The sequence below is a fragment of the Xiphias gladius genome, chromosome 1 (assembly GCF_016859285.1).
Source record: "Xiphias gladius isolate SHS-SW01 ecotype Sanya breed wild chromosome 1, ASM1685928v1, whole genome shotgun sequence".
In the NCBI taxonomy this organism is placed as follows: Eukaryota; Metazoa; Chordata; class Actinopteri; order Istiophoriformes; family Xiphiidae; genus Xiphias; species Xiphias gladius.
The window spans coordinates 10194170-10338348 of NC_053400.1; the positions used below are offsets into that span (position 1 = coordinate 10194170).

The 144179-nt window shown below is 41.3% G+C and overlaps 3 protein-coding genes across 20 annotated transcripts; all 3 read right to left on the reverse strand.

The window, feature by feature from the left end:
- Positions 1-1960: 1960 nt before the first annotated feature.
- On the reverse strand, positions 1961-13901 carry LOC120793887 (retinoblastoma-like protein 2). Of its 5 annotated transcripts, none has more exons than XM_040134321.1 (15): positions 13735-13828; positions 9860-9956; positions 7964-8084; positions 7394-7500; positions 6946-7049; positions 6609-6746; positions 6239-6403; positions 6072-6141; positions 5802-5950; positions 5494-5670; positions 4674-4745; positions 4310-4370; positions 3299-3459; positions 2964-3128; positions 1961-2869 (listed from the first exon to the last, which is right to left on the reverse strand). In XM_040134321.1, exons 3-15 carry the CDS (start codon positions 8035-8037, stop codon positions 2630-2632), a joined length of 1683 nt encoding a protein of 560 aa, XP_039990255.1. In that variant the 5' UTR covers positions 8038-8084; positions 9860-9956; positions 13735-13828; the 3' UTR covers positions 1961-2629. The 5 variants fall into 5 exon arrangements, with proteins under 5 accessions (XP_039990255.1, XP_039990264.1, XP_039990248.1 ...); XM_040134330.1 differs by having other exon boundaries at positions 9860-9947; positions 13735-13760; XM_040134314.1 differs by lacking the exon at positions 9860-9956 and having other exon boundaries at positions 5802-5908; positions 13735-13901.
- A 3388-nt stretch (positions 13902-17289) lies between these two features.
- On the reverse strand, positions 17290-86028 carry chd9 (chromodomain helicase DNA binding protein 9). 13 transcript variants are annotated; one of them, XM_040132667.1, is made up of 39 exons: positions 85736-86028; positions 79787-81502; positions 61336-61745; positions 48742-48850; positions 46203-46349; positions 45315-45383; positions 44989-45044; positions 44038-44155; positions 43602-43688; positions 43190-43327; positions 42512-42633; positions 40681-40924; positions 38619-38795; positions 38147-38290; positions 36585-36840; positions 35845-36055; positions 34266-34461; positions 33718-33900; positions 32475-32660; positions 32138-32248; positions 31774-31973; positions 31315-31514; positions 30994-31153; positions 27831-27920; positions 26722-26825; positions 26230-26347; positions 26025-26082; positions 25755-25803; positions 25258-25504; positions 24888-25093; positions 23541-24416; positions 23165-23334; positions 22661-22891; positions 21560-21737; positions 21029-21168; positions 20617-20847; positions 20115-20264; positions 19503-19607; positions 17290-18693 (listed from the first exon to the last, which is right to left on the reverse strand). In XM_040132667.1, the coding sequence occupies exons 2-39, from the start codon at positions 81392-81394 to the stop codon at positions 17692-17694; spliced, it is 9087 nt and encodes a 3028-aa protein (XP_039988601.1). In that variant the 5' UTR covers positions 81395-81502; positions 85736-86028; the 3' UTR covers positions 17290-17691. The 13 variants fall into 13 exon arrangements, with proteins under 13 accessions (XP_039988601.1, XP_039988629.1, XP_039988653.1 ...); XM_040132695.1 differs by lacking the exon at positions 85736-86028 and adding an exon at positions 85079-85189; XM_040132719.1 differs by lacking the exon at positions 85736-86028 and adding an exon at positions 84910-85158 and having other exon boundaries at positions 21560-21734; positions 22712-22891.
- Positions 86029-86914: 886 nt separating this feature from the next.
- LOC120795782 (akt interacting protein) lies at positions 86915-93918 on the reverse strand. Of its 2 annotated transcripts, none has more exons than XM_040137936.1 (10): positions 93733-93918; positions 92862-92983; positions 91141-91352; positions 90807-90871; positions 90433-90533; positions 89932-90020; positions 89401-89499; positions 88698-88805; positions 88516-88576; positions 86915-88335 (listed from the first exon to the last, which is right to left on the reverse strand). In XM_040137936.1, exons 2-10 carry the CDS (start codon positions 92907-92909, stop codon positions 88228-88230), a joined length of 891 nt encoding a protein of 296 aa, XP_039993870.1. In that variant the 5' UTR covers positions 92910-92983; positions 93733-93918; the 3' UTR covers positions 86915-88227. The 2 variants fall into 2 exon arrangements, with proteins under 2 accessions (XP_039993870.1, XP_039993881.1); XM_040137947.1 differs by having other exon boundaries at positions 93826-93916.
- Positions 93919-144179: the final 50261 nt, after the last annotated feature.

The window sequence follows — 144179 nt, forward strand, 5'->3', positions numbered from 1 at the left end:
TCTTAAATAAATGTATCTATCTTTGACACTGATTGCTTTTTAAAAACTGGAGTTTATTGTGACAGTGGGAAGAACATATGAAAATGGCAACCCTGGTTGGTTTTAACAAACAAGGAAATTTGTTTTTTTTGTTTTGTTTTGTCCTACTGCTACATTAAGTCTAAGGACACGAGCCGTGGTTTTAAAAAAGTAGGTTAAAAAACATTAACACCTCTCTGTATAATGCAGTACAGGTCAACACACAACATCCTCCAAAATGATCATACAGTTGATTCAACAACTCTCTCAAACAATTTGAACAAATATTAAGAATTATTAAAAATAACAATGCATAATCACCATTAAAGATGTTCCTTAATTTAATAGTTTTATCATATATTATTATCACCATATAACATTTTTTACCTCCCCTTGCCCCTTTTAAAAATGCAGTAACATTTACTCCAGGTACTTTTAACTCAGTACATTTTTACACAAGTAATTTTACCTCTACTTGAGTAGAATTTCTTCTAAGTAACAGGAGTGTGTGGCCATTCACGTGCTGACGTGCTGCAGTGAGCGTATTGTCTCATTTCTGGTTGCCAGCATTTCTGTATTACTGGTAGCATTTTTTGCTGCTCTATCTCAACCCAGATCATTTTTCTATTTTCTTCATTAATGCTGCTAATTAGCCGTTCTACATTTAAACTTGCACTAGTTCTGCTCAAGTACTCAATACTCTCTCTTTTTTTTTAAGCAACTTTCTCGTTTCACAAATCTGTCCTCATACTTCAAGTACCTAAAATCTGAATAAAGTTTGAAAGCTAGCACACAAACTTCACTATGTTTCAAGTCTCAACTTAGCTTACCTTTGAAAATTTTATTTACGGGATAAGAATCATCATTACATCATTACGGGATAAGAAAACAAACAAACATTAAGTTATGCACTGAACACTTAGTACCATCCATCACTTAATCAGAATGTAGTCGATCAGAATCAAGTATTCACTAACAGCAAATTTAACTGCCGTCCCCTTGGCAGCACCCTCTCTCAGTCAAACCTTTAACTTTGCAGCCCTGCCCTACTTCCAAGTCATACACCACTATACACTTCCACCAGGAAGTTGCTCCAGTATGACCACAATCTTCTACCATTGGCCAATGAGTTGGAGGTTAAGTGCCTTAGTCAAGAACACCTAGACAGTAGAGCCCAACCGATTTTTGGGACTTATATACAGTTAGGTGCATAAGTATTTGGACAGTAACACAATTTTTGTAATTTTGCCGCACTACACCAGCACAATGGATTTGAAATGAGGCCATCAAGATGTGTGTGAATTGAAGACTTTCAGTTCTAAGTCAAGGGGTTTAACAAAAATATCACATTAACCGTTTAGGAATTACAACCATCTTTTTACAATAGCGCTCGATTTTTCAGGGGCTCAAAAGTAATTGGACAAACCAACATGATTATAAATATGAGGATTATTTTTCGTACTTGGATGAAAATCCTTTGCAGCCAAGTCTGGACCCCTTGGACATCACCAAATGCTGAGTTTCCTCTGTTCAAATACTTTGCCAGGCCTTTACTGCAGCAGCCTCTAGTTGCTGCTTGTTTGTGGGTATTTCTGCCCTCGGTTTTGTCTTCAGTAAGTTAGAAGCATGATCAGTTGGGTTGAGGTCAGGTGACTGACTTCTCTTGGGTTGCTTTCACTGTATGTTTTGGGTCATTATCCATCTGTACTGTGAAGCACCGTCCCGTCAGTTTTGCATCATTTGGCTGAATCTCAGCAGATAGTATAGCCCTATACACACAAGAAGTGTGTCTGTGTGTGTGTGTATATATATGTGTATGTGTGTCTGTGTATGTGTGTATATATATATGTATATATATATATATATATATATATATATAGATATAGATATAGGTATAGATCTATACAGATATATAGATATATCTATGTGTATATGTGTCTGTGTATCTATATATGTGTAAATGTGTGTGTATATATTATTGAATTTAAAAGGAAAAATAATGAAAATGGCGGGGTCATCTTTTATTATCTTTCCGGCAATGTATTTCACAATCTAGTTAGCGACTCAAAGTGAGGACAATGCATGACTCACCACCACCACCACCATCTGCTCAGCTGTGATGCGTACTCTGCTACATGTGCTGCAGGCAGTGCTGAGAGTATGGTAAACAATGGAGTCGGAGCGCGCTCTGCTGGACAAACTATGTGATGACGCCATTATCTAACTTACCCAAAGCATCTATTTCTGCAATATGTCCTTTAAAAAAAAGTTTTACTCTCGGTGCATATTGGACAACACATACGTCGATACCAATAAATCTATGATAGGCCAATATTGGCCCATAAAATCGGCGGACCTTTATATCGCTCGGGCTACCCAGACAGTGTCGTTGGTGTCAAAAATAATGCAGAGCAAAAAGGTGTAAATTTAACTCAGATTGCAGACAACACTTTGAGCTGATAAAGAACTTGGCCCGAAGGAATTGAGATGGGAAGACAAAGCTGCTCTGTCCTTTTCCTCTGACACCTGACGTTGTTGTTACAGTTTCAGAAACAGGAGCAGAGCAAGACTTCATGCTTGTCTCCGCGCCAGCGCAGGTTAGGCTCTGGCTTTAGGCTTTAACTGGAGAAGGCTGGTCCTGGTTCCTTCTTGTGACACGATCTTTCACGACATTCCTTAGTCGCCTCTGCCAGGCTGACCGATCGTCCAAACAAAGCCTTTTTGCTGAAGGACCATCTTCTCCCTCCTCCTCCTCCTCTTCCTCCTCCTCCTCCTCCTCCAGTGACACCAAATAGCATCGCCTGTTGGATGGCCTGTCTGTTTTGATCATGTTGTTGATCTCGAGCAGACGCTGTGAAAACAGGAAGGAAATCTTCACTTTAGCTTGCACACAGTTTAAGTGAGATCATTTCAAGACAACAATGACAAACAGTATGTCCACGGACATCCACGGGACTTGAGTTGAAGTAGTAGCACAGCGCGGTTGTACGAGGGGAGGCGGTTTCAGGGTTGTGCTGTGAAATATAGATGAAGGGGTTGCTGGACACCTGGCGTCTGCGAGGAGATGCTTTCCACTGTCGCGGGTATGGAGTCAAAGGAGGAGTATCACCCTGCATAAAAGTTACACAGCATGTGTCAGAAAATCCAGTCTCAACAGCTGAAGTATTACTTTTTACATCTGCATGAATTGACTTCTTGTGTTCTTAGCATGTTACCGTCTCCTTGTGCTCAGTTTGGTCAAACGTCAGCAAAATTCAGACGCCTAAAATGGTTCGCTTACCCCAGAGGACAGGGCAAACTGCTTGGCAAAGTGCTGCATCTTTGTCGTGTAGACCTGGTTGTAAAAGTAGATAAGATTGCCCCTCTGCTCCTGAAAGGATCCTGGATAATGTGTGGATGGTGAGGTGGGAGTCGGTATACTGTTGCTCTGGTCTCCATTATCTGTAATCAACCCAATAATAAATAAAATAAATCACTCCTTATCTTGAAATTATATGGTCTTCTCATATATTACTGATATCATGCAGGCAATATGTTGTGAATTATTGTGATTACTTGAAGTGTCTAATTTTTTTTATGCAGTGAGGAATTGCTATTATGTAGGTAGCTCTCTAGCTACATAATACTATAGCTACATATGGCATGACCCATGACCCTGGATATGCTGTGTAAAGAGGTGGTTCAGATAAAGGAAACGTGGTGGTGGTGGTGGTGGTGGAGCCAAATGGCAGCCATAGGAAAATTTGAATCTTTTATGTATTTACCAAGAAATACTGTATGAACAAAATGCTACTGCATTGGACAATCAAGCTTTTGACGCACATCAGGCTTTACTGATGTTTATGAGGCAATTTTTGCTTAATCATGGGTTTAAATAATCAATTTGTTTTCCTGTGGCTGTGAAAGAGGAAGTGCTTCATTTTGGCAAACAGGGCATGTCACAGCAAAAGCAAAGTCATAGCAAGGCTAATCTGTTACTAAATTAGCATTGTTTATGCTCTATTAAACATATCGGGTAAAAATCCTTTATTACTAAAAGGCTAAACAAACAGACACAATTATATTAATAAATGAATACATGTATGTACTATACAGTAGATACGTTGTGATGTATTTGTAAATCTGTGTAAATCGGACTGCACTGTACCATATTGCATTTTACTACCTCATGCCAACCTTGCTGACAGCCATTGTCTCTGGGTAATCAGAGTATGTGCTAATTACACGGTTACTTCCTCATGCAGACGAGTGACTTCTTTTAAAGTAAATTTTGACTAAAGGGCTTTCTTACTGTTGTTTCCAATGGGAGAATTTTCCGTGTTTCCTCCTGAAATCAGCACATTTTTGCAGACCTGAGGGCAGAAACAGTCTGTTCATAGATATTGAACCAATGTAGCCACAACACACAACACAGCCATTAAACTTCAAATACACTCGACAGATTGAGTCATTAACATATCACACTAAATCTGTTAGTTTGATGACGTCCTAACTTCGGATCTATATATTAACCACTCTTTTTTCTTGATAGGTCAAAGGTTACAAGATGAGACACAGTTTGAACAGTTTCATCCTATATTTTGTTCATTCAAAGCAGATCCAGTTGTATACTAAAGAGATGGCAGGAATAACCAAAAAAAAAAAAAAAAACATACACTTTTGCTGGTACATGGCTGAGACTTGTAGCACTTCATTATGCGCTTGAAGGGTATCTCCACCATGGTAATCTGTAAAAGCAATGCAAATTCCGTAAATTGATAACTGATTGAAAGGAAACGAAAAAGTTTCACATCTGGTACTTAATATTGTTAACAGCTCCGTGAGTCAGTGAGTCTCTGTAAGTTGTCTCTTTTATAAAATATGTTTGATAATACAAAGTCAGTTTTCTTTCAGTCGCATTGTCATTGATCAGCAATGTAAGGGGTGACAGTGTAATAGTGGAATAAATTAACATGAATTGGTAATTGGTGTTTCACCGTTCTCCTGACAGTTGAGATATTAATAAATCAACATTATTGCATCTTCAAATTTAAAAAAAAAGAAAAAAGAAAAACTTGCAGTAGGTAGAGAGAATGTGTGAGAATGTTAAGTTGCTGAATTACAACAAGTGCATTGCATTAAGATGTTTTAATGTATTTCCAACCCATTGTCACATAATTACAATTTTTTGTGCTGTTACAGAGCAACACCAAAACTCTCTGCCTTCCAGAAAAATCTGCATGGATTAGTAAATATTCATGCAGGGAACACACACCGCCTCAGGACAGCACACCACAACAGTCAGACACATTTTCTAGTGTATAATTGTAAAAACTTGTTTGGTTCTTTTTTTCTTAAACCTTCTTGACCTCATAATAGCCCCTAAACATAGATACTTAAGAAAGATTACCCTGCATATATTTACCAGCATGTCCACCAAATCAACACATGATCATTATAAATGTTGAGTCGTCTCTCAGATAGGTCGAAGCCCACCTTGGCTATGATGTAGATGGCACACATGAGCAGCTGGTCCAGGTGACGGTCTACCATGAGGTGGGAGCAGTGGACCAGGGAGTACTCAAAACAGGTCCAGATCTTAAACCGCAGCTCGTCAGAAATGTCCAGTGTAGAACTCAGCTCCCGCAGACGCCTGCTCATCAGGCTGTATACCTGAGGCAAAGAGAAAACATCACCACACTAAACATATCATAATAAGCATATGATAACTGTTATTTGGAGCCGCAGAACAGAATATCATTTTACACACTAGGAGACTGTTACGGTGTGGAAGATCGGCTGACCTTGCGAGAAAACAGGAGGAGGCTGCTCCTCTGAGGCCTGTTTACAGCTGATGGGCAACACTGTCGGTCAGTGCTGGCAGAAAGGTCAGGTCCCAAACTGACATCCACTGGGAAAAACACAGGTGACCAGTCAATCAATAATAAGAGTCCTGTAATTAATTTGCAATTAATTAGTGTAATAAATTGAGAAATGTCTTTTTAAAACGTGTTAAATGCAATAGAATTACAATAATGTACTTAAAAATTAGCTTTAATACATAGAGTTTTTACCTCTCTTTAGGTGTGGGTCAGGTTGCAAGTCTGTCCTCTTTGGATCCTCAAGCTGTCCAGGAAGTGTGACCTACATATAACACAAAGCCCTCATTAAAGCCACTTATGTGTAAAATATTGCAGAACCCCTGGTGCCAGTTAAAGAGTTTTTGTATGTTATTACCAACCTGTTGGCAGGTAGGCAAGTGGCCCTCGTTGGCTCGGATTTCTTCCCACAGTGGTGAGTGGCTGATCCAGGCCAAGCTCTCCACAACTTTCTCTTCCACCTGGGTGAGGTGTGTGACAACAGCGCGAGGCAGTCCCGCTTCGGCGCGCAGCACCAGCTCAATCACCTGTCACAGCACAGGAGAACAACTGTCAAAGTTAAAGGAGGCAGGGCTGTCACTTTTTTCTTTGTCGCCGATTCAACTCCAAGACCAGATGTTAAACTATCCGAACAAAGGTGCATGACTGCCACTCTCTACGTGTACACATAGACAGATCTATACAAACTGTATGCATACAATATATATCGAGTTAACAAGATGGGAAACACACCTTCCAGAAGTGGTATGGTGCCATCTTTAAGATCTGAAGGAGCAGAGGGAAATCACACGGTAGACGGTTCGAGCATATCGTAATCTCCAGACAACAGGCCACCAGACAACACTGGAAGAGATCAATCTCAAAGATGCCCTGCGACAAAAACACATGCACATCACAAGTGTTTTACCGTAAAAGAAAAATGCAAAAAAAAAAGTAAAATGTAAATGTAATATAAATGTAGTGTGAGACATGCGGTATCACTTAATACAGTGCCCCAAGTGGAAACAAAATCTTGATGTCAGACTCAAGAGCAGTTCCAGATGTGGCCACAGGAGGACAGTACACTCACTGAGATGTCACTGACGCCCAGTCTTCTCCTCTCTTGACTGACCAGGTTCTCTAGGATCCTGTAATACCAGAACCCGGCCTCACAGCAGCACTTTACTGCCAACTCTGTGAACAGTATCACATGGATTATATGGGACATGCATCGGCGACAAGGCTTTTGTTCCAGAGTCGGCAGACACACTCAAAGACAAACTGTTGCTTCTGACAGAGCAGGTGAATATTCTGGTCATAAATGTGATCGGTTTTGTATGTAATGACTGGGCAATGCTGCCATTTTCCATTATAAACTAGTAACACTGTGAAGGCCATAATCCTGTGTCCTCCAGAAACACTCAACATAAGGTAACGGTGTTACCTTAAACTGCCTTCATCATGCCTTTATCCCCAACATTTAAGAGATTATCCCATCCTCTCATCCCCTTGTTTAATCATTGAACATTTTGGTATACCTTTGGTCTTCTCATTTCCTACATTGTCCCTGTGGTGAAGCAGAAACACGTGCAGCATGCGTTTCAGTATCGCTTTAAGTGCCTCGGTTGGATCTCTGGAGCAGGCCCTGAGTCGGAGGAATCATAGCAGGAATGGGACCCGGTTGAAAAAAAACACGTACTGGGGGTGTTGGTTGGAAAACATTTGAAAAGTAAATAAAGGGCCACACACTGCCCATTGTAAAAAAAAAAAAAAGCACAGAAACCTCAACTAAAGATAATGTTTACTGATAATACACCAGATGTTAAATACAGTAAGAAGCCCTTGTTATATTAATGTTTGAGTCTCAAAACCAAGAATGCATGTCAGAGTTTTGTGGAGTGATACTGCAGTAATACTAAACAGACAGCGTTGTCAACAAAGACAATGTGACACTGATAAAATACACACTCTCAGGACTGTTTATTGTAACTACTATATCAGTTGTAGCGTGTGTAAACCACTGCTTGCTATGTAATAACATAAGCTACACAGATAACATGCACAAAATGGCCACGGTATGAGTAATACAGCGAGATCGCGGCGCTAACCTAAACACAGCGATCAGGTGGTCACTGGGGCCAAACCTTGGCTTTTCCAGGTTGCCTCGAGGCTTGGTTGCCATGGTGACCTTCACACTCACACAGGATGGGTCAGAGCAGAAACAGCCACCTACGTAAGACGCAGAGACAATGAGGGCACAAAGAACACTACAGTACAATCAACTTAAGCCAGTAAATGAGTGAATAAATTAATAGGAAGAGAGAAATGAGTAGATCAGTGGTAAAATGTGTCACATTTTTAGGACAATTTTAATTTCTTTTCTTTGAGTATAATATTACTTTGTATGAAACTAGGCCTAATGAAAACAGTCACGTGCTGTGCTTATTAAAGAAAGCGTGAAACCCGCGACTGTAAAAACATGAACCTGGTGTCTGTGACACCACTCATAGTTTTTTCTGCAGGGCCTTGACCTCTTGGTAAAATGCTCTAATTTACTTTTTTTTCTCTTTTTTTTCTTTGTGTCCTCAACGGAGCGGGATGAGAAGATTGACGCCCCTCTCAGGTCTGTACAATATGAAGCTTCGGCCGGCAGACGGTTAGATTCCAGCCTCAATGCTAGATAGAGCGATGCTATCGGGAAAAAGCTGGCCTGGCTAGCTGAAAAATCTGCCTGCTAGCACGTCTATAGCTCTCTCATTTACACGTTATATTTAGTTTGTTCATTTGAACACACAGACAAATTTACAAAACCATGTAGTAGCGTTTTGGAGGAGTTACTGGCTGTGGCTGGAGAGGAGCCAAGAAATAGTTATGACACGTACAGTAAGTCCCCACGCAACCACCACTTGTGTTTTTTAGTTTGTGTACAAATTAAACAAGATATGTGTTATTTAATAAAGTGTAGAGGGGCTAGCAGGTCTATTTTCGGGTTTTGGGCAGAGCTACAGAAGCTGTTTCCTAATGCTAACCTACGCTGACCCCCTGCTGGCTCTAGCTTCACAATCAGTGTACAGACATGAGAGGGGCACCGATCCTCTCATCTCTCTCTGGTGAGGAAAGAAAAGATGAGTGTTTCACCAAAATGTCGAGGCCCTGCAGAAAACTATGAGTGGTGTGAAAGACACCAGGCTGGTGTTTTTTACAGTCTGTGGTTTTGGTGCAAGACACAGTTTCTACAGGGACACACTTTCATTAATAAGCACCATATGTGACTCTGGACAAAAAAATGAGGAAGAATATTTCCCAAAATGTCAAACTATTCCTTTTAGCCTGGAGTTTGGGTTAATTTCATTCTATATACTAAAAAATGTAAAAAAAAAAAAAAGCCATGAACAACTCCACAATGCCTCACTGCTGTTCATTTATATATTTTGTGTATATATATTTATATATATATACACACATACAGACACACACACAAACATAAATATACATATATACGGGTGTGTGTGTATGTATATATGAAAAGTTTACTATTTAGTTGGTAAGAAAATAAGAAAGTGGTGACTGTTGACTGAGCTTGCAACAAGAGGAATATTTTAGATGCCAGAGAACATTTGTTCCTTTAAGAAGCAAACAGAATAATTAAACAAAGACCAAGTCTACCGTGACAGTGCACGTTCCAGTAAGGACTCAAAAAACAGCATTAAGAGGGCTTGGCAAACAAGAACATTTTAGGCTGAACTGACTTGAGTTATGCTCTTTGTCAGCTTCCATTTAAGGAGTTCTTGTGCCAGCCTGTATGTGAAAAAAATCGTAGCACGTGATTGTAGCCACCGAGGTTGTGTGTCATCGCCGACACTAACAAATTTACAACGGCATTTTTTACACTGTTGTAGGCCTTTTGATACTGTTACTGAATACTGCTCCCTAAACTGGTAGGGGCCCCCGTTCTACCTCAACCATTTAAATTTGCGTGTGTGTGTGTGTCTTTGCTGTCCTACCTGAATGGAGACTTTGTTCCTCTAATCATTCCCACGTGCCGTTTATCCTTCTGGGTAACTGTCCTCACTGAGTCAGACAGACCTTAGACTACAGTGTCTGCAGGCGACAAGGTAAAAAGTGTGTGCGTGTGTGTGTGTGTGTGTGTGTGTGTGTGTGTGTGTGTGTGTGTGTGTGTGTGTGTGTGTGAGATACTGAGAATGTAATAACAAACTGACACACTGTAGCACAAGGAAGCTGATAGAGGTTGTATGTTACAGAATGTGAAGAAGAATTGAACAGTGATTGTGTGTCTTCATCAAAAGTCTTCTTTTTTTTTTTTTTAAACATCCTGTGTTTTATTTCTGTAGTTTTGGCCACTAACGCTTCCTGTGTAGTGTTTTGTAACTCTATATGGGGTTAATAGACACCACGTATGCAAGATACTTGAATGAATCAAATCAAATGTCATTGCACAGATATCGCATGGCAATGCGGCCTTCACTTGTTCGGACTTGGTTTAAAAAATGTCCGAATGAAGTAATCTGCCTGCCAGTTATTTTCTGTCTTTGGGAGATATTGGAAAAGTTATGGTCAGTCTAGCTGTTTATTGTAAATAGACAGCTACTGTAAACATGCCCTAGTCCACTCACACACAGGCTGGTATTCGAACCAACTACACACATTAGGAATTACCATATTTGTACAGGGCGAAAGTGGCCTCAGGGCTTAAAAAGTTTCTTATACTGATTACACACAGCTGTAATCTCTATGCTGGACTCAAAACTCAGACTATTTTAAAATAAGGGATTATTATTTGATTCTGAGGTTAGGGCTGCATCTAACGATTATTTTCATTATCGAATCTTCTGCTAATTATTTTCTTGATTAATCGATAGATTGTTCGGCTTATAAAATGTCAGAAAATAGTGAAAAATGTCAGTCACAGTACTGATGAAACCCAGTTTTGTCCAACCTACAGTCTGAAACCCAAAGATATTCAGTTAATTAATATATGAAAAGCAGAAGAGCTGAAAGTCTTCACAGAGAAGCTGGTACTAGGTCCTGTTTGGTATTTTTCCTGACTCAAATAGTTGTCAGTTATTTTTTATGTCAATCAATTAATCAATTAGTTGAATAAATGCTGCTGCTCCAATTCTGACATTTGTTTCAATGCTCAAGCAACATGGAGGTTCAATCCTGCATCAGTCATTTATCTTGAAACATTTTCAAGATAAAGTCCTTTTCATCTAGTGCCGATCTAGATAAAAATGCTAATGTTGGTATTTATTGATCATTAATTGCAGCCTATTTATTTAAATCCCTTTGTCTCTCCATCACATTTTATCATTTCAATCATTTTGGGTTCAGATGAGGTGAAGGATTTTTCAACAGTTGGTCTGATGCCAGGTTTTTTTCCACTGTGAGAGTCAAGTAAGTCACTAAAATAAGAAACAAAGTAAAGAGTGGAGAGATGAAAAAACCGGCACCTTTATGAAAGATGCCTCTTCACCAAAGCATCACTAATTTACAACAGATTTTGTCTCACGTTAAACAGCTGCTTTTCATTCTGAAGAAGTAACCAGTGCCTGGTCTGTCTGCAGTCTGTTCCCCGTGGAGGGAGGGGAGATCTTGCTCTGCTCTGAGTGAGCTTCCATGTCTTCACAGAACTACTGGTTAAATGACTGAAATGGCTTAATTCACTTCATAGCCGGACGCAACACTTCGTCCCAAATACTGAAGTCAGGACATTGAAGGATAGATCGAGAGAGATTCGGCATTAAAAAACAAGTTTTCTGACTCATTTCCTCAGCTGCAGGTGTGAGAGCAGACATTTTGCTGTTGCCAGACAACATCCACAGCTAATACAGAGAAACAGGAACTTGGAAGTATCAGTTTACGTGCAGCTCCTCATACACATGGTCATACTGGCCCTGCCTATGCACTACTGCTTAAAATGCCCTGGATTGTTTATCTTGCTTTGACACCCGATCGATAAATGTGCCATTACAAAGGAGTGCCGGTGCCATGTGTACCAGAAAATGGAGAAATTTGTTCTGCTTCATTACCTACCTCATTCTGTCTTTTGTCTCTAATGTCATATGTAAAACAGGCTGCCAGCACGTTATATTGAAGGAAACAGCTTTGCACAGTGGCATGAAAAAGTTTGGGCGTCCCTGGTCAAGCTTTCTATTCCTGTGTATTGCTAAACAAGTAAAAGTAGGACCTGATTTCCAAAAGGTATAAAGGTAAGATGAAACACACAGGCATGAAGCAGATCCAAAATAACAAAAAAGGAAAAGGGCCCGAAACAAAAGTTTGGGCCCCCTGCATGGTCAGTACTTAGTAACACCCCTTTTGGCAGGTATCACAGCTTGTAAACACTTCTTGTAGCAGCTAAGAATCTTTCACTTCTTGTTTGGGGATTTTCACCCATTCTTCCTACAAAAGGCTTCTAGTTCTGTGAGATTCTTGGGACGTCTCGCATTCACTGCTCTTCTGAGGTCTATCCACAGATTTTCAAAGATGTTTAGTTAGGGGGACTGCGAGGGCCATGGCAAAACCTTCAGCTTTGCTACTCTTGAGGTCGTCCATTGTGGATTTTGAGGTGTGTTTAGGATCATTATCCTGTTGTAGAAGCCATTCTCTTTTCATCTTCAGCTTTTTTACAGACAGTGGGATGTTTGCTCCCAGAATTTGCTGGTATTCTTCCCTCTATCAGTGAAATGTTCCCTGTGCCTCTGGCTGCAACACAAGCCCAAAGCATGATCGATCCACCCCCGTGCTTAACAGATGGAGAGGTGTTCTTTTCATGAAATCCTGACGCCTTTTTTCTCTAAACATACCTTTGCTCATTGTGGCCAAAAAATTCTATTTTAAGTTCATCAGTCCACGGGACTTTTTTCCAAAATGCATTAGGCTTGTTTAGATGTTACTTTTCAAACTTCTGACGCTGAATTTTGTGGAGATGACGCAGCAAAGGTTTTCTTCTGATGACACTTGAAGCCCGTATTTGTGCAGGTGTTGCTGCACAGTAGAACGGTGCACCACCACTCCAGAGAGTCTGCTAAATATTTTAATATTCGGAGTGCTAGGCAGCTGCTTAGAGGAGCCCGTGGCTGCTGATTGTTGGGACAAGGTTTGAGGAGTCAGAGTAGTAATAAAGCTTCGATGACTGTGAACAAGCCGTAGCCCTAACAAGCTAATTAAGGCCTGAGACCTTGGTAACAGTTATCTGAGATCTCAAATCTCCTAGGGTGCCCAAACTTTTGTATGGTGCTCCTTTCCTTTTTTTTTTTTTCACTCTGAACTTGTACAAAACAAAAATAATACATTAATCTTGCTTAAAAAGATGAAAAGAAAGTTTAACCTTTAACTTTTATGCCGTGTGGAGTTAAATTCATCTTCTACTCACTTAACTATGGACAGTAAGAGAAATTTTGAAGTTTTTTTGGATGTTTTTGTTTGGCTGGAAACTTAGCAATAGATCACAAATCGATCTAAATATATAGTAAGTAATGTAGAATCTGTGGCCAATGTATTTGGGTAACACCCCCTTCCTGTTTATCAAACTAGGCCTTACTTTCGCTTTCAGACACGTGGTAAACATTTTACTGGCACTTTAGTTAACAATGGATTCCTTTCTTTTTTGATTATGAATAAAACTTTATTGTTCAGTGCATCAGTGCATGGCTACAATATTTCAATAGTCAGTTGTTGAATGTGCAGGGTCAGTGTGTCCTTCAGCTTTTAGTCATAGCTTACACAGAAGTGGATGATGTAAGTGTTACATTTTGACTCAGACTGTCAGCTGACATTTCATGGCATTAAGTCATCTCATCCATGTCGAACTTTTAACTTACTGTAGCACCGAACAAAACTCAAACAGGTCACTTACCGGGTTGCGTTGAGGTTGCAGGAGCCAGGCTGAGGGGCTGCTTCCCTGATGTCCGGCTGGAAACAGGGGAGGGCTGCAGCATGGCTCAGAGCAGTCAACCTGCTGCTCTGCAGGCTGAGGAAGTTCAGCCCATTGGCCTCTGTCTGAAGACAAGTCCCAACTTGTCATCTGTCTCTGGTTGCTATGATAAGCACTGAGCAGCAGCGGTGGTGACTTGCAAAGGTCACTGAGCGCCACCAAGAGGAGGAATGGAGGACTTACAATAGAGAGGAATAACTTTTTAACCCCTTGTTTTTAACTTTGTAACTGTTCATGTACTGACTTCTTACCAAAATACTGCATTTTTCAAGCACAGGCTTACTAACCACAGAGGGCTGGCAAAGAAAACTGAAAAAAAAGGTTCAACAGACTCTTTCTCCAGCACTGTAAGAGTCCTAAAAGAAGCCACTTGTGCAGAGAATGTGTTAACATTAACCACTGACGTGACTCGAGACACATCTAAGATTTAGTGCATCACCAACATTCATCAAAAGGGTTTTCAAAACTTCTGTGTAGGACTTATGTACTCAATGTGCCATTACAATGGCTATAATTAGCACTGGAAGGACCCTGTAGTGCTCCTTTTTGCCACTTGCAGTCTTAATATTTGTGTTATATCAGTAAATAGGGCTCTCTGGTTTATAGCTCTAGTTGTAAGGCAAGAAAGGCTTGTTCACTGACCTGAACAATGGCACTGTGAGTGGAACAATAAGTGTTCAGATGTGAGGTGGACAAGTGCCCAAAGGTTCCTGTTATTGATGAGTTCTTGAATAAGGCCCCCAGACAAAGCAACAGGCAAAGGCACACTTCATGGATAGTCAGAAGAATATGTTTAATAAAAATAATTAAACCTCAATTTCCTCTATAGAACTTCATAGAAAGTAATCCAATAAATTACAAACGACTTTTAAGACGTGTTTTCCTGCACTACATAAAGAATTATTTTGACTACACAGACCACAACTTGCAAATATTACAACTGTCCAATGAAAAAAAAAAAAAAAAAAAAAAAAAGACAGAAACTGACCAGGGTGACATTTAGGATATTATCAAGCTTGACATAAAAATACAAAACCAACGATGCTAGTTTTGTCATCTCAGTGATTACATGTATGAAAACTGAACGAAAACCTCCCTGTACAGCAGTAGTGTGTTTCGTCATTCCTCTTGCATATTGGTCATTGTTTACTTGTATGTGTGTTTAACGCAGGTTTTAACACTGCTTCTCTAGCACTAGCAGTGCTTTGGGAGTCCTTGTACAGTACAACCTAGGAAAAAAAAAAAATGAAAATAGCAAAATTAAAGCGAAAAGTCCAATCTTATGTCTACCATTTTTTTTTCCATTTGTGTCCTAAAGAGGCTCAGCACAGTCATCAATCCATCCACCCATCATTGCGGGGCAACAAAAAGTAGCAAAAGTTGTTAGATCAGTCACCTACAGCAGAAGTAGCAATGGCTGGGTGTTGCATAAGGGCACTACAAGTTTAAAGAGAGCAGAGGTGCAGATATACAAAATGACAGTGGCATGTTTAAGTTCATTGCTCAGACATAGAAAAATACCATACTGTTAGTAATAATATATATAAAAAAAAAACAAAAACAAAAATGCAATTGCATTGCCAGCAAACCCATGACAAGGTCTATATATAAACAGGCATACAAGAAAACCACTATAAAGCAACATCAGAAGTCAGACGTGTCTTCAGTTTTTGTGTTCAGACCATGGGGTTGGTCATGGTGTGACCCACTAGAGAACAATGCTACAGCAATATTTAAGAACTAACCAGACTGAGTTATTTCAGTGGGTTTCTCCAGCACAGGAGGAGCAATCTGTTGTCCCCAGTCCAAACAAAGACCTCACCTCAGAAATTATTTTTGAAACGTGTAGCTAACAGTCCACTGTGTAACAGCAGTCCTAGAGCAAGCACGGCTGTGCTAGAGAGAATTACAAAGGTACTTCGGCTTGAGTGAACTCCAGTGTTACAGCTTAAAATGAACATGTACAGTGATGATGAACAAAATGCACAAGCACAAAGCACAAATCAGAGCAGTTTGCTTAGTCAGACAGAAGTTGAATATGAGAGTGAGGTACAGGATAAGGGCACTTCTACACCTAGCTGAAGCTCCATTCAATCAGCAGAACAGAGTCGAGGACGAAGTGAAATACACACAAAAACACTGCAAACTTCCAGCAACACAAGCTGCTATTATTGAGCCCTTCCTGAAGCTAGCCCATCTGGCACTGTGTAAAATTTAATACTCAAAGACGACGACGGTTACTACAATCTTAGCCAGGATTTGAACTATTTTGTGCTTGTGCCATGTGTCGTCCGTAAGACTTTGGTAGACAGGTGGTCATGCAACACAAAAATTTCCTCCAAATTTGTAATGAGTCGTGTTTAAAGGTCAAAAACACTTGTAATGTGGTTTCTACTAGTCATAGCTTACAAGGCCCCCCTCCTTAATGCACAACATTCAGGAAAGTTTTGGAAGCAGTAGATACCAGGTGAGAGGAGCAGTCCGGTCGAACAAAACAACACAGTGGAAGCTCTCAGTTTAAAGAAAAACAAAAAACAAAAACCCAAAACAAAAGAAAAAAAAAAAAAAAAAAAAAAGGCCTCTGACACTCACACATTCCAGCAGTGAGACAAGGACATTGTGTACATGGACAGCAAGAAAACACAACCATGCACATGTACATTTGCACAGTGAAGCCAATCCATTGAGCACAGTTGAGGTAAGATGCAGTCAAATACGCCAGGGCTGTAGTAATATCCATCAAGAATCCTGAACTTTTCCACTAAACAGAGACCACAAAACTCTGTCAGGACCTCCGAGGGTCAAAGGGCAGTTTTTGGCACACAGTAAAAGGTTGGTTTCTGTCCCCACAGCTCAAGGAGTTCATCAGACTCTGACACTGTACAAAATCAACGGATGTGCAAGTGAACATGCATGCCTACTGTGGGTAGCTAAAGTGCGCCTTGGACATGTTGGAACATGTCTGTAAGGTGAAGATGAAAATGAAGAGTTTGTAAGATTGGATATCCCCGTGAAAAATGAAACCATAAAAATATCACAGAATTAAATAATGATCCATTTTGAAGGATTTAAGCTTATGTTCTTGATTGGGGAGAAAAAAAAAAAAAAAAAAAAACTTCTACTGATTTCCCCCAAATCAAAGCGATATTAAAGAAGGGGCTTCAGGTAATTCTGTTTCCAAAAATGGATGAGAGCAAATGTAGAAATGAACTCTTCAACGGGACACGAAGCCAAGTGACAGGAGGGTGAGGCTGCGTGAGTTGTGCACTGGGGTGGAATCTACAGCTTCAGTGACATTCATTAGCTGCCCAAGTTATTGCTGACATATCCAACGTATGATCTGCAAAGCATAAGTGTCAACGAACCTGTAAAAGTACTGAATATTTACAAGAGAAACCAAAGTGTTTGTCAAGTGTCGTTCCCCCAAACCCCCAACAATCAAAATATATTAATAGTACAGCTCAACGAGCATGTTGATGTAGTTTCACTTTTTTAATAAAATTAAATCCTGACATAATTACAATAATGCCTTTTTTGTTGCAATTGTACATAATCATGTGGTACAAGTTCACAGAGTTCAGAAATCTACTAAAGTCTGACATGCAAAATGTCTCAAAACAAGACTGTACCTTGTGAACAAACACTGAAATTTTATTTCAGTTCCTTTTAAGTCAGTTTTTTCCTGTTTTTTTATTTTATTTTTTCTTTCATTTTTTTTTTTTTGGCTTTTGTAGTCTTTATTACACAACATTTTGTTAGTTCTTGTATTTACATGTAAAGAAATCGCAACATAAGTGCTGGAAAATCCATATATATGTGAATATATGTATACATTTCTAGGTAATACATAAATAAATTTATAATTATATTTTCATAGGATCAGTCCTCATCACTGGAGTCTGAATCGTCTGAGGATGAGGAAGAGCTCCCAGACTCTGATGAAGATGACTCGGCTTTCCTTGAACCTTCAGGACCACTGTTCTCTTTTTGTTCTGCCGACTCCTCCTCCTCTTCTTCGTCCAAAGCCTCGTCCAAAGCCTCGTCCAACGCCTCTTCCTCCTCCTCTCCGTCCTTCTCTGCCGCCGGCCGCTCCGTCTCCTGTGGCAACGACTTGGAGGCTGCAGGCAGAGGAGGATGAGGAGCAGGAGCAAGGGTGGGGTCACTGTTTGAGCTCTGCGGCTGTGCGGCAGACACAGGAAGGTTAAGGCCTGGAGTGAGAAGCATCCCTGGGTAAAGCATACTGGAGAGTAACAAGGGGTTCAGGGACAGTGGGTGACTGGAGGCTGCAGAGGCAGCTGAAGCACTTTGTGGGGCGGTAGCAGAGGAAGAGGAGCTGGAAGTTGAGGAAGGAGTCGTGTTCAAGCCCTCTGTCCTTTCTCCTTTGGTGTCTGAGGTGTGAGAAGGGGCTTCAGAGGCAGACGGCTCTCCTGTTGCGCCGCTGGCGGTTCCCTTTGTCTTTTCCTCGGAGCCTCCTGCGCCCTCCTGAGCAGGCTTCCCAAGCAAGCTGCTCATGCCAAGCAGGTTTGGCAATCCAGCCATGCCAGACAGCATCATGGGAAACATGGCAGCTAAGTTGCTCGCAGCCAGGTTGCTAGCGTCGGACGGCAGCGCCATCAGGCCCGCGGTGAGCTGCAGGGACTGTAAGCTCTGAAGGTTTTGCTGGAAGGCCTGCAGGCTGGTGAGGTCCATTCCAGAGAGAAGGCCGTTGGCCAGCAGGGGGTTCAGACCGAGGGCAGAGGCTGCTGTGTTGGGCGCTGCTGCTGCCGCCGCCGCCGCCGCCTTGGCCAGAGGATTCTTGGGTCGACGTCCACGCCGGCTCACCTCCTCGGGAACAATGGGTCCTGTCAGGATCCTGTCAAACATACTCTCTGGGAGGTAACCCTGGATGAAACGTAGAACATATATGCAGGGTTAGCGGTTTTACACCACATAGCCAAAGATTATTCTTCAGTAAAAATAGCAGAGTGCATGTAATAAAAGTGGGGCAAACATGCACTGATGAGCCAGAACGTTATGACCAGAAAGGGCAGTTTGACCTGGCTACAGCTATGCAGCCCCACACGCAGCAGGGTTGTGTGTTGTGACACATTCCTCTCAAAACCATCATTAAAATATCATAAAATTTCCCATAGCCCAGGGCTTTTTTACGCCTGCCCATTTCTCCCGCATCCAACATGTTGACTACAAACACCGATTGTTCACCTGCCGCCTACTATACCCCACACCTTGACATGTGCCGTTGATACAAGATAATAAACATTATTCGCTTCGTCTGTGAGTGGTCACACTGTTTTGGCTCATTGGTGTACATATTCATCGCTAGTTTATTGGGTACTCCCAGTTGAAACTAATACATTCATGAAGGTTATAATGTTCAGTTCTTGTTGAAACTGTTCAGCCTTCCCTCTTTGATATAAACAGGGTGGACATAATATTAGAAACACACAATACTATTCAACTGCACCACTAACTACAGCCTCCAAAAGGATCAATCAACACCTCTCTAAAACAAGTGATAATCCTCATCAACTAGGATTTACTGCTGCTGTTATATTAAAGTACATTCATTTTAGCTTGGAGAACCAAGTAAACTGCAACTGAGTGTATTATCAGCACTGGTCAAAATGGCCTTCCCTGATGTGACACGCTTTCAAAGTTTTGATCTGATGGATCGTTACTTTGTGACTCACCGACTGTTTGACCACATCCGCCCATTCAGGTGGGACTCCGTACTCGGGGTTCTCCTGAAGGAACCGGCACAGATCCTTCAGAGGAGGAGCAAAGGCCCCGCCGACCTGCAGGAAAGATGGCAGGCACCATGAGCCGAATGGCACATTACACACACACATTTGGGGAGCACAAAGTCAGGTGCATAAATTGGATTCTCACAACTGGACTGAAAGTTAAAATATGATAACATGTCACTTTCTTTATGTTCTTGTTTGTAAAATGTCATTTTAAACATGACTTGATTATATTTTATTTTTATCAGCAAGCACTGTACATTCATGCATGTCTGATTTCTGTTATAGTAAGAAATGTCCATCATTTGGACATTTGGACGGCTACAACATGTCATATCCAGTAATTTTAAACAGTGGTACACATTATTGGAAGCAAATTGATTAGCCATTAAAGGCAGCTTCTGAAAGGATGATTCTGATTTTAAACGACTTTTAAACATTTTGAGGAAAGAACAAGTGGTTATTTTTGTCTCTCCTCAATATATAACATTTTCAATAGCTTTTTTTTTTTTTTAAATTAATGTCTGAAGACACACTCAAACCCACACACAAACACACCTTGCGTGCATTTCTCCTGTTGATGATTTGGACCCTTTCCTCTCCTGTCAGGCTGTTGACATCGATCTTGTTTGGGTTCCTACAGCGGTGCCTCTTCTGCTTGGGCCGACCGTCCTGGAAGTGGAACTGCATTTGCATCTTATTTACCCCCTGGATATGGGATGGAAAAATACTTATGTTAAAAGAAAATGTCAGACTGCAGGGAATTCTCTGCACAGACTTGTTATTGGTTTAATAGTTTTTGCATCTAATGCACCGAATTTCATGTTCTGTATCTGCGTTTGACATCCACACGCATACTCTTAATAAATGTACAGAATATTTATTCCATGGAATATAAATTTCAATTATCTTGTAACATTATCTTTAAATAGCATACTACTGCAAGTTAACGAACCATGGGGCTATACCGTTACCAAAACCTTAAACAAATCTTTAATTAAAGATTTTTTTTTTTTAATCTTTGAGAATCTGAGGACAAGAAAAAAAAAAAAGGACTCACAGGAATAAAGGCTCCTGTGTCTGCGACGAAGCCGGGGTGCTCTTTTAGCCACTGTTCTAGATCTTTCCTCCTGGGAGCGTCGTCCCCAGCAAGCCGGGTGCCATCTTTGAGGTTGATGACGGGGACCCTGCTTTCTGTGTCCGCAGGCACCTGACTGGAGCTCTGGCTGTAGCCTGGTGCAGGGGCCACAGCCATGCCCACCTGGCCAATACCACCCCACCCTGGAGGCACCTGGAGATACATGGACACAGAACTGTGTTTTACATTTGGAATACTATTACTTCCTATAAAATACACAAATGTATCATTATAGACATACTGTATATAGCTTAATATTTGTGCTTCTTAACCTGCATTATGCCACGTGTGCTCTTGCTTTTGCAACAGCAAAGGACAAACGAAAACTGCTAACCTGATCGGGAACAGCAGGGGCTCTACCCCTGTTCATGAAGAGCAGGTCCATCCCCTCTACGTTCTTCCTCCTTCCCCTTCGCTTCTTAACCACCGGTTGGCCGTCCAGTACTCCATTCAACCTCATCTGTCCAGTCAGACCTGGAAGCACAGCAGAAGAACCAACCTGTCAGAACTACTGTGTCATACATAAGTCCTAATATAAATGAAATGGAGATTGGAGATCTGGAATCGGTCTTAAATTTCAGCCACAGACTTAAATGAGCACCCCCCCCCCGAAGGCCTTTCACCTCTTGTTACTGTTCAAAAGGCCAAAAGCTCAGTGATATATGTTAGACTGTCAGACACATTTCCTATTCCTTAAACAAAGCCAGTAGGGCTGCGGAACATGATTGTCTTATGCTGTCTTTTCGAATCCAAAACTACACTTTGCTGCCACCTCGTGGTGGTAAAGGGAAACAGGGTAGCCTCATCTCTAAACAAGGTATATGCACAGGTCTTGAGGTATTAGCTTCATTTTGAATAAACACACCAGTCTGGAAGCTGCACTGAGGCTTGGTGATATCAGCCAGGCCTGTGTCCGAGGCGCTCTGCAGCTCATGAAGCCGGGCTAGGTATTGCTGCTGGGCCTGGGGGCCCTCCTCAGACTCTAGGGGCCTCTTCAGAGGTAGACCCTGTTTCTGGAAGGTCAACTTCAGACCTCCCTCCTGCTATAGACAGACACAAAAGAGTGTGAGACAAGTCTAGGAAAATAGTCACAAGGCAAACATACAAATTTATGAACAAGGAGAAACGTTACGCTTAATTTTTAAAAAAATTCCTTCTTAGACTGTTTCTTACACGTGAAAGCTTTCTCTGCCTGTTTGCCAATCCAGTATTTAAAGGGTCATAAAGTACTTTCAATTTAGATAACAAAGTATCATCTCATTTGTAAGAAATTCTTAAAACAGCCAATATCTTTCAAGTACTTTGTTGTTAGTAGTATTGGGACACATGGACACACAGTGGGTAGTGGCTAGCAGGGCAGTGGGTAAAGTCGTTTCATCGTTTGGAGTGTACTGGGAAGCCATGCCAAAGAGATAACTGCTGTCAGCATATAAATTCCAGATTTTAAAGGAAACAAGCAGCAGGTGTTTGAGGCTCTGTGTTGGTAAAAATAAAAATTTGGTCAAACATCCTTATCGAAAAAGCATCACAGAAGCAAGGAATAAACTGAAGTGAGTCTCAAGCCTGTCAAGTTAATTGCCACATTGCCTAGAAGCATATTAGAGAACACCCACGGCCAAGATCTACATTTCAGTGAGATTATAAGCAAGACCCCTTCAGTCTAGAGAGGCTTCAGACTGAACCTCATTATATTCTCATGACTGACTGATTTGTCCTGATGTAATCACAGCCTCAGAGCCCAATTCAAATTGAGTGTGTGGGAAAAGAGAGGAAGGCTGCTATTAAATTAATCTCTCCTCCTGCCAGGCAGTCAAAACCACTAATCATACCCAAAGGAAAGACGGAAGAAAACCAGAGAAACATGCTGAACACGGCAGCTAACACCGGTCATGGCAGCAGAAGTGGTAGGATCCTATGATTAGGGCGAAGCGGGGGGAGGAGGGGAGGAAGGGAGAAATCAACATACATCGTTGAGTTTTACTGAGAACTCCTTGTTTTCTGCAACATGCTTGGTCACCTTTGACCCCTGTGGCGAGGCAGAGGGGTCCTCGCACAGGCTGTTGGCGCTGTCCAGCAGCTTGGTGGTGTAGAAGGAGGCCACTGCACCTCCAGGCTCGTAGACCCGACGTGTTCCTGGCCACTTGCCCTTTAGCACTGCCTGGCAGATGCTGTCCAGGCGGTTGATAATCACGCGATCCTAAATAAACAACAGCACAGATGACCAGTACGTTCAAACTCTTGTACCGGTTTGATTTCCCCATTGCCCACAACCATGCTGTACGTTTTCATATGGATTTCTTTCTTAGCTTAAAATCATGAAGAGAGATCATCATAGACAAATATTTGTTGATGATAAAATACTTTTTAGTTGAACGCTCAATGGCTTTGTCCCTGTAGCTCTAAGTTCAGAGGCTCTGTAAGCCGTTCTCTCTGGTTATATATCACCAACAGTGACTGGATTGCACATCACCTTTGGCCAGTAGGAAGCAGCAAGCATGTATCCTCCTCCCTGGAGAGGATGCGAGGTGCTGTTGGTGATGCCATTCTCAGCCACATGGGTGTCTTGTGTTTCATCCTGTGTAGTGCTCAGAGATGCCACACTGTCTTCATCAAAGCCCTTCACACTTGTTGCTGCAGGGACTGACAAGGTGACAGGAAACAGAGACGGACATTAAAGACTTCTTCTCAGATAGGTTTTAATATATACTTCCCTACGAAATCCAAAGAGGCAGAGAGCCGTAGAAAAACAGGATAAAGTAAATTTAGTGGGTTTTTTATATTGCTGGTTTTTAATGCAATAAAATGTGACAGTGCTCCGATAGTTTTTTGTCTCCTACAGTACTCACCTTTCTTCTTCCCTTCCTCTCCCTCACTTTCGCTGTCTTCAGAAGATGAGGAGGAGGAGGATGATGATGATGAAGACCCAGAGGAGCAAGACGAAGAAGAGGAGGAGGAGCTGGACCCAGAATGTGAGGAGGAAGAAGAGGAAGATGACGAAGAAGAGGAGGAGCGCGAAGAGGAGCTTGAGGAGGAGCCATCTGAGTTAGACTCTGAGCCACGCCTGGCCTCCCTGCGGCCCCTCTTGCTGGCCTTCTTGGGTTTCCTCTCTGAGGAGTTGGGTGTGAGGGGTTTAGTTCGTGCTGCCACCATCTGCCTCTCATTGTCCCTCGTCTCAGAAACGGGCTTCTCTTCCAGACCTGTTGGAGTAGCTGGCACTCGAGGGGGGCTCCAGCTCTCGCCCCCTTTCTCCCTGCTCTCTTCCCCCTCTGAGGTTGGTTCCACTTTGGGCACAACCCCACAGGGCTCTGTCTCTCTCTGGGCCGCCAGAGGCAGCGGAGAGCCTGTCAACACAGAGCTGGTGGCCTGGTGCTGAGGTTGTAGGTGTGGGGTGGATGTGCGTGATTGCTGCTGAGCAGCTTTTGTTTGGCTGTAGTTGCGGTGGGCAGCCATGAAGCTGAGCTCTGGGTCTCTCAGAATGTGGTAATCTGTGCGGCTGACGCCGTGCTTGGCAGCACCAATTAGCAGGTCACGGTCATGGGTACCAGCTTCCCACCAGACGGGTAAGTCAGAGCTCATCTGGCAAAGCGAGAGGCGCTCATAGAGTAACGAATGTCGAAGGACTTGTTCCCTCACCTGGCGAAGCAGCTCTACTCTGTAGAGGGTACGAGATGCTCGCTCCTCTGTAATGGGCTGAATGTTCAGAGACGGGTCCACTGCAGAGTCTGAAACAAAGACAAAGAAGCAGGTGTGAGAGACGGTGCGTGAGAGGAAATAACGGCTGTTTAACAGGTACAACCCAAAGACCTGTTTTTGCCAGGAGTTTTAACATGACACTGTTTGTCTTTCCACAAATGATTAACCGTATCAACCCCTCTACCTCAGCACTGCTGAGCCAGCTTGTTTACCAGGGCACTACTGACCTCTCTCCTGAGTAAAACCATTTACAACCAGGAATAAATGTTCTACCTGAAGCAATGTTAAAGACAACATCTTGAGTAAAGCGTTTGTGTGACATCAGGGCATCCGTTCTGACGACATCATATCATATCATAACTTGGCTGACAGGACATTCAAAGTTTGGTCTTCTGAGTGTCCAGATCTCTTCGCTTCAGATGTATATAAATAAAAACTGATGGTTTCACTGCGCGCGTGTGTGTGTGTTTTAATGTATGAATAAGCATAAAGATTCAGACCTCCCTCTTTGGGTGGCAGGCGGCACACCCGTCGGCACATGGCGGTGAAAGCACACAGGTATTTCTGCAGGCTCTCGTCAGTCTTCTTGTGCAGCCGAGCCATGGCCCTGAACTTGGTCCAGTCGAAGCGGCCAAGGTTTGGGTCAAAAACAACACCAAAAGTGGAGACCACCCGGTAGAAGTCAGCTTCTTCTCGTCTGGTCCATCTGAGAAATACAAAACATTTACACTGTAATAACCGTTTACATAGACAATAATATATGTTACAGTAATATATTCTGACTTGATATTTTTTCTCAGAATTACTGATTAAAGTCTCAGAGGTCCATTTTACTGCTCAACCCTTCATTGATCTGCTCTTTACTCTGACCTTTGCTGGCGTTCAATCTTTGCAGCCATCTTGGGGTTAAGGGTGTCTTTGAGTGTGGGGGGCAGCGGGCAGAGTGGAGCAGACAGTATCATGGTCTGCTGGGACTGAGACTGAGCCTGGTGGATGTGGAGGATCTGCCGGCTTTTGGTGTAGCGCTGGGAGGCTGTGATCAGACGTCTCAGCCTGGCTGTCAACACGGAGGAGGAGGGCCAGTAGGCAGTTTCACCTTCTGTCACTGGAACTGCATCTGAGTCAGAGTAATATACAGTTCACAATCAAATACTGATAAATGAATAGAACAGAGTATTTACACACTTGCATACCTTTTCTGCCATTTCAACATGTTGAATTTCTGCTGATTAATTACATCAAAACTTAATTATTATGTGTCCTTAAGATTTCAGGACTTTGCTGGATCTCTGGCCTGTGGGAAGCCTGTGTTTATAATCATCATTGTAATGATAATCTGCTTGGAGTTACATGTGTCTAATACTCACCTCCAGCGTTGTCAGTGACAACCAAGTCTCCAGGAGAGGAGGCATCATCCTGCATGAAAAGACGTGTGTGTGTTTGTGGAAGGACGTGGCCAGAACATCATATTTAAACAACAAATATTGTATGAGGGCAAATAGACTGCGATAGATTTGATGGTAAAACACAAACTACCTGAAATTCACAGAGGGAATAATTTCATACTGTAACTAGTCAAAGTAACAAATAGGCCTTATTAGATGAACAACATGCCCCTTCGGTTCTCTTGGCGTTACCTCCATATCGTCCTTCAGCAGGGCTGGAGCAGGCTTGTATTCTGGATCATCCACATCCCTACACACACACAGAAGTAAAGGTTTCATCATTTCTGCAATAGACAACTTAGTTGAGACAATTTTAAAAATATCTAAACTTTAACCAAGCATGTCAGAACAAAAGCCACAATGTTTTTCTGGCCCAGGACTGCTGTTATGTACTCACCCATCCATAAAATCATTGCCTCTCTGTTCGGCAGCAATGGCCTTCTCATCCGGTCGCCCCACACGGTCTAGGAAGCACAGGGTAGGGTCTGCACGAATAGTGTTGTACTTCTCATAACCTGGGAGCGCACAGGAGGATAAGCAAACAGCAAAGTTAGGAGAGGAAAATGCATGGAAAATCTTAGATAGGGACCACGCAATGTACACAAGCTGGTTAATTTCCCACAAACACTTGGTATCAATGGAAAACACACTAAAAAAGTGGCACCAGAATTATCATTTATAATAAGTATAATAAAACTTAAATACTGTGACTGTCACACAGTGGCTTGTTATTGTTTTAAGTCATAGTTTTCCCCATCTATAAAGTGACCTCAAACAGTTTAAAAGAAAGATTAGAGGCTGGTTGAGTTTTATTTCAACTCCAGAGCTCTTCTGATTTGGATTACCAAATTGTATAAAACAAGTCACAGCAAGAGCTGAGGGTTCTTACCATGCTTATATACACCTAGCAGTAGACACTTGTCGGAGATGGCATCCCACCACAAGGCTGGCAGCTCTGAATGGTCAGGCTCTGGCACCCAAATCTTTATCTCACTGAAGAGGAGGAGGAGGACATTTGGACAGATATCATGTGGGGGAACTTTTGTTGATTTCGTTCACTTACAGATATGCAACAATCTGACTTCACTTTGGATTTGGACAGAGATCCTCTATTGCAACACTGTGAGAATTAAGTAAATCTATGCAGATGAACTGTGACAGGAAGCCCTAGATCTCAGAACCCAGAACTCTGCAGAAGTTTATTCTGCTTTTATTTAGGACAGGTATATATTGTAGTCAGGTCTTTATATGTAATATCCTGCTTTTCAAAACACATTTTCTCGCAAAAAAAAAAAAAAAAAAAAATTCTCTGATCTATTACCCCTTCCCCTTGCTTAAACAAATTTGCTGTTTTTGCAAAGACCTACGGACAGCTTTTATTATGAAACAACACCAAGAGAACTGTGAAACTATTTTTTAAAAACTAACTTTTTACGGTGATTTCCATGTTAACGGTGGTTTTGATTAATCAACAGCTTTGTACTGTAAGACAGGAAGAAAAAAAAAAAAAAAAAAATTCATATCTTTTACCAGCAGGTGGAGCTCTACAACCTTCTTATTCATTTGGCCGATCAGCTGTTTCTGCCTTCAACAGGTTGATACCATATGCTAATGACCACACTTGCCACTGGAGGAAAAAATTATAAGGCAGCAATTTCACCTCGATATGGAAACTCTACTGTTGCCATTATACAACTCTGCCTGGGTCTATACTGTTGTACTGTTAAAGCGGCTAAATCCATCTGACCTGTGTATATCATGAATCTAGCCATTCCATTATCTCAGAAGTTCAGGAATTCTACAACCATACTAGGCAGAGTTTTAGTTACCATCTACTGTGTTCTGGGAAATTTGTTATATTTGTTTAATTAAGTGATTGTGTTTCAAGAGTCCCAAGAAGTGAAAGTTCTGCTAACAAAATGCTAACAATGATAAAGCATAGGGGACAAGGTGCAGGTAAAGTAAGGTATCATCTGAATAGGTCAAAGTTGAGCTCACCTGGAGTCCGAGCCGTCTAGCACTTTCTGGGCCTGGTTTCCTATCACCTCTTGTTTCAGGTAGTACAGCATTCTGACCCTGAGCAGCACCCTGCACAGAGAAAACCCAGTGGTCACAACAAAGCCCTGACCACGCACAAACGCTGAGCGAGCAGAACCAACACACACATACACACACGCAACAACCTGTTGAACACAATTCAAATGAGTGAAATGTGTGACAATTCAGATGTAATCCCAAGATTGCACCGTACATTCCTCTCGTTTCACTTCTGTACACTCCAGCAACTGCATACGCTCTTATAAATGTATGTATCATACAGTACCCTGATTTTTTTTTGAGCTAAGAGCAGTGTAAGGCTATAAATCATTAGTTGTGGAGCCCATCCACAGAGCAGGACACACACTACACAACTCGCCCTGATAAACCAGTGTACACACTTTGCCTGATCAGTTAATTTGGTGAATTACTGTATCACTGAAGTCTACGCTATTGCATGGTCTCTCTACAGACGTCATATGGTCATGCTCTGGCAGTAAATGAAGGCTGGGAGGTTGAGCCTGACAAGGTAGAGAGGCTGACTCACAGGAGAGACATTAGCTCTGTGATGCATGATCAAACATCACAGCCAGCAGGCTTTGAGCAGAGACGCAGTGAAGTGGTGGGAACTGTGGTGTGCTGGTGTGCCAGGCTGTAGTGTCTGGTATGCCTTGAGATTTTGCTTAATGTAGAAAGCATTCTGGGTAATGGTTTTTGCGTAGACACAAAATGATTTTAAATTCCATCACGCTGTTGGAAAAAGGCGGCTTTCTGGCAAGAAAGCAAATTGTCTTTGGAGTATTGCTCTTGCTGTGGAGTTATTAGCTGTCCTACTACAACTATACTTTACAGAATGGTTACATCTCAGAGGATTTCTGACACTGTCAATTAAGCAAAGGAATTTAAGAAACATCCCGACTGACACATGCAGCTTAATAAAGCCCCCATATTAAAACAACACTTTTCAAACCAAATTAATGCAAATTAGATAGGAAAATAATTATTTGTCAAATTAACGCATTCCCATTATTAGTTATTAGTTATTATGGAGCCTAATGGTCTATTAACTGTTGCCAAACTACTGATGTCTGAACTCTTAACCCGGAGGCTGAAAAATAGGTAAACTGTGACACTGTCTACCTTTTTTGTATTTGCAGCCACTTTAAAAAAGATATTACAAAGACTACTATATTCATCCATCACTTCATGTGGATCTGTGGACTTTCCTGCCAAGGCTTCTCTACAATGCAGCTCTTCTTTCAAGAGTACTGAAAAAGATTATGGACTGCTGCTCTGAAATATAGTCTACCAGGCATTCCATCTTTCTTCTGGTCTAACTCAGCTGAATATTGTTATAAATGAGCCCCAAATCCTTCCCTGATTCACTGACAGGACCGGGAAAAACTGCAGGGCTCCGAGGTCTGTCTGTCTGCCGGAGTGATGGATGTCTGGTGACCAGTCTGGACTTGTAGCACTGGTAAATCAAAGTCTTGAGCTTCCTCCCTCTCCCTCCTCCACCCTTCGTCCTCCTGTGGGCCTGGACCCGCCCAGGAGCAGCTGCTGCTTCCTCTGCCTGTCAGCACAGCCCTTCATCACTCTCCTTTCAAGCCTTTGTTAGTCAGTGTCTGGGTGTGTGTGATGTGGTTCACTTGGAGAGGCTGCAGAGGATCTCAGTACAGTCACACACAGTCTTTCAGAAGCTAATAAGCCAAATATGCATAACATGATTGCCATGCAAAAAATCCCTTGTGGTCTGTTCACAGAAAACAGTTCATCAAAAACCAACGTGACAGGGAGATACTGAGCCACAGATGTAATTCTGATTCAAAACACATAAACACCATGTAATTTTATGTGCTTTTCTCAAAAGTGTACTCTGCCAAAGCAGATTTAATCATCACTGTCTCACATCTTTACTACAGTATGCAGTAAAGGGACTGCTGATTCATTTATACTGTAAATGCACAGGCAAAGTGCTTGTGTAACAAGAAACCAACCACATGATCCATGATGATCAGACTTTCTGACCTTTTGCTGATCTTTCGGACTTTTCGAGACTTACACTATCAGAATAATTTCCCACTACTTCCTATAGTTTCCATTCCTGTGTAGGATTCCTGTCCAAAATTTACAGTCTTGTTAAAGAAGCCAGTGAACCCCCACCCCCACCCCACCCCGCCTCACCCCACCCCACCCCACCAGCCCCCCCCCCTCTCCCTCAGTCACATTCCAGGTCCTCAGAGTGAAAATGCAGAAGTCAGCAAACCCTGCTGACTGTGTGTCCCCATTTGCCCGGCGTGTCACATATCAGACAATCCCTGGATTCAGCACTACTGGACCAGGAAACAATGGGGAACTTTCTATGGAAGCTGCAGCGCTCTGCGTCCAAAGCCCTATGGACACAAGCCCCCCTTTTAAAAAGAAGCAGCCATCTATTTGGCTTTATTTCTCAGCCGCCCATGTTTTGATAGCAACCATCTTTTTCCCCTCTGTCTGTAAATAAGAGAGATCTATGACGGCCATTAGCTGGGCTGAAGTCTCATTAAGATTTGTATCAGTCAGCTGGTCTCGATGTGATGCACGTCCGGTAATGAATCAGTAAACTGTCAGCTCCAATGGACGTTTTAGTACCTCCTAATTACTGTGGCTTAGAGGTGCCACAGTTAAAATTTGAGCCACGTGCATATTGTATTTTCATACACTTTGGCTTCATTCTATTAAAAATGAACTGATATAATACGTGCTAGAAGAGAATAATGACCACCTGCTAGTTGCTATAACAGCATAAATGTTTAAACAGACACAAGAACAAAGACAGTCTCACCCACGAGATAAAACAACCCATCCACAGACCACCATGTGCACTGTTAAATAAGTTAACTGCTAAAAGATACAAGACATTCCAACTGTCACTTTAATCTGTTAACACTATTTGAGATGGTCAGGAGTATTTATCCTTTGTACTAGAGTTTTATAAACAGCTGTTTCTCATACTTTGGTGATGTAGAAATATCATCTTTAAAAAGTGTTGTACATGGTGTAAATGAAGTAGATGAAAAGTGTCACCTAAATCCCCAAATGCTATGTGTACAATGTAAACAAAGTGGCAAAAGGAAACACGTACTTGTTGCAGTGGTGTTTGAGGTGTTTCTTGTAGCCGTCGTCCTGAAGCATGTGCTCTGGGTTGTGTTTCCTGAGCCACTCAGCTTTGTGGATGTCAAAAGAGCTGGACTGTGTCTTCATCTTCTTACCCTTTCTACCCCGAGGGACGGGGGCAGACAAACCTAGTGGATGAAGAAGAGGTCAAAGTCATAAATGCAGTACAGGAAATATGATAATTTCCTAAATCCCACTTGGTCCAACCTAACCATGTACCATTATCAGTTGTGGGAAAAAATAAAATAAAAAATAAGGCAGTTACACGTAGCTTAGTTCTGAGACTCACCGAGGTGATTCTGTAGCTCCTTGGTGCGTCCATCCTCAGAAGGGGCAATCAGGTCCCACATGAAGCTTTTGATTTTGTCATCTCCACGGTAATGGACCAGGCAGTAGGCCAGCAGTGCCCTGCAGATTGACTCTACATCCCACTCTGTTAGCTGCTTCTTAAAACGCCCATGGTTGAGGATATCCTTCCAACGACCCCACCTGGATAACAAACGCCAAATTTAGGAGAATGAAAGTAACATCTGTTCAGGTATATTATTCGGATACTTTTAGTGTGAAACTCAATACAGAATGCATTGCTCTATAATTACAGTCATGACAGCCTTGTTCATTTGTATGTAACTCCAATTAGCATTTTTCTTTGCTGTATCCTCCACTACTCACTTTACAGTAGGTTTTCTGTGCTAACCGTGTTGGTCGTGTCGATCACCACAGCTTACACTTTTTAAAACAATCTTACCCATATACAAGCAGGTTCTTCTCTACTCTGAAGCACTCTGTGCGTCCGTAGCTGTTGAGGCGGTCGTGGTTTCGCCTGAGCTTAGGTTTAGTGTCGTCACTGTCGCTCTCGCCCTCTGAAAGCTCTGCCAGCTCATCCTTGGTGGCGCTGAACGGCCTCGTCTGTTTTCTGACACGAGGGGTGTCGATCACCAAACTGTTCTGTAGCGAGGGAATGGAAGGCAAAAAACATTTCAGCAAAGGGCTTTCAGGTCCTAGCAGAAGTCAAGGCATTATGTCTTTGTAAGATGCAATACATATTTGTGAGCAACGTCCTAATTATCCTATGTTTTGTGGATTGTATCATTTGTGGTGACGGCACTTACTCTGCCATTGACCATATCCATATCAATGTCAGCCTTTTTGGCCCACTTGTCCCAGAAGTTGGGGTCATCCAGAGCAATGTCCGTGCGGTTTCCGGATGCCACAAAACTGGCCTGAAAGCAGACATCACAGTCATATCAAACCATAAATCAGGTTTGCTATTCCCTGCATGCCTGTATCGCGAGCTGCTCCTGGACAAAAATCTAAAATAGCCAGTGATCTGTAAAGTGTTAAATGTACGTTAGTTATCCCTGGGTATAAACAGAGTTGTTATTATTAGATAAAGATTCAATTTCCATCACTTGTGTTAGACCCATTGTTTTTAATTTTGTCATTCACCTTAGCAAAGGTGGATCCTCGTCCCTCAGATTCAATGGTGATGGTCTTTGTCCTGCGTTGGAGGATCTGGTCGATGTCCTCCTCACAGAATTTGGCCCCTTCATCCTCCTCATCCATGATGGCCCCGTAAGCACCACGTCGCAACAGATCCTCAATCTCCTTTTTAGACAGCTGCTGCTGCACTGCCTGGGAGGTAAGGAGAAACACGGGCAGACAGTTAAGGATAAGAAACCATATCCAACAAATAAAAAATAAATGATATTGGCCATACAGATTATAAAATAGAACAGTATGGAACATAAAATTACATACTGTGTGGCACAAACAAACAAAGACCCACAAGACTGTGCAGTGTTAATAGAAATAGCCTGCTAAATTCACACACACTGGATTATTAAAATCATAACATCAGAAGCCCAGTATCTAACCCCAGCAGCTGTTTAGTATGCAAATATGCTCAGTCAGACCAGATGTGGAAATCTGCTAATAGCTAAACCTCCTTAAAGTTCAGATAATTCTCAGAGGACACCAACCGCAGCGAAACATCCCCCTACACACTTCACACACTGTTGACACGCTCCCTCACAAAGAGATTAGACTCTAATAGGATTGGTTACACTTCAAGTGGAAATTTTAAAAGTGAGCTCCAAGTTGGGGGTTTTGTACAAGTTCTGTTTCTGTGCTTGGCATCCTGTTTTTGTCAGCCATCTGCTACAGTGTCCCTCTGATGTCATTCGAGACTGAGGACATCAGAAACTTTTGACTTTTATTTTGTTGGAAGGACAATTGGAAGAAATAAAACATCAATCTTTTGTCCTTCATAAACTTCATTCTTCACTTCACGGGAAAGTTTGAATTTGTGAGTGTAAGAAACAGGTTGATTTGCTTGTCTGATTTTCACAGTAACTGTGTCATGCCTTGAGTGAGTACTTTGCTTCGAGCAGAGTACAGTTACCTTTAATGTTCTTGCAAAAAATTACAAAAATTATGTAAATGATTATCCAAGTGACGCACCAGGCTTTTGCTGTTTCCTGCTCGGTGTGTAATAGTTTGAGGATGGGATAGTTGAGCGGAAAAAAAATTCATGTCCAGCCAGGTCAACTTGTGAAATTGATTTTATTCATCACATGCACTGTCCGAAACAAACAGCTCTTTCTGAAATTTAGATGAGCATAATTTAAATGATTTTGTGATTAAATTCCCCATTTCTGTTCCAAATCATTTGGACAGTTCTCAAACTTACCCCTCCCCCGGCGCCTCCTCCCAGGCTGTTATCTCGGCCGCTCATGCTCTGCAACACTGCTTTGTCAAGGCCCAGCTTGAGACTGGCGCGATCAAACATTTCCCGCTCGTACGAGTTCCTGGTGATCAGACGGTACACCTTCACTGCCTTGTTCTGACCGATCCGGTGGCAGCGAGCCTGGGCCTGTTTCGGACAGGAATACTTGAGTAAAGTGCACTAAACATACAAATAGGAGCTTTTCTTTCATTATATGCAGTTGCTCCCAAGAAACACCTGCTGTTAAATGACTGAAAACGTTAATGGTAACTGTAATTATTCAGTAGAGTTTGCACATGTATTCCTGATTGGACACAGTGTAAAACACTTTCCGTGGCGATGACTCTCGTTGGCAGGTGTTTACATGAGCAGATGTTAGACAAAGAGGTAACTATCAGTGTGCCAAAATTCTCTAACGTGCAATGGCACAAATCCATAGCCGGATATTGCATTTCATCTTCTGTTAAGTCAGTCTGTGTGTATGCATGTGCGTGTGCGTGTGCGTGCAGTACCTGCAGGTCGTTCTGTGGGTTCCAGTCAGAGTCAAAGATGATGCAGGTGTCTGCTGCTGTGAGGTTGATTCCCAGGCCACCCGCTCTTGTACACAGAAGGAAAACGAAGCGGTCCGAGTCGGGCTTACTGAAGCGGTCGATGGCGGCCTGTCGCAGATTCCCACGAACACGTCCATCTATCCGCTCATACAAGTACCTACGAGACAAGAAAATGGTCCATGAAGCACGCACACATTCAATAATTGAATACAACATAATCTGTAAGATACCTTACCTTGAGCTTTAGGTAAAAGTTTATTCAAACATTAAACATCTACCTTTTTTTGCTATGTTTGTGTTTTCCTGAGGAGTCTGATTTAGTGAATTAAGCTTTTAATAACTATTTTTACCTATCATAAGTCAAAACAGCTATTGTACTTATGGATTGGAACTTTAAATTTTTCCTACAAGGAGCAGTTATGCTCTTTCATCCATGTGTCCACCCCCACCCCACCCATCCCCGAAATCTGACCTCCTTCCCTCCCTAGAGTAATCCACTTCCACTCAGGAGAAACCTCACAGACACTCCCTCTTGTTTAATGTGGTGGAGCCCTGAGGGCTTCTGTAAACTGCTGCTGAACCCTGTCTGAGGTCTGTGCTGTGCAGCGCCTCACATGTTTACAATAGTTCAGCGTTTGCTCCTTGCTGCTGGTGGGAAGCCAGAAGACAGAGAGAGAGGCAGAAAAAGAGGCATGAGAGCAACAGAAGGACATACGAAAACAAAGACCCAAAAAAGTACGAAGTGAAATGGAAGAGACAGAAGACTAACACTCAGAAGACTTGAGAATAAAAATAAAGAAAAAAATGAGAACCGGAAACTCAAAACTCCTAATTTTGACAGTCCTAAATCATTCGATCCAAGTCAAAACTCAAGGCCTAGCTGTAAACCCCTACCCACGATTGTCTACCTGACAGTTCCTGATCACTCCATTACAGGTTGTTATTGGGACTTTTGGGCATTACCCAAGACACTGCTGTCACACAGAACCAGACACACACAGAGGGAAGCAAGGTGTGAGCTCATAATTTGATTCTCAAAGCAATATTGTACTTTGGCAGAACCTTTGGTTGTACACAGCAGCTTTATGGCCATGTAAGTTGCCAGAGGATTTTCTACAACGATGATTTTCCTGGTAAACTGTCCTAAATCCTGTCTGCAATTTGCACAAGATTTGGTGCTTCCGTTGAATCATAAAGAATCTAATAAAAATAAAGTCAATTTTCTTCCTACATGCATTATGACAGAAGACTGCAGAAATTCCACCCATTTAGTGAACAGTGTAACTAAAGATTTCGATTGTTTTTCCACAACTGAATTCATTCTTGTATTTACTATGATGTACACTAATGCTGACAGAATACATTTTTATAGCTGACATTTGCTTTACTGCAATGCATGACCTTTTTTTCTTTTTTTTTTTTTTAAAACGTGTGACATCTTCAAAAGTTTAACATTATTAAAATTACTTTTCCAGACTTGAGTTGGAATTCTTAAGAGTGACCAGAAAACAACAAATCCTTCATCATTCGTCGCCATTACCTTCTCTGAATGAGGTAGTCTTCCAAGATGTCCAGGCAGCGCACCATCTGGGAGAAGATGAGGACCTTGTGCCCTCCAGCCTTCATCTTAGGCAGCAGTTTGTCAATAAGGACCAGCTTCCCGGCAGACTGCACCATGGCCTGCAGGTGAAAGTCGATGGCAGTGGGGCTATATACTTCCCTGAAGTCCTCTAGGATCTTGTCTTCTGCCCCTGACATAGCAAAAACATGGATACATCAGGAATACTACGTTTCTCATGCTTCTCGTTTTTTTTCCACAAGAACAAGATTTTATTTTCTTTAATGTCCAAAGTCCATTCATGAAGATAAGGGCTCTACTATTTTTCAAGCAGGAGAAACGTTTTTTGACTGTACAGATGCACAAAAAAGAACTTAAGAAGCAAATGTGAAAACATTTACTGTATGGTATATAATTTTCAGACAATGCTATCTAAAGGGACCCTGTATTTACTACTGGTGACACTGTGGTTTAATTAAAAAGGGAACAAAAGCAAAACACTAGACAGATTGAGTGCTAATGAAAATATCTAAGAAATCTGTTGAGATTTTCATGGCTTTCTCAGGGTAATCTTATCAGAATGCAGAATCTGTTGTAACAATCTCTTGAGGTACCAAATTACAGTACGCACCTAAATCTGCTAAACTGAGATCACAACTAAACCTTTCAACTACATTTAAATATATTAACCTGCATTTAACATTAAAAAGGTACCATCCTACCTTTGATGAGGTAGGGGTGGTTGCAGCACTTTCTCAGCTCCATCATGGTGTTGACCAGATTGGGCATATTTGCTTGGCCAGCTCCTTTAGCCAGGAAAGAGAAGTTTTTCTCTAGGATGGCGCGGTAGTATTTCTTCTGAATATTTGTGAGCTCAACCTCGATAATGGTTTCCTCTTTAGGAGCCAACTTCTTCTCCACATCCTCCTTCAACCGGCGCAGCATCATGGGCTTCAGGATACCCTGAAGCTTCTGCACCTGTGGACCACAAAGATGAAGAGAATTACAGTTATGACATTCAATAACTGCTGTGTGATATTGTATACTACACAGGCCTGGGGTTACACGTGCCGCCTTTGTACTGGTTCTGACTGAAACTAAAACAGGAATGGCATACATGTCATTACATTTTTTTTCAATTCCCAAGTTGAGAATAATTTATTTTATTCAATAACTGTATTCAATATTTTATTGTAATGCAGCATCAGATCAAGCATTTTTGTTTTCTTTCCAACTTACGTTTCATCACGTGGAAATGTGTAAGGAAGTAAACAGCATACATTATGTAAATAATGACTGCGCTAATGCTAGCGAGCACCAAGGTTAACTGAGCAGTAGTTGCCTATGAATCATCTTCATTTACATTTAAAACATTAAGAAATGAAACACCAAACGGTAAACTAGACTCAACAGTAATATCTTAAATATTTTATATCCAAGGCTACATCATATTCCGTATACTATGGATAGCTGGCTTAATATCTAGAAATACAACATCACAGCTAAGTTGCTACTAGATGCCCAGCAGTGGGCCATCTGTACCCAACCAGTGTTCTTCTTTTAATTAAGCTTGCAGGTCCTCATCTATCCTCAGTTATGTTATGTGCTGATAACATACCTCTTAACCGCACCAGCAACTATTACTATTAAAAGGATGTCACATTCACACTGGCACTGAGAGCTTCCACTTTTAGTATTCAGTGTTGAACTGTAGTTGTTCCAAATACTTTAACTTTCACCATGAGGACCACTCTTCAAACATGTTTTATCGGTCTTTTCCCGACCATCTCATAAGAGCTACTGGCTAAAAATGAAGTGCGAAACCTCAATATGTAGGAGGAAAGCTAAAAGCTTTCTTCTTGTGAGCAGCTGTGTCAATACATACAGTAGTCCAACAATGAGTAGCATAATACCCCATTATTTGTTACTATTATCCACCATATGTTGGGTGTGTGTGTTGTCGAAATGTCACTGTGGCCTAGTTAGAAAAGGCTTCACTTCAAGGGTTCCATCTGTACCAAGAGAATCTTTATATCTGAACAACAATGTGTGTTGTGGAGCTGTAAGCAACGATAATTTCTTTGTGCTTTCTCAAATCATTCACGAACACTAAAAATGGTGTTTCACCTGAACCTCAAACTACGTTGTCTGACCTTATCATGGGAACGCCTGTCTTTTAAGTGTGCTATAGGTTCAGTGTGATGTCTTTTATGTATCATTAATACTGATATATTCACAAAACATAAAAATGTTTGACATATTGTGTATGTATCTGCAAGGTCACCTGCTCTTCAGTCTTGAGGTCTCCAAACTCCTGCATGAAGGTGTTTTCTGAGGGGAAGCGTGCAGGCTCCAGAAAGTGGAGCAGGCTGAAGAGCTCCTCCACTGTGTTCTGGAGAGGAGTGCCCGTCAGCAGGACCTTGTGCTCCTAAAAGAGGACAAGAGGCATGAGAAGAAAATGTTACAGTACTTACAGTGAGTCTGATTTGTCAAAAAAACTCTTCTGCCAAGCTGTTAAAAATTATTGCTTTATTAAAGAAGCGGTCTAACACTTCATTTATTGGCATTCCTACTTGATTAGACTGTATACCACAGAGAAAAACAGGAAAGGCTGGACACAATGTTTTGAGAATTAAATTCAAGCAAAATACGTTGAACTGTATTAAACTACAAGTGAAACTTAACGTCTGCACAGCACTGTTATTTGAAATCTGTTCTAATTCTTGTTTCTCCCTCTAAGTGGATGGTTTATGTACCAGGCTCATGAGCTTGAAGCCCTCCAGCAGCTTGCAGTTCTTGTTCTTGAGGCGGTGGGCTTCATCGATGATAACACAGCGCCACTCTATGGCGTTGAGTTCGGGGCAGCCTCCCAGGATCATCTCAAACGTGGTGATAACAGCCTGGAACCTGTAGGCACCTCGCATCACACGGCCCTCGAGACAAAAAGGGGAGAGATGTGGGACAGGCATTATTAAACTGCTTTATGAAGGATTTCTGAAACATCTATTCACAATTTTCAGAGATGACGTTTGTGTCACTACGCTTGAGAAATGATGTCTGTAGAGGTATCTAAAAATAAATGACATGTGCTTTATTCATTTGTTTTATGAATTTGAATAATGCAGATTAAGTACTGTCTTTAAAAATAAGTATTTTCTGAGAGACTATAACAATGACATGCTAATTAAAAAAAAAATTAATAAATAGTATGTAATCGTTACATAGGAATATACAGAGAAAATGTTGTGAACATGCATAATTCAGGTACTCAGTTCTCCAGCGCACCCTTGGAGTTGCTCTTATTACTTGTTGACATTAGAAACCTACTAATTTGCAGCCGTATGCTGTTGACAGCAAACACATGGCCTACTTTATTTTTAGATTTCACTTGGTTGGGAAGCAATCTACAGTACAACGAGGACATGAGTGTGCACCCGCTAGTGAGTCTTTATGCTGTTTGTTTGTTTGTTTTTCTGTCTGGGGAGGCTTTGCTTCACCACGCCTCTCCATTTGTATCTATTGCCTTGACAACATTCCTCAGGGGATACTCAGTTATCCCGTAACCCCCTCCCACAGCCAGCCAGCCAGCCAGCCAGCCAGCCAGCCAGCCAGCCGTAGAGGAGCCTCTCTCTCTGATATGCCTGAGCAGCACTGACAGAGTGCTCCCCTTGGGGGCTGCTATGACATCACAGGCTGCCTGGGAGACAGCCTGGTGGCAGCTCCGCTCTGTTCTGCTCTCGCTCGTCTTAATTCCTCCTACGGTTCGTTTGAATACTAAGAGCTCCTAAGTGCCTGTTGTGACACATCACGTGGCCTGCCAACCACAGAAAGCCTCTGCTCAAGGCTCACTAACTACCTACTAGGCTACTTATTGTCGGGCATATGCTCTGCTCTGAATCTTGTTATATGCTATATTCGTACTATGATCAGCTTATTCATGAAATTGCTCCGATGCACCGCAGGGTTCATAAACAGTTGAATTTGATTTCAAAATCTGACCATTTTTCTTATGCATTCATGGAGACCTAGCTCTGTAGTTTCATTTATAGAGGGCAAAATGACTGATTGAAAGAATCAATAAAGTCAAATTTCCTAAAAAGAGACTCAGTGTATCTGTGCTTTAGGTAACACATGATAATCACGTTCTTCCTTGTATGCAGGCGCCTGTTCTGAAACACTGCAGATTACACACAGGACTGCATGTTGCCGACACAGTGCTGCTGTTTTCGAAAAAAGCAATGTGATTAGCTTAATCGAAGTGACTCACTGTTCTTCACTCTAAAAAGGTAAGCACAGTGATGTTGCTTTCTGCTTGACTGCGTTTAAAAAGGGAAAGATAAGGTATGTCAGGATGACCTAGAAGGCCTCTCAATCCTCACAGTTCCATTTGTGCTAGATATGAGAGACAAGCTGTACGCTCAGCTATCTATCCACAACAGGTTCTTGCCTTTCTCCTTAAAGCTTTTGAGAAAACATATTGAATAAAATGTGTCTTCGGCCTTGAGATAAAAACCTTGCTAGCATAACAAAGGACAGAAGCTTACTATCGGTGTTTGATTGTAATTTTTCCAAAGATAGGAACGTACTAAGAATGCAATGTAATTTACTGTGTGTGCTGCACTACTCCAGTCATAAGGTCCTGTGCTGATTTTTGCAACACCCAGCAGACCTAAATATACACTCAGATATACTGGGAAATGCCTCCAAATTAGTGAAGAAATCCATTCTCATGCTGGACACTGGCCTCTTGTGTGACTGTATTCGACCTATCACCTCTACATGAAAGTTATAGACAAAAGGATCTCAATGCCCATTTACCTGTGCATCCCTGAAATACATCTCATACTGCTGGAGCATCTGCCTGCTGACCATGCTTCCATGGTAGACGATTACATTGAGGTGGGTCCAAGTACGGAACTCACGCTCCCAGTTGGCAATGGTGGAGAGCGGAGCAATAATGAGGAATGGCCCCTTGATGCCCACACGATAGATCTCCTCTAGGAATGTGATGGACTGGATGGTCTTTCCCAGGCCCATCTCGTCTGCTAGGATGCAGTTCCGTCTGACAAGTGGAGATAAAATTTAGGAGAGAAAAAGTAGAGACAGAATTGGGATAGGATAAAAAAAACAGCAGAAGAATTCTTAGGCGAAAGTGTAGGAAAAGGTGATGAACCACTTACAAATCAAGGACATCTGTGTGAAAATTGAGAGATTATATCCATGGTGTGTATAGTATATAGTATGTATTGGTGTATAGTACAAAGTGGTGTGAGCATTTCTGTTGCATGTAACGCATCTTGTAGCGCTTCAAGTACACAGAAAAATTTGTGATGGGATAAAAAAAGACGGGGTTGTGAAGATGAAGAAACAGAGGAAGAAGAAAGGGAGGAAAAAAAGGAAAATGCAAAAAATCCCATGATACTAAAAGAATAAACAGAAAATAATGGAGGAGAAAACAACATCATCAGCAATAACAGAGCAAAGAGATGAGATACAACATAATGGCAAATGCAACTGCCTCTGCTGCGTGGTGTACTCCGGCAAACCATTTATTCAGCTGTCCAGTGGGTGGGGGTATTATGTCTTGATGCTAATTGCAATGTGCAGATATTCCCACAGGCCTCTTAAGCAGCTCTCTACTTTTGATGAATCTTTCTGCGTAGGCACACACAAACTCCTGCATGCTCACATAACAAAGCCGATTCCCAGGGTTAATGCAGGCATATTGACACTGTGTACACCAGATATACTGTGCAGTGTTTATTTCGTGGTCGTGGGCGAAGAAAAGCAATAGTTGTTGCAGCAGTGTGCACCTTGACAGGAAATGTGACTCTCCTCGCAGGCCCAACCACATAATGTGAGTACAGCCAAATCACAGCGTGCACCCCCCCCAAACACACACACACACACACACACACACACACCAGAGAAAGCAATTCATTATTCATTATCTACAGTCCCTCCGCACAGAGAAGATTACACTTGAAATACAAAATTCCTATGTGAAATCTCTGAATCAATAAATATACTGTAGTATTCTATCAGAATGGGATTACTGAAGCTTTACAAGCAAATATGAAGAGATACTTAACATTTTGCTTGAGGTGTAAGGTATATACTAAATCTACCATTTGTCCTTCCATATGAGACGTATGCTACAACTATTGATGCTAGTTTATCTACACACACTGGCATGTTTAAAAATTATAACAATTTATGACATTTTGATAGAAATATATATACACATCATTATTTGCCATTACTGCATTACATTTTCAAATTGCATGGATTCCAGTAGTCCCTTAGTCAATAACAAGGGCTAATTTATCATTTTTATGATATACTGTAAGTTCATTGTACAAGTTTGCCCTTTTTTGTTCAATCTGTTAAATCATGTAGGGTTGTGTTTACAGAATACTGGTATTAAATAGCTACCCAGAACTCTACATACATTGTGTGATGTGTGTGGTGCTGCTGCAAGTCTAATGACTAAAAAGTCAGTTGCAACTGCAAAATGCCCTGGTAGAGATCACGGTTGTAGATGTTGGTCAGATAACCCACATACTATTTAACCCCAGTGGCACGCATGGGTTTTTCTGTGTGAAAACGTCTGTAGGTGTGTCAAATGATGCATTTACTTATAACCAACCTGTTGTACCAATTGAAGAGAAGCCAGTTGACTCCCTCTAGCTGGTAGTCCCTGAGGCTGTTGCCATTCCTGTATTTCCTTGACTGCTCTCTCTTCTTCCACAGATTGGCTGGAGGCCGCTCCTAAGTGACAAATTTATAGGGAGAGTTTATATGGCAGTTTGGAAAGTAACTATACATTTATATTTTGGATGAACACACTTCTAAGGAATTAAAATGTTTTGCTCTATACATAATGATGGGCAGTAATAGACAATGTGCAATCTCTGGAAAAGTGAGTGATGATGCTTTTAAAATGTACAAGTAAGGAAATACAGAAGGGTGAAGCATGAATATATACTGCTCTTGAAGTGACTGACAGCATGTGTTTGTGTGTTTGTTCACTTCAGTGTATGAGTGTGAGCTCTTTTACATAAGTTTAATGTTTGGCTAACCATGCCTATTAATTTCACCTTACAGTACGTTTGGTGGGTGAAGTGTTTATACTTTCTCATCAGAAATTCCTCTACAAGAGATCTGTAACATTATACAAAAGTAACTTGGAAAAAAAAAAAAAAAAGGGTAGCTCACTTATTAGCACTTCAAAATGCCAGGTACAAATATATATACACAGTATGAGAGCAATAGAGGGAAATGGAAGTACAGTGATAAGTGAGGAATGTGGTTGAGCATGGCTTACCACCCTGCGCGAGTCTGGCTTGGCTGCCTGCAGCTGCTCAAACTCTTCAATCTTGCTCTGATCAACGTCGTCCTTCAACTCCCAGGTGCTGTCCTCATAAGGCAGAGAGCACCACTTCACCAAGTAGTACACCACCTCCTGCAGGAGGCAGAGAAGAATAAAGACTGGAAAAGACTAAAGTGAGGCCAAGCGCTGCTTTTTATAACATTAACAAAGGCTGCGAGGAAGCCCATCAGGATGGCCTTGGGCGCTTCTGAGATACAAAGATATCGCTAGAGTTGATAATATATTGAAAGGAACAAAACTACAACACACTAAAAAAGGAAAAATGCGTTCAGGCACCATAGATAAAAATAAACACACACACACTACTCACTGATATGATTACCAAATGAAAGAGGATTCGCTTTACCTCTCTCGTGTCTTTGTCTTCACAATACGACACCTCCAGAACTCTGTCTACCTCTACATAGTCAGGGTTAAAGGGATCCTCTTCCATCTGAGAGGCAGAAAGAAAGACAAGAGGGAAAGAGATAGAGAGCAGAGGAAAGAATAAATCTAAGTGCCCACTCACCATCTGGAATCTGAGACAAGCATCACTAGTGTATCAACCGTGTGAGTAAAGAAATTCAAAGATATGCACACAGATGTGCCTGCCCACACAAACAAAACACGAAAGTCTATTAAACATTCACATACACAATATTTATATGCATGTAAACTAAACAAGTCCTAGAAGACACCATGTTGTGAATACACATACCTGCTCATACCTAATGCTCAAATATGTGCATACACAAAGACAGTATACAGTGTGTCTACACACACAAACGGTCAGGCAGCCTTACATCTGCAAAGAAGAGTGCCCTCTGTGCTTGTTTCATCTTGAAGCGTTTGATCTTCTGCTGAATCCTCTTGTCCTTCTCCAGCTGTTGCTCTGTGGCCCACTCACAGTGTAGGTAGGAGCTGACGCCCGCGCGCACACACAGAAACACACAAACGTGCACACACACAGACACACAATCAGTCTAAGGTGAGAAACCCTGAACACCTTTTAAACAGCATTTGGGTCAACCGCTGAGGTGTGATCACAATCACAGACTGCAAATGTGGTCACACGGTCTTTTACTGACATGCCATTTTCACAAATATGACTCCTAAGTCATATGTGGTTTATAAAATTTTAATAATGAAATTCATATTTCTATCCTTTTCATCGTTAGGCTGAAAACATATGAATGCAATCTGGCTGATGACAGATTATCTGTCATGTGAAAAGAAATTATTTCTCTGGGAGGCTGAGGTGGTAAACCTATGGTTCATAAATCCTAATTTTCAAAACTTTCAGACTGATAATTTGCTGTGGGAAGGAGCTAGAATTTTTATAATGTCCCTGAGTACATAGTATTGTAATGTGATCACCGCTGTGAAAATTGGTGATAACACGCATGGCTATACTGAAAGCTGTCCCAAGGACGCCTGAGATGCTTGTGTTTCTGTCATCACATAGTCCTCATTCATCCTTTCACAAAGCCTTCAGGACATCTGCTCTGAAGGTGTCTAATTTTGGTTTTAGGAGTTTTAGTTATAATGTAGGAAGTTAAGTGCAACAGCAATATCAGGAACAGTGTCTATTAACAGATCACGCACTTATCACAATGTATGACTGGGCTTGTACAAATATGGTTTCATTGAATCTCTATGAAATGAAATTCGAAATCTACACATAATTTTTCTGTTATGGTTTATTATGTAATTCATGAAAACAGTGCTCAAAAACTAACCACAAATGAACTTACTAGTTTTTGTATTTTACAAAAAACTCTTCCACTTCGACCACCACTCCTGGAGTGACCTATAGAGAGGTTTAAAATAACAGACAAATATATAGTTAAAGATAAACTTTAAAAAGAGTGCACACATGTTTAAGATGTTCATAAAAGATACTAAATATCAATTAAATAATGTTGTGCTGACAACATTATTTATTGTGATAAATAATTCAGATCTCATTATCACCTCACTGGCAACCTTAATCATAACTGTGCAGCAATTTACTGCATCTCTTACAATGAATAAAGTCCAGGAAAAAAAAAAAAAAAAAACAGTAGCAAATTATTATTACCTCCTTCTTAATGATACGAGAAGACATGATTTTGTCAACAACAGCGGCATCCTCCTCACTTGGATTCTCCTACAAATATAGTGAACATGACACATTTAATGTCAAGTGTGTTCATAGTCTCCCAAAGCATACATGTGCATAAGCCTAAGGACACTTAATGCAACCACACACCACAATGTTTGATTAAAAAAAAAAGAAAAACAGAAAGTGTCTAATAATAAAAAAATAGATAAGTAAATAAAAACTGGGCAGTTCGGACACAATTGTGCTCTTCCTGAGGTTTTTACTTTTTTTTCCTCTTAAAGTTTTTAGTTCTTGGTGGAATTTTTTCTTATCCATATCAATGGCTAAACTAAATCTGTGATTCTGGACTACATAAATTAAACTGACAAGTAAAAAGGTACAATTCATTAATAAAACAGAAACCGGGATGAAACGTGTGGACTTTACATTGCTAGAAAAATGTTTTTGGCCAGAGTTGCCTTCATGATACTCCCCTGCTAATTTCCCTGCTGTTGCATTTAAATTATTAAAAATGGGCACTGAATATGTATCTTCCCTCTTTGTACAATACTGCAGGGGTCCTGGTTTTTTACGTCAGAATGTGGTGGTGAAAAGAACAGGTGGTGCTGCACTTCACTGTAGCCCTGTTGTTCTTCCACAAAATGTGATTCTTTTCTTTTAATCATTACAGCAGAAAAAAAAAAAAAAAAAAAAAAAAAACATTTGCAAGGATTATTGTTTGTAAGCAAACAAATACTCTAAAATGTAAGATATATCAGCAGTAAAATTAATTTGGTTGTACTCTGCACTCTGGCGCAGGTTTTTTCATGTTTTTGGAAAAGAATGAATGAATTTAAATTTTGAGTTGTAGGTAGAAGTCCTTACTACAAACAGTTGAACAGCAGGCTCCTTGGATGCTGCAGCGTTGGTTTTCTTGGCTTTGACAATAACCTTGACTTCCTCGTCTGACAACCTGGCCTCCAGCTCCTCAGCGTACTTCTTTCTCTTCACCTGGCGATTAGATCTCCTCTTCTAGAAAAGCAAGACAAGGAGGCAGAAGTACCTTTACAAAAATATTCATCTGATCTGGATTATTTCCTGCATCTGTTTCATAAATGAAAAATAACAACTTTAGTTTAGGATGGAAGGTTTGTTACCTTCCCTAGGTGATTGTGGAAAAAAGAAGCTTACCGGCTACTTGTCAAGAATTCCACTTATTTATTTATTTTATATTTTTCTTACCCGATAATGTCCCAAAATGCTCCAATAAGTAAAGCCAAAGTAGCCAAAGGTTTGATCTAGACTCAGCAGATGTGGACACCGCTGGGACAATGAATAACCAATTATCATCCTAAACATGTACTGTGCTATACAGTTTACTTTCTGCTTCTTATGCAACACTATATACAGTACTCTGCAAAAGTTTTAGGCACTATAGATGTTTAGATTTTCATCCATCTTTGCAATACCATCAGGGAGTAGTCTGATTGGTCCCAAATACATTCTGCAGCATGACAGCGACCCCAAACATAAAGCCAGACTCATACAGAAATATCTTCAGAGACAAGAACACAGAGTTCTGCAACAGATGGTCTGGCCCCCACAGAGCCCCGATGTCAACATCACAGTGTCAGTCTGAGATCTGAGAGAAGACAATGAGACAGCCCAAGTCCGCAAAAGAACTGTGGCAAGTTCTCCGAGATAGACTACTTGGAACAACCTACCTGCCAAGTACCTTGAAAAAAAAAAAAAAAACAAGGTTTTTGTTCTGTTACTGCACTTCGTATGAAGCTAAAAGATACATAAAAATATTCATGGCATTATTTTGAAAGCATCCAAACTTTACTTTTAGTGCCTAAAGCTTTTGCCAAGTGCTGTACTAATGAATATTCTCCCTCAGGGTGCTTGTTAACCAGTACTGTCTTACTTTATAAACAGCAAAAGCCTCAAAGTCACTACTTTACACTTGTGTGACTGAGGTTACCAGAGCTTAGCTAACGGTACACACTGTTCCCTCAGTCATGAGTAATGATGGTTTTATTATCAAGGCTCTCAGTGTGAGGCTACTTTCACCTTTCACAGGATCATGTTATATTTCTTGGTAATGGATGAATTACATGAATGTCAAAAACATGGAAGACTCACACTTACTCATACTGTAAGAAATAAAGAAAATCTTAACGCTCTGTAAATCAGAAAAAAACAAGTGTTTTAAAATCCAGCTTCTTTCTGTTCCTTCCTGTCAAGCCTTTATAATTATCATATGCGTGGGCTGCCGTATCCTGCATCAATACACGAGCCCCTCCTAATGATAATATGTAATTAATTAGGAATAAATGCCACTGAGCCAAAGTTAATTATGTGTGGAGTATAATATCCCCATGGAGATATACCCTCACATCACCAACCCCAAGCTGACCAGAAGCTGGAAAGTCGAGGCTGCCATACGCCACGACAATAGGGCTGAACCCCCGGAGGAGGCCGTGCTACTTTTCTAGCTGTCGGCCACGCTACTCTGACTTCTTCCACAGGATCATCCTAAGTGAGTCATCAACAGACTGTTTTAATTAAGGCCAGAGGCGCCATTTAACGAGGGTAATTATATCATAGGCAGTTGTCCGAATAGGCACCAAAAAGGAGAGAGAGCGGTGGCGGGGCAAAGGATGAGACAAAGTCACGCCATAAGTCTGGATTTGATATAACAATGTGATAATTTAATATTACTAAGTATTATGTTGTCAAAAAAGCTAAAAACAAGAACCCTGGAGAATTTTAATTTGACTGGCTGCTGTGGCAACAACGTTTCCTTTCAAATGAAAAAAATAATTAATGCTGAAAATCCAATTTAACTTGTGACTGGTTTTATATTTAGTGGTGTGCCCCTGCACAGGAAGTTGCTATTGTGATGCTTTGACCTAGATAATGTCTCTCTGCTGTCAGCTGGTTCCATCAACATAGATAAGAATGTGTACTTGAGATAGCTACCCACTGCATGACCTCTGTTTGAACCACAGAGTCAGTCCAGACGCAATCTAAAGCCGCAAAGCTTCCTCGAGGCTCAGCAGCAGTGTGAACAGTCAGGTCGAGGGGGGAGACCGCTTTACTCACTGCCTTGTGTCAGAAGTGTAACAGTAACAGAGCCAGCCTTTCCTTTTTTTTTCTCTTTCAGCAGAGGTTTGACACCACTAGTAATAACACTAACATCACATCTGAATAATGTGGGGAGTTAAAAGCCCAAATGCCCTCCTAAAGTCCTGCATTGTCTCACAGTTTAGGGGTCATATATTAATTTGATAAAGTGACATGAAATGCACTCCAACTGCTCCCAAGCATTACAGCCTCAGTTACAATAACAGCAACTTGTACTGTATGGTTATGTGTCATCTGCGTTTACTTGCGAGTATGTGTTTATACTGGGTCTTACAGAGTCGTCTTCTTTAGAAGTGTGTCGAGGGGGTGGGTCATCATCCGACTCCTCCTCTGAAGACTCCGTCTTTCGCTTTTTCTTCTTTCCAATCTTGATGACAATTTTCCTGAATGAGAGGAAAAAAAAAAAAAAATACACCATGAATACGATGAGATTAAGGCCAGAGTAATAATAACCTTTCCCGAGCACATACAGCAGTGCTCACTACAATGTTTGTGTTTAACAGGAGTATTTTGAGGTGACAAATACCTTTAACATACAACCCCAAAGTACCTGGTGAACACCTGCATGGACAGTCGTTAAGAAACTTGAACTGTACGTGAATTAAATCAGTTCACAAGTATTATCAAAATATAGGTTTATTTAAGTGTTTAAGAATTTCAAAAGTGGTGTCAAGGAATATCTAAAAGTTGTAAAAGAAATCCAACAATGATAAATATTTTCAATCCGTTGGACTTGTATATCAAGCAAAATTAACTTGTTAATTTTTTCAGCAATTCTGCATGTACAGATCAGGTGAGGTCAGGAACGGTGGGTGGATAAGTAACTGCTTGGGTGAAAGGTTTTTTTTTTTTTTTTTTAAATGGACTGTAAAAGAAGGATAAGCGTGTGTTGTCATACATACATTACAATGAGGCTTACACTGGGTGATCATAGCATACAAACTATGTCATCTAACTTGTCTTGCAGAAAAAAAAAAAAGACATCCAAAACCATTTGTTGACTTGTTTGTTGACTTTACTTACAAACTGTAGCCACCTGCAGGTTTGCATCAGTATGCATCATAGGGTGAAACAGGTGTTCATAGATTTACTTATGCTGCAGTGCAGTCCAAAGACAATAGATTCGATTGCAGCAGTAGCCTATATTCTGTAAAAATGCCTATCTGTATAGCTGTCAGCATGTGGTTTTTAACCCCAACATACACACAACAACAGCAGTGGAAGGATTGTAGGAAATCCTTACATGTATTAACATGTTTACAACGGGAGCTGCCCGCGTTTATTTTTTAAAGAATTCAGTGCTTTGCTAAAGCTCTCAGCTAGTCTGCAGATTCAGGCCAACATCATTTAGTCATAATTTAACAAAAAAAAATTTTTCTTTATTTTACCATTGCTAGTTTTTAAGTGTTGAAATCCTCACCATAGCCTAATATATAAGTGTGGTATCAAGACAGACTGCTGGGATTTTATGATATTCGGAGCCCAGCCTCTACTTTTCACCAGTGCTTCATACTCTCTCTTATCTCTTTCACATACAGTCACATATTATTTCTGGGACCTTTCCCCATATATTCTTTCACCACATATGCACACACTTCCTATCATACGTGTCTCTCCACATGTATTATCTCTTGGAAGCCAGAGTTGCAAAATCTCTGGCTTGGTCTGATGTTACTGGGAGAAATATAAATAAAAACACAATCATATGACAACACAACATCATCTTCCCCCTCTCTCTGTCCAACACGCTTCCATATGCATAAAAAAACCTGTCCCCTCCTTCCCACAAAGACAAATATGCTTCATACTACAAACACACACACACACACACACACACACACACACACAATCACATGCTTATTCAGCCAGACTGATGCATGAGCAGGTACAGTATGTCTCTAGAAAGGAGGATGTCCCTGTGGGCTTGTTCATATGAGATTACATTAGAGACTCATACCGAGTGTGAGCAAAGATTCCCATGCTAGCAATACCTTCTCCTGTTAGCCAACTATTCATTCTTTTAGACAGCAAGTCAGTTCTTCAGACACCAAGAGGGCCTAGTAAACAGGAGGTCAGCCTGCTGAACAACATGCAAGTCCTGTACATTTGAGCAAGCCAACCTGCAAGACAGCAAATTAATCTGTTTAACAAATCAACCATATAAAAAGAGACACTGCCTATTTTTTAATTGACTGTTTCCACTTAATAATTTCATCCCAGTTTATGTCCGTCATAAACTGTCGTATTCAGATATTGACAGATTGTGACAAAGAGAGATGTATGACTGGGACGTTCTATTCTTTTCCCCGTCTCTATCTTATAAATTTTCCATTCAGTGTGGAGATAAAAGAGGAATAACCTCAAGAACACAACATTCACTAAGCTATATTTTGTGTAATACAGTACTATGTTGTAAAGAAAATATTCTTAAATCCAACTTATAACCAGGTTAAATGTTGTGGCCAAATAATGTATACATAAAATAACACACACACCACACCACACCACACCACACCACACCACAGCAAAAGCTGGAAAGGCCTCTACATTTTGTTGCTTCTCTACAGGTTTCGGTAGTTTAAAATACAAACGCAAATAAACCAGTTTGCTGAATTCCCTTAAAATGGTCAGACATTCTGTAGACACATTAGGCTTGTCTAACTAACTTGACCTGCAGCAACACCTGGCCAACAGGGGTTGCATTGCATCACTCACAACAATGTAGTTTCCATTAACAAAAAGGCCAAACTGGGGGGAAAAATATAGCAAGCCCTTATACTAAGAGGTAAATTGTATTAAAGACAGTCAGGAAATAAACACTTGCACATATACCTATTGTATTATCTGACTGTGGAAAGCAAGAAACTGCAGGTTCTTCCATCAGCACTGTGCTAAAGAGCTGTCCCTTCTTTTGGTGTCCGTGACCCCTCTGGGTGATATTACATTTCACGTATCCTCTTGACAATGCCACTTTATGGTTGCCATGCAACGTGCCCTGGGGAGTGTATTTGACAGTGTGGGCAGTAATGGTTACATCACTTCCTTTGAAAAACAACACCGGTACATGTCCACCGTCACTATGAATGGATGAGAAATGTGCCAAGTCAGAATGACACGATGAAAGAAAAATATTAACCAGCTGTGACACCCAGAAGAATAAAAAAATTATAAAGCAGCCGAATGGGACAGAAAACAATGTTCTTCCTCAACCAAATAAAAGCTGGCTGGGATACGGACCTTGCTGAACAACAGTGTCACATCACCAGGCAGCAGCTCAGCAGCCAACAGCAAGTAACAGGGCTAAAGCATCTCTGTGATCCCCATATGGCAAAACCTGAACTGTGAAACGAGATACTTGAGGGCTGTGAAATCATCAACTGAGCCAGCACAGAGAGAGAATTTTGATGGTGAGATCGCTCCCTGATACTGCCATCTACTGCATGTAAGCATGGCATAGTCAAAGCTTAATATGTTGATACGTATATATTACACACAAACACACATATGACAAACACACACACGACCAAACCCCTCAAACTGAAATATATCAACTCATATGACAGGGAGGAAATGCAGTCCTTCAAATCAACCCGTTACTGAGAAAAAGAAGTATGAAATCAGTTGGTTTTACTCTTCAGGGTTACAGTCAAGTGCCCTAGATGTGAGGAACTCGGAACAGAGCTTTTGCACAGGCAGTATACATGTAATGTACATGATTACTGATTGAAATCTGGGAAATTTGGAGGCTAAGTCAACACTTGGAACTTTTTGTCACGTTCCAAAAGCCATTCCTGAACAATTTTTGCCATGCAGGGGGCATTATCCTGCTGAAAGTGGCTGCTGCCATCAGGGAATACCGTTACCATGAAAGGGTCTGCCAGGAATTTGGTCCGCACATGGTATGTGTCAAAGTAACAGCCACATAAGGTCCCAGCAGAACATTACCCAGAGCATAACACTGCCTCCATCAAGCTTGCCTTCTTCCCATAGTGCATCCTGGTGCTCTCTCTTTCCCAGGTAAACGTTGCACGCACATCTGGCTGTCAACACGATGTAAAAGAAAACATGATTCATCAGACCAGGCCACCTTCTACCATTGCTCCAATTCTGACGCTCATGTGCCCATTGTTGTGCCTCTTGTGGTGCTGAACAGGGGTCAGCTTGGGAAATCTGACCGGTCTGCGGCTATGCAGCCCGATACGCAATAAGTAGTGATGCACTGTGTGCAACTTTTTCCAGCAATTTGTGCTACAGTAGCTCTTCTCCTCTGTGGGACTGTGGGACTGTGGGTCTACACGGGCAAGCCTTCACTTCCCACACCCATCAGTGAGCCTTGGGCACCCTGACCCTTATTCACCGGTTGTCCTTCCTTGGACCACTTTTGGTAGGTACCGACCACTGCATACTGGGAACATCCCACAAGAGCTGCCTTTGGAGATGCTCTGACACAGTCATCCAACAGACCAAATTTGGTTCTTGTCAAAGTGGCTGAGATCCTTATGTTTGCCCATTTTTCCTGCTTCCAACACATCACCTTCAAGAACTGACTGTTCAGTTTCTGCCTAATACATCCCACCCCTTAGCAGGTGCCATGGTAATGACATGTAATTCACTTCACCTGTCGGTGGTTTTAACCATTGTGGCTGATTGGTGTATATTCCAGAAAAAGGCTGCATATACTGTATGACAATCCAAAAAATGAAATTAAAACAGGCTTGTGTTTTATTTCTAGAAGTCTGCTTCATTTATTTCATCGCAGTTCACTTGTAGAAGTTATTGACTCTTACAATCCTATCCTATGAGTAGCACAACACCTGCACCATGTATTTAGAAAGAACTGTTGGTCAAAATAACACATGAAATGTGACTTAATAAGAGTCAATAAAAACAAAACAAAACATCTAAACTATATTTTGAGTGCTTCAATACAGTCAACTTATGGTCAATCCTGGGATAACTTCAACATATTCAGGGCCTTAAATTTCTGACAAATTCTGACCAAGAGATACAGACACTACGTTTTATGTTACTCAATATTTTACCTCACACAGTCCCCACTAAGAATTGCTGCTGATTTAGACTTCTCATCGGGCCAGTTATTTTACCAATGCCCGCTTTAAAACTGGTTTAGAGTACATCTAAACACATTATAAAATGCCAAAGCATTTGGCAGGAGGCTTTGTAAACAACTGCCATGTAATGTTTGTTGAAGCAAAAGAATACAAGAAGAAAACAGCTGTTATCAGTAAATCCTTTGTCATTAGCGTGCGATGAAGAAATTAAGGGTGAAAAAAAAAAAAAGGAAAAATGACTGCATCTTCTTTATTTCAAAAATGTAAATATAAATATAAATATACAGGTTTGGATAAGCAAGTCGCTTAGTATTATCCAAATACTAAGCGACTAAAATTCAGCTATGTGCTGGGGATTTAATTAGCAAACTATTGCTAATATTCCACAAGATACAGTGGAGGAGTGGCCCAACTTTTGAAGCTTAACAACACCACTGGTCTGTGGTTAGGTGTTGTTTAAATACTTCTTCAGGTTGACTCTTACTTGGATGACAAACTTTATATCTAAAAGAACACCTTGTGAAATTGCTCACCAGGTATTAAATGATCCAAAACTTGACATCTTTGTGATTGATTGAGGCTAAGAAACTACTTGATGATGATTGCTAAATGATTGCTCTTCTTTAATTACAACAGTAAATGACAAGGATATTGGAGTGTTGACAGCACTTAAGCTGTGATTGACTTACATTTAATCATTTTGATACTAGAAATAAAAAATATTTCATTTTAAAAAATGGTTTGTATGTTCAAAACATATTGTATTTCATTTTGTTAATTTTTTTCATGGCATTATTCAAATTATTTCTTCAGTAAATAAAAAAATGTCCTGACACAGACAAAAAATGAACATCTTATTGTATCGATAAAATTTCCATTGTAAAAGATATCACAGTAAATATCATGTTTCAGCTCTTACTCCTCTCGATACCTTTAGCCCAAGAGAGGCCTATCTTCTCTAACTCAGAACTGCATAATCTTCTGCTCCACATTGTTTCATATTTGTACATTTAGATGCATTTTCAGCTTGATGGTGTGGGCTGCTCTTCATATTTGTTACTGACGGAAAGTGAAGTGATTTATTTTCCTGCCCAGTATGATTTAAAGAGGCCATCCTCTAGGCATAATCTTGCATCTCTAATTAGACTAAAGCTGCCCCTTATCTGACATTACAGATTGATCCTAGATTAAGGGCTACCACAAGCTTTTTCCTTAGAGTGATAGGCTTGTTGCTGTTCGAGGCTCACTTGGATTCCATCCTCCTATTGTGCCAAATAACCTCCATCTCTTGTCCCCCCCCAGTGCTGTCCTGCCCCACTTGGCATCCCACCACTAGGAGAGAATGTGTGAGGGTTTGATTTTAATATAATCAAGATATGATAGTGCTTTGCAGGCCAAGATTGCAATGTGGTGCTTCAGCCTCTCAGAGGGGCCTTCATCAACTTTAAGTTGATCTACCTCAGGTATTCTGATCTGAGTGATCCTAAAAACTGGCGTTGAGCTTGCTGTGTTTGTGTGTCTGTGTGTGTTTCTCATCCTGAGGGGCTCATTGAGGCAGTAGTGCTGGTCCTTGTCAGGGAATCCCCGTTCTTATGAATGGAAGGCTATAATCTCAGTGTGACACTGCTCACAACTGGAAGCAGTAGTAACAGCACCATCAAGCCCCCTCTCAAAGACATGTGCAGCAGTGTGCACACGGCCACAAGGGATTTCTGCTCTATTCAGCAAACATTTTAAAAATGTTTGTTCACACACTCACACACACAGAATGTGTACATCTGCATGATTTTAAACACAAAGATATACAACACAACATGTTTATATATCACACACAAGCACATGTGAACATGCACACGTAAGCACCCTGCAAGGGATTAACTATGAAAACACTCAATTAAAAAACAGCTTTAGCTTTTCCTAATGAAAAAGTGAGGGGAAAGAGATTAGACTGCTAGCAGCCAAGCACTGAAATATGAACAGCTATATACTGCAGCATATGCGCTAGACTTAAACCTCCATTTTCTGTCATGTAATTGATCTCACGAGCACCATTTTGTTTGATATTTTCCTGCTACCCTGCTGCTTTGTACTATCAGCATATTTAGAACATGCCTCCTCACAGGAAACATTGGATGCACTGCTCTGAGCAAGCTGGAAGAACCAAATTTATAGTAGGGGAAAAAATGTAAAGGGAGGAGGGGGATGGAGAGACAAAAAAAACGGAATGAGCGGCACAGTGCTTTCATGTGATGATTATATGAGGTTATTTTGCGGCAGGTAGGCTGCCTAGAAAAGCAAATTCCAGGCCGCAGAGAGCTGTGATCAGCCAAGCCTGGCCTTTAAAATAACCCTTGCCTCACCCAAGGACAGACTTTGTTGGTAAATATTTTGATATACAATCTACCAGTGCCTATGTTTCATTTAATAAAGGGGAGTAGTAACACATGTAAGTAACACAGTTTTCCTACTATGATAAGTCAAAATGTCTGCTATTAAATAGGCCTATGGTATAGCACGAATTGCACAGATCTCATAGAGTTTTCAAACTATAATATAATAATCTACTATATAATGATTTTCACATTTTTATGATTTTTTTTTGCGCAAGGGATATTAAATTAACTACTAAATCAACTTTTGAAACGAAACACTGTAAATGAGTAAATCTGAAGGTGTAGGAGAGACACCTGCATTATTTTCAAACAGATGATGTTGAGTAATTCCCAGGGTTATTTCCCCTTCCAGCAGCAATGAGCGGAAGCTTCCATGTTGATCTGTTTTGATTTGTCTGAAGGCTATTGGATCTTAAAGTCTATTTTTAAGCTTTGATAATTTTTTCATTACAGACTATAGTCAATTTAATGATAAAGAACGTTATTTATCCAAATTCAAAGTCTTTTAAATAAGAGTTTTCTATAATTCCACAATAGCTAACTTTAATGAATAGTAATGGAAAGTTCTTATGTAGTTGTATTTTCCTAAAAAGACACCCAGATCATTCGATAATAAAACATTTTAATAGCCGAGAAAAAGATCACTGATAAATACATAACATTTTTCTTGGATATGTGTCATGTTGCTAGTCCACCTGTCACAGCGGCTGGTGTATCTTTATTTTAATCAGTAGCTTCATTTATGTTTCTCATCAGTCAGACAGATTTTGATGACATGACCCCCAACTTGCTTGCCAAGTGGCTGGTAAAGTAAACTAGCAAAGCAATCCAGAAGGCACTTACTAGCAGTTACATAGAATTGATGATTCTAGTAGATACCCAGGTAATAAATACAGTATAGTGGTCACAGAGAAAAAGAGCCTTAAGTACACTGACAATTAGTATAATAGTCTTATCTTAGGCCCCATTCTCTGCTTTAAAATGGTCAGATGCAACGGGAATGTGAACAAACACTGAACACCAAATAAACACACAACTTCAGGCTTTCTGAACACGAACCTGCACACACCCTCAACAGCGCGGGGGCTAAAGTAATGACTTTAGCGGAAGGTTAGTACCTCTGCAGCCGTGATACATTCATATTTTATGGGGAGATCCTGGGTGGTGCATGCATATGAACAGGACTCTCCTCCTGTTTGAAGCTCTCACCGGAGCTTCTTGTCATTATGTAGGCAGGCTGTCTCCATCACCCCACATTAGTAACAGAACAACTATCCCTCACTGTAGCTCTATAAACACAAATTACTGCTACATGTATGCAGAAGAGCTAACACCAGGTCTCACTATATTTGGTGGTTCAAGCTAAATACAGTGAGGTATAAGTCGACCCCGAGTGAGTCAGTGCACTGCCAGCACTCCATCACTGATTTTGTCAACTTTGTCTCCACTCACAGACATCAGTACTGAAGTTAATGACGTAAGGGCTTTGACAGGTAAAGAGAAAGTGGAGGTGCAGCCCAAGACAGAGTCTGAAACATAAAACAATGCTGCACACCCACAGCCTTGATGCAAGCACACTCGCTCAAATCCTTTTATTACAATCACACTTTTCACAATTCAGAACAGCAGCTACTGTCTTTTCGAGTGAACTGTCATGAGACTTGTTACCATATTACACCTGTTACAACCCAGTCAGCGTTGTATTACTGTTAGAGCGTTTGTTCTGCTAGGCCTGCATGCTTCCTCCTGTTTGTCCTGTGTCCACACATATTCAGTCACAGAGTACGATGTCATACTGATAAACAGTGTATGTGCTCGACTGTGTAATCAGCTCTGTTTCACATACTGGAGTTCTGTGCTTCTATGGCTGTGCTATAGTTTTATTTTGAAAGTGACAAAACACTTTTTAATGATGTTAAAAAGGGTACATATGCCTGCTTTGTTTAATTAAAGTTTTTGTTTTATAATCTTAGCTCTATAAATATAACAGTTTTGAAAAAGAGGCTGTATAATAAGGTTGCCTGGTGTTCAGGCCAATATGGCAGTATTTATGTTTCAGTTTTTCTGTTTACATTACAGTGCCATAAACCTGTGACTGATCATGTTCTGACTTCTCATGATTCAAGGCCCGGACCTACCTGACTGCCTTACTGAAAATGGACTTGCTGGATTTGTCACTGTCCTTTAAGGATCACAATAGAGGTAGTTTTTTTTTTTTTTTAAATGTAATTTTTAATAATATTTATAATATAATATTATATCTTTTTATAATTTACTGCATAAAATAAAACGGAAATGGACAAGCTTCTTGTCATATACAGACAGAACTGTACGTCATTGCCACATTTGCACCAACGGCTGGTATATCTGATCTTCTTTTCTCAATTAAAACAAAAAAAAGAAGAACACAGAGTAGGAACTACAACTGTAAATGATTACTACAGCAACATCCTAAAAGACTGTGAAAAGACTCTGCATCACACATACTGTATGTAACCACTGACGACTAGAGTCACAGCATCACAGCAGTCAGGCAGGACAAACTACAGGATGGCATTCCGATTTGTCCTGATTTCTTCTGACAAAATCAAACATATTTGGTATAACTTAGACAATTCTGACTGGTCTGAAGCTCATTCAAGATAATGTGCACAGACTGTCTATGGTAACATGCCTTGTTTTGTGCAGGCCAGTGAAGACTCCTAATGATCTTGAAGTATTAGTCGTCATGGCAAAATTGGGGCTAGTAATTGAGCTCTAAAAGCCTTGCCCTGCCTCTAACTCTACAGACTGAGAGCATTCAGCTGTGTTGATAAAACTTAAACTAAAATAAACAAAAACAAAAGCTTTTTACAAAAACAAAGCTTTCAAACAAGTATAAAAAGGCCTGTATAGGCCTGTATAGAATTTTCTGTAAGATCGTGCCAGTCTATCATCTGACCACACTGAATTAGTCTGACATTTTAAAATGGCTGGAATGCATGATGTAATGAGTGTTATAAAAGGATGACTGAAACAATATTAGGCTACATAAGCGGGCTATGCAGCAAGCATCCAGATCTGATGCTTTTTCCACATGTAGGCCAAGTATGGGTACACTGAATAAAAATGGGTTACACAGCTCATTACCTCGTAACAACATGGATTGTTATCAGACAGACTGCGGACAACTTGTCGACTGCCCTTCATGACTAGCAAGTCTTAGACTGCATATGATTAAATGCTGATGTTTTTTTGCAAGGTGGTTAGGAAAGAGGATATGGGTATGCACTGACAAACCAAGCTAGAGTTAAGCTTCCTGATCTCAAAAGTGTTCTGCCTCAAAGTTAATTTACGTGATCAAATGGAACTTTAATTTCACGATCACAACTGAGCTCGTTCAGTGATACCAACAGAACAACAATCGTTTAGTTGACCAAACAGCTGAGAGGCTTGACTTACTTTGAGCATCACCAGGCAAGTACATCAAAACTGGGACTGTATCACCATGACTAATGCCAACATCTCACCATTTTCCCAAACATCAGCACTGCCACAACTTTCTCATTATCACACGCACACCGAGCAAAATCCATTATCGGCTGCAGCTTTCTCCCTCTGCCTAGCTGATCTAATTATTAATCAACGTAGCTGCCAACCAGATATTATTGTTTACCATTGTCAGTCACTCTCGCACTATGTCTCAAAAATAAAGGCCTTCCTAATGAGGGTTTAAAACCGAAAACATAAGTTGTTTCTATTTATTTATTTATTTTTACGTTGCACAATCTGAGATCCCCATATTTAAACATTCCCCTTTCCCTTCAGCTCCCTGCCTCGGCCCTCACATCTGCACCAGCTGATATTTGAATAGCTTGTGTTGGGTGTGGCTTATAGCTACACACTGCATATAGCAGTTAAACAGGGGGATGGGAGGCGGACTACGGTATCTATACATCAGCACTACTTGCCTGAATATACTAGGCAGTACTATCTAACATGTAAATGCAGCCTTTGTTTGCTCCTCCCATGTCTATGCTGATGACTGAGCCTGGTTTATTGTTACGGCATGCAGTAAATTCTGTTGAACTTTGAGCTTCCATCTTGGCACCCACATGCAGAAAATGTACGCTTGTAAAAATGTACGAGCAAAGCCAACCAGTACACAAGCAGGTTAAATCAGTAAAATACTCTATTGTTTCTATATAGTCACAAATACACAGAAAAGCTGTAACAGTATATATTCAGAAAGACAGTCATGTACAATTTGAAGGGAAGTCCAAGGCAAGTACAGAGATCAGGTGTTAGTAATTAATCCAAACATACTAAAATGTATGCGCTGTTTATTATGAGCATCCTCCCACCAATATTGTCCTGATTACCAAATAATCGAGCTGAGTCTCAGCTTAAACCCAATGGACTCTAATTAGGACTCTTACTGTGATTGATTTTCCTTAACGATATAGTGCTTTTTTTTTTTTTAAATAGTGCTATCAATAGGTCATGTGGACAGGTACTCTAGCGATTGTCAGTCATAAATGAACAGCAGCAAATATGACCTGTTGAAAAATAACGTTTGAAACATCACCACCATACCACCTTATTACAAAAAAAATCTCAACTCTCCTTTTAAATCCCTGAGGCTTGATGAGATAAGGTTTCATTTTATTTGTTGGTGTTTCCCCCCAAAATCAGAGCAAGTGAAACAAACCATTGTGTAACCACTTCACATCTGCACAGCTGGTTGTGCCAGTGCTTTGTGACATTTATCAGTTTGCCCTAGGTTATGCATATCAACTAGAAAAATGGATGCAGCTGAAGTGAAGAAGCTTCAAAGACTCTAATGACGAGACATTAAACCCTTTTTTCAGTAATGAAAGAATTGCGGTGAATAATGATGAAATGATTATTTGATATATGTAAAGTGACTAATTCTAATATTGATGATAAATTAACTCAGTCATTTGCTGGTTACAGCTTCTCAAATGGGAGATTTGTCATGAATATAATTTTTAATTGAATACTTTTGTATTTTTTTTTGTCTGTTTAAGAGATTAAGATATCACACTGATCTTCAAGAACCTGTAATGTGCATTTATCATTATTTTTGTCATAATACATAATAAAAAAAACAGTTATAGAGAACATGAATATGAAAATAATTGTTCATTGGAGCCCTTTCTCTAGGTCAAATATGAAAAAAAAAAAAAAAAAAAAAGTATGGTAGTGCAATGACAGGGCTTTTAACTACCACAGCTGCATATGTCATTTGTTCACTTGGCCTCATTAAATGTAGCATTGGTTTAGGCTTAGGTTGAATTAAAAGAAATGAGATCAAAGTTCTACCTGCTGGATTATTTGTTTAACAAATGATGGTGCTTTTCAGAGGTTTTTAGAACAGTAATAACGACTGTGACTACATACCCTATCTTGGCCTTCTGCTTGGGCTTGGAGGAGGGTACAATGCAGGCCTTCCGACAAGCCTTCTCTTTGGGCCGTGCCTTGCCGTTTCCTTTGTGCTCGCGGTCACGGTGGGTCTTGTACTGAGAGGACGAGCTGGGGAAGCTCTCGGGGCTCATAACTCGGGGGATGTTCTTCTCCCCACGCTGCCGGGCCTTTGCAATAGCCTCTGATATTATCCTATTGGCCTTCTCCTGCTTGTCCTGCGAAGTTGACTCCATCTGATGATGCGTCCTCCGTGGCGTCCTCTTCTCCGATGAGGAGCTGGATGAGGACGAAGACGATGAGGAAGAGGAGGAGGACGATGAGCTGCTCTTCACTGGGGGACTGAGGACCCGTACCTGGCTACCGGGACCATTAGCGTTCTTTCGGGGCTAAGGCAAGATGGAGAAGAAAAAAAAAAAAAAAAAAAAAAAAAAAAAAAAGGAGAACAATAATTTGTATTTAGAATTAATCCTCTTTGGGGCAAATCTCATAAATATTGCAGACATGATGTCATCTGTTGTCGATGACGCAATTCCATATTCAGATCTTGCTATAGAAGGACCTCACAACAGAAAGAATATAATATATAATATAAAGTTGACGTTTGACCTTTAAAAGGAGAGCTGATGATGTATAAAGAAAAGCTTTAGTAGCGTCTTTCACAAAAGAAGAGCAAAACTAAACAAAAAGATTAGACGGAACTTTATACATTTCGCAGCCAATCATGTGCCACATGCACAGGTATAAGTCTTCAATCACCTAATCAATATGCATTTCTCCACATATAGAGGAACCGAATAAGCTATTTTTAGCCAGGTTTTGCATTAAATGCATCCAACTTCTAAGGCTGTTTTTTTTCTGTTAAAAAAAAAAGTTTAGCATTATACATGGTTCAAAACAACTATCTTAATGTTTTGTAACACATAAACATGTAACGATGTTAAAGTAAAAAGCCATAAATAATAAGGTTGTTATTTATGGCTGCTCTGAAGCCATTACAGAGTCATACAGCTCAGATAATAGGTGAGTAAACAAGCAGATCTTTGTTTCATTTATGAAAAATGGCACCAGCACATTGAGATGCCATTTCACTGAACAATAAGCAGAGAAGCAGAGGCTGATTATAATAGTCAAATCTGAAACATGGGCTTAAAAGAAAAAAATACTATAAACTACTGCAACCCCTTTATGAAAATACAATATACTGTGGTATGGCGATGTGACCACTGCAACTCTCACTCGCTCATTCAGAAAAAGACAACTTTCTGGAGGCTGTATGAACCCCTCAGACAGCAGAGCTTGTTGATGTCCCCATCTCAGATGCCGGGAGTGGGGAGTAGACCCGTCTCGCTCTGCATGATGCTCAAATTCAACTCTCAGCCTCCTATCTTACTCTACCAGTAGACCCTCAGCATGAGAAAGGTCAGCGTTTCCCCCAAAAATTTATTTAGATCCAGTGGAGAGAATCTGAAACTCTGAAACCCTGTGACACGAAAACTTTTCGATCTGAGTCCGATACAAGTTAAATTCTTTTAGGTAGAATAGGCTATTCAAAGGCAGGGTAAACACTGGCTCAATGTAGCAGGTTACAGTGAGCCTTGCAGACATAAATAATCCAGCTTGCCTGATACATGATAATATGTGAATAATAGATGGCGTGACTGCGGTTATGCCTACACAAGCGCCTTGTGGTGGGCCTTGAGCCCAGCGGAGAGGGAACCCATAAATGGATGACCTAATCTAAAAATGTGTTGCGTATGCCTACATGGCCCAGGCGCGGCCGGTTGCTTTTTTTCCACACTGCTAGCTAAATAAAGAGAATTAGCTTGAACCTTACCAACAAAGTGGGGGCAGGGAGTTGAATAATCAGCGATTCATTTGGAAGGAAGGGGAGAAAACACACACACACACACACACACACACACACACACACACACACACACACACACACACACACACACACACACACACACACACACACACACACACACAAGCTGCATTATGATTTTCACGTGTGCAATGCTGCTGAGACTATTAGGAAGAAATTTACTGGATCATGCTGGAATGTTCTCATTCAAGTTGATGTTAAAAAAAAAAAAAGAAGGGGGGAGGGGTTGAAAGTAATGCTTAAGAGCGGAAGAACATGAGGGTACATAAAAGAGGTAGCAAGAGGAAGAAGAAAAACCGGCATCTAATCAGAGAGACGGAGAGAGAGAGAGAGGGGCAGAAAAGATAAAATGCACCAAAAGTGAGAGCACTGCAGCTGTGTAATACATCTATAAATAACTGAAATTACAGCCTGCCAGCACTGCAGTGATTTCAATCTCTCTAGCAGCACGTAGTCCCATGAAAACGGTGGGGACCATTACAACCCATGAAAAGGTAGAGTAAGCTCCATTTGGGCCATCCAGCTTTCCCTCGCTCTCACCCCCTCATTTCCACATGTAGTGAGCTCTCTGGTGACTGACAGGCTCAACTCATGGAGGACACACACAAACACACACACGCACACGCACGCACACACACACACACACACGTCAGATACTGTACATAAACTACAGCGCAGCTTCACAGGAGGATGGGAGAGCGATGTATGGAATGAATAGACAGTGGATCGGTGTGGAAAAGATGACACCATAAATCTAGTGTGCCTTGTTAAGGTCTAGCACAGGAAAGCTAATAAGTACGGAGGGGAGGCAAAAAAAGCAGCAATGAGTTCAAGATGGCGGCAGTGCAGCATGAGCCAGTAGCAGAGGAGGTTGTTCAGTTCCTGCCGGCCCCTCCTCCTCCCCCTCGTCCCTCCTCCCTCCCAGCTCTCAGAGCAGCTCACTTACCCTTCCTCTTGGCCTCTTCACTGTAGACATGGTGTTTTTTTTTTTCCTTCCTCTTTCCTCCCCCTCTCCAACCGGCTAACAAAAGCCTTGCCCTTTCGCCGGGTTTTTTCCCTCTGTTGCTCGCTCACGCTTTCTCTTACTAACACACTCACTCTTTCCCTTTCAACAGTCGTTTTCTCTCACTCTTCCTTGAGCCGTGTGTCCCCCCCACCCCTCCCTCTCTCCTTGTTTGCCTCCCCTCCTCCTCCCCGGTCAGCTCTTCTCCTCAGGCAGTGAGAGCGCTGGAGCCGTTCGTCTCCTCCTCCCCCAGCGGGCAGGGCTCAAGAGGAGCGCATGGGAGCTCTCTCTCTCTCTCTCTCTCTCTCTCTCTCACCCTCGTTTGTCTCTTCACAGGGTGATGAGGGAGCAACGCTGTGGGCGGTAGAGGAGGTGCGTGGCAGTCCAGGAAGCTCTCATTCTGCTGTTGCGTGCTGCTTTGCTGTCGTCCGGCTTCACCCAAGTCTCCCTCACTCTATGTGTGTGTGTGTCAGAGTTGCCTTCCCCTGCCTCCTCTCTCCTCCCCTCTCATTGATTCCTCTTTCCGCCTGCCTTCCGTGTGCGCTCTCTATGACTTTCTGAGCCTTCTCCCTCTTATTTCTCGTTCTTTCTTGCTCTTTCCGCTTTGCCGTTTCCCTTTTTGCGCCTCTCCTCGTCTTCTTCACCAGCCAGGATAAGGTATGTTACTCCTTTTATTACACACAAAAAGGCTTTTTTGTTAGCTTGCTCGCTTGTTTGGCTGGTTGTTTTTTCCTCCTTTTTCCCACTTGTCTTTTTCCTCGTTCTCCCTCGCTGCCCTCCCCTCTCCCTGGCTGGGGCGTGTATGGCGATCTCGAGATTCTGGCAGGCAGAGCAGTGGAAAATGAAAGCACAAAGCAGCAAAATGCATCAGCATGAATATTAGAGATGTCGTTAAAACCCAGACTCGTTTTTCTCTCTCTCGCTCGCTTGCTCACTCACTCGCTCTCTCACTCTCTCTCTCTTTGTAAGGAAGTAGGCCAGCAGATGGTGCTAGCAGTTATTACATTAACTTTCACAACTTAACCCCCAAAGTACTGGATTTCTCCCACACCAAAGATTGTCTTCATGTACGTTACTGCCAGTGACGTACTGCTTTATTTATGGAACAGTGTCATCCAGGAGAGCTTTATGACCAAACGCATAAACAAAATCTCACAGGCTAAAAATGTATTCCTGATACAAACAGCAGAGTATACCAGACTTTCTACTCCCTAACCATACCAGACACATGCAGCCTTCACTACACTGAGTCTACGGAGGTGAATTCAAGCACTTGTGAGGTCAAGTCCTGGTCAACCTGCTATGACTTTTGGAAAACAAATTCCAAGAGGGGAAACTGGGATGTGTCCAACACATGCAGCTCTTCCTGTGCGCCAGAAGAGATCTTGGAGGAACGAGCTGGCCTTTCAGGGGACTCCTGTCAGCACGATACAAGGGCCATGTGCACTGGCTGGCACATGGTACCGGGAATTATGCAGAGACACAGCGCTGGCCTGAAGCCAGCTACAGTGCACAGCACTACTGGGTCAGGCCTGAGATACTGACAGATACCCCATCAGCTTTTCAATCTTTATTTACCGTGTAAAAATCAACTGAACAGGCGTCTTTCCCACCCAACACCCTGTCACTTTCCATGCAGCTGCGCACACACAGGTATTTGTGCGCTGCCCAATTCAACCAGGACTACATACCTATCCCTAGGAAGGGGGGGTTGTGCTTTTGCCAACATGTCTCAAAAGACTGGCACTGATGGCCGGACCTAACACATTTAACAAAGGAAATCCAGGAAAAAGCACTAAACAGTTATTTTACCACAGCGGTTGTGTTTATTTATGTATGACTATAATACATAGGTTTGATTAGGGACGGGTGATGATCACATCTTATTCAAAAGATTAACACCTTTTGTAACACAATATGACAATATGTTTCCTTACAAGTAAAGCTAACGACAGCTGTTTACTTGAAGAGATTACTAAATACAAGCCAACACACAGCAAGACATCACCTATGATTTTACACAATATCTTAAAAAGCAAAACAAAACTCTTAAAAAGCAAATTTCTCCAAGGGACGCTGTTACTGCGTAAATATCAAATGTTCTCTGTGTGCTTTTATGAAAAGAGCCTGACCTCCAGAAAGAACTTTGAGGTTTTGGGCCGTACATGTCCCATAAAATGTTATTTTGTATTGCTTATTTTTGTATAGCTTATATTGTAGCCAAAACCAAACTACACTACTTGTTGTGAGGTTATTCAAGTACGGTGTGAAACGTGGCTTAACATTGCACGTTGTACATATAATCTAAATAAACTTCTATGCAACTGACCAACTGGAATGGTGTGGACAGCCTTACTCAAAATGTGCATGTATGAGTGCACGTGTGTGTAAGGGGGAGTAATGAAATCAAAAGAAATGAGCACTGCCTCCACACAAGTATGACAGTGCCACTGGAAATTCTCTCACTTTATCTGTGGTTTGTGTAGTTTAACATTTTACAGCTTTATATCTCCTATTTAATAGAGATGACTGCCATGTGTGCATAACAATGACTATCCTTTCCAAGTGTGTTCAGCAGCAGGCATCGGATTCACCCCGACAGGCCTTGGAGTTTGGACTTTAAAGCAGACCACATGCTTAGTGGGAGCTGAGCAACAGCGTCCTCTCCAAGCTAAACAAATCCACTGTCAGATAATGCCCACCAGGGTACAACGGCCTGGGGGTGAGCCTGACGACACACGCAGAAAGTGCAATGGGTGTTAAAACTCATATTGGCAAAAGGCCCTTTTCAAATGAACAGTCTCAACGCAGTGTTTACTATCCAGTCGAAAACAGCCAAAATGAAAACAAAATGGTGTCCTTCATTACTTAATCTGCTGTAAGTGTAAATAATGTTTCAACCTCTTGCATTTGCAACAACACAGAATGGCCTTTTCACTGTTAGGGTGGAAAAATAAACTATGCTAAAGAAACATTAGGTAACAACTGTCATCTACAATCCAAATAAATCACTACAACAGTTAACAGACTATTTGATGGGTAAAAACAGGCAAGAGGTGACAGAAGTATAGAGGTCTGAATAACATCTTATATAAAACACAAAGACTTCGTTACCATACATGGCAGTTAGTAATAATAAAACATTTTTTTTCACTAGAAAGGTTCATTTGTGTGTGTTGAAAAGAGAGCAAAGAAAGAAAAAAGCAAAAGAGAGTAACAGTCAATAACATACACATGCTTCAACGGTCACATGGCATGGAGCCACAGCTCCTTGGCAACTAAACGGTTAATATGCAAACAAGCCTGGCAGCTCTGTATGAAGGGGAGTGGCTTCCTTTAAGGACAGATGAGGGAGGGGAGAGGAAGAGGAGGGGAGGGGAGTAGAGGAAGGGGAGGGGAGTAGCAGGGCTCGTGAAAAGAAGCAAGTGAAAAAAAATGTGTGTGTGTGTGCGCGCGCAGAGAGGTTGGGTGGCTGCAGAGGCACAGGTGTCTGTCTCTGAACACTCCATTACTTCCTCATCAAAGAGCCTGTATTAGTGCACCACTGCTCTCATTTCTTGCCTGTACCACCTTGAGAGTCTCCACTAGCTCACCATTAGGGAAATGAGAGCTGAGAGCTAGCAATGCACTGACTGAAAATGACAAGATTGCTAACACCCACTGGTGCTTCAGAGTCTACAGCAAGCTGTTTCTCTCATACGGAGACGAAATCCATAGCTAAGTGGAATCTAATGTCACCCAGTGTTAATGGCAACAATATCCATGGTGCACTGACCGACAACAATAAAGGTTGTTTTTTTTTTTTTAATCTTGTATTATCATATGCTGCTGTAGACGATGCACAGGTCTGGTTATTGGTTATCTAAGCTCTAAATCTCTTAAAACACTTAAAGGGAGTAAAACCATACTTGGTGTAGCTAATGCTGCTTGCATAGGTGGTTAACCTTAAGGAACCTTTTCTAATATTACCTTGTCAATGTCAAAAATAACTTATATAGGTAACCAGAAGGTGGAGTAGTGTCTTCAGTTTGCTTATTATATTGATCAGAGGCCAATAATCTCAAACGATTTCATTTAACAATGATACAAAAGGAATACATGAGAATTCATATCCTCATAATTGATTATCAAAATTTTAACAAATTTTCTGTCATTTAACTAATCAATGAATTGATCAAGATCTCCTACAGTTACTCAGTTTCTGCTGAAGCATCAGTAGTAGCAAAATAAAAACAGTCCTTGTGGTACAATAAAACAGCATCATTGGATTCTATCATTTAAAATTAGTGGATATCCATCAGAGAACAAACGGTTCTTTCCTCACAAGTTCAAAATTGATTTTCCTTGATTTGACATCCAACACTTGAGACTCGGCTGCAACCAAATGTAGCACTCACAAATTAAAAGCTGATTAGCGAACTCATTTTTCTCATCTATAAGACCGTGCATGAATGCTGCATTCTGGGAGCAATTTTGAGCAATCTTAAAGACAAAATGTGGTTCCATACAGACTCCTGAAAGGTGGAAATACTAAACACAAAAATACAATATATGTATATATTGTCTGGATGTTGTCAGATATATTTGGGTGAGTCCCCAAAAAAATCTGCATATGGGAAACACTAAAACATTTGTGATCAAGAGGTAAGTGATCAAGTTTGAGTTAGTCAACATGAGAAGCTGTACTCTTCGACAACTCTACCACACAACAACATAGCTGACATGAAAAAACAATACTTGATAAACAAAGTCTCATCGTTTCCACCTCCAGCCTTGGCTGAACCTTTGCCTCACTTTTCACACTTCTTTGTTTTTCAAGGATCACTGAAAATAGGCTTGGCCTGTAGTGTTTCTAACAGAAATAAAATCATCACAGATGCCTCATCAACTATCACCAAATCTCATACCTATGGCTTAATTAATGAAACATAGATCACACTGTTAAGTTTAGGTGCGCAAAAAAGAAAGAAAAAGAAAAAAAATGATTAGGCTCTACTAATTAGGCATACGGCTACATGCCAGTTTTTAGCCACACTGGAGTGTGAGGCAGCAGCAGGGTTGATAAATGAAAGGAGACATGATGCACAGCATTGCTTCCTCAACCAATTAAATACAGCACCATGCATTAATGATCCGCTATTCGGGGCCAAAAGTAACAGTAACTGTGCTGAGCATGGTGCCCTCTAGAGGAGCTGCTCCAAGCCCAACAGAGCATTACTACTACAGTGTGGCCTGCTCCACTGTGACCAAACAGCCTGCTATCTGGCCCAGCCTACTGAGCCAGATAGCAGAACTGTGCAGGGAGAAACAGGATAGCACAAGCTCAAAGTACGAAAATTGTGCCCTTCAGTTGCAATGGCCTTGTAAGAAAACAACTAATTTATGTTTTTATCCTTTCTTTTCATGTATTTATCATGGTCAGTTTCCTGAGGATGAGTATTGTCTTTTTTTAAGCAATGTCTGGATATAAAATACAACAGCAAAACCTTTGCAACTGGGTGCTGCCCGCCATCCTCTATTGTTGACCACTTACAGGCAAGGAGGGATTTACTTGACTGCTTTCACGCTCAAAAGTGCCTAGCCAGCAGTTTGCTCAAAATGTAAAAATACGTAGTAAGTTTATTTAAGTTTGATAACTGTATTGGCCCCAGACGATACAACACTCTGCATGTCTGCCCATGCATCTGAGATATTTATAGTTAACACACACATAAAGCTCAAAAAGGACCATGATCACAAGACAGATAAATAGAAAACAAAAACACATGCAAACACTCTGTTTCTTCCTCTTCTTCCTCTCACTCACAAATTTACTCTCTAACACACACACACACACGCACAATAATCTTTACACCGGGTTAATTCTGAGCCAGTACAGCAATTAGTGCACTGGATACAATTAACTCACTGGTCCAGCTACAGCAGGGACGTGCCTCGCTACTGTAGCCCTGCTGCTCTCCCAAACAACTCCCCTCCAACGGGCTTTAACAAAGACACCCTATTAGCTCGCTATTATGCAGTCAGCTAATTGACTCACTTATTTAATCAGGTTCAGCACAGACAGCCATTCCTACTGCTGATAAGAAGATTTTTGAGTGCAGACAGATCTGTGTGAAGTGTTACAGGAACAGCATGTTGGACCTAGTCCTAATCTGGTTTGGACAGAACCGAACACTAGGGGGTGACTGTGAGGACAGAGAGCAGGAACGCAAAGTAAAGAGAAAAGGGGCGTGTCGTCAATTTCAGATGAGGTGGCTACCATATCTGAATCAGTTTACTAAAATACCAGAACATTTTTCTAAATTGCACTGATGAGACAGCAGAAAAATACAAAAGGGAAGTTAACAGAGTATGAACAACTCACATTAATGTGACAAGCATTGATATAAATATTGACCAGCATTTGGGGCTGTATCATGGTTAGGCTCAGCCAATTATAGTACAAAGCCTGTAGAGGTAACATGTTATTCAACAGGTTTCTGAGATTTCTAGATGATGAAAACTTGTTTTCAACACCTGCGAAGCAGTATGTCCAGTGAGTTACTTTTTGGAATCGTTTCCTCTCCTCAAACGGTTACTCAGTGAACAAACAGAAGCAGTGTCTCTGCTGATTATTACTGACCATTTCAATTGCCAAAACTGTACGTGTTGCCCCTCAGTAGTCTCTGAAATCACTTAACTCCATTTCAATAAAATTGTTTTTTACAAAAATATCAGCTATGTGGATGGCAGCCTTCCAAAACTTACAATTACTAAAGTAGGGGTAGGCCTTTCAAATCTCATTTTGTTGGAGGGTTTATACTGAATTAAGACCACACAGATAGCAACACCTTGTAGGCTGACCTCTGTTTTGTTTCTTGGTTTAGTTTGGCTTTCACATGGTGCTCCTTTTCCCAAAGAACAGCTGGTTTGAGAGTTGTGCAGAATACAGAGTATAACCTAAGCCTGGCTCTCTGTCAATCAGAGAAACTAAAAGACATGCACATGCCAGTATCCAATAGGATGGGTGCTGGATCAAAAGACATCTAGCAGTAGTTGAAAACAGATAGTATACAGGATTGTGGGTATTTCAGATAACAACTCTGTATTTATCTGATGTCTGAGGAAGAGCCTTGTGCTTGAAACGTCACAACAGTAGATAAAATCCTTTAACAGGAGCTATTTCATGGGCGGATCTATCTGTGTCATTGAGGCCAAATAGCTGAGAAGAGAAGGCAGTGATTCTAACTAGGGCATCTGCCCTTCTTGCATCTTTAAGTGTCAGCTCAGAGGGCAGTCGCTCAGCATGATTTGACATGATATTTTAAGGGCTAGGCCAGTGTGCATGCACTAGCGAGCATGAGCCAAAGTGAAAGCAAGAGGCCATCCGTCCACAGAGGGACACCCTTCACAATTAATAGCTGACTCCCAGATTCTACATACCAGCGGTGCCATTGTTGACCCTTTCCTATTCAAACACATTTCACTACTCTAAAAGCAGGTTTTCCCTTTAGGTTAAATCAAATATTATCCAACTTTTTTCCCTTTTGTTTTATAAACTATTTCCTGGTTCCTAGGTCTCAGCAATTACCCTGATGAGCACATTGTCATCATAACTAATAGAAATGAGGGTCAAACCTACAGAAATAAGATCCAAGTTGTAATAAACTGGAGTTATTCTTTAAACTACATATGAGGTCTCCTCAACCAGAGATCTTTACTAATCAAAAGATAACTTAGTCAACGGTATTTTTTGTTCCTTTGAAATGAGACTCCAGTAACTTGTACTTGAAAGTAGCACAGGTGGCTTCCAAAGAAGTGGCAGTGTTGCAGGTGCTGTATGATTCATCTACCCCAGAGAAATGAAATGCTTTTTGCATATTGAACTGCATAAGGTTTTCATGTATTTTACATGATGTGTCACAAACAAAATTTTGAAGCTTCTTTTTTTTGAAGCCTCACTGCAGGTCAGACACCAGGCAGTGAGTGAAGCTTAACTGTGCAAAACAAGCAAGCCGGATGATGCCCATTCATTAATGCACACATTGGCGCAAACTGGAGAGTGGAGCTGAGAGGAGGTCCCTTAGGATGTGAAAGAGAGAGGGCTATACAGAGACATAGAGGGAGGGAAGGATGAGGTGGAGGGGAATTCAGCAAGGGGCTTACTGCCAGACCTTTACAACTCCTTCATTATTGAAGCGGTGCAAAGGGAGAGCAGGGCCAATGCCTGTGTAAAGAGGAACACACACAGAGGCAGCTACGTACATCCGCACACAAGTAAGACAGCGTGGGTGTGTAGTCGACCTGCAGCCTTCAGGAATTGATGAAGTAGGGATTTTTTTTTGCCCTGCTCTGATTTCTACCTCCTGCTCAGTTCGGGGCAGGTGTCTGTGGAGTCAATCTCTGCTGGAATGGTAGAGGCCAGGCACACAGACTGTCTTCCACCACCAAAAAAAAAAAAAAAAAGAGATTTAACAGGATCATCTCTATACAATTTATATGAAGAAAATGTTAGCTAGAAATTTGGGTTAGAAGACTGGTGTTAGGAATGTGTTGTCTGTTTAGCCACAATAATAGAAATTTAGCTTGAAAGAGAGAAGTAGGTAACAAGATTATGATCATATACATGCATAAAACCCACAAAGGCTGATTGGTGTGACTCTGAATCAAAGTTGCATCGATGAAAAAGAAAAAATAATGCATGCTTTACCATTTTATTTATTGAATTTCTTCTCATTTATAAAATTGACAAAACAACCCATTTTGGGCTTTGATTGCCCCCTGTGCCACGAGTCAGATTATTATGATAAATTGGTGTCAGAGTTTGATTATTTTGATGACATAAGCAGAGACAGACACTACAGTCTCGATTAGTTTGAGACTGTTAGAGAGAATCGGTCAGATGTAGGCTGGATGCTTCAGTTGCTGCGTTTCATCCAATTCTGGCCATAAACATTCATAAGTGAATAGTAGAGCCAATCATCATGACAATCAGGGTGACTGCTTGGCTGTGAGACTGAGCAGACAAAGAACAGCAAGTGATGACAAAGAAACATCTTGATGAAAAATTAAGAAAAGTTAATGTCGCTCATAAAAGAAACTGTACTTAAAAGCTTGACCAGAAAAAAAAAAGTTATTTCTATCAATAAATGGAATAAGTCAATGGATGAAGATTTAAAAAAAAAAAAAATCTCTCTCTCTCTCTCACAGTGTGTATTAAACCCAAATTATACCTGGCACTGTAAAAACTTGTCTTAATTTTTTTAAACTGACAATTTTTCTCCTTACTTAACCTCAGTTCTCCAGGAAATAACCGTTTTGGTCATTAACATATAATGTTGATGGCTGATTGCAGGACAAGGAAGAGAGAACTGCCGGTAGGCTTGAGGAGAGTAAAATTAAAAATAAAAATAAAACACAGTGCCGGCATTGGTTTAAAGTTATATTTTAGTCTACTTTCATATCACTTAAAACTTTGCTACTTCACCACTGCAGCATAAATACAATAATACAGAACACATTTTCAGTAGAAAAAGTTGGCTAAAATACAACCATGTGGTCAGCTGCCTTTTTGGAGACACCATTAAATTCCCCAGTCATTTTATTTCAGGATTTTACCTTCTAAAAAAAAGGTATTAGGGGTGTGCATATATACCTGTTTGAAGATTCAATATTATTCAAAACAAAAAACAATATAGACAAATTCATGTTGTTTTTTTAAATGAGACCCAGACTTTGATTCAAAATTGATTTGATTCAGTTAAGATTAAATTTAAATTAGATTCAGATTTGATACAGTAAAATCTAATACTTTCAGTTGTGCATTAATTAATACTTAATACTTAATACTTAATTCAATACTTAATTACCATCTTAGAATCTTGTATCAGTTTCCTGATAAGATGTGATTGACTTGTACACCCTTTTAAGTTCTACTTTTTATTTTGGTAAAAATTTGGTTCAAAAATAAAATGCATGTATTACATTAAAAATGTGCAGGCTTTCAATCTAGAAAACCCCTATCTATACTTCCATACTAAGACTACAGTGGGAGTTAATCGTTAAATAAAATTGCTATCTCAAACAATCATCCAAATCTTTAATTTTAAGGAATAATTTGCCACACAGCAAAGTGGTGGCACTTTGAACTACAGATATGTTTGCATGATAAAAAGCTCAATCGAGGTAACCAGTACTGCACTGGTTTTGGTACAGGTGGTGGTGTGTAGTAACACTACATTTGAATGCCCTAAACCAAGGAAACCTGCACATTAACAGGAATACCAAGATGGGTAGAACATGGAAAATAGATGAAAGAAATGAATAGAACTACTTTTGATGCAATGAGTAAACAAAGATATCCTTAAAGACCATCCCAATAATGTTGTCAACAATGAACACGTATTTTTGAATCTCGACAACCAATATTATTTTTTCTTCCTTGTTTATTTCAAGTCACCTTTCTGGGAGCCTGTATGACAGTACCATAGCTTGTCTCACTACAAAATCAGTGATGCTAGATTAATGACATTCCAGTTTTGACAGTGAACATTCTTCTTCAAAAAGTAAACAGTGAATTGAGTGAGACAATTACCCTGTAAACAGAAATTGTATGTTTTAAAAATACGTGCATAACACAAAATACACAAGTCCCTCCTTACAACACTGGAGTCCATGGCAACTAGCTGATGACTTCCTAATGACACAAACCTGTTTGCTGAACTTACAAATCAGTAACCAGTCGGCAAACTGTTGTATCTGTGGACAGTGTGACTGACATTAAGTTCTGTCAAAGTCAAACTGTGGTACAGACAACCATGTATCAACTGGAACAGAAGGACAGACTTCACGGAGTCCCACTAGCCTTACTCTAGCTAGCTTTATTCGAGCTTTACTTGATATTAAGCTGTTTTATTCCATGATTTTCACAGACGGACAGTTCTTTCCTCCTACCACAAGACAACAACCACTGTGTCAGTTGTAAACACAAGGGCAAAGAGGTCATTACCCCTGTCATGCCTTTTCTAATTACCTCTGTTGAACCCTACACTAAGGCTAATTTACAAATGGTTTTCATGCAGTCAACCTCAAACTCAAATCTTTTTATTCCCAGAGACACTGCGGTAGTCTAACCTCCAAGCTTTCCCCTCTGCCAGTCAAAGGTTAACACAAGTTCAAGGAGGTTGCCTCACGTCACAACCAAAAAGCCGCACATTCCAATCACAAACACATAAAAAAAAAAAAAACAAAACCCTCCACATCTGACCACTGAGCAAACACTCACCCACCCATCACCCCTGAATAATATTCAAAGCCATTTAATCCCTGGAGAAGGAGGCTAGAGAGAGAAGGAAAGAAAGAAAAGTAGAATAAAAGGGCATACTTTAAATTCAGACCTACTGTGCAGTTTGGGCTGGCAGCGTTCCCACATGCTCCTGACACAGTTAATCCAAGTACAACTCCCTCCTCCCTCTCCTCTCCCAGCTCCTCCTCTCCTGAGCCCTCCCTTTCCGCCCACAGCAAAGACCGCCTGACTTCCTGTTTACCTCTGACCCCTAGTTATCCTCCACCCCCGCCCTTATCTGGCAGGCCTCCAAAACAGACAGGCCATTGAGGCCGGATGCAAACACACACAACACTTGACAGAGCAAGCAAGAGAGGGAGAAGGAGAGAGAGAGGGAGAAGGAGGGAGGGAGGTGGGGGGGTGGTGTTGGGGGGAGGTAATCAGGGAAAGTGTGTGAATGAGACAGCCTATCACCATGTGACCACAGAAGCAGCAGGTTTCCCAGGGGTGTGTGGATGTGCCGGTGTGTGTGTGTGTGTGTGTGTGTGTGTGTGAAGCATGTGGGTGGAGGGGTGAGTGCTGGGGTGATGCATGGTGTCAAGTTTCATGGCTGATTATGGCATTGCCTGCCCAGTCTGGTCGGCTGGTTGGCTAGGAGTTATATAAACTTCACAGAGGTCAGGAAGCAACAAAGCTAGCATGTCACACACATGCAGCAACCCTGCTTGTAAGCTCACACATACCCTAAGTTGCATGCTGGTGACACAGCTCTGGGGCCATGGCAGGGTAGAGAGGGGTGAGCAGCGATACCCAGTCCGATAATAAATCTAAACCAGTGATGCAGACAGGCGGGGAGGAGGCACCTGGTCAGTGTCACTGCCAGGGGGCCTGTAGTGGCTACAGCAGCCCAGGCCATCAGTATCTATCAGTCTCCACTTCCATCTCTGTTTCTATTCTGTTCAGCAAGAAAGCCCTTTGCACCCTTATATTTGAAACCTTTGGTCCAATGAAAATTACAAAACAGCAGAGTGTATGGACATGGGAAAAAAAATTATAAATAAAATTAAAAAAAAAAAAAAATTTCACAAAGCCAATCACCAAGTATACAAGTGTCATGACTATGAAATAAGGGCTACAGATCTACCGGAATAGATTAAAATGCAGTGAAGCTGATATGACATCACATAGGAAACACCTGATTCCACAAGAAAGAGAGGCTAAACGGCAACTTAGAAAAACTGAGAATTGTTGGTTTTTCAGGGTCTGACTGTTTTACATTTATTCATCTGCAGAATTAAAACACTAATAGACTTAAAATAAACCAATCTTGTTTCAAAAAAATTGTAAGAGGTAGTAAAAAAATTTAACTCTAGACCAGCTACGTACATATACACAAATATTTTAGAGTAACTAGCTTTCGCAGTCCATTTAAACTTGTTCTCTGATTTCTTGATTTCTCCAGGTAACCTGGTTTTGTGTGTGTACAGAAAGTTGATGGAGCATACCAGTTTTGAATTGAAGATGGCTTCTTTGGTGCTAAAGGGTGGGACTGAAATCAGGGCGGCAAACATCCTCTTTCAGTTTGAGTACACTGGGAAGGGGTGTTTTGAATGTGTTTTTGTTGCCCCACAAATCTCTAAAACCAGTTTCCTTTTTGCCTTTGGGGCATAGTTTAATTTGTACCCATATATAGGTCTATCAAGTCAAAGTTCAGACACATTAAGATCAAGAATACAAAATAAGGAAAACACAAATCTCCCATTGAAAATAAACTGGATGTTCAAGAGGTGAGATCTGTGAAAAATTGCACGTCCAAAAATTAGGACAATAAACAAGGTCTAACAATTTTTAAGACTACTATGCTGTGCAACATTTGCCAGTGTATCCTAAAACGGCTATGGTGGACGATGTGAAAAAAAATGTAACACTATAGTATGATCAAGTATATTTCCTGGAAATCCAATTTAGAAACTATTTACTACATAGATTAAATGACCAGATGGAAATATCTGTTTTTGGTTAATCGATATCTTAGATTCATTCTGTCTGCCACTTTAACATTTCAAAGACGTCAATCGAGTTCCTGAGTAGTCACAGCATAACAACTGACTGCTGACTCACGTGAGTACACGTAAGCATTACAGAGTGGCATACAGCTCAGAAGGGTCTCACTGGAGTGCTTGATGCCTGTAAGCTTAAACTACCTCCTCAGAGAAATCCCCTAGCAGTCCATAAGTGCTGCTGAAATGATTCATGGGACAGGCTAGAGTTCTATAAGCATCTGTTCATTTGAATTTAGATCCATTGCAACAGGGCCCAAGACATTTTTACTAAATTCAACCTCTGAATAAAGCAACCTGGGACAACTATTCAATCTTGAACCCACGGTACTCATCACAGCTGCAGCTGACCATTACAACCATTGGAAATCCTAATTAGCCACATTCACTGCGGGGGAGTGAAGAGTGGGCAGCTATCCCCTGATGCCTTGCCTGTTCAGCAAACACACTATCAGCAGGCTCTTCACACATCAGTGCACATGAATAGCACAGTCAGCCTGTAAGCATCAACACAGGGCTGGATGTTGACACAGACAGGCTCGTTCATATGGCTGCGGTTCACGGCCCAATTCAATCAAGGACCTTTGCAGATGGGCAAATAGCCTGTGTAGATGAGCTCTGGTTTAGGCAGACCACCACCACCAGTTTTGTTGTCGCCTGCTGCCAGTTCCAGGACAGATGAGGTGTACTCAACACACAGGTTGTGTTTCCGTTCATGGGCATCGTTTTGGTTTCAAAAGTGGGGGACATATTGGGTCTGCTGCCAGTAAGAGAAAACCACTCAAAGAGACTTAAATTAGTCACTCTAACTGTTACTGTAAAATTGTCAGTCATGTCTTTGCCAAACTAAGGTAGATAGTTACAGAAAAGGTGGGGTTGGTAAAATAATATCAAACAACAGTTCTGTGTTGTCAGTGGCAATGAGAAGGACTCGGTTTTGTCAGTAATGGGCCATGAAAAACACAAGTGGTTTTATGACAAAAATGTGTGAATTATTGACATATGCATGCGTCTAGTTTGAGATCATCTGTTTCTTAATTGTTGGTAAAACATACTGTACATTGCTTTCGTAATAACGTTGCTGAAATCTAACACAAATGTTATCAAAAAGGAACACATGGATGTGTTGAAATTCATGTCCTTCTGAAGTGTGCAGACCTTGATAAAACGTCTCCTGCCTTTGCTGCTGGTCATGTGTCACTCGTGGGCCAGGAGGCTGTGTGAATGCTGCTAAGTTACTAGCCAACTGAGGTCCAGGAACCGCCTGAAGCCTGTTACAGCCAGCTAATGCATTCTCCCAACCTCCCCCTCTGCTTCTTTTCTCTCTCTCTCATGCTCTTCCTCTCTGTCTCTTTCCCTCCCTTCATTTCCTAAGCACTCCTTTTTCCATGAACTACTGCTCCCTCCATCTCCCAAACCCCCTCCCCCTCCCTCAAGTGCTAACCACTCTCCTTCACCACGCTCTTTTCCTCCCGCCCGCTCTCTCACACGTGCACATGCACTCTTACACGCTCAGACACACAGAAACTGTGGCAGCTACCACAACAGCATGCAACCTCCCCCACACTCCAGCGAGGCAGTGTGCAAGTGCCTCTGGCTTGCCCTGACCCACATCTTGATATAGCCCTAAGTATGCTTACAGCTAAGTCCTGAAGACACTCCTGCCACTCTTAGCCTAATCAGGTCTGACCTGCTGTCGTCGACTGAGCAGGCCAGGCTGGACAGACCATTATCATTTTCGGAGGGCTTTCAGATGGCTCTAGGTACTGCCTCTCCACCTTCCCCCACTGCACCACCGATTGCAGGTTCCCTACTAGACAAGCACATGTTCTATCTGGGATAGTTAGTTAAACATTACATGAGTGACTGGATTCTGTGCCATGAAATACTGGGAAAAACACATAAATCATTTTAATGTCAGCAAAGAAATGTCAGTAAAGCAAACACTAAGCAGTTATAAACATCTAATTTCTTCAATTAATGTCATCTTATTAACCTTCACTCCCCACACTTCTCATCAGCAATCTAAACTGAGAAGAAATACGGGTTAAGAACAGCATGCACAGGCTGGATTCATATAAATTAGAGTAAGAATATTAGATTGAGGGGTTGCTCTGCTACAGTATGGCTAAAATATCCGGCATTGCATGTGCAATGCTTTATATTTTTTAAGAACCAAAAAATGAAACAAATACTTGTTTATAACATTGTATTACCTTCTCTTCTTTGTACTCAACAGGCGGTGGTTTCCTGTGCTCATGTCCCCTTTCCAGGCTAGAATCGGCCCAGGAACAGCTGGATTCATCCTGTTGGCTGAGAGCAGCCTCGAGCTGGGGCAGTAGGTCAGGCAAGAGGTCAGGAGACTCCAGTCCCTCCAAGTCTCCATCCTGAGCCTCTGATGTCAGGAGACTATCTTCCAAAGCCTGGTATCCATTAGTGTTGATGGCCCCGCAGCTCTGAGACTGCTCAGAGGGCATCTGGCTGGTCATGCTGGGGTAGCAGCTCATAGATTCACCAAACATCTCAGATGACCTGCAGTTTCCCTGGGTTTCTCCAGAACAACGTAGGGCCCGGAAAGGACATTCTTCTGCCTGGCTAACTGGGATCCTGGTGTGCTGCAGACTCATAACCCCTGTGGATGGAAACTGACAAACTGGCCCTGAGAGCTCAGGCACTGTGGAAGTGAGGGGAGCAGTGGTGGTGGTGGTGGGCCCAGACACTGAGGATGAGGACAAAGACTGCTGATCGATACTGGGTATTTCTGGCTCTCCAGGGTAAGCGGGGTACTGAGGTGGTTGGTAAGCAGTGGTAGAACTGACTGAGCATGTGGGCAGGGAGTGAACCATAGATGATGAATGCATGGGGAAGGGCAGGTTCGGGTCTTCCGGCCCGGGCCCAGAGAAGGCTTGGCCTCCCCTGGTCAACTGGTAGCTACTATGCTGCTGCTGCTGCTGCTGATGTTGCTGTAAGCAAGTTCCACTCAGAGAAGCATTCTGATTATCCAAATAGGACTTACTTGGCAGAGCCCTTGATTGGAACCTTGGTGCTCCTACGGTTAGTTGGTGCTGAACACGTTGCTGACTATGGTGAACTTGCTGTTGGCTCTGAGACTGACTTCCCTGGTGAAAGGAGAAATTGTGATGCTGCTGTTGCTGCAGGGACATAGTCTGCGTGTTAATTTGTTGGTGCTGGCACTGGTTTAACAGCTGTTGCTGATGACTTTGCTGTTGTTGCAGCTGCTGTTGCCGCATTCTGTGCTGTTGCTCCTGTTGATGATGACAGGGGTGCTGTTGCTGCTGTTGTATTTGTTGTTGTCTGACATGAAGTTGCTGGTTGTGCAGTTGCTGCTGCTGATGACAAAGCTGTTGTTGCTGATGTTGCTGCTGTTGAGACATGGGCTGGTACATATTCCCATTCTGGTCTTGGTTGCCCCACATTGGACTACTACTGTTACAGAACAGCCCATTAGATTGAGGTACTTGGCCCATGGCGGTGTTGTGGTACTGGCCATGTTGTTCTGGCATCATGCCACCCCCTCCACCACCTGTGCACCCAGGACCAGAGAATGCCTGCCCTGTAGGATTCTGAGCCTTAATGCCAATGTAGTGACCCATTTGCTGACTATAAGTGGGCATGAGTTGTTGGGTAGAAACTGGTGGCATTATGTCTTGGTGCTTCCCTGGGCCTAGAGGCTCCACTTGGAGGGGCTCAAAGTCGGCACTGAGGTTTAGCTCATCCACAAGTGATGGTGCAGAGGGAAACCCATCCTCATCCAGACCTTCCAAACCACCAACAAAGAGGCTGGGATCATCAAAGAAGTCCATTGCAGAGCCCAGAAGGTGACTGGAACCTTGGGAACACCACTGGATCCAAGCTGGTCCCACTGAGCCTAACTTACTATAATGCTACAGCATGTCCATTACATTGTGTCCCTGTCCAAAAACAAAGGACAAATATATATTAAAATACAGAATTAATATCAGAAGATGAAGACTACATAATATATGGTCTAGATGAGGATCAGATCACAGTTTGCAAGTACACTTCAAGCAAAACAATAAAATAATCTAGTAGAAACTCCACCATAGAAAACACACAAATGAGTCATTTTCAGTCTGTGATGATATGACAGTTTATCTAGTACTGTTGCTCCAACATACCTATTTTTATCATCCGTTTATTCATCTGTGAGACGTACTTGTAGGTTAGTAGAATTACATTAATTCCCATCCAGTTTCAAAAAAAAAACTATCATAAGGCAGGTAATGGCTGGTCAACAGGGTCTGGGAGAAATTTGGTACCATCAATTATCTATCAGTACTGCCTTTCAAGTGTGTAGCACAGCAGCTGGTGCAAACCAACAGCCAGCCACCAGCAGGTGCCTTTTCCTGTACCACCTCCCCTTTAACACACATACACACAAACACACCTCAACCCCCTACCCTGACAACCAATGAAGCTGCTTGCCTTGCTGCTGCAGAATGTGTGGAAGGTGCAGACAGCTGATAGAATTTCAACAGCTAGAGAGAGAAGCAGATGAGGCCCTTTCATTGTGTGCGCAGTGCGTGTGTGTGTAGTGTGTGTGTGTGCGCAGTGTGTGTTCTGCAACCACAGACCAGCGGAAGATGACAGAAGCTTACCCAGGTCAGTCATTATATGCTGACTAGCTATGCACACAGGCACACAAAAGCACAAATATTTCTCCAGTATCGTAGTTTAACTTGTAGGGATACGTAATTTGTTTTCACTGACTAATATACAGCTCAATTGACCATCAGGCTGATGCATGGTTTAAAGTATAGAAAAGTGTTATTTTTTTATATAGCATTCTCCTAAATACACTACGTGTTGCTTGTGGTGTTTCTATCCAAAACTACATCAGCCTAAACTACAGAATGTGTAATTTTGATTCACAGGCCAAATAAATCACTAATAACGACTAACACTGAAAGCAAGTAATGAGTACATAAATAGACACAGAATATATTTCATGTCTTGTGGCCAATTCATACAAGTGTCTAAACATCCTGAAATTCCAACAACATTATTTTCATCATATTGTCAAGATTCTCATATTTGACAAACAGCAACATGCCTGAGCTTTTTACACTAAAATGTGATTCATGGGGAAGGGCAGGTTACCGTGACTATGTAATTGTAATTCCCAACATTTCAACATTTAGGTTACATTACCAGTTACATTAACATTTGTTAATGTAACTGGTAAATTTACCCAGGTGGCCTGCTTGGCCCATACCAACCAATACACCAACATTAACTATCTGTATCACTATTGGTATCAACATTGTTTTCATTTCCCCTTCATTTATTATTGATACTTGTTTAACTTTTTGGGGTTGTGGGGGGCTGGAGCCTATCCCAGCTGACATGGGGTGAGGGGCAGGGTACACCCTGGACACAGGATTCCAGTCAATCGCCAGGCTGATGCATAACAGACAACATTCACGCTCACATTGATAACTACGAGCAATTCTAGTTACCTGCGTGTGTTTGTACTGCGAAAGGCGACTAAAGCACCTGGAGAAAATCTACACAGCCAAAGGGAGAACATTCAAACTCAGGAGGTTAGAACCCAGAACATTCTCCTAACCACTGAATCAGTATGTTGTCCTGTTTTCATACCCGTTATACTTTGGCTGATTCGCAGCTTGTGAGTAAGTTCACAAAGTCTATGTGATATAATTCATGGTTTTTAGTCTCTCATAATTTGTCAAACGTGGTAGTTTAGGTGTCATATCACATATCTTATAAGTCAAGGTGCACATGTGTTTTGTACACTAGCTAAACTGTTATTAGACTGTTGAGAATCATTTGCACTGTAAGTCATTTTTAGTGTTGTACAGGTAGAATATTAAACAATAATAAATATAAATATCTTGTTCCTACCAGAAGTTCTCTGTGGAGGACCAAGGCCCAAGCACTGTGCTTGATACTTAATTCACACCTGACACCAACTAATTCAATTTGCAGCACTAAATTTTATTTCCAGCAGTGTGTTAAATTAATTTAAATTATTAAAAACATGAAGCCACAATGAAATTTAAATCATAAACTGAACAAAGAAAGTTAGAAAAATGCTCTGGTTTACTGCAATGTCACTGCACACAGTTCCTGCTAGAGCTCCCTGTCATGCAAACAGATATGTACCATATACATTATCACTCGCCCAACCAACAACCCTCAACAGGTCTTATTAAAAATCTGTCCTCACAGGCATGAAGCCATTCCTGTTCTCAGTTAGGGTTGTGCTTCCAGTTTCAGGTTCACTCCAGTGCTTTGTTTACTATCCTGTTTATTGGGGAATCATGTGACCGAACTAAAATGTCACATTCCCACTTGTCTATTCATAGGAAACATAATGATGATTCGTCTCACACTCTGTCAACAAGCAAAATGGTAGGCATGTGAAATCAGTGCCTGAGAAGAAACAGACAATACTACTCAATGAAGAATTAAGAGGAAAATGTGCATTATGGCCACGTCTGAGCAATTTAAGAACAACACTCAAGTGAGAATAACAACATCTCTAACTCTAGCAAGGGGTTTTAAAGTACCTAAAGAGTTTTTTTTTTATGTTACTGAAGATGTAAGTGATGTGCACTAATCAATTTGGCTGACACTTTTGGGGTTTGTGCCAAACAACTGGCAATGCATGAAGTAACACAAAAAAACGTGATGAAAATGGAGGCAAAACGCAGTATGTTCCCTATGAAAACCGGAGTGTAATGTGTTGGAAAAAAAAAAAAAAAAAAAACACGATTCTATCATCTTTGCCATGTGCCCTGAAATCAATGCAGCATATTCCTGAGCCTGCTAGCCAAGCCACTGCTAACCTATAAACACCCTCATCTGGTCCGAAAGCACACACCAGTCCCCTCAGCCTCTGTCGACTTCCAGCTGTTTCCTTCATTATCGTGACGCTGTAAGCACCATCCAGGCACGTGCAACTCGGGCCTAATATCAACAAGAACTGTGGTGCAAAACTGTCCCGAGGTCGCCATTGAAGCCTGGGCCCGATGTCATACAAATGGCCACTTCTGCGCACCTCAGTCGAGCAGCATCGAGCCAACCAGTAGTAGCGAAAAGAACGTGGGATTTGCGTCGATATTACCTGAAGATTAAAATGCGAAAAGTTAGCCACGTTTGGGATCAAAAGTAAGTGTTGCTGTGACTGAGAGCGCATTCCAGTCAGTACTCGAGACTCTACAAATGTTTTAATTGTTACAATGGTACCATGTAACACTCGGCGACACGTTCGCCGCGTCCTGAAATTTTTTGATAAGGATTCCTACTTTCGTGAAACAGACACCGGGCTCACCACCGAAGTCAGCAGCATCCTTTTCCTTCTTCGCCCAGCGATGGCTTCAACTCCTGCGAGCCCGGTGTTTTGTAAGCCAACGACGCGGCAATGTGTTGCGCCACTTGAGGCACAACTGCTCGCCACAAGTGGAAAACAACAAGAATGCCGCTGGCACATTTGATTTTACATTTAAAATGTTAGCCCCGGGTTGCTGAGACGAGTCACATGTACCCCTGGCCCAACCTCCACTCTGGAAGCCACAGGATTCAAAAGGTGTCGTGACGCTTCCTCACTGGGGGGGGCGGAGGAGGAGGAGGAGGAGGCCGCCGCCGCCGCCGCCGGAGATGGACGAAGAGGTCGACAGTGATGGTGTCCGTGATAATACGACTAGTTTGTTATCCCCGACCGACTTCCGTTTTCATTCCTTATAAAGCTGCTGACGTACTGGCCCTGCCAACAGTTACCGCGTCCACATTAAAGAAGGGTGCTAACTGAGCCCCGGCTGGTCGCTGTCAGTTCAGGACCACCATGGCCGAGAAAACCGCGGAGGTCTACTTTGGAGCCACGCACGTTTTCATTTACCCGGCAAAACTGCGAGGAAGTGTGATGGCATCTGCTGTTTTAGATGCCAAATTACGGAAAACTAATACGGACAAGTTTGGCAGGATAAGTCTTATTTCAACCGGGAAGATACACACTCAGCGAGGCGGTGTGTCATCAGACAGCTGAGGCGAGCCCCACTGACTGACTGTCAGAAATTTGACAGCTTCTAGCCTGAATGAAAGAGAACCCACCGGCTCCAAAACATTTTTCAATAATGGTCGAAAGACGCGTTATTTCTTACCTGAAACGAAACCCTAAAGCGCAACTCCGGGCGTCAAATGTAGAGAGAGTGTGTTATCGGCGAAGTTGTGACTGTGTTGTTAGTTGTACTCCTGCTGGCGACCACGGCGCAGCGACTCTACCGCTGGTGCTGACGTGACTGTGATAACACCGCATTTGCATGTTAGTGAGCTCCCCTGTGATTGGACCGCCGGCAATTTGCCACAACGTCGCCCTTCAGCGTAAAATTGAAAACCGGCCCCCACGGCATTAGTCATTTTGGTACGGCGCCGGCCCCGGTGAGCGCCGGAGAGCGGCTGGTTATATCAAGTGTTCATTTGTAAAGTCCCTATGTTGACAAGAGTGCATAAGATGGCCGCGTTCGGGCCAGAGCCAATCCGGAGAGGTTTTACTTTCGCACATGGAGCGATGTCTCTTCTCAACGCAAACATGACAGCCAGTGGGAGCGCTGCTCTCCATTGTGGGTACATACCGACCTCTGGTGGCTGACCGAGCGACACTACTGCCTTGAGTTAGCTTGTTCCAATTTTGACTACGTAACCGCCGTCCTCAATATAGTTTTCATAGAGATTTTATGAAATTCCTGACACTTTTAATCGCCTAAGGCACACGTATAATAAATCTACTATGTCCTAATTTTGCCATTGACCCTAGGTACGTAGCAAAGGCTCTTCGGGGTCTGTTCCTGGTCTCCATTTTGCAATCAATATTCCCCTAATAGAAAATGAACCAGTGATCGAGATGTAATGTTATTCTGTCACATCAGTGTTGGATAATGTGGAATCTCGGTGAACATAACTAGTGACTAGCAGTGTGCAGATAGTGTTAGAGGGACACTTTATTACTACCTACTGTATAGTGACCCTATACTAATGCAGTCCTAACTTGACAGAGATCAGAGAAGATTTGAGTCAACTGCCCAGGATCTGTTAAGTATTCAGTATCTGACTTGGGGACAATTTGTAACCGAGCAATCATGAACAAGGAGTTCAAAAACAGAGATGTGAAAACTTACACTGAATCCGTTCTATTTTCAAAAGGTCTTCACATAATACGTGCTCTGCTTCAGGCATTACTGGTGTTTCAAATCAGTAGAACAATTTATGGCAAATCCAAGCGTGAAAACAAAAATACAAAGTATAACTTGACTTTTTTTTTTTAATTTTTATTGATTTCAGAGAAAAATGTCACCTATGCAGTAATGTCTATCACAAACTTGTGCAGAAATGGTTCCAGGTAGAACACATTAAAACTCAAGTTTGAACATGCCAACAGCTCGAATGGTGGTGTGTGAAGTACAGAAATTTGTTATGTACTTGCCTTTGATAGCAGCTATAAATAGATCTAACACGTTTCAGCACCATATCTGATTCTACTAGTCATTTACAAGTGAGGTTCCCACACTGTTAAAAAACATCACTTTTTCCACATCCTTAGTTGAATAATATTGAAAGTGGCTGGGCATTATTACTATCAATTAATCCAGAGCCTGCTACAGGTGAGGATGTTGCATATAAAGTGACTTTGGTCTGGCACAACAGAAAAGGGGTGTTCTTGTAGCTGGATTAAACTCCAAACTAAATCTTATCAAAATACATATGTTTGTTTTAAACTTATATTGGAATCCTACAGTAACTTCTTTGACTTGTGAAGTAAAGACCTGTAAGGGTGCTTAAGTAATATTTGGAAAGAAGCATTAATGCAGACATGTCTCTCTAAGTCAAACCTTAGCACAGCATCAATTATTTACACTTCAAACCTTTAATAACCAATAGCCAAAGGTACATAAAACATTCAAAATGATTTAAAATGAGACAAAATAAAATACATGAACTTATTTAGCATCTCATTTAAAATAATAATTGCCTGCTCTGCTTTATATATATTAGGAACTATGTAAGACAATAGAAGACAGAGAGTAGAATTAAAAAGAAATCATTGTCCAATAAGAAACAAATGTAAAACATATCATGCCAACCTAATTGGGTCTAGGTAGGGGTAATTAGGATGTTGTTTCATTCACACAGGTGTGACTGACAACATTCCAAGTTTGACAAACAAACAGTCCTGAGCCAGTTTCAACAAGTGGTACAGATCATGTAGTCCACTATACTTACCTAATGAAGGCAAATTGCTTTGCTCATACTTTTCAGCTCCTTTTGGGACAGCATGTTACCACCTAGCCCAACATGTGCATGGATCCAAAAATCTAAATGAGTAAGCTCTTTGATTGCATCACAGCCTAAATGATGTTGCTGAGACATCCATTTGTCATCGTCGATTTACATGATATAAACTTTGTTTCCTTGTTCTAAAGCTGTTTGAGGAGATGCCTAAAAAGCTTTTAAAGCTGAGCAATAGCATGGAGATTTAATATAAAGTTCTCCCAACTGTTTCAAGGATCCAGTTCACATAAACAGCTGAGGCAAGCCAGTGGCGTGGCATCCGATGCTTGTGCCTCCCTCTAGTGGCCACTGCAGCGACAGTGCAGGTTCAGCTCTGGGGAGGACTGTCATCTTTACTGAAAGGCTGCGTTGATCCAGGCTTCACCCAAGACAGCCCTGACACCTGCATTCCCTTGTGGTGATCCTCAGGCCGTCTCTAGGGCAACAAGGCAAATTAGGAGTTACACAACAGGAACAGCTCAACCAATTAAGGTGCTCATAGCTCACACTCTAGTTTGACCAAACCCTTTGGGTTTTAATCTGAGGAGAACTGCAGTAGATTGCACTTTACTGCTCAAATACACAGTCTGAGATGTTAAACTTTTTTAACACTTACTTTGTATGTGAACATCCGCTCTTTTGCTTCCTCATGAACACCTGGGTTCCATGGAGAAAAGCTGTATCCAATGGATAAGAGTGGCAAAGAGTTTCATCACAGAGATACATATGCACATACAGAATTACAAGGTGTGTTTTTTTTAGTGTGGCGTAGGATGTTAATGGGGACAGTTTACCAACCTTATTGCGTAGGGATCATCTATCTTCGGCTGGTCAAAAAGATGACTGTTGCATAGTTTCACACTATCCACTACTTTGCTTTTGAACAACTGCACATCCTTTTCATATCTGAAAAGGAAAAAAAATAGTAATGTGTCCTATGGCAAATCAATGACCAAATTAATTGTTCTTTTTCCTTAGACCTTTTCTCTGCTTTATTAAAGCCATGTCCACCCTCATAATGAATTTAGAATACACCATTATGAATAGGCCTTCTTTAAAGCTTTCACAGCAGACACATTGACTTTAGCAAGAAAAGCTCAGGTGTAATTGATAACATTAATAATGGCTGAATTTAAATTACAAGGGCCAGTTCTAGGATTCTACTATTGTGTATGCTGGCTCATAGACAGTTCCTGCTACAAGTCAAAATGTCTGCCCTAGAAAGCTGTATTTCATAGAAATACTCCATGTTCTAACTGACAACTTTTTCGATTTTTTGTATTCTAATTCTATGTAGCCTTAAAAATACATCCAAATACATAGTTCTTGAACAAAGATAAAATAAACTACTGCTCCGTACAATCAAATTCCATTATCAAAGACTTGATAATGTAAGTTTCTGTTCCAATTGTAAAAATCTTTTTCAAATTTTTCAGAAAAATAAAATGCTTCATTACTTACACTAGGATTTAAAAAAAAAAAAAAAAAAAAAGCCACTTACAGCACAGCAGCCTCTGGGTTGAGTGGTTCCGTGGTATTGATCTTGTAGAAAATTGTACGTGCATACATCAGGACTTGCCAGATGTGGTTGTGATTTCGTCTACAGGAACACAACATGGGGAGGTTGGCAATATTATTAAACCTTTTTGCCAGGAATGGGGTATGTACCTTGACCACTACTAAAAGTGAAAACCCCACCATCACAGAATTGTACTTAAGATTAGGTTCATATTCCAAGATACTCTCACTCTGATTTAAAAGCCATACAGAATGTTTTCTCTCAATTGTTCTTTAAAACAGACTTTCAGACTAAGTCTGTTTAGTCCAAAATCGACTTTGCACAGAATGTCCAGCTGAGTAAACAATCCAAGGGGAAGCACAACCAGGTGGGACTTGCTCAGGGTGCACAAAATTAATAATTTAGATTTCACTTAAGTTTTTTGCTTTCTGCTCCTGCAAACCACTTTATTTACTCGCCAATTTCTCCTAAATAGGAGAGTAAACAGCACAAGAATAAAATCAGAGAACATACCTCCATTTGGTGAAAGCTCTTCTCACATCAAGCTCTCCAGACACAGGGTCAACAAGAGGATGGAAGACTGGGATGTCAAATACTAATTTCTGAGATGAAAAACAAGGAAGAAATGGTTCAAGGTTTTTCCTTTCCTTTTTTTCCTAACAGTACTTTATGACTGTTCTAGAACACAAACCTTATTTTCTATTATCACAGTTCAAATTACACTTGTAGATGGCTCCCAAGATTACTACTCTGATCTTGAAAAACTCACAGCTTAAAATACAACGATGAACACATTTCCCTGCATGACAGTTCCAGATGTTTTAAGATATGCCTAATTTTCCTAGATCTTTGCAGACCCGGAAAAAAAATTCTTTTTGAATTTTCAAGGTCTTTTTTTATGTTGCAGAGATACTGGGGGGACACAAAATCTTTCTTCTACTAAATATATTCTACCAAATTTTTATTTGCCGTTAACAGTCCAAAAATTATATTGTCAAAAATTACACTACTCACAGGACACTCTCCATCCGGATAGTTATCTGGTATATACACAGTGAATTTGAAGACTCCATCCTGGTACAAGCCATGTCTGATGAATATGACCCCAAACCACACTAAACAGAGGGGACATGTTTGGTGTTTCAGAATGTTTCTTTTATGAACACAACTAAGAACTCATGATACACCAAGCATTATAAATATACAGAAATGTTACCAGTGACAGCACAGAGTTTGCTAGCAAAATTATATTTTCTGCAGAACATAGTTTATTGCACTCAATGTTGCAGTACATTCTGACATTGTTTACAAAATTTTAAATTTTAAATTAAGTTCTTTAAATTTAAGAATTTCAAAAGGAGTATGCGCTTCAAAGACAGGGTCCTTACTTAGTGCCGACTTGTAGGATGGTTGGACATAAATTCCAGGGAGCTTCTGCTTAATCACCAGTGTGCTGCAGTTCACATGGCAATAAGTTAGATCAATACAAACGTGAGGAAAACATGTATGCAACATATTTTATGCTTATGAAAATTGAATTAAAAGGGAAACTATGAGCCCAATCTGATACCAACTATGCCTTCTAGTTTTACTGGAAAATGCTAACCACATATTTAAAAAAATTAAAATTAAGTATAAACAAAGAACACAACACGACAAAATACAAAGGGATAAAAGCAAACCAACTTAACTTTCAATCCTCATAGTAGAACCAGTACTTACAATTCTGCCAGCAAAGAGTACTCCAGGTAAAAAGGGCCATAGGAGGCATGTGTGCCATTGGCTGACTGGGCTGGAGTGCCCGATGATGCAGGCTTGGTAATGGGGACTGCATTCTTCGGAATGGGCGGAAGCTGCTTTTTACCAAATGACAGTCGGGCTGGGCTGGCTCTCTGCTCCCCGTGCCCAACCTGTTCCTCGTTGTCAGGTCTCTGCTGTTTTGTATGAGAAATGTAACAGGAATCTCAACACATCATCCTCAAAAATTTCTACTTATGTGAAAAAGCAGACAGAGGGAAGGCCTGGATAGCCACATTAGAGAAGGCTGCTGTTTATGAGCCATTATGCACACTCGAGACTAAAGCAATTGCCTGGGGTAGTGACCATGTGCCGTGACCAACCTCTCAGGTTACACTGCCCATCTGTTTTGCAGCCATCCTGCCATTTAGGAAGGAGTGTCTAGACAAGAGCATGCACTCTCAAGCGCAGCTATCCTTGTATCTTACTGATGCTGCTGAGAACGATAAGAGTAGTTGGAGTACAGTGTCACTGTACACATCAAGCACACAGCAGTAAGATGCCAGGAATGCATCAGAAAGCCACAACGAATGTTGCTGACGACTATTACAAGTATGCCAGGAATGCATGCAGTGAATAGTGCATTAATACAACAGACCTAGCCTGCACATTCACTGAAGTCAGACTTGACTACAGAATGTTTTTGAAATGTTCCTCTGACTAGGAAGGAAAAAATTAAACTCACGTCCACGCTCAAAGTACAAAGCATCCTCCTTACCTCATCAGGGTTGCACCAACATGCTAAAATTTACCTTGCCCCTTTCCCTTTGTTGGCAGAAACTCAATCCGTTACTAGCTAACTGCACTAAACCACTTACACAAGTAATGCTTACTGGTATTCTAATCATCAAAGTTGACTGTTTTCAGCCATATACTTGTACTTTATTTGAAGAAAGTAGTCAATTTAAAAAGTGACTTTTTTTCTAATATGAGTAGTAGACCACACCCACAACTTGAGTAATGTTGCTGTGAAAATAATGAATAATGAAAACAATCCCAGGTTAGTGAGATTCCTAGGAAAATGAATACAAATACCAAGTTGTGAATGATGAGTACAGACACAACCACCATCATTTTTACAGATGGATCTGATTCTTTGTGAGAGAAAGTTACAGCTCCGTGGCATAAGTCAACAAGTATACTCTCAACTGGTTTTTCAGCATACATATAAACATTACACATGATGCCACAAGACCTTTGTGGAATCCTTCCTTCTGCAAATAAAATCAGCACACATATGATCTTCCCTTACCCTAACCATACAACTTGTTTAATTTTGGTGGACAATTAAAATTAGATGGGCACAATCGTCATGTACTGTACTTTAAAGCTGAGGCTGAATGTCTAGGCCATGTCATATACATGTTATTTACCATTACTAATTTGTAAAGACTTTAAAAAGAATCCCATGATCAGCACTGTAAAGCACATATGACTGCCATGTGCCTTAGATTTTAGAGAGCAGCTTCCAAAGACTAACATGTATTTTGTACACAATCATCTGATGCTAGCTTTAAACCATTGAAGACTCTGTTTACTATCAACTTTGATATCATATGCTTTCACCCACAGTGTTTAATGGGTGCTGATATTTTTTTCAGTTCTGCTGTTGCCAACACGTTGTAAATCAATGTGTTTAGCTTTACCTTACGACTTGTATTGCCAGACATGCTCCAGAAGGGGTTTAAGTTCATTACTCATTCAGAGGTTCAGATCGGTGTTCCTCTTTTTATGTAGGTCCCACGACAGGTGCTGTCCAGGCCATCCGCTACAATGATATTAAGAAAACACCTGAAACAAATGACTGTTTCACACAGAAAACACATACAGACAACTCGTACATATACACACAATCAAGCACTTAATGTTGATCTAATGTCATCTCGCTAGCACTACAGCTGTTTATATTTGCAGTTTGACTGTTGCCATTAAAATATCTCGGCATTAGGTGCTGACAGAGTACAAAGCGAGACACAAACAGCTAGTTAGATCTTGGATTATCTAAAATGAGGGATTGTTTGGGATAGCTTAGCCTCACGCTAATTTAGCTGTTTAATGAAGTATGGTAACGTTACCTGTTGTTTTGTTGTCGGCGTACAAAAAAATATTTTGTGTACCAATATGGACTGTCGTAAGGTAGTAGTAGAGACCTGTATTTTAATTTCAGTAAAATTATCTTCTAGTGTCGTGGCATTTCTCGTAGGATATCGAGTTATCGTGTCATTCGCCACAGCCTGGGGTTACAATGCTAAGTTAGCAAACGATATGTACCTACGTCAGGTAGTTAAAACTGATGTATTTTTTTCTGACAGCTGGAAATATGATCAAATACTCTCCCGAGATATAAGACTAATTACTGTTGATGTTCATACACTGACGCTGTCTTACCTGCTTCTTTGACTCACTTTATGATATCTGTAGCATTAGCTTAAGGAGCTATCTTTAGTGTTGCTAACAACTTGACTATCCGTGTAATTGTAGCCTTTGCACGTAAACAAGCTTAATGGTGTGTCTCACCTTATTTGCTAGAGTTCTGTAAATGTCCCTTTAACAGAGGTGTTAACGTGTCTCCCGGTATAATTTTCAGAGAAACTGTTCTCATCTGCTCACCATTCCTTCGGGTGTCATCCCGGCCACCTAGCTAACGTTGGCTAGCTAAATAATTTGACAGACACAGAAACCGGAGTTCAATCTAACTTAAATTAGGGGCGTTTCGATGTAGGAGTACGGTTTCTTATTGGTGTACGGGATAAGCGTCGTCGTAGTTGATTTGCTGGCGCTTCCGTCACGTAAAAGGGAAAGTGTACTGTACTGAGAAAAGGTAGCTTACGGAACCGTGGCCTGCTGTTGAACGAAGATAAGTACAGCGGCGCTGTCTGTGTATCGCAAAAAAAATAAATAAATAAATAAAATAAAATAATAGGGTCATATCATAACAGGCTCATTTTACAATGGCTCAGTTCCATTTGGTCACTTACTGGGACAATCAGTAAGTGAGCAAAGCATACAAATTTGAAGGGCCTCGGAACTGGTTCATTTAAATTGAGTGCAGTTATTATTACTAATACATTGATTACACCTGTGTTTGATACTGTGACACGTTAAAATGTCTGCTTTGAAGAAGAATTACTGGTTTTTGACTATCACCCTGTGGCCAACCTGTAATATTAGCAATGTTTTAATGAATTGGCTTACAAAAAGTTAAAAAAAATTACAAAAAGTTTTAGCCTAATTCAAAGTCTGTGTACTGGTATCTGTTTTTAATTGTTTATCAATTGTTAAAAAATTGTATTAACCAATTTCTTTAAAAAATTTCTTTGAGATGGTTTGAAATATTTCACCTTTTATCATTTGTATGGGTACATTTAAGGTTGAATAAATATTGTTAAACACATTTTATGTTTAACCTGTGGGCCCAAAGTAAAAAATGTTAACTTTCTCTTGGAAAATCTAGGAGCTAGATTTGTTTTTAAATAGTGTTTAAAATATCAGTGTCTTGATTCACAATTTTTATAAAATCAACCAAGAATAATTTTTTAGTGGACTTTAATGATGATGTAGTTGTATAATAATAATAATATAGCAATTTTCTTCCAGATTATTTGCTTCTTCCAAAGGTTAAAAACAACTGTCTTATAGTTTGGAGTATCTTACTATTTGGACTATAGTCACACTATCCAGTCACTTACTGTCTTTTATGTGTCTTTTCATTATATACATTATCTGTTCATTTTCATATATAACAAAAAGTCCCCCTAAAAGTGTTTCGAGGTGCTTTCAATTTATTGTTTCAGTGTAGTGCACAGCAAAAGTCCCTTGAGGATAGGGCACATCCAAACCATCTGTGTCACATACTGTATTTCTTTAGTTTTGCCCACGCTTCATTGGCAGTTCATTCTGTTAATTGATTGATTTCCTAACAATTACACCTAATTATTTTTCTGGGCGAGAAAAAAAACTAATTTAATGCATGGGCGATTGCATTAATTGGGAGAAATTACTTTGTCCAAGTTTTAGTGTAAATACAAATTATTGACTCCATTATTGTATCTGATTGTATATTGTCCCAAGTACACTTCAGTGACAAAGGTAATTAGTGTCCTGCTTCTTTATTGGGGCAGCCAACAATGCAAGGTCACCATCATTCTTCTGACACATACAAATCAAAGACCACCTCAAAATAAATAAGTTCATGCCTGCTTTACCTTCATCGACATTGAGATAAACTGTCTGACACAAACAAGGGTGCAAATATCCACACTATTGCTTTTGTAATGAGTTTTTTGTCTTTGTCATTCATTCTTTATCTAATCAACTACTGTGACCTTGTTTGGTCAAACAAATATACTAATGAATGTAATTAAAGTGAGGAGATTGGATTAACTAATTAAATATGTGACCTGTTGGAGCTGGATTTTCTTTTATACTCTTAAAATTGTTGGTCATGTTGGTCAACCAACATGTCCTCTGAGGAAGAGGCAGAGTTTGAAGACTCAGGGGAAGCGTCACTCATATCTCTGGTAGAGGTCTCTGAGGTAGTTTAGATTCTCAGTCACAAGGTGCCAGGAGTGGATGAGATTCACCTTGAGATGCTGAAGGCTCTGTACATTATTGGTCTGTCTTAGCTGACATGTCTCTTCGATGTTGCATGGAGGCCGGGGCCAGTGCCTGTGGACTGGTACACCGGGCTGGTCGTTAACATTTTTAAAAAGGGGGACCGGAGTGTGTACTTGAATTATCGGGGTATCACACTGTTCAGCCTCCCGGGCAAAGCTTATGCCTGGGTGCAAGAAAGGAGGCTTCGACCGATTGTCGAACCTCGGATTCAGCAATGGGGGAGCAATGTGGATTCCGTCCTGGCCGTGGAACAGTGGACCAACTCTTTACCTTTGCAAGGCTAATTGAGGTCCAGTCTACAAGTGCTTTGTGAATTTGGAGAAGGCCTACAACCAGGTCCCTCTTTTGTGGGGTACTGCGGGAATATGGGATTCCAAGGCCGTTGCTGCGAGCCATTTGGTCCCTAGATAACCGGATTGAGAGTTGTGTCCGTATTCTCAGCAGGAAGTCAAACACACTTTCGGTGGGTGTTGGCTTCCGCCAGGGTTGTCCCTTCTCAACCAATCCTGTTTGTGATCTTCATGGACAGGATTTCAAGATGCAGCCGGTGGGAGGAGAACGTCCACTTTGGGGGCCTCAGAATTGCATGTCTGATATTTGCAGATGATGTGGTTCTGTTGGCTTCATCAGACCGTGACCTTCAGCATGTACCGGGGTGGTTTGCACCTCATTGTGAAGCGGCTGGGATGAGGGTCAGCACCTCTAAGTCTGAGGCCATGGTTTCTCTGCCGGAAAATGGTAGATTGCTCCCTTCAGGTTAGGATGAAGTTCCTGCCCCAAGTGAGGGAGTTTAAGTATCTCAGGGTCTTGTTCACAAGTGAGGGTAGGATGCAGCGGTAGATTGATAGGCCAAACACTGCGGCATCAGCAGTACAGTGGCCGTTGTACCGGACCGTTGTGGTGAAGAGGGAGCTGAGCCAAAAGGCAAAGCTTATAATTTACCAGTTGATCTACATTTTGAGCCTTACCTATGGTCATAAACTTTTGGTATCAACCGAAGCAGCAGAAAATGGATGGATGGATGGATGAACTTTCAAAATTTTAAAAGTGAAATTTTATATCCACTGAATTTAAAGGTGCAATATTTAAGTTTTCTCTGCCCCTGTACGTGGTTTCTTGCCAGGAGCAGGTGGTGTTGGTGGTGATAACGGTCGCTTGCCAAGAGCTTCAGCCATTGTTGTGTCGACAACACAAAAGGTTAGAATACGCCCTCTGCGCATCGCTACTTATTTATTTTCTCATGTTGGACTGAGGGCAGACTGGACGCTACAGTGACTCACTATTGCAAAGTAGTATTAGGTGATGGGTCTGCCAGGCCTAGCTGGTTTGCATGCTAACTTCAGTAGAAGAAAATAAGAGATAGACATAGAAGCAAAACAAGAATTAAAACTAGTGTTGCTTTCCACCGCAAAAGACAGCTCTTGGCAAGTAAAAAAAATGAATGAATTGATGCTGGGCTCACAATGTTTCTCCTATACTGATGAGTAAACAGCTGTTAATGCTAATGTTGGCTATGTAGCGATTGCAAAATCTTACACATAGCACCTTTAATATATACATAAATTTTTATGTTTTGGGGGAAATCAAAGAACATATATAAGCTGGATATGTATTATGCTTTAAATTAAAATATACATGATAGGTAAAGATTCATGAAATCCACCTGTGCTGGCAAGTGCTAACATAGAGTTCACATTGACCATAGTGTAGTTGAGAGTTGAGAGCAAATCTAGTGTACAAATATGAATAGGGAGCATCATACCAGCATCAGATCCCTTTTTTTATATTTGGAAAATATAAAAAAAATCTATAATTTTGTTTGCCATGTAGATCAGTGATGTAATGGGATTTTTTTTTTCTGATTTTTCCTCTCTGAAAGATAATGTGTTGTGGTTTCAGCAGCGTTTTACAGCTATAACCGTTCGGCTGGCGCCAGAATTCAAATTTAAGATGAAATATGTTCCCTTCTGTCAGTCCATTCCTTCAGAGAATTTTAGGCGCACAAATTCAGATCTACAATTTGGTTTAAATGACAGTTAAAAATTACAATTGGCAGTCCCTGGTGAAACCTATCTTGACAGCGCAGAGTTAAAAAAAGTGAAAACAGATGACTCAATGTCCAGATAATGTGTAATAACAATGTTAGTTTGAATAAAGAAAGCCAAATCTAGATTGAAATGTAATATTCATTTTAGAAATATGAACAACTGGGGAGTAAAGGTTAAAAAAACACCAGCCATATCATTCATATAGCAATAGTCTTCCCTTATCCCTGAGGCTATGGCCTGGCCAAAACCTCAATGCAGCAATTATTTGCTGTAATGACTGCAGTTCAAATAAGCCTGGAGATTTTATTAAACCAAATGAGAGAATCATCTGTGTATTATCACCTTGTGATTGACAGTGACAAGTGTTGGGCAGGCTTGGATGTGAGCATGATGAAGAAGCTCTCGGCAAAGCGCTCGATAATGTTACCCATGATAAAGTTGCCTGGAAAACCTCAGCCAACAAATGGAGAGGGAGAGCGCCGCGCATATTAATTCCAATTGTCAGATCCCTCCAGTGGGGGTAATCTGGCAAGCAGCCCCGGCTGCCCCTCTATTCACTGACTGGCATTTTACACAACTAATGAAAAAGAAATCCATTGTGCTGATCATATGCATGGATTTCACTCTATAATAATGATGAAATAGAAATATTCATAATAAAAGTAAAGGTCACTCAATGCTGCAGCTAAGCTTCCTAAGCTGCAACCTTTGCAAGTGCAGTTGTCAGGTTCTAGCGATAAAATAGGAAAAAGGGAGAGGCGTCAAGTTTAACCCTGCAGAGGCCAAGAGGTGAGACATTGCAACCAAGCGACTGCTATGTACTGTAGTTCCTTGGTCATTTGTTCATATGCCATACAGTACAGATGTCTGTTTAAAGACGGATCAGGCAGGTCAGATTCTTCCCGTGTCCAACAGACGGGTTAAAGGTCATTCACATAGTTGTGATTTACATAGTTTCCTCCATGACGTACAGTATCAAAGCCAGTGTATACATTCTTCAGGGATTTGTCTAGTCTAGTTAATAAAATAGAGGAAAATATGAAGAGGCGCCTCTCCTCTCTTCAGCACTTCCATCCCGCCTATCTCTGTATGTAGGTCACCTGGGTTTCTTCGGGCATATGAGCAGTGGAGTACAAGGGTGGAGAGAGGCATGTCTCAGCTCTGAAGGACATTCACAGCATTATTATTGCACACCGCGACTTCCACACTGAGCCCCGTCTTCATATGCATCATACACTGGCATTTATTAGTGCCATGCACTAAGTACAGGCCGTGTTATTGAATTTGAATATCAGCTCCTAGCCCCCTATTCGCAGGTCCTGGAAATATATTAAGATGAAGCAATCTCATTTAATAACACCCAAACTAATAAAAGGAGAGCAGATTGAAAATTAAATTTATGAATATTGCTTGGCAGCAGGAGTGATCCAAAAAAGCTCAGCTTGGTCTGTCATATGCAGATATTTCTCTAGCTATAAGCCCAGGTGTTGGGGAAATTTCCGACTGTCTTCCCATGAGTATCGTGTTGAGAAGGCAGCAGTATGTTTCAGTCCTTTTGTGTTTGTCTTTGTTCAAAAGTAGAAAGCCATGCTGTTGGCTACTTCAGTCTAACTGGCGCAAGTATTTTGATAAAATAAAACAGCAATGATGTGATTATCATTCTCCATTTGACAACACATCACAAGCATAATGGGCCAAGTTCAGGATGGGGCTGTTATGAATAACAGTGGAACTTTTTGATGCTCTTATTTTACTGTATGTGTGAGTTCAGCCTTTGTTTAGCCTTAAGCATAATGCTGCTCAGTAGGGGAAATTATTATTTTGTCCTCTTGTTAAAATGAAAGTATAGCCTATGGATAAAGTATGAAAGACCCAGTACCACAAAAGTTATTTTAAGCTAGTGACAAACTGTAAAAAATGTACTTGGCCAGCAATTTTTAAAAACCTTTTTCTTTCCCTTTTTTCCCTAAAAATCTTGAAACTCTGGCTCTCTGAAGAGGCGTTCATCCAACGGTAGTCATATCAGTCTGCGCCAGAGCTTAGCAGCTCAAATTATGGAATGCCACTTCTTCACTTTATTGACTCCGCTTCACACAAGCCCGTAATTTTCCCTCTTGTGTCGTTGATGGACAACATTCTGTCGGTCAGTGTTTCACTGTTGAGTGTGTGTGTGTATGTGTCTGTGTGTGTGTGTGTGTGTGTGTGTGTGTGTGTGTGTGTGTGTGTGTGTGTGTGTGTGTGTGTGTGTGTGTATGTGTGTACAGCAGCCTTTTGCCAAGACATCCGACGGGCCTGGTCCATCTGTGTGTAAATGTTGACTCCCGATGGAGCTGTGACTGTCACTCATTGCCCAGCCAGCCTAGTGCCAGGCATTGATCGCAACATATATCTTGCTCTGTACTTCCCAAACCTTCATCAACAGATGCGGCTGCAGAATTGATTAGCAGCAAGTCAATGACCAAATCTCTTTGGAAACATTTTTATTTATGTGTGTGTTTATGTGGATAGCTTAGAGGGCCATTAGCGGGATTACCTTTGAGGCTTGGCTGAACAACAGATGTTCAAGGACGACTCAATCAATTTGACTTACAAGAGGCTGCAGTTGCAGGAAACAAGTGATAACTCGGTGGAGGAAGGAGGGGTGCGTTAAATAAAAACAGTTCAGTCTGGTAATACACAGGTACAGCAGAATTAGACTTACAGGAGGTCCATTATTTAGAGTGAGACCATTGACTGGTGTTCTAAGACTGGAACACTCAGTTAATGAACTGAAGTCCTTCTGACGTTTACAAAATGGTCATAAGATTTGGTGGTGCTGGCAGCTTTAAGCCCATTTAAGTTATTGCTTCTACAAGCTTAAGTTAATACTTAAACTCACCCTGTATTTGTTACATACAATAACAGGATATAGTTTTCATTAAAGTAAACAAATTCTGAAGAACTACTTATCATATTAATGTGCTTGTCTTGTTGTTGTGCACGTTTTCAAATTTTGGCCGTTTAGCTGAGCCACTCGCAAACAAACTCACTTAACCTGTTTAATATAACAAATATATATACAGTGCAAAACATATTTATTAAACAGGTTTCAACCTCAGCAAAATTGCAAGGGTATAAGCAAAACAGTTTCAATATAAGCAGCGCCAGCCTCCAGAAAGGCCTGTTTTAATTTGTGCAAAGTAGTGCATTCAATTATACAAGCATCTATATTGAATTCAAATTAATGTTTGATATGGATATTTTTATTATATTAAAATATCTTGATTCAGCAGAAATTGTATTATTTCTCAGAGAAGATCATGTTCTTTCATTCTTTTCAATTTCCCCCTTTCCTCTCATGAATCAAATAGTGAATAAATGTGTTGCAGAGACTGACGATCTGCCTTTCAAGTCCATGCTTATGCTTCCTTATCTGCAAACTTATTAAAATTAAGTCAGAACACAAAATGGTATTTAAAAAGTTTAAGTGAAACAATTTGCATTGGGAGTGTGTGAAAATGCTAATGCATTCTTTCACTAAGCCTCACAATCACTGTCATCCATTTTGAGCGCTGATTGTTTTCCACATGGATGCCTTCATTCATTATTGCAAAATTATAAACATAAAGAATATCTCTGTATTAATATTTCTGCTTTTTGTAAAAGCTCAATCAACCATAATGTCCTAATTTTTTCTCTGTGAACCTCATTTTATATTATCTCACTACTCAAGAAATGGATGTCCCAAAAGGGATTTATTTCATTTATCAGGATTATTGAATTAAATTAAACTAGACACTTACCGCAAGCTGAACAGAGGTACCTTATCCACTTAAAAGGTAGGCCTGCTCGTCACTGCTATTTAGGCAAACACATTAGGCAGCAAATGCCTTTTGTTGGCTGAGCCTAGGTTACTGCATTATTCATTTGTTCATTAAGGAAAAGCGTTGAAAGTGCTTGAGGTAAGTGGAAAAGGTCATGTATTGAATGGATCTTTAATTAAGCTACTTTACAACCACAGTTACAAGACTGATGACATCTGCATCATGTTTGTTTACATGTAGAATTAGGTTGTGGAAAGAGAATACGTAAAGGAGAAATGATGGAAAAGAGGTATGTGAAGTTGATTTGACCCAATTACTTGAAATTAAATATAATAACAAAGTTAAATAATAAAGTTTTTTAACTTTAAAAGATGTTATTGTGTGTGAATATAATGTGCATTTGGGTTTAGGATCATATTGCATGCTATCATCTAAGGATTTTATTTAACAAGCACAAATTGTATATGTCATAAAAATATTTGACTCAGAAGAGTAAACCTCTGAAAAACACAAGTCTGGAGGAATTTCCTAGACCTTGGCTGTTATTCTTGTGTTCATCAGCAGATGGCAGGCTGTTTCCACTGATGAACCATCTCCAGACACAAGCGCGTGCTGAACTTCTGTACCCTGTCGCTGTGATGTTGGCTTCCTAGATCTCGCTGCTCTTGCCTGTGAAATGCATTCCCATTAAAAAGGCATTTTTAAAGCCAACACCAGTGCTATAACAATCATCTCCCTGAAGCCTAGCCTCCATACCCGGGAGCTCGGAGCTGCCACACAGGCAGACATGTGGTGGCTGCCACAAACAGAGACCCCGTACTTTCCTCCCCATTCCTCTTCCCTAAGTCTCCACAAGGTTACAGGCCGGCCTGCCAGGGGCAATTACTCCCACAACCCAGTGTGTGAGGTCCTGCCGAGATCCCAATCACCACTGACAAGATCAAGGCTAACTCCCTATCACGATCACAGTATAGAAACACACATACACCTGCATATGTGTGTGCAAACAGTCTGTCCCCTCTCTCTTCATCCAACCCCTCTCTCTCTCTCTCTCTCACACAAACACACACACACACACACACACACACCCTGGCATGCTCTGAAATTATAACACATTTTGAGTGGCTGTGGAAAGTATATAGCTTTTTTAAGAGCAACAAAAATAACACGGTGACAGTCACACTGTCAGACATGGCTGTCTCATTTCACTGTATGTCACCGAGTGCAAGACTTTGTCTTGTTGACACTGCAGCATAAATACATTAACATGTTTTATTGTTATACGTGAAACCTACAGCATATATTTGCAGAAATATGACTACCCAAAACCAAAAAAGAGTCACCCATGCAGAGTAGGGCCCAGTTTAGGCAGCACTTGCTTGTAAAGAGGTACTAAAAAATGCTCTATATTCCCTCTGCTTAAATACAGAGGATCTGATCTGCCAAAAAGTTCCCATGTCCCCCATGACTTGTTCTCACTCCATGCCCTTTAACAACTACTAACATTTGTTTAAACCCTGTACAATCAGGTGTTCTGAAGGAGTTGGTGTCACATTTTCAAACATGGTAGGTATCTTATTTTGGATGGACACTCGTCATTTGTTGCATCTGAATTATTCATTGTTGGTAACAGGAGCGTAGATTTTACCCTCCTTATCAAAGCCGGCCTCTGCAGACAGGCTGTGGATGGGTGAGCTGTGAGAGAAACCGTACTCCTTTACCCTGATACAGTCATCAATACCCATGAGGCCGTGTGTCAGGCAGCAAGCAGCCTGAGTGGAGGTTCACATGCTTCCTATGATACCTCAGTGAGAGCCCATGCTTCATGTCCTCACACCAAGCGCTGATGTGGCAGCTTGCTAAATAATTTCTGCTTCTTTAACGGGGTCATTGGATAGAGAATCTGGTCCTTGAATAATTAATTGAGACACAGTCTAAGCAGCTGACTTCTGTTTCCTCCTCGTTTCAGCCAGATTGTCTGCCGCTGTCCCCCCCTTTCATTCTGACTTGCCGTTTAATTCTTCTGGATCGGAACCTCCATCACAATAACGCTGGCAGACTGGTGTGAGGAGGAGTGTGTCCTGAGCATGACCCACAGGATCTCAAAAAAGAAAACCACACAGCCACAGAATCTATTTTCATTTTGTGGATAAAAATAAAACAAAAGCCTATTATTGCCTTTGTTTAGCTACATAATTGCTCTTCATTATTCAGTGCAAAGTTGATACCCACAGTGTAGGTTGTTCAAGTAAGTAAGTAATCTTTGATTGATACTGCTGTATATCAGATCTGATTCCTACAAATGTTGAGTGATAAACCTGGAGCTTGATTGTTTGTCTATCTGTCTCATTCCAGGCTATTAGGTGGGCTCATGGTAGCCTAGAGGCTGGGGATGCAGGGTTGTTACTGAGAGATTTTCCATTCAGGGCAACAAACAAGTGCAAGTTATGCTAACTGCAACTCTCCCTTTAAGGAAGAGTTCAACATTTTGGGATAAAAGCTTTTTTGCTTTATGGTGGAGAGCTGGAGGAGAAGATTGATACCCCTCTCATGTCTGTTAATAAAATAGGCTACCAAAGGCAGCCGGTTAGCTTAGCTTAGCTTAGCTTAGCACAAAGACCGAAAATAAAATGGGGAAACAGCCAGCCTGGCTTTTTGTTAATGTAACCAAACACAGCAGCTCTAAAGCCCAATAATTGACACATTATATTTTGTTTTTTTAATCCATACAAAAACACAAGTGTAAAAACTACCACCATTTTACAACGCGTTATGCACTGCAATATTTCTTGGCTGAGAGCAGTTGCTGAGCAACAAGCAGGGACACCAGGAAGTTACTGCTCCCAACATATTGTCCTTTTTACACCCTGGTTTTTGTATGGCTTAAGCAAAAATAATAACGTGTTAATTCGTGTTTCTAGTCTTAGTGCTAAGCTAAGCTAACCAGCTGCTGGCTGTAGCTTTATATTAACCAGACATATGTGAGTGTTATTTCCCAAATATTATCTAACTATTGTTTTAACCACAACTGAGGGTCCATTAAGCAAGGCAGTGATGTCTGGAGTAATGGGTGTTTTTTCTGGCTGTGATTGCTGAAACTCTGAGTATCCAGATTGCAATCCTTCCTTATATAAACATACTGTATGTCTGAAAAAATACATGAAAATTAGACACCTTCATTCGAAATGCCCCACAGTACTCTGAGTGCATAAGTGTTGAGCGTGACTGGCCCCAGCAGCAATCACACCTCTAAATCTTGCAGTTTTAGTGGCATGCTAGCGGTACAGTCATTGAGAAATCAGACACCAACAGCCAGACACATGTCAACGAGGCTTAGCTACATTATTTTTGCCCACGGAACCAGGACTCTTATTCTTGCATGTGCATTCCTCAAATATTTTCCCATCACTGCAAATCCTCCTCGCACTTAGCTGTCCTTGTGCTAATCACTGATAGCCTTCCACATGTATTTAAAGCCTCACATTGATTTACTCTCATATCTTGTCCCTCTTCAGTTGCTTCAGAGGAGAACTGGTGTATGATCAGGGCTGATACCTCAGGATAGTACCCCAACATGGTCGCCAGGGTCTATGTCCCTTCAGAGCAGGTATGAGGGATAGTGGTATAAGTCTGAGGCACACATTAAAAAGGACAGTAAGAGATAGAGCTCTTTAAAAAAAAATACGCCAAGACGGGAAGAATGACACTTAGCCCTTAATCATCTCTGTGTCTGCAGGGATCCCCTGTACTTTTGTGTCTATTGCAGATAATGGTCTTTCCTTACTTGACAGCATGTCTTTGCCGAGCTGGAGCTCTATAACCAATGCTTAAGTGTATCAGGGTGACAAAGCGTTGCTAGATTCGGCGGTGTCACGGCTCATCATGTAGTGACATTGCTGACAGCTGTGGTGTTAAGACAGGGAGGCTGTTGAATGGAGTTAGAATAGACTCAAGTGCAGCAGACCCAGCTTCCATAACAATGCCTTCCCTAAGGATCATGCTGCAATATGCAATCCAACAACACCAGCTGGAACCACTGGAAGACAGGGTGGGGAAGTAATGGAAAGCTTGGAGTGAAAACCTAAATCCTGCTTCAGTTATTGGAACGCATGGTTGCTTGTGTTTCAGGAGAAAAACCAGAGGCAAAAAGAGTACAAGAATGACAATGTTTTTTGTGAGATAGATCTCTCACGCGCTATAAAGGCTGGCAGGCTGTCCAAGTGTACTAGCTCATTCCTCAGAAAAACTGGGAGGGAAAAGTCCCAGCCGTCAGATATAACCACACCATCTTGAAACTGTCCAATCCCATCAGTCCTCTTCTATGAGCCTGTCAGAGGAAACACATCCTTGCCAAGCCCTCTGCTAGTTTTAAGGGACTTCCTGTTTGTTGAAAACAGTACCGACAAATTGTATAATGACAAATGGTGGCCTAAACATCGTGGGAGCATGCTGTCTTGGGACCTCAAACTCAGTTGCAACTAATTTTGCCTCAACCCCAAAACAAGCAGAACAACATGACAATGACCAGGCTTTGTCTGTTTCCACGCAAAAATGGTCTCTGAGGTTTGGCTTGATGTGAAGAGAGCTATACTTAAAGTTATCCACTTTCTGCTGGGCTGTGAACAGTTTTTAGAATAATGACATTCAACATGACTGAGAAATGCACATTTTATTCTACATTTTTGCATTTAGGTCATTTGCACAAACTGAAGCTGAGGGCAGAAGACTCAGTCTGGCGTCATTTTGTGATTGAGAGACCTCACTACTAACTCGATTCCAGTATTTATGAGGCTGATCAGGACCCTGGATTAGATTACTGTCATCCTCTATTACGGGTTAAGATGGGAAGAAATACTCAAGTTAAAGAGTGATGTTCTGAGCTATCTTTCCATCCAGCGATATCAAATTATACAGTCTTACCTGTTTTCTGTGCTGTTGATATCTTGAAATTTATCATGATTTAGATTCTGTGGCTTTTCCATTGCCTTTCACCTACTTAAACTATGAGAGATCGATGGCAACATGAGGAGTCAGTTCAAAATGCTTACCTATAGCATACTATCAAGTTTTTATCTTGCCTAATGGCCAAATGTTCAGATATTAAAAAATAGATTTTTTCTTTGAAAATGGGTGCTCATGCAATCCATCATTTACAAATGTAACAAACTAATGGGTGGCCTGAAAGGAATAGTTTGACATTTTGGGAAAAACAAGACTGGGACCCCTCTCATGTCTTTGTGTGTGAAACTAGAGCCAGGAAGTAAGTAGCCTATCTTAGCGTGAATAATCTAAGCAGCAGGGAAACAACCCAGCTCACTCCAAAGCAAATGAGATACATTCAAAGATACAGATAAATGTTAATGACTGAGCTTTAGAGGTGCTGGTAGATGTACTTTTGAGCTTTGGACAGAGCAGGCAACCTGTTTACCCCTGCTTCCAGTCTTTATGCTAATCTTAGCCGAATGCCTCCTGGTTCCAGCTCAAACTAACTTTTGCTGGGCAGTGATGCATTAATTTGTAATACGTTACAGTGATGTGATAACCTTTTTCAGTAAATGCTGTCTCACCACTAATGTTATTGAGGGTTGATGAGACAATGTCTCATTTGTTCTTTTTTCTCATGTGAAATACAGAAGATGCAAGATGTGGGTTGGCAGTTTTGGAGATGTCAAAAGGTTTTGACAAACTTTGATGGATCTTAGCTGAGTGATGAAAGTAATGCAACAAGTAATGAAACAAATGTTTTTTTTCCCCCATGGAGTAATTAGTAAACCACTTTTTCAATGAGTCATTTTAATAAGGAATGGTATTAAGGTATTAAGCAAGTAACTTGCTCAATACTGTACTTAACTTAGCATAAACCAGAAGTGGTATCGATTTATTTATCTAACGCTCTGCAAGAAAGTGAATTTTCAAAATTCTGACATATTCCTTTTATGGAACATCAGGCCAGTAACTTCAAAATGCTGAATATAATTAATCACCATAATTTTTTTGAGTGACTCCAGGTGAGAGTTTAAAGTAAATGCCCAAAATGTGCAAGTTCTTAATGTCTGAATTTTTGAATCTTTCTGATTTTGATGAATCATATCAATTCCAACCCTAGTTTCAGATTTGGCAACAGTATAGCTTTGTACATTTCTCCATTGCCCACTACATCGGGACTTCCATACCACAAATCTTCTTTAAAAGCCTCATGTATGTTTAAACAGGCCGCTGTAATGATGGTGCTGACCGTGTGCTTATATTTGGCAGCTCAACTTTGTAGCTGAGCTGTAATGAATGTTGTGGTAATCTATTTTGTCCTCCTACCATTAGCAGGCTGCGAACACCCTCTAATACCAGTCCGGGCCTCATTTTCCGGGCCTCTGATCGCACAGAGCAGTGGGTACCTAATTCGCTCAATGAAATGGGGCTCACGATTACTGGGGCAGAGATTTAATATATCACGGAAAATTAGGTCAATTTTAATAAATTACCCACCCCACTGAATAGCCCACATATGCTTACGGTGGAGGAGGGGCTGTTTTGCCATTGGGGGGACTAGTTGTTTTAATATAGGTATCAGAGGATGGCGATCAGTGACACACGAGGATCTGGGTGGGTTGGCTGGGGGATGCCCCCACCAAAATCAGGGAGGTCAGAACTTCCTACCTGCTTAGTGACTTTGGAGTCCTTGTAAACAAGAGCAATTAGAGCTTTGGCTTTATCTTCAGCAATCTTAATGGACTTTACAGGCTGGTAGCTCCACATCTAAATAATCTATATTCATAGCTTCCTGGACCTCACAAAAAGCCACTGGCCCTTCCATTGGCACACTGCAACTTGTCACACAATGCCTGAGTAAATAAAATATGAGTTAGTACATTTTCACCATGTAGCAGAGGGTGTATTTTACTTTTACGGCAGCATATTTTGCTCATGATGGAGGGCAAGCGCGAGAGAAGTCGAAATGCCTCCATAAATCATGCCTTGCGTTCTACCTCAAAAATAGTGCTCACATGATAAATGCGAGTTTACTGGAAACATTTTAACTCTGAACAATAAGTCTGTGTGTGTGTGTCTCTGTGTCTGTGTGTGACAAATCTGGAAGCATTTTATGGTCAGCCACAGAGGCCTCTGTGATTGGACAAGCTATGTCACTCCTGGTCTTAAAAGGCTTTGCACAACAGCGAGGGCATCCGCGAGTCATCCCGCCATTTGTGGGATGAGAAATTCCACAGGATTCACCACACAGTTCATTTCTATCCAAACTGCTTATTCTATCTGCAGGCTCTTTGCAGACACATGATTCAGCTCGGTAATTTGTGATTGTGGTCCATAATCAATACCCATGGCTTTCTGGAGCTTCGCAGTGACTAATCTGGGAATGGATTTGTCAGTGTTATAGGAAGACACTGTAGCTCTGAATCACATCACTAATGCTCTGATGTGTGTATATTATTGTGAGTCAAGCACTCAGGGAAGTACAGCATGTGAACTATGAACTTCATCATTTTGCTGTCTTAATAACTTGGACGGGACACATTATACTCCTGTGGCATAGGTTGCACATTCATTAGTTTTAGCTCAGTGATAGCTAAATCCACAGACTCATTATCTACTGTCTGCAGGACCGATTTTGATTTTACCTCTTCCGGCCACTACTGTTTGGCTCATTGCCTAGTTTCCTCTTTCTTCTCTCTTCTCTCTTCTTCTAACATCGAAATAAACTTTCCTGTCTCTTTCTTGTTGTCCATCTTTCACTGCAGGCTGAAAACTCAGCTCTTCAAGAAAAACTTCTCATCATTGCCATCCAATTAAATCACATCTGATATTCCCACACTAATGACTCTAAAAATCTAAACTCTGATTTTCTCTGCTAGCAGAGTTAGTGCTAAGGCACTAACTTACAGTAATTGTTTAGTTTAGTTTAGTTTTGTTTGTTTTGTTTTCGTTTGTTTTGTTTTCTTTTGTTTGGTGGCAGTGCAACAAGTTGTAACCACGACACTAACTATGTTATAACCTCATTAAGTTGATATATTTAAGCAACCTGTTAGCAAACAGTTGCTAATTGACACATCGAGCAGACATAGAGCAATATCATGATTCATTTGCTGTTGTGTTTCTGGCTCCCTGAAAAACAGTCCAATATTCACCCTCCTTTTAGCTCTATTTTGTTCTCCAGCAGCTCCAGAGGGAAATAAATGGCTCTTTAGCTGCTCCATTGTGTTTACCAGCTAGGGGCTAACTTTCCTTGTCTGCTGTGTGGTGCAGGGCAGCTAGTGGGTTCATCAAAGATTTTTTGCTGGAATTAGCTGACTGCCACATCTGGAAACAAGGTTGATGAGTGCAGTGTGACTGAACCAAAACAGTAAAGTTGCAGGCCAGAAAACCAAAACAATGAGCTCAGAGATGGTGTAAAGCTCCATAGAAATGCGGGGAAATGCAGGGAAATGCAGGCCTGGGTGATATTCTCTCTTGGGTCGTCACTTACAGGCAACACCTTTAACATTAAACATGACTTTTGATCATTGTTGATATATAAAAATATAATTTAGAGCAGCTTTAACTTATAATGGTTATTACATTCATTTTACTGGGGAATATACAGATCAAACCGTTTCAATCTCAACAAGTGTTGGCTTGTTATATTTATTTAGACATTAAAGGCAATGTATTGTACATTACTGGAATTGGCATCACGTAAAAGCATATGCAAAATACCAAACATGTCATAGTGCTGCAAGTGAACATTATTGATAATTATTGTGGAAAATTATTAATCAAAATGCAGTGCATATGAAATCATGCAAGCAATTATGGTGTGGTATTTAATTGATGGTGCTGCAGTCAACAGTCAAATAGCTTCAGTACAACAAAAAAAGCATACATATACAGATGTCTTACAAATTAAATGATAGTACTGTCGTCAGTATGAGAGTCAGCTTTTTAATCCTCAACCCTCAACAATAAAAAAAAGCAATATATTTTAACGGAATGCAGGGTAAATATATAAATATGTAAAATCAGGTGAAAGAAAAGAACAGATAAAAAAAGTAAGGAGAAGTAAATGAAAAGGGGTTTTAAATGTAAAGCTGTTTTTTCATAGATGCAGTCTTGAAATAAAAAATCACTTTAGTAATATGTTTACATATTTCCTCTTGCTAGTGGATGTTTGATTGTTTGTTATAAGCTCTGTGAAAGGCATGCAGGGCTTCCAGAATTCTTCATATCACCACATTGCTCCTTCTGTATTTCACAAGCCCACTTAAAAACAGCCCCCCCCCCCCTCACACCCAGCCCCAACCCCTCACCATTCAAGATGAATATGAAACCAAAAGGAGAAATTCATGCTTGAAGCAAGGGAACTAATCTCCCTCCTGCCTGTTTCACTCTTCTGTGTTTAATTGATAGAAATTGCACGCATCAAAGAAAATGCACACTGAGATTTAATGGGCATAAAATGGACATTAGCATTTTAAAGAGGTGGATTAACACATTAATCCAGGCAATTTTCATCCAGCACTTCCAATGAGATCGTCACAGCGCGCAGGCTCCTAATGGGGCTTAACTGGCTTTCTGCTTTAGTGCTGCTCTCAGGGATAACACCAAAACTTTTAGTTTTTGGAGAGAGGGAAACGAAGAGGCTTAATTTGTGTGACGGCTCTTTCAGAAGCGAGCTTTTACTTCCAAGTTAACAGACGTTCACATGACACATTACACAAGTTGCAACAGTGCCATGGGTGTACTCCGTGTTTGTGTGGGGGAGAGAATCTGAAGAGACGCGGGTTTCAGATGGTGAAATTGCGCGTGCTTGAAAAGCAGTAATCAAAGTGGCTGTTGTTGAATGAACATCGTGGAGTTGACTTTTCATCCATGCTGAACATATGTGGTTTTGGTAGTAGAGGCACACTGGGTTGTTGAGCACAATCACTGTACATACAATAGATGTTTGAGTACATGATTTTACCATGATGTGGGAAACTGGAGGGCCTGCACACTGCTGGGTCTTGCGTTACGATCAAAGCACATCCAATATGCTCACCACCCAGGCAGATGAAACTCATTTGGGCTGATTTTCTGAGAAGAGATCTACAGATACACAGTGGTTTGAAGACTCCCACACCTAGCCCCAAAGGTAGAAGATGCACTGCTGTGAATTGTTTTTACATACAACTTGTCAAACCCGAGGAAGGAAGTGGCTGCCACTTGGTCCCGGAGGAGCGTTAGTTGTGTTTCATGTGTGAGGGACGAACGAGGACGGACGTCCTGTACTTTATGTATATATTCACACACAAGCAAATAAAACATGTTCACACACACATCGTACCTGTGCAAGCCATCATCAGTGACACAAACCTTCAGTGGCAGTGTTTAGACTACACTCAGCTCTCCTGATGCAATGTGTCCCCTACAATGGTGCGCACTTTCATTTCCATCCCCGTACGGCTGCTCCTCCCTTTTGTTTGAGTAATTTACACCACAGTTTATGCACACACGACATGTAAGCCCGCTGTACCTCCATGCAAAGAGAATGTAATGTAGGTCATCAAACAGAGCCGACTGGGAGAGTGCTGTTGTTTGTGAGCGGCGAGGCAGCCTCCAGAGTAAAGGATTGATGTGAAAGGAGGGGTGTAAAAAAACAACAGAGGGAAAAAAGACACAATGGAACAAACAAAAGCTCCTTCGACAAACTGTTAAAACGAAGAGTGTGTCTGTTTTGGGTGTTGTCACTGGTGGATAGAGGCATGGAAATACAGAAACACTGCTTTCTCTCACTCCCTCTCCTCCTATCTCATGCTCTCTGGTGAATATTTATGCTACGTACCTCCTATTCACCTCTCCCGTACTTTCCGTCCCATTATCGCTCCAACATGAGATTGCACTCAAGACAATGTTGGAATTTTTGATAACATGGATTGTGAAACTGAAACACTGTTTTGAATTAATAAACAACATAGTCTGGAGCTCTTAGAGTGGAATCCACCCCTTTTCCTTCCACTCGCTGTATTATTAGTGATATTACTTTTTCATCCTCTGCCTGTTGTCCGGTACCATCTGAGTAATATTAGAGAAAGCTCTCAGCTTCCTGGATGGGAACCGGGGATGGGTGTTTCCTGAAACACGCACTGGCAGGGTTGCTGTGATTTGAGTAGCCCCTGAATGTGCAAAACAAATGACATCTGAAAAGACAGGCTACACTCAAAGCACGGCTTCCCAATTCTCTCTGCTACCTTTGTCTGAAAGCCTGCGACATCTCCGCACACCGGAGCTGCGCTGTAAGTGTCTGGGCTCTGGCCTAGATCAGGATACACGGCATTCTCATCAGTGAGAAATCTTTCACTGCAGTGGACACAGACAGAACCGGCCCTTTGGCCAGCCATAAATTTATCGCATTTTTACAAGGCTCTTGTCCTTCTGCCATAACCTCACACTTCCCCAGCAAATACAGTAACTCAATCAACCTTCTATTTTCAACACGTTTACCAGATAAAGAGAGAGAGAACCCTTCGAACTCCTCTGTGAGAGATAATGTGCACATTCCTATGGCAACTGCTCTGTCATGGTCAATGGTTTCTTGCCAGGCAATAAAACGCCCAAACACTGTATGGTTATCCCAAACGTCAATAAAAACAAAAAACCCAACTGCTGTCGCTCAAAGTACAAATCTAACCTCGCCGATCATGATCCACTTTTGTTAACACCTTTTCCATCAAGTTCTCATCAAGGACTCCCTTTACGAAAACACAGCATAATTAATGTTTAAACCTCATAATGCAAAGGTTTCAAATGTAAAAAAAAAAGTCTGGTTTTGATCAGAGAGAAAGAAAACACATATACAGGAAAATCTTCACCCAGGGGCTAACTATGGCCAATATTTGAAACACTATCAAAGACCCGGTCTTCTCTTCATCCTTTGAGAATAATTACACTTACTGTATCTGCTGCTCAGTCTGATTCGTGTTAGCAGCTTGAAAGACAGCCAAGGCACTTGGACGAAAAGGACAGAAATTTATAGCGCAATGCTTGTCTTTTCATTTGCCTTGGCCAGGCTTTCGACAGCCTCAAAAAGCTGGTAAGCTCAGATACTTTGAACCGTATGATAAGGATCAGCTCAAGTCAGACAGACGCTAGGCTAAGAAGAATCCAATTTTACATTAGGGCCTTCAAAGAAGTGCCACATCTGTAATTGAATATACAGTACCCTGATAAAGTGATCAAAGCACTGAGCATGCAAAGTTAATGAAAATAAATAAAGCTAAAAAGCGTATTTCTCTTTAGTGACAGAAGGGTTTAAAAGGATGCTGTTTTATCCTTAGCGCTGAGACCTGTCTTTTAATAAGGATCATAATGAGGGGTTTCCTTTTTCAAAATAAAAAAGATAAAGAAAAAAATCACAAGCCTGCGAACAGGACAGAATTTGATTAGGACAGCCAGCTCTTTTCGATGTGTATGTGTGCATGTGTATGGATGTGAGTGTGTGGAATAGATCCATCCATTCCTGATGTGGCTCCCAGCAGTCGACAGCTCTGCCAACCGTTGTCATTTTCTGGCAGCCAGATTACTCTTGGGGTGGCATTTTCACAGTTGTCAAGTGAGGATTTAATGGCCAATTATCCTCAGATAAATATATCTCTGCTGAGGAGAGGGAGCCATCGTAGGAGTGGGAGACTATCGCTTCTAATTGTGGGCTAAAGAAAGAGGAAAACATGTCTGGTCAAAGCCTCCAGAGACTGGCCGACTTCCTATATCCCAGCGCTGCCACTTCATCATCACCCAAGAAGGGAGTTAGATCCCTTAAAATAAAATCCACTGCACTAAAAATCACGTGTTATGCTTACAGCACAAAGTACACGCTGTCATTAAACAGGGTGTCGCCATCCTCACTTTGACCAGAGCCATGCTGTCGATTGCTTTTTTTTTCCCCACTGGTGTTCATGACAGGAAAGGATATCGCTCACTGAGGAGACTGTTGAGGCCAGTGGGATGACGGAAACACAGGAATGATGGGATTATGGAACGAAAACATGGAAAACCAAATTTAGCACCTTACTACTGGGCTACAGAGGTGACGTCAAGGAAAACACTATAAGATGACAAGTAAGATTTTTCTAAAATGTTACAGTCATATTCATTGATTTATTTACATAATAATATACCCCACCTACGCCCCCAAAAAACACTCAGAATGTAATAATTTGGAAATGAATGACTGATAGACCTTTCAGTTTGTTTAAATTTGAGTAAATTTTATTTACTGTACATTTTATTTTACACATGCTTTGCATTTAGCTGGCCCTTTAGCTGTGGTGCAAGGGTCACAGAACCCAGACAACAATTTTAAAGCCATTTAGTGGAACCAAAATAAAAGACCATAAAAGACTCCCAATCATGTCCATTTGAATCAGGTGGTCAATGTAGAAAGAAACAACAAAACAAAAATCCTGTAAGGTCTGGCTTATACTGGTTTCCACTAACAAACAGAGTAAAGTTTTGCTCCAGAGGCAGCAGTGAGAGAAACAGCCTGGTTCCAGGCTCGGGCATTATGCAGACATACGTCTCTCTTGCTGGCAGGTTAGCAGTTTGTAGATGTCAATGGGGATCGAGGCTAACAGCCTGGGTGGCCTGCACCGACGTCACCTCAGGTTAATGACAGTGACAGTCTCAATCGCTGGGGTGTTGAAGAGGGTTTAATGCTTCCCCTTTGTCACCAGGAAGTGCTGATAATGATGCTAGGTGGCATGGAGCATGTCCCTTCTGACATCAGCAATGATTTAAACTCCTGCAATGGTGAGCAAGTTCATATACGCACACACGGGCAGACAAGCATGCACACACAATTATGTCCAAATGACGCCTCACATAACCCATTGTCTTTTTTATGTTGATTTTTATAAGGACAGCACACATTAATCAACAGATCAGCCAGGTCTAACAAATAAGCTGATTTTCAAGTACAAACCTGGGTCATTATTGTAAAAACCATTAAAATGTCAAGCCATTTTGAACCCTATTAGAGAAGCCATGCATGGACACAGTGATGTCACTGCAAAAAAAATACATGCTTCATACTAATTCAGACTGTGAACCACAAAACAAGAGTTTGTTAACACCTATAAGAATTTCATGGTGTCAAACATTGGTAGCTGACTCAATGTAAAAAAATCATATAAATGCAGAATTGCTCATACGGTATACAACATGGACACACACAAACAGAAATATACACAAATACATACTATAGATATTTTATCACTGAATAGAGGCTAAACAGATATAATTTTCCCCAGAGGATATGGCAGTAGTTCTAAACTCCTTATTATCCCTTGACTTATTATACACAAACCATAATACTGTTAAAAAAGCAGGTAATACAGATTTACAACAAACAAACAAACAAAAACTTTTTTTGGGAATGCATAAATGCTGTTTTACATATAAAGTACACTACGTTTTTAAGCCAAACTATGTATCAAAAGGTTTTCGCAGCTTGAATTTGTCATACATGCTTCGGCAGTACGACTAGACTGTTTGCCCAATGCTAAGCTAGCTAGCTCTGACATACAGCAACTTACCACCAGCAGGAATATTGACAGTATGAATGTGACGGCTCTTTTGGATAGATTTCAATAGGAGTAATTGGCCGAGTGACAGCATTGTTCAATTTTTTTGCAGCATTTTTGAGCTAACAAGCTACCTTGCTAACCAGCTTTCAGATACAACCATGTGCAATGACTTGTGCTACACATGTCACAGTCTAAGCATGTCAAACCAGGAGCCAGACATATTTTATGCACATAGCTCATTATTTCAGATTGTAACATACAATTCAGTGATGTTTAAAAAAAGTCCAATTACAACCCAACATTAGGCTGTCACAATGTACATCAATAGGCTGTGAGCGTGTTTAACTTATTAAGCTACTTTTTCTGTCAATTACTGAGCATTTTCTGGTACCGTCCAGCTAATATTAGCTTAACAGAAAGATACTACGTTCATTCATTAAGGATGAAATTTGAAATCTCAATGGCATTGCCATAATGACATCACCGAAACATGACTTATTTGCAAAGAGAATGAGAAGGCACACCCATGAGAAGATGAACTGTTTTTCTGTCACCTAACCAACTGTAGCCATCACTGACACTCATCATGTTTGCTAAAAGTTACACCTAACCTAAAATGTTACATGAGCTTCACTCTGCTGTGGTGTGTGCTCTTCCTACCACCTGATGCAAAGTAACCTTAGCACAACTGATGAAAATGTAATGACCTTTTTTCCTCCCCATTGCCGTATTGTTCGTGCTCACTATTTCTACCCTCCAAGTTGAGGCTTTGCCCGTCGTTACTTGCTACCCTCCTCTTCCTCTTCTTTCCTGCCTCCACTCTTTATATTTACATTATCATCATTGACACTGTAATGACTGGTGTGATTATGCATGCGGACGGCGCTGTGAACGGGTGTGTTGACACGGTGTTGACAGTCTGGCATGGTCACATCTCTCCCACTGTCTCAGGTGGGAGCTCTGGTTATGCACAGCCTTCATTTAGATTCGATTACAGTGATGCACGCCTTATGGGTGTCACTTCTCTTCTGCTTCACAATTTAGGGAGAAAGGACGGGCAGTAATTGTGCTACCTGGGTGCTGAAGCCCTGGTGGCAAATCAAGCAGCGGGTGCTTGGTGGCATATCGTCTGGCTGCCTTTCCCCAGCTCATTTATTTGCCTCCAGTTGTCAATGTGGGAATATCACTGTGTGCAAATTAGCTAGCTGGGCCTTCAAGGAGCCACGCTGCCTCTTCCCGTCCACCCCTGCCCAAGTGACGCCTGTTATGTCCAATTACACACCCAGTAGTTGTGTTTAGCATGTATAACTAGCAGCTCCAGCGTGAGCACCCGTGCACATGCGCACGAAGAGTACGCATGTGCATATGCATACTATGAACAACACAAACAAACACATAGACACAGCTTCATCCACATCTGCATCATTACCCACAGTCTCCCTCACTGCAGATAAGGTTTTCATCTCCTTCTTTAAGCTTTCTAGGGACCTTCATTCTGCTCCACAATGAGCTGAAAGAGGCGATCACCTAGTAAGTGACAAGCTATATATACTACATGTATATATTTTACACTATCATGTCTTCTTAAAAGCAATGCGGGTGAGCATAGATATCACATTTACAAACGATACTAATATGTGACACATGCTACTGTGACACATATTCCCAAAGTAAAAGAATCTGCTGGGAACAGAAAGATCACAGTTTCTTCTCTAGTCAACAGAGCGAATTCTCATCTTACCAGATCCAAAGCCTTTGGGTATTACATATTGCAAATAGCCTACAGCAGTGCAGTTATGTGGAACAAAATAGAAAAGCACACTGGTTTTGGTTGGTTAAAAATGAAATGTTAGATCTGTAGCGTTTACTGTCGTACAGTTGTTGTTATTTCAGTCTGTGGATATTTGTGGCACATCTCTCGACATGGCCCAACCAAAGAAACAGCATTACTCAGGCTCTGGCCACATGTGAGCCGCACATTACGACGAGCTGTGCTGGCCTCTGACCACCCCTGCTCTTAAAATGCAGCGAAAACAAAAGGAGACAGAGAGTTCAAAGTGGTGTCTGTTTTGTGTGTAGTCATGGTGGCCTGCCATTGGATGCTTTCATCATATCTCTCAGTGATGCCACAGTGCCCAGAGGGGGTGATGTCACAGCAAGGTCAATGTCAAATATGAAAGAGGGAGAAGCGGCCGCCAAGTCCTTGTGGGGAGAGACAAATTTAACCAGAAATGTCCTGAGATGGGAGGCAAGGAGGCACCATGTGGCACATTCGCCTACACGCCTGCACATCAGGCCTGTATACTGTCAGCCAACTGTAGGCCACGAGGTCTGGGGATACAGATAGTCAACCACATGCTTCCGTTTATGTCTCTGTTACTCTTTGTCTCTTCTCTCAGTCTATCTGGAACGCAGTCAAATGGACAAAGTGGTCCCTGAACAAAGGGAGCATTGGTATCCTCAGTACGACGCTTACTGCTCAGAGCAGCTGTGGAAATGTCAAACAGAGCTGTGATGAGAGAAGTGTTGCGAGTGGGATGAAACTGCTGACACCTCATTTCCTTTCATTCCCAGTTCTGAAGCTACTTTTGTCACAGAATGTTTTAGATATGTGAGGGCCCTATCTCTCGTCACTTGCGCTTTTCACCCGACATCAGCCATAGAAACACGACACGTGCTATCACGCAAACTACTTCTTGTGAGCCATTTGTTCTGCCAAGGTAGCGTGCTCTTTGTTTGAACCTACCTCGCCTGTTTCTCCCCAAATCTACGTTTTAGAGGGAGTACAGAGGGAGGCATTGTTATTCCAACTGGCTGAAGGTTTTTCTGTGTGAGTGTGTTGTGATTGCTGTCTCTACTATCACTATTCTTTTCTTCCCGAAATGTAAATCTCATGTTTTAAAGATTCCTTTAATGGGAATCAAAGTCTAAATATTTCAATACAGCTATTTTATTATTCAGTAGACTCACAGGCATTTCTAGCCATCTGACTGCGAGAAATCCATGTGCCTCACGTCTTAGCTGTGCAGGTACATGGCTTCAGCTGGCAATATTACAAGGATTAGCATGGCATATGAAATATTTAGTGGATTTCTTCTCCCCTCCCTCTAAAACCTAATAAATCAAATGACTGCCAAATGTCATTAAAGTGATGGTCTTTGACTGGGTAAGAAAGAGTCCCTTTTCATATTCAAATTTGGGTTGAAAGAAATGAAAGAGCGGAAAGGTTACTTGGTTTAGCTGACAACCCCCAGTGCCCCAACGCTGGTTGGTGAAGACTTGAGGTAGGGCAGATGGAAGGAGGAAGAAGGAGTAGTGGGGCGCTGTGACAGAGAAGGTATTGTCTGACGTGCCAGCCTGGCGTCCTCGTGGCACTGGTCTCCTGTTGGCGCAGGCAGGGTGTCTGGCCTGCTGTTTTGATTAGTGAAAGATGGGGTTTTTTTCCCACTTTGCTTTTTCTTTTTTTGGGCGAGGTGTCACCTCACAGTGGATCACAGGCAGGGGCTAGTGGGACAACCAGCTGTCTCTGTCACCAACTGTCACTGGCATTGTCTCTCCTCCCTCACTGGCTGAACAGATGACGGACATTTGAATGGCAGGCACCATTCTGCCCCCCTCCACCACCTCTCCCCCAAGCCTGGAATACAGAGGAATCATCGACATTCATCCCCTCGCCCACCTCCGGCCTCCCTTTCTGTGTTTTGAGTCATTCATATGTAAACGCAGAGATAAAACATATGGTGCTAATTTGCAACAAATCAACAGTGACCCAGGCTGACTTTCTACTCCAGATATTCATAGTGAGAGTTACTAGACGCCCAGCACCTGTCTGTGTTTGAAGCTTTGCCTTATTCATTACCAAAGTGTGTTGGCAAAGAGTGTCAACAAAGGCACAGCAGGCCTATAATTTGCATTCTTCCTACAAGGTGACATAATGATGTAAATTATCAAAGAAAACGGATTTTGTGTAAGACGCCGAGGTTGTTGTAAAGCCATTGGCATTGGTCTCACGAGACGATTTGAAAAGGAAATTATAATAGATACACAAGGCACTGTTTGTTACCTTAACTCCAAAGGGAAATCAGCTTCAAAATCATCTGAATGTGAACTCATTGAATGGCAGCTGTCCTCATGTCGACACCCCATCAGAAATGACAACATTGATCTGAGAGGGATAAAATGAGCCAAACAAACTTTGATTTCACTTCACTTACATCATTAGAACCACTCATAAGGTCACAGCATAAGGAATCAGATTGAGGAACATCATGAAAAACATAGCTGGATTAAAAGGAAACAGCGTTGACAAACTTAATATCCATTATACATCAAATTGATAATGTTAATTTTGAATAAGTCAAAGGTGTGAAATATTTATGTGGTGCTGTCCAAAGTTTTTTTTTTATTCCTTTTCTGTCCTCCTTCTTCTTCTCTTCATGTTGACTTGACTTTCTTCTCCATTAATTATCATGCCCAGGAGGTTTTTTAGGGAGAGGAGCAGCCATCAGGCTGAATCATCTTGACAAGGCGGCATGGCCCAATTACACCAGTGCTCCGCTGGGCTTTGATGTGGCGGAAAAGCAGAGAGATAGGGGCAAATTGCACAGCCATATTATGGTAATGATCTGATTTAATCCTGCCACTAAACTTTATGTAGCTTGTTTAAAGAAGATGCTAACGCTAATTACAGAGGTGCACAGAGGTGTTGGGTGGGATCGGGTGGAGAGGGGCTTGTGGCGGCAGTGCTGCCGCCATAGCTGTTGGGAGTTTCAAGTCTACAAAGTGCAGCTCATAAATGTTGTAAATGAAAATGAGACAAAGTGGACTTATTTCCGTTTAATTATACATCCAGCACAGGTGAAAAGGTCAGGGGTATAGGAGGGCATGTGCGCAAGCTCAAAACCTGTTGGGCTACCGTTGTTAATTAACACATCTGAGGATGGGAGGTAGAGCAGGTTTGAGAGAGCGGGAAAGACACTGAGCCAGGAGGAAAGGGAGAAGTGGGGAGGGGGTTAGAGAGGGGTGTTACAAGGAACGCACGATAATATCAGCCTGTAATTAACTTGTCACTTCAATTACAGCCCCTCAGATTGGAATTGGCTTGGGTTATGGTGCCGGGCCCTGTCTGTATGGTTAATTAGTCTGACGAATAGCCACCATGCTCCTCTCCGCTCTCCATGCCGTCATGCCTGCAGCTACTTGGTTTATTGTTCCTGATGATTGACTAGCATGGAGCCGAGAGCCGATCCAACTCAAGAGAAGGAGCGCAACTGATCAGCTGTCAGAGGTAAAGCTACTCCGTACTGTCCTCTTTTATATTTTAATGGCTCTTATGACTGTAACCTCTTTGCTAGCTTTTCTATGTCAAATTTAATGTCTGTGTAAAATGTACTATGACACAGAATGTACTTGAAATAAGCTCAGGTTGATTTTATCTTCAAACAGGAGGAGGAAGACAGAGTGGCAGCACAACTGATGGCTGGTTATACCTGAGTTCATGGATCAATAATTTACAGTTTTGAGTTAAATAAGGGAAAACAGGCCCGCTAACTTGGACGTGAACCCACCTGTCGACCAATTCCAACTGTTAGGCCATTACAATATATATAGAAAATCATGAATAAACAGGGACAGTGAAAAAGGAATGAATAGCGAAACCAATAGATTCATTCTTGTTGGAGTTTTCTCTCTGTTTTTCTTGTTTATCAGACCACAAGACATTACTGCCGGTGGAAATATTAAAGCAAATATAAATATCATACTGACAAATTGCAGACTAGAGAGCAGTCACAAAGCTCTCTTGTAGGAACAGGCTTATCTTTGATACTGTCTGTCATAATCATAAGGAAAACTTTGTATATATCAATAGACAGAAAAAAGTAAACATAATTATTCGTTTGCATTATGCTCAGAAGGAGATCAAAGGTATTTAGCATTCTAAGATAGGTTTTTAAACTTTTTAAATGCAAGCGAAGTGCTATAAATATACATTAGAGAGATAGCTGCAGTATCTTGTATGGTTTGTCCTCTGTGTTACCTTTTTCCGTGAAGATGAGGACATCTCCTGGGACGCTGAAGGCCTCTTTGTAAAAATTCATCACTTACACAGGCAGTCATGTGTACTATCACAGCTTTTGGTGTAACTCTTTGAAATCTCACTGTTATGCAGAACTTGCACTTGTGAAGGACTTGTGAAGATGTGTTGAACATTTTGACACAGGTATAATCCGCACTGGGCTGAAGTGGATCGGTGTGTTTTCTCAGACTCTCAGAGGAAACTATGCATTCACTTCAAGAAACAAATGGGAAGACATGTTAAAAATCAGCAAAGCAAATAAAAACAGCTTTACCTAATACTCCATTTAAATTTTGAAGTTTAAATGTAAGTGTTACTTTTTGAAATGGAGGACATGCTTTCATTCATTTCACTGGTTCCAGTCTTTTTTTTTTTTTTAACAAGTGTGGGTCAGTTCATGTGCATGTGTAATTCATAGCCTGAGTGCATTTTACAAATGGAGTCATTAAAAAGATCACAGCCTTCCCCCCTTGATTAGTGTATCCCAGGGAAACGTCACGCTCTTTTACACTAATATACTGTATAGAGTGTGGTATCAAACATCTCTGAGGTGAGGAAGTTGCTGTTGGCTTTCCCCTTTTTCTGTCTCCTTTTCCCTGCTGCTGTCTTGTAGTTGAAGACATGATGAAAAGATTAAAAACTCCGAACACAAAGGTATTCAACATCCAGATCAGGTTTAAGCCCAGAACCCAGACTACACACTATTGTGGCAGTGCAGCTGCACAAACTAGGGAGCAACTTTGCCTCTCGCCATGATCACAGTTATTTTCAATTTTGCTTCTTTTTTAAACTCTGGACATATGTAAAATGTCAATTAATTCAATCCATTACTGTGGAAATGAAAGGAAGATGACTGCCGTTAGCAAATTTAATTTTGAAATTATATAATCAATATCACTAATATTAACTTATATATTTTAAAACTGCTTTTCGCCAGCTTCCTCCTGATCCTGCCTCTATCTGATATAAGTAGATAGGTGTAAAAAGGATGCAGAAGACAGTGCCCCAAGACCAATAAAATGGTAGGTTTCATGAGTGATTGTCTGAATTGCCAATGAAGGGCAAGGGAGCAAGGGAGCCTTTCCCTGTCAATTGTATCAATTATTATTGATTTTTCATGCTATCAGTAATTATTGATGGCATGAGAAATCAATAATTGTTTCCTTTTTTTTCTTATACCTTTAGTCACTCTATTCCACTATTCTGGTCCTGCAGATGGCGACAACGCGATAAAAAAGGAGTAGCCAATAGGAAGTTGGCCCAGTGAGTTAAACTGTAAGCTGTTGCCCTTTTATATATATGCACTATTCCGTATTTGCAATGGTGTCATTATTCCAAAGGCAGCAGGCCTTTAAAGAAGAAAAGCAGAAGATGTCAACCAAGTCAAAAAACGGGGCATTAGAGTTGATTTTTTTCTTTCTTATTTTCTAGAGGAGACATGCAGCTCCATCTCAGGATACATTACAATAACTCAAATTTTTCAATTGTCTAATACTTTAGTTTATGACCATATATTTGCAAAACCAATGATATTCCCATCACCCTCATATGTAGTTTTTGTTTAATGCTCATCAGTAGTCAGCAGTCATCAGGTGATTATTTACCTAGGCGTGGCCACAGGCACTGAGGGCTAACTGTATTTCAGACCACTAAATTCAATATTACTTTAACTACTTTACTACTTTGTAATACAGAAGTTAAGTTGGACCTTGATGGCCCATATGTATCTGTTCTGAGGTAATGGTAGCAAGACTCAAATGACGATTTAAGGGACAGCATTAATCCTTAATCCGATTCAAACAGCAGACACGTGGTTATACATTTCACCATGCTTCATCAGTCTGAACTCAGAGCAGAGATTTAGAAATTGATTGATTGTAGTTTCTGTGGGATCGCTGGTGTTAACAAATAGCAGTTACACCCTTGTACAAAAACATTGTTTTTGCTGTGAGCGTCTGCCATCAGAGTATGTCATCCACTTGAGGTTATGCTATCCCGGTCACTGAAGAAGTCTTGGCTATGAGGGGCCGGGGTGGTGGTTGCACAAATGCATGATGAGGCTTCCTCCCTGCCTTGTTCTCCTACATGTATCTGTCAGCCTGTGGCCTTCAGAACTCAAGCCCAGAAAGCCCTCTGGGGCTCGTTCTGTCTGACATTGTCATTACTGGACAACATACAACTGTTGTGGTTTACAAGACTGAAAACAAAGAGAAATCGTGTTTCTTTTTCACATTTCAGAGAGGCAGCGTGATTGTGCACATATTTACTGGAAATGAAATGATCCATGAAAAATGGCTGACCTATCAATCAAATCTGGCAACAGCAAGTAAATGAAAAAAGGCTTGTTGATTAGTCTCAAACCCAAGAAAGAATTTATGAGTCTTCTGCCTGCCATTGCACACTTTCCGGGTTAGTGTTTTTTTTCTTTCTAATGTTTTTTTTTTTTTTTTTTTACTTTTTTTTTTGGTATATGGTGTCTTTGTCTTGAAAGAAAGCATAAGCCATCAGTTTGAAAAAGTGGTAATTAATCATATGGTCTGGTTCTGATATAGTGGCAGTTATCCATAAGAAATCCATCTCACCAGCAATGACAGCAGAAATGGGGAATGCACACCTCACGAGTAAGCTGGCAAAACCAAATGAGCTATGCTATCAAGCTCCTCCATGACGGCTTGCCAGTGGCTGGACTGCTAGCATGGCCATTATCCAATGGCACAAATCCTTTGATCAGTAATAACCAATACTGTAACAGCATCATGGACCTAACTGAAGCTTGTATTATTCTTTATCATTTTGCAACTTGTTTACAAGTTATTAAGGAGCGTCTTTGTAGCTTTCAGTCTGTATAATTGTCAGTGACAACACAGTTTGGCCCACGACACTTGGGACAAGCCTACAAAATGTGATGAGGACAAGGCTTTAGAAAATACTGAATCGGCAAGGGAACTGGGTGAAAAAGCAAAATTAGTCTGACAATTACTTTGTGACGGTGCTGTTAAGTCCATGCAAAAAACAAAAGGCATTGAACTGATTAAAGTGTTACCCTTTTTTCTACTCCCTGGGAGGATCAAACTTGGAAGTTCAGCCAGCTTCTTTTAGTGCTGCCATAAAAGTGTCCCTTCCATCCCAGACATGATGTGAGAGCTAGAGAGGTTCAATACCTCATATTGTTTGAAGATTATAGTATCTTTATGTGCATTTAACAAATGTGCACATGGAGTAACACAGCCTTCATATTAAAATGGCCAGTGGCATTTGAACCTGCCTCCTCAACACATTCACTGTTGGTACTCTTTAGATTAGTGCTTTATGCATTGTTTTCAAAGCAAAACTTTGTAATTCATGAGGCTAGTCTATATGTATAGTACAAGAATGGATAAAGAACAAAAGGTTATTCTAGTCTTGTCTAAAGTCCAGTATTTTCTCAGTTCTTTCTGAATTGAAAGGGTATCATACTCATATAGAAAAGTTATCCTCAAGAGAAAAAAATACAATCATAAAGTTCTCACAGTTCACAAACTGTGCAGAGCTTCTTTATGAGATGACGCCACAAATACCAAATCTATCTGTTATTGCAAGTGACATTGTCATTATGCACTGACACAGCATCCCTGCTCTAGTGGGGCATAAAAATGTCCTACTAAACCGGCAACATAAACACGCTGATAAATTACATTTATATGCCATCAAGCTGCGACATTTGCTGACACCAAAAATGTTTCTCCCGATCTGCCGAGACGATGGTTCTCATTATCCAGCTGAGGAGTGAGCGGCACTGGGCTGTTAATGAAAAATACACAGACAGTGACCTTTGTAAAGTCCCTTTGCAAATGACAGAGTTAAAGAACTCCAGTCAGGGCGCAGTGAAAACTGGAACAGAGGGAAAGGTGTTGGATGGACTCTGACGGGGTCAGAAAGGTCACAGTGGTCACTAACTCCTGCCTCTGCTCCAGAAATCACAGCTGCAGAAGGAGAAAACCTCAGGCCTAAGCTCTGCCCAGGCACAGAGGGAATTGGAACAAGTCGAGAGACTACGGTTTAACTCCACAAAGAGTGTGGAGGAATTTCTATAATGGCTAATGTCTTAATTAGCCTATAAGAAATAATAGAGCCCAGGACTGAAACGCAGGCCGCCAAATCATGACAAAATGGCAGTAATGGTTCACTTGGATTCCTAAAAAACATGCAACTCATTAAGCAATAGGCTAGCAGGCTAATTTCCTACTTTGCAGACAAGGTTTATGGGACAAAATCAAATGCAAAATTTTATTAAACATAGGTGTGTCTGGCAGACACCTCATAAAAAATGATATATTGTTTCCTTTTATGTATCCAGATATGCAAGCAAGTATTCTTGTGGTATTATTGTACAACTGTAAAGGCGCATTGAAAAACAATTAGAGGATTTACTGCCAAGTATCAAATTAAACCGCCTGTGACCTCTGGGTTCACTCAGTCATTTTCATAAATCCTTGCTTGGACTGATTTATTGAACGACCTTAAGACGGGTTACCAGACGAACTGTGAATTTGCTGAGTTGATGATGGCACCATGTTTTTTATACCACAGCCTATTAGGCCCATTTGGAGCTTAGCTGATCACTGCTGATGAAAGGGTCAACACAATGACAGTTGCTATATGAGATGCAATCAGCCCTGGGACCATTAATGCTGGGGTAATCATCCTTTATAGTGGTATCGGTTTATAAAAGATGTACACAGCAATACCAGCAGACTGTGCAAAAGGATTACTGTGAATGCAATCAACTTAGACAAGCCATGGGTGGAGCTCTCCACATCAGGATAATTTAGATAGCGTCAGATGAGTCGTCAATCCCATGCAATATCCTAAATTTACTTTCAAATCATCCTCATGCTGTCCAGTTTTATCAATTCAATCCATCTGGAGCGCCAAAGAGTTTCAAACAAACTATAAAAATTATTTTCAGATCCTAGCTGACCGAGTCTGGACACTAATGCCGCTTCAGAAGTTTTTGGGAAATGTTTCAGCACTTTGTTGAGTTGTTATTTGCTCCATAGCAGGTGCCCTTTCTCATGCTCTCACTGAGACCATATGGGCCCATCCAGCCTCAGCCTCGGTCTGCACCAAGCTCACTGTCTGCCAAAGCCCTGTCACACCTGAGTACATAAGATCAAAGAGTCCTTCAGTGCCTACAACCAGACAGCGTCTGCACGTGCCAAACTTCCTTCTCTGCTCCACTTCCTTTGCTTTCAGCACATGTGTTTCCAAGGTTGACCACTAATCCTCCATTTATGTGCATTACTCTGTCTCTAGATCTCAGTGGAGTGACAGCTCTGGAAACTTTCAGCCATGTCGTTGTGTCTTTGGCGATGTTATCCCCTCTGGTTTGTTCAGCTTTTGGTCTCTTTGTCTGTTTGTTTGTTTTTGTTTGTTTGTTTCGCCTTAACTGTGGAAAGCCACATTCTGAGAGTAGGAGCATGAGGAGAAAGCTTCTGCAATCTCACCAAGCCAAACCTTAACCAGTAAGGCATAATTGTCGTTGGGGTTTCCACTTGTAAAACAATGGCTTTGGCCAGCGATGGAGGCAGCTTTCATACCAGTCTGCTGAAGGGAAGAGTGTTTTCTGTTCAGCGCTGAATTAACGCTCCAAATTGGGACTGTCATTAGAGAATTCCACAGGGACTGCTAACGATGCGGAATGCTGACTCAAACCAAAGCAAGAGAAACCTCTGGGGCAAATAAATATTCTAGATAAAGCCATGTATCTGAGCAACAAACAAACAAACAAATTAAAAATATCACCATCTGGTTAAACAGGAGAGAGAAAGCTATTGATTATCACTTGGGTTGCAGAGTTTTTTAGGATTGTGTTTACCACTTAACGGAACAGACATTGGCGCGAGGTGGGACAACTTGAGATTAAGTTCATGTCTTCTGCAGCTCAGTCCTCATCTAGCAAGCAGTGTTTAAGCAATGTTATTGACTTCTGCAGATGCACTCAATCTAAGTTAACTTTTTTGCAGCCAAAATTGATTTGGAAAAAATCACCAGGGGTCCCTTTAATGCTCTAAGCCCCATTAATTTCCTCCGGGAAATCCATCTTTGTCCTTTAACATCAAGTGAAATGAGGATTTATTTGTGCTTTGCTATCCCCTTAATGAAACCAAACCCAAAGAATATTAACAAATGTGTATGATGTAGAGTACTTTCTTTTGGAGCCCACTCCAGCACAGGATGGGTAGTTTATACAAAACTGAAGAACATGCAATGTAAAGTGAGTACTGTATTTCTTCAAATGAAAACTGGTAGTCAATTAAAAGCTGAGTCTCTGAAAACGGCCGGGGGTGTGGTTGACATGAAAAAATAAAGGCCGACCCCCAAATGCAGGCTGGGGAAAAAAGCATGGGTGGATAAAATCCTGATGCCTGTAAATAAAGGCCCTGGTCACTATTTGAAGAAATACAGTATGGTAAATTGACATTCAATGCAATTCTGTCACCAACCAAACTCAAATGGGTGCTCCAACAATTTAATATTGCACTTCCATAAAGTTGAGGAACTCAGAAAGACAGATTTAAAATAGATCAGTCAAAATCAAATCAGCAAAGGCTATTAGATATTCTGACTTTTAGTTCCCAGTATGGGTCTAGCTCCAAAAACACTGGATCCTCCATTTCCCATAATGCAACTCTATAGCATCTTCCCTTGCCTCCTATATGTGGCTACTATTGAATACTTCTATTGAACTCCAAACCTCTGGTTTTGCAATGTAGGTTTTCAGTAAAATTCTTTAATTCTATTTTTATCTGAAGAAAGAGAAAAAAAAAAAACCTTGATGGCGTCAATATTGTATCTAGGTAGGTTTATTTATCAGTTCTGGGAGCATGTCAAATAACATCATTCTTACATTCTGACATCACTCTCTCAAACTTTTGAAAGCTCACTCCAAAGACATCGAAGACATTATGCAACTGTTTTTATAGTGGTAGACTGGGTGGTGTATGAAACATGTGACTGTAAAACCATTTACAAACACAAATATCAAGAATGTTGTGCACATTCTATGCATTGATCAAGGGCAGATGCTCATCAGCTTTATGACCAACAACTTATTGGTTTGTAGGACGAAATGCTGCTCAGATGTCTGGAAGAAATAAAGTGTTTAATAAAATCAAAAACATATTCATTGCTAATCAAGACAATGGCAATAGTGTTTATGGGACTGCGTAACAAAGAAATTCTGTAATTATACTGATAATTTACCAATCATCCCTTGTAAAATGTGGAAACCATGACAGAGCTCACTCAATCTGTGCCCAGTGTTTTGCATCGGATGCAGCTGTATGCTTTGAATAAACTATAGTTCAGTGAAAAAAAAGGGCTTGCTCCCATAACTGATATTCACTGTACCATTACCGAGACGCAAGCAAGGCCACGCTTTTATTTTATGATGCAGATGTTTATCAGAAATGAGTCACCGCTCCTTGGCACTTAAAAAGCAGCACTGTGATGTACCGGCGTTATTGTCTGACTGCCAGATGCAGCGGTCTCAGTGTACTGTTTTCATGACAACTGTTAAATCTCCACAAAGCCACAGCGTTAGCATATCCGCAAGGTCAGATGTGATCCACCGCTCCAGTTTTCCATACAGAGAGTCACGTTCAAGATGCTGCAGTTTCATCCTGAAATGAGATATCGAGTATTTGAATGAAATGATGCCTAACCTTGATCTTCTTGCCCACTGCTCAGACAATAGGATGGACGGAAGGATTGTCTGGGGAAAATACTGATTACAAAGAAAACATCGAGTAAATTTATTTGGATTGAAAAAACACCAAGTTTTTGGAATATAACCCTTTTTTAGATTTTTTTCTTTTACATTTACATAAGATGACATGATAGAAAGACATTGTATGGAATATGTGTTGAACACAGTGTTGACTTTTTTAAAATATGTAATATGTCCCTTCTGTGAGCTTGCTTTCAAATGTAATAGATCCCAGGTTAAGAGTGTATATTTCTCACTGATTTACAACTTATCACTTCAAGGCTTCAAAGGATATTTCTTCAACAGTTTTGAATAAAACTGAACTGAAAAGCAGCATGGTCACTTTTCCAGGCCATTCCTGGCAAACCATACCAGCCCCGCTGATTCAAATGATGAACTATAAATCTGCTGGGCATATGGATTCCAGATAGCATATCAATTCAAATACCCCAAACCTGGCTGACAGACAGGATTCATAAAATTGCTTAGGGAGAAGTTTTGATACAACAATTTTAGCAAGTTTGACACTTGTAAATAGCAGAGTTGAAGGAAAATGGGCAAAAGCCATGCTTCTGTAGGGTCTTAATTAAACATTCTTGACCCAAACTTGAAGGAAAAAATTATTAAACCTATCTAATTCAGTGAATTTAAAGCCACACAAACAGTATTTTAATAGCATATTTTAAATCCTATAAGGTGTTAAGGACCTAAAAGTAACAATATTTGGATCTATCTTTTAGTAGGGATACTATCACGGTTCTCAGAAAAGGGACACAAGAGCATGACTCAGAAGGCAGATGTAAAAACAAGGACACAAAAATTCAAGCAGGAAAACAAAGTACAAAGGGCCGGGCTGAGGGAAAAACCTAAAAAACACACGCAAGGTCCAAAACATGATCAGGATCAAAACAGGCAGGCAAAGAACAGAGCACTGCCAAAGCTACAGCACATGGCACAAAGACAATCTGGCCAAAAGTGGAACCGGACCAGTATATATACTAGGGAACTAATGAGGGAATGAGGAACAGGTGAGTGGGGAGGAGGGGCAGGTCAGGTGAGGAGTGGCAGGGTCTGAAATGACAGCAGTATCATATTAGGGCATATATGCACCAACAACTGGACTGAATGAATGAAAGGATGAATGAGCAGACTGAAACTCAAAACCATGACAGATAATAATATTTTATATAAACAATGTTCACATACATTGCAAAATTCAAACCAAAAACAAGTTTTGGATGGACTTGAGGCATGTTGCCATGAAAGAAATTGGAAACTAAGACAATTATCCCATTGTTTTCGAATGAAAACCCACGCAAATGTTGAGCGTGAACAATAATAAATAAAAAAATTTATTTTATCTGTTTTGTCAAGAAACAGGCTTTGTTTTCAGGGGATGTGGGTTGTCAACTAAGTAGTGAAGGGGTGGGATGGGATGTACCAATAGGAACCAGAAGGTTTAGGGGTCATTTGGGGAGTAGTGACAGCATGCCACTCACTGAATCATCTCTAGTGTCTCTAATGTAAAAATTAACCATCCCCTTTATGCCGACCACAGCGGATTTGAGAGTGGCTGGGCTACACGGTTGTGCAATGCTTCCTTCATAATCCAATAAGGATCAGTTTCACTACAGAGAGCGCTGGCGTCAGGGAAGGGAAATCTTTAGAGCAACACAACACAGAATGAAGTGCAAATGCTGAAGCTCACCGAAAGGTTTCGATTTTGGTTGTCATGCTCTCCATGTTAGACTGGGGTTGAGAGCATTTGGTCCGTCGCCTAATGTGTTCATGTTGGCACTCGCCTTCTCACCAGAATGGGTGCCAGATGTCTTTTTTTTTTTTTTTTTTTTTTTTTCGGAGCTGAGGACCTGAAACACGGTGACTCGACGGGGCCCTCGTGCTGCTCCAAAAACCACCAGCAATGTACACGCAAACTGGCACCATTTAATGAGTCACACAATTGCTTCAGAGTGAAATTACATCCATTTAAACCTGTCTTACACATCACCCAAAGAGGCACAGAAAAAGTGTCTACCTTCAATTTATAGCCGAATGAAAACCGCAAAGACAAAAGTGGGACATGTGCAAGTTATTATGGATACACTCCATTCTCAGTGATGAGAGCAGCACATAAAAAAAAAACAAAAAACGGTGGGTCGGGAGGGGGGCATAATCTCTGCCCGGCATATTTGTATGATACCAGACTTTGAAATGGAAAAATCAAAGGAAAGCTTTTTGGAACAAAATGGGAACTTTTTTGCTGTCTCTTTATGACCAGGCATGGTATATAATCATCACTTCAGCTGTTGGCTCAGGCTCTGCTCTCGATTACTATATCACAGGTGATCACAGGAAAGTCAGGAGACATGCTCTGTGCATAAAAGCAGCCTAGGAAAAAGTGCTGCTGACAGAGTACAAAGAGGGCAGATTGTTTTGGCATGTAAAGCCTACGCTCACATACTGTGTATGTGAATATAGGGCTATAAAGCCTTAATACAACACTTGGGAGTTTCGGAAAAAGTCGGTGTATGGCCTATAGTTAGAGGCAGAGGACCACTATGTCCTAACAGCTGTCCACAGCTGTGTGGGTGGCTGAAACAGTGGCGACAGCACCCACACTGACATTGGATTTATCTGACGTGCTTGTCAGAGCCAGAACACAGAAATATACAGCTATGGTACGGTCAATAGCCAACGTGCTTGGGTGTGTGTGCGGTGGCGGGCCTTGTAACCAGTGTCAAAGACATTTCCCAGAGGCAGACCATATCCTACGTGAATTTCTATTATTACCAACAGCAGAGTTAACGTGAGAACACCAGCTGGTACTTGAGACCCTATAAAATGATTTATTAAACACTATAATGTACCGAAAATAAAACAAAAAGACCAAAAGGTGACACAATTGGAAGAATGCCATCTTTAGCCACAATCTAATTTTGTTGCCCTCCCTGGCACAGCAACCTTGACACAAACAACTCTTCTATGCTCCCAACAAGGCTATTTCAGTTCAAACTGACTCTGTGGCTCCTTTTGATGAAGGAAATAGTATAAAGAAAGTGCTGCTACGCTTTTGATACGGCTTCTGGTTTCCTAAGTTTTGCCAAGTTCCCATGTCAAGCAGCTGGGCTGGAGCTGACCCGTAATGCCTTCCACCCCTCCGGTCAGCAGTGCGGCCTCCATCGTCCTGGAGAATAAGAGACAGAGCTGAAGGAAGTAACACCTGGTTTTTCTTGGAGCCCTGTTGAGGCCCCTGGATAGGGAAAGCCTGTGCAGTGCCTCTCTGAGGGCCCGGGTGGTGCTCAGCTGCAGTGTGAAGGATGCTGAAGAGCGTTACCAGAACAACCAGCTGAGCAGATGATCTAAGGCCAGAGGCACTTAGCAATGGCATTTAAACATCTAGGTGAGAGGTGGGTCAACAGGGGGAAATGGGTGCGAGTCTGTGTGTGTGTGTGTGTGTGTGTGTGTGTGTGTGTGTGTGTGTGTGTGTGTGTGTGTGTGTGTGTGTGTGTGTGTGTGACTGAAAGAATGTGTTTTGGACTATTGTGTGTCAGGACTAGCAGGGTGAAATCAGGTTACCTGTCACTAATAAATCTTTGTGTCCCTAGCATATGTTTTACAGACAACCCATCTTTCTCTGGCTGTTGCTGTAAAACTAAAGTCCAGGAAGAAAAGTCCAGCCAGCACGTTCTCTGAAACACGCACATATGACATGCAAGTTGAAATATTTGATCATGAAGCTGGTACCATCAAACACACACATACACAAACACACACGCAAACGCACCCAAGCACGCTTTGGACTTGGCGCATCAAGTTCACAGGACATGTTCCTCTCCCACTGCGTTTAAAGTGGAACCACACAGCGTTGCGGCCCCCGTCTGCACATCTGGAGGCGCTGCTGCAGAAGGCCACAGTCCCCTCCTCCACAGTCCTCATCATCCTCATACCCCATTATATATCCCATCTCACTGTGTCCGTAATTATTCCACACATGCTTATGCAACAAAGCAGTAGCCAAGCCAAATGACAAACAGACCAGAGCTATAAATTATGACTTATTTCTTACTTTAATGGCTTGCACTCTCATAATGTTTGCCACTAATTCTGTGCTGCAAAAAGTCCCAACAATGCACTTTTCTTGCCTGTGCATCACTCTTATTAACAGTAAGTATCTAAGCAACAAAGCAAATATGGCGTGTGTTGAGATTGCAAAAAAAAAAAACAACAACCCCAAAACAAACAAAAAACATTGGTTTCCCCTTTGTGAATCATTTTTTTGTGAGGGGATTAAATGATCCAAGGGTTTTAAAGTCACGGTTACCCATGCAATATTGTTATAATTAGTGTCGTGAATCTTCATACACAAATAACCAAAATCAGTCATCTCACTTAGAAAACCAGCCAACAGAAAAACATTTTTTTGGGTAAGTGGCACGATAAATCCATCTCAAGTGTCAAGCACTTTCTCAATTATGTTCAATTACAGAGCACCACATAAATCCTCCAAATCTCTCTATTTTACCAGCTGTGTTCATGTCATGATGTATACACACTGATGTAAAAGACAAGTCCCCCTGTCAAGAAAGCTTTTCTGACTGACCAAGAAAGTGAGTCTCGACCTACAGTTGTATGCAAAGGCTTTGGCGCTCCTAGGCAAATTACACGTTTTGTTGATTTTCAAAGTGAAAAGAAGTAAATACAACCGCTGCAGCAGACGGACATTATAAATTAGTCTTTCTTCAAATGTTAATGTGCTCTTACAAAAATTAAAAAGTAATTGTGGCATTTTCAAAAGTTTGGCCACCATTTTCACCCACTCCTCCCGCAGATCGCTTCAAGTTCTGAGATTTTTTTAGGCTGTTTTGCGCACGCATCATATTTAAGATCTACGCACGAATTTTCAGTGACGTTCAGATCAGGGACTGTGAGGGCCGCTCCAAAAGCTTCAGCCTGGGTTTCTTGAAGTAGTTCATGGTGGATTTCGAGATCTGCTTTGGATCACTGTCGTGTTGTAAAAGCCAGCTTCTCTCTCTGTGCAATGTTTCCTGTGCCACTGACTGCCACACAACCCAAAAGCAGAATATTTCCACCCCCAGGCAAAACAGTTGGCAAGGTGTTCTTTTCATCAAATATTACTCCTTTTTCCTCAATCACACCTTTGGTTATTGTGGCCAAAGAGCTCGAGTCTAACTTCATCTGTCCACAGCACTTCCTTCCAAAATTTCTCTGGCTTATCCAAATGTTGCTTCGAAGACCTCAGATGTCAGCTTTTGTGATGAGATGGCAGGTAAGGTTTCCTTCTGATGTCTCTCCCATGTAGACCCTGTTTGTGCATCAGCACTGCACAGTGGAACGGTGCACCACCGCTCCCGTGTCAGCTAAACTTTCCTACAGCTCCTTTTCAGTCATAGTTCCACAGCAATTGCCAATTCTTAATGACACTTCGGACAGTGGATATTTCAAGCTGGAAGTGCTTTGATATCCTTTTATGACCATGTAGGCATCAATTAGCTTCATTTTCAGATCCTCAGTCGGTTGCTTAGAGGAGCCCATGGTTGTTAAGTGGAGTCAGAGAGTTTATCACCTCTGGAATTATCATCATCTGACAGTTCCTGATGACAATTCTTGGCCTGAGACTTTATAAGTAGAGAAGTGTCCAAACTTCTGAACATGCCACAACTGCTGTTGGATTTTCCCCTATTTTTAAGTTCATGAAATAAAAAGTAAAAGGTGCATTAACATTTGAAGAAACGCTCATATTTAATGTATGTTTGCTGCAGGGGTTGTATTTACTTCTTTTTTCACTTCAAACAAAATATGTAATTTGCCCAAGAGTGCCCAAAACCTTTGCATACAACTGTAAGACCCTCATAGTCTCTCCTCTCAAGGAAGACCACTAGACAATCAGACCTGGTTTACCTTTCTATTGCAAGAACCTGACATCTGAGAGAGAAGAAGGAATGGAACACGGAGGAGAGCAGAGGAGAGGAGTTCTTCCCCAGCCAGAGGCTTGTCACTCAGCCGTACCCAGCACTCACTTAATCAAGCAGGCATGTGGCATGGTGTGGCAGCTGCCTGGGTGAATAAGTACATGTCTTGTGGTTTATGCTGGTTTAGGACAGGACGGATGTGGCACTAGTGGCAGCCTGTCTCAACTTGTTCCTGGTATGTTCGTTTTGACAGTCAGCTAAGACCCCATGGGCAGACCGTCCTCACCCTCGCTGATCCAAAAACATAATACATTTGGTTTTCAGAGACAGAAATAGAAGCCACATTATCCTTCAAATATGGAAAGTTGCTGCCCAGAGAAACAAAAAAAACAAAAAATCATTAAATTTTTTTCCCCCTGCCTTCTGGCTTTTCAGAATAGAACGGAGATACTCACACACATGCAGTTAAGCCTCGAACACCATATGTATGGGCATTAATCAAACGTTGCTAGGCCTCGCCTTTAGTACCCAATTCACAATATATCAAATGTTCCTCCAAGCAGCACATCTGTAGAGGATATCAATAAAGGACTTTGAAATGTACACCCACGCCAAAATTCGGTTGACAAGAAAAGGGGAATTTGAAACAGCTCCCACTGGAGGTGCTCGCTGAATGGAAGACCAGCGTGGTATTGAAAAGATGTCCGTTACCCCAACTTTTTTTATATGTAAATCCACGTTCCCTAAGGGTTCCGTTTCTCAGCGAGGTATCTATATATGGAGCCACTTTATTACGGACAAATCCTCTTTAATGTTCTTGTCAGTGGAGGAACAGCTGGAGCGGAGATAAAAATGAGGAAGCAATCTGCACCAGCTGTTGAAGTATTAATACAAAAATTAACTACTGTGTGTTGGTTAATTGCTTTCTGCTTAATGTGCTTTCAAAAGCCTTGATTCCTCTTTTCTGTTACACAATCGCAACTGCGGCGGGATATCAAGAGGCCTGTGAAATTAAAGATTCCATTTAAAGGAGCAGCCCTCCTTCCCCCCATTCTTCTCACGGCTCAGCGGTCATAATGGACTCATGTGTTGAATAACCAGAATGGTCACATTAGACACCTGCTACTGTGGTCTTGGTGGACACAGATAGGGAACTCTTTTAGACTGCAGCGAACACAAGTGCCGCTCGTCCGTCAAGAGCTCATGCAAACATTTCCATAAGTGAGACTGTAAGTTTATCACGCTCCGCTCTATCACATTCCAGCAATCACACGCCTACACAACCGGATGAGTGACGACGAGCGATTTCAAACAGCGCAGCTGGTATTTTTGCTTTAACTGCCATGGGTTTTATTTGCATTATTATCTGTTGCCACCTCACTCCTCAGATCCACACTGACTGAGGCCACATGGAAGCAGTTAAGAACTACGTGTCCCTTTACAGAAAACAAAGAGATTTTTTTTTTTCCTCTTAAGGACTCACAGCTCTCCTCCTCTGGGGCCCATACATGCACGGGTCGTGTCTCCAGCACATTTAATTCCATGCTGTAAAAATGTTAATCAGAGCCAGATGAAGTGGGAAGAATTCTAAGACATTATGTTTTTATGGATAATTTGAGGTTATTTATGCAGGATAAATAAGAAAATAACGAGGCCCAGACAGCAGTACAGAGGACACTGGTTGCTGTTTGGACATTCATTCACTGCAATTACTCCACCTCAGAGCACTAATCTTCATAAACCCTATAAACCCTAGATGGATAGATAAATAGATAGATGGATAGATAAGCATCCAACCAAAAATTGTTTCCATTGTTGTCCATTAGATGGCTTACTTGTACTACAAACTCCCGGCATATTGGTGAGGTTGTGGGCTCATAGTTCATGATCAGGCCATGCTCGACATCTTCCAGGAAAACAATGCTGGATAAGAGCGCTGTGTGACATGTGAGAGGTCAGAGAAAGGGCTGCCACCGCAGAGCAAGAGCCAAAAGACTAGAAAGGGGGCAAGCCAATTTGACACACATTATTGCTCTCTCTCTAACACACACATACACACGCACGCGTGTACACACATAGACACACGCACACGCACACACACACACACACACACACACACACACACACACACACACACACACACACACACACACACACACACACACACACACACACACACACGGACACACAAACACATACTCTTCTACAACCAATCACATATTTGGCAGTATAGGGCAAATAAACACAACCGCTATGATCAGTAAATACTACTGACAAACCTTTCTGATGTGTATTTGTACAACAATAAATTGAAAAAGTTCTAAAGTGCTGTATTTACAATTCTTATTTGTGAAAAATAGAAAAGAAGCAAATTAACATTTTAAACTTATTTTAAAAAGATAAATGAAAGAATATGAGAATAATAATTTTAAAAACTGCATTAATAAAAGTGGATACGTGTTTAAGTACTAGACAATAGCAAGGCTGTCTTGCAGGAAAAATAGAGGAAAGTAGAAAAGCAAGGCTTGGCTGGTCAGGTAGGAAAAATTCAAAAATAAAAAATAAAAATTCCACTTTGTATGTTCATCCCAGTATGATGATTAAAAAGAGGATAAGATAGAGAGGAATCAAAACCTTATCATACAGCATGAGTTTTATATATATAACTCCCCTCCTCCCAAATGCTTTGATATTGCATGCGTTGTGAACATGGAGTCTGTATCTCTGTTCCAGCGGCACCACCTCAAACTGTCATTAAAGCGCATGTCCTCAGGTGGAAAATGACTTCTGTGGGGGAGCTTCTCCAATGATAACATGGATTTGCTTTAAAATACGTTGCTTTTCTCGGAGTATCATGAATAAGTAAACAGTGACGAAAACCCTTTGCATTTTCACTATCATTCCTAATGCTTTTGCTTTTAAGATGCATATTGAGGCATGCATAAAACATCCTCTCTCCCTCTTCTCTGCCGCCGCAATGAATGATGGAAGAAACTTGTGCACACAAAAAACTCTTCACGGCAAAAAGAAAACAGATGAATAAACAAAACAAGTAAGTCTAAATGTGTCCTGGGCGCAACAGTGAGGCCTAAAATTACATGTTTCTCCCTTTCCATTTAGCTGAGCATTTCTGTATGAATTGTGCTGGCGTCACTAGAGTTTACTTTGGTTGAATGAACTTCATGTGATCTTTTAATTCATCCAATTGTCGCTGTTGCTGTGGAAAACATGGCTGTAATTTTGGCCACAGCATTGATAAGTTTTTCACTTAGCATTGAGAGGATTAAATCAATTATGTTGATTCTCTATTTACTGCTTGCATGCCCACAGTCGTTTGTAATTAGCTTATTGCTTTTGATCTGATGTAATGTGATGAAATGCCTGGAAGCAGCTCTGGGAGACCGCTTGGCTGGAGCAACTGGGGTGGGCGCCACTTCTAGGCCCCCAGTGAAGCCCATCCGATTGTCCAAGCATGGGGGGAGCAGTGGACTGGGAGGACCTGGGGGACTCGCGTGAGCAGCCGCAGACAAGAGAGGCAGTGGGATCAGTGTCGACGTGGAGGGAGGGACCACCTGCTGGGATGGCAGCATCCTCCAGACCTCATTACCCTCAGAGGCCTTTCCTTCACATGCATGTGTAATTACACCCCACCCTGCCCCATCCCACCCCCACACGAGAGCTCACCTGATACCTGCAGGTAGAGAGCCACAGGGGGCCCTTTGCAATGATAGGGCTCGAAGGCCCAAGAGTCCGCTTAGAGTGGCTAGCATTCAACTCTGGCCACCCACATCAATCAAAGACCCCATAACACAGAGACGATCATCTGTTTTGGAGAGAAAGAGCTGTTTATTCATGGAAAGCTAATTGTTCTATCTAGCCACTGTTCTGCATCCAAGACTGTACTACAAAGCACAAAGGATGCAGGATTGGATTTTAAAATAGCCCAACATATTTGGACTGGCCTGAAGGATTGGATGTTGCCTGACAGTTTAAGGACAGGGAATCCTTTTCAAGTTAATTCTGACAACCTTCTGGTGAACAGACGGACGAAGTCTTTAGCTAAACTAATACAAGAATGAGTTGGACCTCAGTTAAATGCAGAGTTTCAAGTGCTGCCCATCTTTCCTCAAAGGGGAACGGCTCCAACATGACTTCCATTCAAACTACCCCAACAGAACCCCCCCCAAAGCAGCCCTTTACCGCCCCCTTCTCTTCCTTTCCCAAACGGGTGAAACAGACCCATGGTGCACTGCAGACTGTTCTGTTTATGAAAGAGGTCAGGGTGCCACATATGGCCAGCGCGTTAAAATACACAGCTCCTGCCGTGGCTGCTAAAAATGTATTGCGGCTGTCTGTACATGCAGGAACAAAATAAACTCTGAATGTTTCAGCAAGCAGTGCTGAGAATTTAATGATTGAGTATTTGAAACTATGGTCAGATTTGTACATTTAAAAGCAGAAAAAGCACACGTCTTGAAAAGTCCAAAGATATTGGGTTAGACGTCAGCAATATACAGAGAGTTGTTTGACTTGGCAGGAAGGTGTGCGCAGATTTGCCTGGGATAAGTGTGTGTCACACGCCATCTGAGAGGATAGCAGGGCCACAGTAAGCCATAGGAAACTAGCGGTGAAACTAAACACATGCAATGACAGCCACAGGCAGTTGATGTGAGCCAAGGAGTCTTAGCTCCTAAAAGACTGACCCGAGGGGAGAGAGAGCAGGGCTACTGATAAGTGGAATAAAGAGCAGAAAATATGAATACCTTCCCCTTCAAAGCAAACCATTATGTGCCACTAAATTCTGATTATTTTCGGTGCAATTCTGGTGCTTATTTCTCTTGGCTGCACAGAGCTCTTCTCTGGCTCTGTAACAGATTTGTGGCTCTATGTTTCACCCCACCAGCAAATAGACATTGTGCTTAATAAGACAGAGGTTGGAGATTACACTGTAGATTGTGTGGGCATTAAGACCAACGCTTCTCCTGGGTTTTATGATATTCAAACCATCAATAAAGCCAAATATAAAATCTCTGACACTGTGCGCTTCTGCAGGCGCCAGTAAATGTGAGGAGAAGGTCAAGAAGGGATCATGGGATGTCGCTGGGTGTTGTTTGTGTTTTTATGACTATCACGCCTTGCTACTCATGGAAAGTTCTAATACTGTAAGGTTGCAAGTTTGATCCCAGCAACAGCCAGATCATCCATCACTATAGAGACTGAGTGAACACCTACTTGCTCCAGCTGGCTGCTTCTTCCAGCCACTGTGGTGAAAAACATCAAATTCATATTCCTAATTATATTCTGTGATTGGAGTGCTCTTTATTTCATCAAAAAAAAAAAATAAATCAGTGAAACTCCCCAGACAGAAACAAACAAAGGCTCTGATAGTATGTGAGGCGCCAGTAAGTGTGAATAGAAGTTCAAGAGGGCATCGCTGGGTGCAGCGCTGGGTGTTGCTCTCTGATGCCCTGTATTTACGAGATCAGGCCTGGTTTTGGGTAATCTGATGTGACCTGTGGCAGGAAGACTGTGTCCACCTCTCAGCTCTGTGATCCTTTCTTACACTTAGCAGTTGTGGGTAATAATCAACCATAATTCCATCTCCTGCTGGGCATGAAAAACCTCCCTCGCTGCTCTTTGGTTTTTTCCAGTTGCCGGGTCATGCGCTGGCAAAGCATTGTGGGAAGAGAAGGGTGACCGAGATGGAGGAGGAGGAGGAGGAAACGGTTAGGGGTGTGGGTTGGGGGTGTTGCTCATTAAAAAAAAATAAAATAAATAAAGAATAAAAAATGTGTAATGAGAAAACATGTGGTGGATAACTATTGGAAGTCATAAGCAACAGAAAATAATAATTAAAGTGCAGGATGAAGCAAAAAAACTGAAGCTGTCTTTTCGTGGCTGGGAGACCACTGTCATCATGTCTCAGGAATTAGGCAAACATATGCTGGTCTGCTGCTGTTGAAACCGAGGCGCCTCGCTCAGGCTGCGGTTTGGGAACATGAAAGGCTTTGTGGGATGAGCAGGAGGACTGGCCCTAATTCAGGGCCTCATTGCCAGGGAAGCTGGCAGCAAACTCCGATTGTGGGACAGGGAAAGGAATTTGGTTACATATTCCAGCGAGGACCGCAGCTCCAAACAAACCGAAGCAACAGGCTGCTGAGCAAACCATTCTGTCCACATTCAAACCCCCTCTCTTGCTGCTGCTGCAGGGGCAAGAGACTCACTCCCACCTGACTGAACCCCAGAGGAGGCTGAGAAGGGTGAACATGGGGAACAGGAATGTAGAAGGTCGGGCCCAAAGTTGAACTTGCAGCCCCGCTTCCCTGCTGAGATCTGGTCCAATGACGGGCTCAGGATGCTGGCAGCAGACTCGCTTATTTGGAAGGAGTGTTTGGGAAACAAAGCGTGCTTTGTGTTGTGTTATTGCAGCCAATTAAACTCTTAAACTTGATATATATCTGTTAGAGGATGCACAGAGGTCTGTCTGAGATGTGCAAGGGAAACAGAGAAGGGGCAGAAGTTAACAGGTCTCAGTAATCCCCAGGCTGCAGATTTCACTGGGTTAAGCACAGCATGCCTTCATTGTAACCTGATCAACTCAGCAAATTGGATAAAACTCTTTTGCTTCTATCTTTTCACAGCCATTGCACAGTATATCCACAGGGCAAGCCCATCTTGATTGCTTTCCAATGGAGAGACATTTTCTGGCATTTTCAGACAGGCAGGGATTAGATTAATCGTGTCTCCGTTCAGGGTACATATGATTATGGTTGACTGTTCACAAGTTTTCTCTGATGTGCTCCCCATGCCAGGACATGGTGGTAGAACTCAGAGCCTGAAACTCATTCACGCATGCGGTGGTCTTGTTTTAGACTGAACTGCAGTGAAAAATTCATTCATTTTTTGACAGTGGAAAATACAGATGTTAGGCAACATTGAATTTGCACCTCCTTGTTAGCATTTATTTAACTTCTTGGACTTCCAGCTGGATGAGACTTAATATGTGAAGTACTTTATGTAAAAGTGATTTAATAAAGTTCACTGACATCTGAAATGTGTTGATATGGTTAACTCCAAGCAGGTTCACATAAATGCAAAATGAATTACTTGCGTGATTGCTTAAGTATATTTGCCTCTCAGGAGAGGATATAGTTTGAAGAGACACTCTGTCAGTATCATGCCCAACCAGTGGGAGGCAGCACAGACTGGAGGATAATAAGATTGCAGCGCATACACACTTGCACGCATGTATACACAGAGGGTGAGTCACTTCAGTGGTTGAAAGTGACCATATCACACATCTGGGGTGCAGACCCGAATGGCCAGTGGCAAAGGAGAGGACCGGGATTGGTGTCCAGAGGAGCAGTGACATGTGGCACGCAGAGGGGAGCGCAGACCGCATTCAATTTCTCTCTGTAATCCTCCGCCTGAGAGAAATGTTTGGTTAGGGTTAAAGGCACTGTTGCCCCACATTTTCATCCACTTCTAATTACAAAATAGCTGAGGCTCAGTGGCAGCCAGCATAACTGTTGTTGTTGTTGTTGTTGCTGTTTGTTAACATTACATAGTCCTCCCCCTAAACACTCTTGTCACATGCACACGTTCAGACGCATACAATCGAGACCACGTCATTTACACCCATGTGCAACACCACTGCACGTGTACACACGCAGGAACACACATGCAGTACGACCCCCAAACTCACACACACACACACACACACACACACACACACACACACACACACACACACACACACACACACACGCTGGAGGCACGTTTTACACACAAAGAAACACACATCCGTCCACAAAGTGATCAACATAGTTGAGCGGTAACCATTGCTGAGCCCAATATAGAGACACGAATCTGTTTGGTGCCACTGAGAGATTAGTACAACCACACTGAAAACCCAAAATCACTATGTAGACGTTTTGGTGGACCGGATATCACAACTTGTACATATGAGAGAGAAATTCTGTGTGGTGAAAGGATGGGTGCTTCAGTCATATGCCACATACTGTACAACTGTACAATACAAAGAATTACCACTAACTGATAGGATCCAGAGACAAAGTAACCAAAATGTTTTAGTGTGACAATTTAACAATATTACAGCTGGCAAATAAGATGGCAGCTAGCAGATTATCGAGGCTCAAGAAAGTACACATCTGTTTATTTCATTTACCTA

Coding starts and splice junctions, on each gene's coding strand:
- LOC120793887 (XM_040134304.1), bottom strand. CDS start 13,816: ATGCTGCAGCCCTCCCCTGTTTCCAGCCGGACATCAGGGAAGCAGCCC. Junction 4,371..4,673: donor AGCCATGTACCAGCAAAAGT/GTATGTTTTTTT, acceptor TTCTGCCCTCAG/GTCTGCAAAAATGTGCTGAT. Junction 3,460..4,309: donor TTCTCCCATTGGAAACAACA/GTAAGAAAGCCC, acceptor GGTTGATTACAG/ATAATGGAGACCAGAGCAAC.
- chd9 (XM_040132667.1), bottom strand. CDS start 81,394: ATGGACTTCTTTGATGATCCCAGCCTCTTTGTTGGTGGTTTGGAAGGT. Junction 45,384..46,202: donor CTGCTGTTCAACTGTTTGTA/GTAAGGACTTCT, acceptor CTATATTTGTAG/GAGAATCCAAGTGAGGAGGA. Junction 25,505..25,754: donor TGTCACTGACAACGCTGGAG/GTGAGTATTAGA, acceptor ACTCTGACTCAG/ATGCAGTTCCAGTGACAGAA.
- LOC120795782 (XM_040137936.1), bottom strand. CDS start 92,909: ATGAACTTAAACCCCTTCTGGAGCATGTCTGGCAATACAAGTCGTAAG. Junction 91,353..92,861: donor CTGGCAATACAAGTCGTAAG/GTAAAGCTAAAC, acceptor CATACAAAACAG/CAGAGACCTGACAACGAGGA. Junction 88,806..89,400: donor AACCCAGAGGCTGCTGTGCT/GTAAGTGGCTTT, acceptor TTTCCTTTTCAG/ATATGAAAAGGATGTGCAGT.